General features: G+C 43.4%; 5 protein-coding genes across 6 annotated transcripts; 2 read left to right on the top strand and 3 right to left on the bottom strand.

Moving 5' to 3' along the window:
• The first annotated feature begins 704 nt into the window (after positions 1-704).
• Positions 705-3,495, top strand: srxn1 (sulfiredoxin 1 homolog). Its single transcript, XM_080764769.1, has 2 exons — positions 705-1,060; positions 3,260-3,495. The coding sequence occupies exons 1-2, from the start codon at positions 815-817 to the stop codon at positions 3,470-3,472; spliced, it is 459 nt and encodes a 152-aa protein (XP_080620895.1). The 5' UTR covers positions 705-814; the 3' UTR covers positions 3,473-3,495.
• Positions 3,496-17,100: 13,605 nt separating this feature from the next.
• LOC308315168 (transcription factor 15-like) lies at positions 17,101-19,034 on the top strand (the record flags this gene model as incomplete). The annotated part of the gene is made up of 2 exons (XM_080763008.1): positions 17,101-17,781; positions 18,892-19,034. 2 exons carry the CDS (start codon positions 17,101-17,103, stop codon positions 18,952-18,954), a joined length of 744 nt encoding a protein of 247 aa, XP_080619134.1. The 3' UTR covers positions 18,955-19,034.
• A 32,288-nt stretch (positions 19,035-51,322) lies between these two features.
• LOC308315167 (uncharacterized protein) lies at positions 51,323-113,582 on the bottom strand. Its single transcript, XM_080763007.1, has 24 exons — positions 113,238-113,582; positions 110,944-111,095; positions 110,058-110,171; positions 101,675-101,791; positions 100,369-100,485; positions 99,059-99,175; positions 93,346-93,462; positions 92,186-92,302; positions 91,026-91,142; positions 87,741-87,857; positions 83,226-83,335; positions 81,092-82,937; positions 80,104-80,280; positions 79,167-79,331; positions 78,221-78,385; positions 71,396-71,641; positions 69,602-69,766; positions 68,683-68,847; positions 67,478-67,642; positions 66,688-66,852; positions 65,483-65,647; positions 60,333-60,461; positions 59,304-59,356; positions 51,323-55,298 (listed from the first exon to the last, which is right to left on the bottom strand). Exons 2-24 carry the CDS (start codon positions 111,075-111,077, stop codon positions 54,730-54,732), a joined length of 5,352 nt encoding a protein of 1,783 aa, XP_080619133.1. The 5' UTR covers positions 111,078-111,095; positions 113,238-113,582; the 3' UTR covers positions 51,323-54,729.
• A 5,368-nt stretch (positions 113,583-118,950) lies between these two features.
• On the bottom strand, positions 118,951-134,193 carry slc52a3-1 (solute carrier family 52 member 3-1). Of its 2 annotated transcripts, none has more exons than XM_080764759.1 (8): positions 134,084-134,193; positions 132,758-132,871; positions 128,504-128,741; positions 126,377-126,686; positions 125,267-125,474; positions 123,973-124,246; positions 121,809-121,932; positions 118,951-119,504 (listed from the first exon to the last, which is right to left on the bottom strand). In XM_080764759.1, the coding sequence occupies exons 3-8, from the start codon at positions 128,731-128,733 to the stop codon at positions 119,292-119,294; spliced, it is 1,359 nt and encodes a 452-aa protein (XP_080620885.1). In that variant the 5' UTR covers positions 128,734-128,741; positions 132,758-132,871; positions 134,084-134,193; the 3' UTR covers positions 118,951-119,291. The 2 variants fall into 2 exon arrangements, with proteins under 2 accessions (XP_080620885.1, XP_080620886.1); XM_080764760.1 differs by having other exon boundaries at positions 123,973-124,243.
• A 5,315-nt stretch (positions 134,194-139,508) lies between these two features.
• On the bottom strand, positions 139,509-140,491 carry LOC308316265 (uncharacterized protein). The gene is made up of 2 exons (XM_080764770.1): positions 140,464-140,491; positions 139,509-140,040 (listed from the first exon to the last, which is right to left on the bottom strand). The coding sequence occupies exon 2, from the start codon at positions 140,021-140,023 to the stop codon at positions 139,571-139,573; it is 453 nt and encodes a 150-aa protein (XP_080620896.1). The 5' UTR covers positions 140,024-140,040; positions 140,464-140,491; the 3' UTR covers positions 139,509-139,570.
• Between the last annotated feature and the right edge of the window lie 3,688 nt (positions 140,492-144,179).

Below are 144,179 nucleotides of genomic sequence, written 5' to 3'. Positions count from 1 at the left end.
AAACAAAAGAGCTGGCATGCCCTCCTCCCTGCTAACAACATACAGCTGTCTAAATTGATCATCCCACTGAGCTAATTTAAAGTGGAACGTGTGCATGATCTCTTTTCAGAGCACTTAACTGACTGAATCTCACACTATGTTAACCATTCTTGTTATATTAAATATAATTTTTAAATAAACAAATGACTTGAATAATTAAAGTGTTAACAATAAAGTGTTTTTAAACAATAAATGCCTAAATTAAGTATTTTAAATTGACTTGGTTAAAGTCAACATTTTAATCAAATTAGATACATTTTAAACCTTTAAGTTTGAATAAATTATTCAAGTTAATAACTACAAGTCTACCGCATACATTTAACAAAACACGGTTGATCGACATTTTTAAAAAGGTCAATACAAAACTGCTACGAGGATAAAACCAGAAAGGCACTAAGGCTTCTTTTACATCAGGTAAAAAGTAAGAGGAAAACGTACAGTGCAGTACAGTCGGTAGTCACCCCCCCCCCCCCCCCATACACGATTTATTGTCTTATTTTTCTTTCTTTTTTTTGTAAATGAAAATAGAAGATTTCAATGTGAGCTTGTAGATTTTCTATTTGCATGTGGCCTGATCGTTTATGTTGTGCTTGTTTTAATAGACCTGGCAACACGGTTAGTAGGTTACATATGATGACTGTTTACTTCCGCGTTGGTCGCCCACACGCCCAAGTGATTGAACTGCAGCCACACATTTATAATATGCACTTGTCGTGGCTACTACAGTAATACAGTAGTTTAAGAAGAGATTGACAAACAAGAAAAAAAGTTTTAAATGTTTGTTTTTTTACGTCACGGTATATCAACCCTTAAACCCCTTCCGCGTTGCCCCCTCCACACGTGCACCTGCATGCGAACTACTGGTAAACACACACAAATCATGATGGAGGAGAACAGGTCCACGTCCATCCACAGTGGCAGCGTGCTGGAGGTCCACAACGTCCCCATCCAGGTCCTCATCAGACCCATTCCTCCCGTTCTGGACGAAAGCAAAGTTCACAGTCTGATGGAAACCCTACAGGTACGTATAAGAATGAATATAAGTAAGATAGCTCAGCCTCTCGACTTTTAGTAAAATAAAGAATACACTTTTGCTACCGAAACAAGGACGGTTTAACTTTGTTGAAAGCCTATACTTTCCTTGGTGGAAAGACGAGAGCTAAAATGCACTTTTTATCCAGTAAAGAAAAGGTTTACCGGATGATCTTTTTATCCAGATGTTGTCAATATGAAAAATCCATTGACCAGATCTGTAAAGGCGCAGTGGAGTAACAAAACATTTCCCCTGGGTTGCTGGAAAGGCCTATTTAAACTGTAACGGATCCGTACACATTGTAGGCCTATACGTAGAAATAGCACTAAGGAATAGTGGGCACCTCCTCAATGGCTCAATGTAAAAAATAAAAAATTGTTGACCTTCTTGTTTATACCAAAAATATTGCATGTACAGTGTTTGTACTAGCAATTGTAGAAATATTACAGTTAATTTAGTATTTCCCTCCCTCTCTGAAATCTGAAAGTATGTTGTATACAGATTTATTTGATTGTATAGTAATCAATCTCTATACTCTGTAAAATCAAGAAAGAATAACATGAGACAGAGACATTGATCACTGCTTAATTAAGTTAATTTATGACCTTCTAGCAGTTAATTTCGTTTTATTAAACACATTTCTTCCATGTAGCCCATGTTTTGTAATGGCATCATCGTGCTATTATGCCCATGGATATACAGAGTGAACTTAATTATAAATTAATATGATAATACCTTTTATATAATCACCTATATTAATTTTGTTTGTTATTTACAGCTAGGTAGAGAAGTGGGCGAGATGGACAATGGACAATATATTTTTTTTTAATCAATTACACACCCCATGAAACCTTGAATTCTTTGACGGGACGGTTCATCACTCATCAGTCAGTAGAAGAGACTCAGGAATATTGGCTCAGGAATGTGACAAAACAAAACAATATCCATGAATTCAAGCCTTCATAGGATGTGTTTTTAATTGATAGAAAATATGTATTTGTTATGGGGGGTGAAGGTGAACTACTCCTTTGTAAGGCTCATTCATAGTCTGGATTTTCGGTGGTGAGGTGACCACCGCTCCGGTGGTGAGCTGACCACCGGAGCTGAATTAACGTCGAGCGGTGGTGAGTAAAAAACAGAGAGAAGGGCTGGAGCGGTGGCGGTGGTTTGCTCTTCACGGCGGCTCGTGACGTCATGTTGTAGTTCGGTGGTCACCTCACCAGTCACCACCGAAAATCCAGACTATGAATAACGCTTAAGTGATAATTCCCACAGTGCAATAATCTGTTGAGTTAAAGCACTGACTGTATATGTATTCCACCTAAAAGGCAGACTTAAAGGTCACTGGGGGTATTTATTTAAAATGAAAGAATACACGTTTGCTACTCACCAAAAATAAAGACAATGATAATGTGTTGAAAGCCTTACTCTCCTTCGTGGAAAGACTCTCAGCTCCCCCACCTTCTATGTAAAATACACTTTGTGGCCATAAACAGGCATGTCTAAAGTAAATACAGATTAATGGTCACTGCGTGGGGGTATTTCCACCTGCCAAAACAGTATAGACATAGACAATGTGAAGATTAGCTTGTTCCAAAAACCTCCCACTAGGTGGCAGTGAGTGTCTGTCTCTACTGCTCCACAGCCAGTGATGCCAGGCAGCATGTTATCCTTTTTCTTTATTGTGGTTTCTTTCTTTATTTATTTTGAGTGGTTTTCTGACTCAAACCCTTTCATGTCAAGGATCCCTAAAATGATATATATTTGGCCACGGACCGTGGCCACCTGAAAAATATTTTAGGGTCCCTGGCACAAAGTATTTTTCAGATGGGGGTCCGGCCCCCAACCAAATATATATATATAGACCCCCTCGGGTCCCCTCGGGTCTTAACCCCATTCTGAACGGGAACCCATTTTGGTGTTGGCATCGTGTCGTGCTTTAGCTATTGAAAAATGGCAGATCTACAAGCTCGTAGCGCGCCACCGAGTGGCGCGCTACGAGCTTGTAGGTCTGCTATTTTTTGAAAAATCGAAGAACGACTTGACATTTTTAGAATCTGATCTCGGGTCAGAATTGGGTTCATCAGACCAGTGTGTGTCCAGTGGAAACCTCGTATGAATCTGATCTCAGGTCAGAATGGAGTTAATTAACGACACTACTGTATGTTGTTTGATGTGTTCCCGCAGGGGGCGGCGACGGACACCGACACGGTTCCTCCCATCGATGTGCTGTGGATCAAAGGTCGAGACGGAGGAGATTACTACTACTCGTTCGGAGGCTGTCACCGATTCGCCGCGTATCAGAGACTCAACAGGGCCACGATACCTGCCAAGATCATCAGGTCAAACCTCTCTGACCTCAAGGTCTACCTGGGAGCCTCCACTCCTGATCTGCTGTAACGATGAAGCAGAGATTAGGGATTTAACCCGCATTCTGACCGGGAACCCATTTTGGTATTAGCATCATGTTATGCTTTAGCTATTGAAAAATAGCAGATCTACAAGCTCATAGCGCGCCACCGAGTGGCGCGCTACGAGCTTGTAGGTCTGCTATTTTTGAGAAATCGAAGAACGACTGACATTTTTATAATCTGATCTCAGGTCAGAATGGGTTAATCAGACCAGTGTGTGTCCAGTGAAAACCTCGTATGAATCTGAACTCAGGTCAGAATGGGTTAAACTACACTTTGGAGACTCAAGCCGCACTGTAAAGCACTTTGAGCTGCATTTCATGTCATGAAAGGTGCTATACAAATAAAGTTTTATTATTACTATTTTTATATTATTACTATTGTTATCATTGTGACATCTGTGTCATTTTTGGATATGAACTACTTTTAACCGTTATTTTATACTTTGGCTATTAAAAAATAGCAGATATACAAGCTCATATTATCCACGAGCTTGTAGATCTGCTTGAAAAGCATGTGTCCAGATCTATGAATTGGATATATCATCGTCTTTTCCTTTCGGCTTTTCCCCTAAAACGGGTCGCCACAGCGAATCGTCTGCCTCCATCTCACCATGTCCTCCTAACATCATGCAGTCCTCTTTCACTACATCCATACATCTTCTCTTTGTGAAGAATCCTCTAGGGGTCTAGACTATAGGCCGGAGGCCTGGCAGTTCCAATCTCAACATCCTTCTACCCATATACTCACTATATCCCTCCTCTGTACGTGTCCGAACCATCTCAGTCTGGCCTCTCTGCAGGCTATATCTCCAAAACATCTGACATGCGCTGTGTCCCTCTGATGTACTCGTTCCATCCTTGTCACTCCCAGAGAGAACCTCAACATTTGAGTCTCTTGCTACCTCCTGCTCTGCTTCCTGTCTTTTCCTCAGTGTCTCTAAACCATACAACATAGTTAGGGATGTCCCGATATACACTATTCCTGTCCAACCTGCTTGCACTCGTTTCTTCACCTCTTATTATAAGCGCCCACAGGCTTGTTTTTCTAAAGTAGCTCTTATATTGGTACTGTATTTGCCGTTTGCAGGGTTTTGTTTCTAAGACTGTTGTAATGTTGTTTAAACCAATGGTTCTCAAACATTTTCATGACAAGGACCCACATATTAGTATGTATAATTTGTCTGTGGACCTCCATCTGCAATTATTTCGTGAGGGACCCCCATAAAATATTTAACTATTGTTTTGAAACTCTGCAAACTCTACAACACGTCACATTGCGATGTGTTGTGAGCTTGTAGATTGGCTATTTTGAAATACCAAATGTATTAGGTTCAAGTGGTAACTGATTTTGATGCTATATTAGCTCAGCCATGCTATACTAATGCAGCCTTTTTCCATTTCCATTTTTCCATTTTGTCTTGCAATCTCTGGCAACACTGAACACTGATAGCAGACCGGTTTGCAATTTCCATGCATATAGGATGATAGAACTGATCTCATGACAGCTGCATTTCATTTTGTACACACCTTAGACTTGACTTGGACTCAAGCTCAAAGATTGGGTAGTATCGCTATGCTGAACATACAGTATATACAGTAGATACAATTATGCAACAGTTTTATGTATTTCATCAGCAGCTGGCATATTATTTCATGCTTCTTTTTTTTTTTTATAATTTTTATCCCACGATTTTGTAACCCAGTTTTCTTTTTCACCCAGTGCCAATTATCTAATGTAATCCTGGGCGCTACACTTCCTCTGCCAACCTGGGGGGGCAGCGGACTGACCTCATGCCTCCTTCTATGCATGAGGAGTCCAAGCTGCTTCTTTTCACCTGACAGAGGGGAATTTCCCTGGCCGGACGTAGCGCGTGGAAGGGACACGTTATTCCGACCAGTTCCTTTCCCCTCCATCAGGCGCCCCGGCTGGCCAGGGGGAGGTAGTTTTAGAGACCAGGATTACGGCATGTTTTTGTGAGGGTATCTACCCTAGGGGACACGGGGAGAACATGCAAACTCCACACAGAAAGGCCCTATCGCCAACCCCCACCTCGGGTATGGGCACTGATGACGCGGAGGAGGGAACACGCCGCCAGTGCCCACAGTGTCCCCAGTGGGAATCGAACCCAGGACCTTCTAGCTGTGAGGCGACAGCACTACCAACTGTGCCACCGTGCCCCACATATTATTTCATGCTTCAACCAAAGAGCAGTGATGATGACTGCAGTGTGAAGTAGCCTACTCACCAGTAGGGGGGGATGTAAAGGCCTTTTGTAACCGTGCACAATTATGCATTGTCTTCATCTTGCATTATATTTCATGGTGTTCTAATTATCAAATGAGCATTATATTTGTATATTTGTGTCAGAGAGACGTGCTAAGGCAGTGATGTTGGTGAAACATCTGTTTTTCTGTGGCGATAAGTTAACAAATCCATCTCTGTTAATAGCATAATGTTCTTAAATTCATGTTGTGTACATTTGAAATAGTCTTTTATAAAAAAACATAATGATCATTTATGTATATCATTGTTATAATATACACTGTTTGATCCTTTAAAATAATGTATTAATAATGTAAAATGAAATAATAAATGAATCTAAGAAGCGATTTAGCTGTCCATTTTGCTAACATTATATCCTCCGAGACCGCAGGTGTTATGACTGAGAAACATGGATGAAATGCAGCTAGATCAAACTTCTATAGCCTGACGTCAAAATAAAATAAAAAGTCTTCTGAAAGAATGTATATTCAAAGATTTGCGGCACATTTTCACGATATTTCAAAAATAGCAGACCTACAAGCTCGTAAGCGCGCCACGAGGTGGCCCGCTATGAGCTTGTAGATCTGCTATTTTTTTCAATAGCTAAAGTATAACATAATGCTTAGTTAAAACACCAAAACGGGTTCCTGTTCAGAATGGGTTATAGGCTACCTTGGGGTCCCACAGGGCTCTATCCTAGGTCAGGAGTCTGCTAGCATTTCTGTCAAACACCATGTCTTTTGAAAATAACCAATCTACAAGCTGCACAGCTTGCTTATCTGCTAAGTAAATATCCATTTATTTTTTGTTTCCAACATTTTATTTGTAATTATTGCTAAAGATTTTTTTTTAGATAAATAAATTAGGGGGTGGAAAAAACGCTAAAGAAGTATAGGCTAGTGAAAATAGCAGATCTACAAGCTCGCGGGAAATTTCTCTTTTGGTGTCTCGAGCTAAATGTTTGGGAACATGTATAGTTCTCAAAGTAGGGGTCCTACACTGAGGGCTGAGGGTGTGGTTCCAGGGGGTCCCCACTGGTTCCAGGGGCGTCCCACACTCCCCCCGCTAAAGTATATTGATTTGCTTTTGACAATATAACGTCTCAGAAATGCTTGTTCTGATTCCGTGCAACACGTTTAGAATGTTTCAGTCTACCTCCTAACAGACACTGAAAGCAGTCCTGGATGTGGCGCTCTGTGACAGTTAATATCGTCAACCTAAATGTTGTAATGGTCAACAGCCCTATATAGCTTTGTTCTGGTTCTAAGATATGGTGTTGTAGCCAATTTGATGAATTATACTGTGGTTAATTTGTTGTATGAATATGCACTGAGATTATGATACTGACTGACTGACAACCTGGGCATAGGCGGGTTCAGCCAATCACAGGCACAGCCTATATTGTATGTGTCACATGGGTGCACAGCAGCATAGGAATTTTGGGGAAAGCCACACAGTTTGTCAACCGTGCGTGTTTTGTTTGTTTTTCAGTTGTTATGAGTTCATTTTGGTTTATCTTGCAGCACCAGTTCATTGTTCAGTTACAATTAAGCACCCGGCTTCTGTTTTCTGCAATCAAAAGAAAAACCCCTTTCAATGCACTTAAATAACGAGATCTGATTCACTGTCAACACCACCACGCGTTGGACAGAGCTTCATTCACACCATATCCCTCACTGGCATCCTTTTGTTGAAAAGCTGCCTTTGCAATAGGATTAGAACTATATAGGAGTAGAAGTTGAGAGCTGCTATATATATATTGGCCTCCCAGTGGAGGCTATATAGAGGAAGTGATTGTGGGGTTCTGGGGTCCCCCTAGGAAGCCTAAACGGGTCTCTCGCATGCGACAAGACTTCCTGTTTCCCCCGCCACCTGCAGGCTGATGCCCCGAAGCGACCACCACCACATCCTCAAAGGGACTCGATCTTGACACGCACAAACCTGAATGAGGGAAGGAGGGGAAAAAAAGAGATTGCACCTGTTACACTGTGTGGAGTTGAACGAATGCTTCATCTAGATCTAGAACATGGGTTCCCAAAGTGGGGTACCCCTAGGGGTACTTGAGGGAGTTCCAGGGGGGGGGGGACCCAGCTATAGCTCAAATTATTAGAGATAGTTAAGGAACCAAAATGGACCCTTATGGGTCTGTAACTCAGAGAGTGTATACCAAAGATAGATAATGCCATTAAATTGGGGGTCCGTAGCATAATGCGTGTGAAACTGGGGGTCACTGGCTTACGTTTTCAAATGGGGGGGGGGGGATCCGTGGCCTAATAAATGTTGATTTAGGGGTGCTTGACACGAAAAGGTTTGGGAAACAACTGATCTGGAAGGCTTAAAAACATCCAAGGAGATTCAGCTATACAACAGAGGAAGGAGTGTTTCAGGTCATAGTGTGTAAACACAAGTGCCACTTAATCCTTTCTATTAGGGATGATGTGCCCGTGAGACATTTTGGCCGATATCGATATATCCGATATAGTTCATTGCTGTTATTGCCGATGGCGATATAATCTCATTCTGTATTCAAAAAAATGTATAAAGATGTTGTCCATTCTGAAAAAATGCATGAAACAGCCAACAGGGTATAGCTGCACTGCAGGCTTATAGGCAAGGTAGATATACCTTATATTTAATATTGTGAGCTTGTAGATCTGTTCAAGCTGTTACTTTGGGCTTGTTTATCTGTAAAGACAATCAGGTCCGATTAATTAATTGGTTCCGATTAATTCGGTCCTTAGCCTGGGGAAGGTCGCAAGACCGAAACGTTGCGCTCTGCTCTTTAACCCATTCTGACCTGAGATCAGATTCATACGAGGTTTCCACTGGACTACACACTGGTCTGATTAAAAAACGAATGCTCTTGAACCTGACAAGTCATGGCGGTGTGCGGGTGTCCCTCCCTCCCTTCTCCTACTTTTCTACTTTCAAATTCTGCTATATATCTGCAGATCTACAAGACCTGGCCACTTGTTTCTCGTGCAAAATAAACAATAGCAACGCTCCATGTATACAGTGCATGGCAGTGGTATCAACTCATTTATCTTGATCACCACGCCGGGATATTATCGTTACGTGCTCATGCACATGCACATGATATACAGTGCATACATTACACTTGACATTCCACAAAATGAACAATGAGCAAGGAAAGACCTTGCTTTCATCTTTTGTACCCCAGACGAATGGAATGAACCCCAAATGGAATAGACTCTCTGAAACTGGACAGTATATATATAGAGAGAGACATTTAACCCCATAGAACACTAACATTTGTCAAACCATCACTAATCCCGAAAAATATGTCTTATTATCAAAATATATTTAAGTACAGTAATAAATGGCTACTTGAGGTACCCATTTTTGGGCGGGAACCACTTTTGGTGTTTTAAACATAATGTTATAATTTAGCAATTGACAAATAGCAGACCTACCAGTAAGACGCGCAAACGCGGGAAGCGAACGCAGCTGAGACCCTGCAGATCATGTCTGTCTGTCTGTCTGTCTGTCTGTGTGTCCCGCTGTTACTGTATATGTGGACCTGGCCCCTTTTGTGCCCATATATGGAGCTGAGTGATTGCTGATGCAACACACTCCATATTTGGATAGCGGGACAGACACACAGACAGACAGACACACACACACACACACAGACAGACAGACATGATCTGCTAGGTCTCATAGTAAGTGCTCACTGAGTTCGCAATCACTGCGTTCGCAATAAGCTCATAGCGCGCCACCGAGTGGCGCTCTACGAGCTTGCAGGTCTGCTCGAAAAATCGAGAAAACTGGAGGATTTAGAAGAATTACAAAAATAAATTAGGTCGGCCTAAATGTGTTAACCCATTCTAGACGGGAACCCCTTTTGATGTTTTAACTAAGCATTATGTTATATTTTAGCTATTGAAAACTAGCAGATCTACAAGCTCATAGCGCGTCACCGGGCGGGGTGGTGCGCTATGAGCTTGTAGGTCTGTTATTCTTTGAAAAATCGTAAAAATGCGGCACGAATCTTTGAATATTTCAGAGCGAACGTTTTTTTTATTTTTAAGTTGACGTCAGGCCTAAATGGGTGACCGTTGGGGCGTTCCACATTTTAATGGATGTATTTAATTTGTGGGAAAGGTAAACAAATATAGCCTATATATTATATAATAAATCCCCCCCAAAATCCGTTAGTTAGTATAGGCTATAGCATCACAATCATTGTAACCACTTTAGCACTTTAGCGCTATTCATAAATAGGAGATGTAAAAAAATATATAAAAATATCAGTGCCCATACCCGAAGGCGGGGTTGGCGAAAGGGCCTTTCTGTGTGGAGTTTGCATGTTCTCCCCTTGTCCCCTAGGGTAGGTACCCTCATAAAAAACATGCAGTAATCCTGGTCACTAAACTGCCTCCCCCTGGCCAACCGGGGTGCCTGATGGAGGGGAAAGGAACTGGTTGGAATAACGTGTTCCTTCCACGCTCTACGTCCAACCAGGGAAACTCCCCCCTGTCAGGTGTAAAGGAGCAACTTGGACACTCAGGCATGAAGGAAGCATGAGTTCAAGTCTGTTGCTCTCCACTTGTCCCCCATATATGGGGACTAGGTTGGTGGAGGGTGTGTAGAGCCCAGGATCACATTAGATGATTGACACAGGGGTGAAAAATGGGTTACAAAATCGTGGGATAAAAAAATATATTTAGAAAAGACATGTGAATCCCTTGACTCCTTCAAAATCGCTCTCAAAGGGCACCTACGGACGGCTGCAATTCGAAACTGGCCCCGTGAAATTGACCAGGGGGGCAGTCAGACAGATATTTCGTGAAGCCACTAAGGAAATCGGGACTTCCTGAAAGTTCATATAATGGCCTGTTGTGGCGCTGTCATTGGGCCCAAAAAACCCCATAACTCCACAGAGGCCCGCATGTATTTGGGCCCAACTTCACCTATAGACTGTATTACCTTAATAAACATGGTCATGAATACTTTCTGCTTCCAGTCACTAGTTTAAAGTCTCATTTCTCATGTCATAATATTCTTTTTGGAAAATTATGGTCCCATTTATTAAATAAATTACCATAAAGTCGCGTATGTTCTGAGGGGCGTGGCTACCGTTACAGTCTATGAACGGGAGCCACCCCCGTTCAGTCAAAAATAAAAACCAAGAAGAGTAAGGGGGGAAGTCCCGCCTCGTTGTCTGGGCCAGCCAATGGCCAGCTGGGCCCAAACGGATCTAGAAATATGGCGACTTACAGTGCAAGGAATTACAGGCTTCATTTTACGTCCATGTTAGACCCGGGGAACACTCACTGTATATGTTTATTTTCCCTGTTCTGTTCTGTAACTATATAGAAGTGTCTATTTGTACGTCTCTCTAAATGTTTTGATGAATTGAACATAATGGTGGACCCTCTTGTAAACAAGTGTAATGCTTAATTGGGTCGTCCACTCACAGTTAACAGTCTTTGTATTGAGTTTGTGCTTGAAATGTATACTGTAATTCTGCAAACTGTTAATACATATTTCAATCAATCAAAACGATGGGATTTGTGTGGGATTGTAGATCTGCTTTTATTTTTGTGTGTATTGAATTATTACATATTTTATTGAGAACGCAGTGAGCACTTACTATGAGACCTAGCAGATCATGTCTGTCTGTCTGTCTGTCTGTGTGTCTGTCTGTCTGTCCCGCTTTTGCGCCCATATATGGAGCTGAGTGATTTGTGTCACCATGACTCAGCCATAACCATATAAGGAGTCCCCAAAGCAGCTATACGTCCAAAACTCAAATATGTACGAGCTGCGTTCGCTTCCCGCGTTTGCGCGTCTTACTGGTATATATATATATATATATATATATATATATATATATATATATATATATATATATATATATACACGCAAATGTTTGCTTCTGGGGGGGTCCTTGTCAGCACAAAGTATTTTCAGATGCCAAATACAGCCAAATACATGTCATTTTGGGGGGTCGTGGACATGAAAAGGTTTTGGGAGCCAGTGGTGTGGTGTGGGTGTGGGTGGTGGGGGGGGGCTCTCTGGAATGCCATCACGCTACTGGAGGCTTCGGGCGTGTAATTTGTGCCAGATTTGCAACACACTTGCACAGAGATGCATTGTGAACTCCACTGATCCATGCTGTGTGTGTGTGTGTATGTGTATATATATATACTGTTTGACATGAACCTATTATGTATACAGTTTGTGGTCAATAGAAGGCTCTCTCATGTCCATTAATATTTGAATGTTTTTTGTCTTTTCTCCTTCTTTTGGGTCTGGAGCAAATAAAATGGTTTGTAAACCTTGGCCTGTATACTACTGTGGGGGTACTTCTTGACTTGAACAATGTTGAGAATCATTGGCCTCTATATGACACTGCTTCATTTTCTTGTCAAGGACCCCTAAATTAATGTGTATATATATATAGGCCCCATGCTCCTTATAGCCATGGATCCCCATCTGAAAATATCCGGGGGCAAGGTATAGCCTATTCAATTTGTTCCAAATTATTAATAGATTCTATTTTTTTTTAAATTTGTATTTATTTTTGAATAACTGATAATACAAGGGTTTTAAAGTGGTTAAACACATTTCTCTGGGGCGGCCACTCACTTTGAGAACCATGTGTATTAGACTGCGGACCGGACCGTCAATCGACCTGTAAGGGTCCATTTGGTTCCATTTGTACCAATGTCCTATCAATCATTTAGGACCCTATAGTATAGAACCACCGGTCAATGAGAAGCCTTTTGGCATTATTACAGACAGAGCTTGGCAGGCGGGCGGGCATGTAGCCAGGCAGGCAGGCAGGCAGGCAGGCAGGCAGGCAGGCAGGCCAGGCAGGCAGGCAGGCAGGCAGGCAGGCAGGCCAGGCAGGCAGGCAGGCAGAGCAGGCAGGTGGTGAAGGCGGTATAGTGCGAGTCTGTCTGATGATGATCTCCATGTGGGGGGAAGAAACGGATCAACTGGCTTCCGGAAACATGCAGTCTGAAACGCTTTGCTAAGAATCCCATGAAATATGAGTGTTGTTTTTTAGAGCACGGCTTACCAGCCTCCCCCCCCTCCCCCCCTTCCCCCCAAACCCCCGCTGACTCACACCCAAGTCATCACGCATCAACGCATGCATGCAAACACGCACGCACACGCACGCACACACACACACACACACACACACACACACAGAGGTTTGTATTGTGAGGACATCGACATTTTAGAAATGCCATTAAAACTAAAATTGCTGAAAAATAGCACATAATGCAAGCAACAAGTATAAATCAGGCATAACTCCCCAAACTGTTTTTTTCCTTCTTTTTAGTAGGCTCTAATACAATCATTTATCAACCTGATATTGTTGGGATAAGAATGAGGTGAATAATGTATATATAGGTCTTATTTAAAGGGGCACTATATGTAACTTTCCTCTTCTAACCCCGGATTTGAACCTGCGGTTTTCCTGCACAAGTAAGTGGCCGGCCTACAAATCTTTACCATTGAGCTTAACCCATTCTGACCTGAGATCAGATTCTAACATCTATGTCTTCTACATCCTGACAGCTTTCTGAAAAAGCCATGTTTCTATGTCAGTCGTTGTTCGATTGTTCAAAAATAGCAGACCTAGAAGCTCGTATAGCGTGCCACCGAGTGGCGCGCTATGAGCTTGTAGATCTGCTATTTTTCAATAGCTAAAGCATGACATAATGCTAACCCCCAAAATGGGTTTTAATGGACCCTGCCTGCTTGCTCAGGGGATGAATTGAGTGACCGTCAGGTCAAAATTCGTGTCACATCCTGTGTCTATATAGGTGAGACATGATGACCTCTGACACAATCTAGATGTCTCAATGGAAGAGTAGGGAGATAGAATACAACCACCCCAAATTGTAATTTGTAACTCTCTACCATATACAGACTGAGTAAGTTCATATTTGATTAAGATACTCTACCATACAAATTGTAAAGGCTTACGTTATATTGCATTAATATACAGATTGTATATACGTCATATTAAAATACATTTAAGGCATTCATTTATGAAAAATAAATACAGATAAATAAATAGAAAATAACACAAAAAGCTAACATCTGGAGATGTGAGGTTTCTGCTCGACGACAGTAATATCTCAAAACAAATGATCGATTTCTAGAAAACAAAATCGATAGAATAATAATAATCGCTAAGAGAATAATGGACAGTATATCGACCAAGACTTGTTTGTGCTCTCTCTCTCTCTCTCTCTCTCTCTCTCTCTCTCTCTCTCTCTCTCTCTCTCTCTCTCGGCTCTCCAGACTCCTTAAATCAGACATTTGCCTTCTCCTGCTTTGTTTATTCAAACTCTGGACATCTGCTCTGCAGTGTTTTCACTCTTTTACTCCAGTGGTACTCAAAGTGGGGTCCAGGGACCCCCCAAGGGTCCGCGGAGCGGTTCCAGGGGGGGGTCCCCAGCTAAACGTGGTACTTTGTTAAGAGTATAAGATACCTTTTTTCTGACTTTCTTTCTATCTGTTAAGCCTGTTTGTATTGTATAATTGTGTTTTCTTTGCTTGATGTTGTGCAAAGCATGTTGAATTGCCTTGATGTAATGTGCTACGAATAAAACGGCCTTGCTTTGCCTTGGCTATTTAGGCCTGACGTCAACATTTAAAAAAAAAATCTTCTAAATCCTCCAGTTTTCTGAAATAAATATTTTCACGATTTTTCAAAAATAGCAGACCTAGAAGCTCGTATAGCGTGCCACCGAGTGACGCGCTATGAGCTTGTAGGTCTGCTATTTTTCAATAGCTAAATTATAACATGATGTTTAAAACACCAAAAGGGGTGGCTGAGAACCACTGATTTACTCTGTCCATATGAGTCCTCACATACTCACTCTCTCTCTCTCTCTCTCTCTCTCTGCCCACATGTTGCTCAGCATGAGGCCAGGTCAGTTACCAAAACACAGTTAATATTGTATAATATTGGCTAATATATTGTTGCTTGCTGTCGGGCAGAAACCTCTTATCTCCATATTCTATACCGTTTTTGTTTTTTGTAAATGACCACCCCTACTTGATCATACTGCACCGTGACACAGCAGTGCACTGCACAAAAGCATCAAAAGTAGAGCAGATCTTCAAGCTTGAAAAGGTTAAAAGCATGCGATAGTCGTCACAGTCGTCCTCAGATGAGCCCTCCATCGTCGGGGTCGCTTCCAGTCAGTCACCACCATGCATCTGGCCAGTGCTTTGCGCTCTTGCGTCGTTCTTGAGTAGTACCCACCATATAGACTGTAAAAAAAATATGGACAAAGCGTTCCCCGGGTCTAACATGAACGTAAAATGAAGCCTGTCTGTCAGTCCTTGAATTGTAAGTCGCCATCTTTCTAGATCCGTTTGGGCCCAGCTGGCCCATTGGCTGGCCCAGACAACGAGGTGGGACTTGATCCCCCCTTCTTCTTAGTTGGTTTTCATTTTGACTCGAGTGGGTGGGGGGATCCCGTTCATAGACTGTAACGGTAGCCACGCCCCTCAGAACATGCGCGACTTTATGGTATTTTTTTTTTTTAAATGGGACCATAATTTTCCAAAAAGAATATTAGAAATGAGACTTTAAACTGACTGGAAGCAAAAAGTATTCATGACCATGTTTATTAAGGTAATAGGTGAAGTTGGGCCCAAATACATGGACTTCTATGGGGCTATGGGGTTTTTTTGGGCCCAATGACAGCGCCACAACAGGCCATTATATGAACTTTCAGGAAATGCGGATTTCCTTGTGGCTTCACAAAATATCTGCCCCCCTGGTACCCACGTATGTTAGTGTGGGACAGGTGATTAATGCCTGTGTGTTGGTTCCCACAGCACCAATTTGGTGGCTGGCAGTTCTTGATGTCTTTGGCAGTGTCCTCATGTTCCTATAGTCTCATTCTCCTGGCTGCTATTTTCTGGCTCACCCTTGGTATTCCCCTCATATATAGGATCTTGTTGGTATAACGTATACACTCTGGCTGATGTTAAGTAGGCTATACTGCACATAACATTCTGGTGCAGCACCTGTCGAGAGACTTCTGCCGGGTTAATGGAGAGCTGGCTTCAGGGTCCAGCGTTCGCTGCAATATATAATAGAAGAACAGACAAAATCTAACGCTTTAGATTTTTAGAGTGTTTGTTTCCGTGGAACAGGGGGGTCTCTGCTGCATCTCACCAGCTCTTTATTAAACAGAAAATATAATTGCATGCATGTGATATATGTGGGTGGCCAATCTTCAGCCAATCAACTCATTTAATCATCTTAAATTGTATTATATGTTCCTGTTCCAGAGAGTTCTCTCATCCGATTGGATATATCAAATCCACCTGAAAATGCATTTTCTGTTCAGTAAAGAGATGGAGGGACGCATGGGAGTCTGTTACTGAACAAACACTGCATTAGTACTATATCGTATACTAATCGCATATAAAGCAATTTAACACACATGTACGCACGCACGCGCACACGCACGTACGCACGCACGCACGCACGCACGCACGCACGCACACACACACACACACACACACACACACACACACACACACACACACACACACACACACACACACACCTTTACAGTCTATGACACACACACACACACACACACACACACACACACAAATCACTATACCCTATACTGTAAAAAGTTAAACCAGGGCTATAGGCAACCTTATAACCTTATAGGGCCGCTTTAGATGGCCTTATAGAATCGGCCATGTGTGTTTTGTAATAATCAAAATCTATAAAGTAACTAGAGTAACTATAATACGTTTTCAAAGTATAGGCTATAGCCTACAGTATTTCCCTCTGAGAGTGGAGCAGACTTACAAAATTATTAGATATTGGAAATACTCAGGAAACGAATGCATGCAATGCCTCAAGGTTGCCTATAATTACTTAAGAAAATATAGAAGTACTAAGTAGCCTACTTAAGTGAATGTATAGCCTACTTTCCACCGGGACCACCACTGGTGGCAACTCAACTCCTCCCATCAGCAGTGTGCAGAGTTCAGAGCAGGTAGCCTATCAGATCACACACGCAGAGGATATACACAATTAAACACAGCCACAGGCCGAGGAGAGGAGACAGACACAAATGCAGCACACACACACACACACACACACACACACACACACACACACATACATGGCTTGAGACAAGTAGGCTAGCCGAGAAGAAACACCCGGATAATTATTGCTCCAACAACATAACTTTATTTTTGCGTTATTGTTTTTGCACAGAGAGAGATAGGGTGGTGTGGTGTGTGTGTGACTGTGTGTGTGTGTGTGTGTGTGTGTGTGTGTGTGTGTGTGTGTGTGTGTGTGTGGTCACTAGTCACAGCATGACGTATTTCTCCATGGCCATGGTGCGGAGGCCCGTGTCTCACTTCTCCTCCTCCGGTGGCTACCCAGACCTCAGCCTGATGTCCGAGGAGGAGGACGAGGAGAACCGCAGCGAGAGCGACGCCGGCTCCGAGCGGAGCTACGGACTCATGTGCTCCTCCGCTGAGAAGAACTACACCACCATAAAACGACGGAGGAGGAATCCCAGACAGAATAATAACAACAACAACAACCGCTCGGAGGGAGAAGGAACCACCACCACCAACAACAACAACGGCGGCGGCGGCCACGTGGTCGTCGTGGTGAAGCAGCGGAACGCGGCCAACGCCAGGGAGAGGGACCGCACCCAGAGCGTCAACGCGGCGTTCACCGCGCTGAGGACGCTGATCCCCACCGAGCCGCTGGACAGGAAGCTGTCCAAGATCGAGACCCTCCGGCTGGCCTCCAGCTACATCTCCCACCTGGCCAACGTGGTGCTGCTGGCGGACCGTGGTGGTGGTGGGGACGGGGACGCGGTGGAGCCGGAGCGGGTCGACGCACAGCAGCCCTGTCTGGACGCGTTTTACGCGCAAGCTGCAGGAGGAGGAGACGGAGGAGGAGACGGAGGAGTGAAGAAGAAGAAGGCGGCGAAGCAGCCGCGGAGCATCTGTACGTTCTGTCTGAGCAGCCAGCGGAGAGGGGTAAATTATTTCTTATTATAACCTTTTATTGGTAATGTTCTTCTCAACTTAATGTTAGTTTTCTTTTTTTTAATGTCAACGCCCCCTGCATATTAAACGCCTGCACAATTTGACTTTGTTGGACACATTACATTTCCGATATTGGAGTTACAGGTTCTGTAAGGGTCCATGTAGGAACCCATGAGAAACCACTGATTAAAAAAAGAAGAGAAAAATAGAAGAAAAATAACCCCCGAATTATGGCCTATAATATGCCAGCATCGCAAGTTACATTTAAACTATAGCCTATAGAAATGACACTTCTTTATGTAATGTTATCGATTCTTCAACAGACAATTTGTGTTTAACATTATTATTTAATTTCCCCCTTAATTCTAAACTTTCTGTAAACACATATAGGCCTAAATGTTAGCCCATGCAGCCCCATGGCCACTGAAACATGACTGTCATGTAAACCATGCCTAGATCAAAATGTAGACCTATCACGTTTACATTTCAAACTATACCAAACACTGATTGATAATAATTCTAAATTGTGCCACATATATAGCGATCATGTTGACAGATTAACCTCTCTGGCGTGTGCGACATGAAAATGTTCGCCTACACCATGACATGCCTTTGTATAGGGAAAAAAACAATTGCACCTTAATAGGCCAAACTAAGTCAAACTTAGTTCAAAATGATATTAAACATGCTGATATTGCCCCAAAAATAATAATTCATACAGGCCTATATAGGTCTATATCTATAGCCTATTTACAAAAAAATGAAATATCCAATTGTTGTGAATCCACCACTTTATAGTGGATTCCTTCTTAGCATCATAGGCTACTTAGCATAATTGTCATAAAAGTAATTTTTTGGGGCATCATTTACATTTCTGCCTGACACTGCTGCTTTATTGTGCCTCATGTTATCAGCATGCTTGCAGGAAGTTATTTTTTAATATTATTTTGTATTATTATTTTTGAATTGAATGTAAACAAAATTCTGATGGACATATACATATAGCAGATCTGCAAGACAAGTGATTTTCTTTAATTATTTTTTCCCTGAAAACCTTAAAAAAATATCGCTTTTTATTTATTTATTTTCCCCTTTTTCCAGATGAAAGATGGTAAGGATTGTTTCAAAATGCGAGGGCTGGCTTCCCTACATCTGAGAAGGTGATGAACTAGAAACACAACCGAATCAACGGACACTGCTGGACTCACACACGTCCGCACGCACACATGTGTACACTCACACACACGCACGCACACACACACACACACACACACACACACACACACACACACACACACACACACACACACACACACACACACACACACACACACACACACACACACACACACACTTCATTTCATGCTGGATTAAATAATGGGAACTCTTTATAAACTATTTATACTTGATGAAGAAATGAAGCCTTTTAAAAGATGCAGAGCATTTTTTTAGGGTTTATATTATGCGTATTGTAGCCTGACTGGAAAAAGTTTAAAATAAAAAATATATGTTGTTTTTTTAAATCAAAATGAAGAGTGATTTTCCTTGCTGATTCATCCTGGTAGTTCAGGCTGGTTTAAAAAGCACATACGTTTTTAACCCATTCTGACCTGAAATCAGATTCATATGAGGTTTCCACTGGACACACACTGGTCTGATTAACCCATTCTGACCTGAGATCAGATTCTAAAAATGTCAGTCGTTCTTCGATTTTTCAAAAATAGCAGACCTACAAGCTCGTAGCGCGCGGCGCTACGAGCTATTTTTCAATAGCTAAAGCATAACATGATGCTAACACTAAAATGGGTTCCCGTTCAGAATGGGTTAAGATATGAAAACATCTGAAAAATTGTATTTGCATTTTTAATAACTAAGCAGACATTGTTTACACTGTGAACAGTATAGCATAATGTTTGATTTTCTGTTGTTTTATGCAAAATGTCATGCATTTACTTCTTGAAAACAACTTAATAGAAGTAAAATAAACAATGTGATTATTTATATTCTCGTTTGGAATCGGGTGTTATAGGTGTCTCTATTCTGGAGAAGTCTATAGAAAGTACAAACGGTCCGTACTCACAAGAATGATGTCAATTATATCTAATAATAATAATTGTATTAACCTCATCAGCGTTTGAGTCTGAAGCTATTGACAGTATACTATATTGGCAGACTATAGAGCAGTGTTTCTCAACATTTTCAGGAATATATATTTGAATATATACAGTATATTTGAACTGGGGACCTTGCACTTGGAATTGTATAGGAGTTGATCAATATTGTGAAAATAGCAGATCTACAAGCTCACAACGCCTCGGTTCCCCCCCCCCCCCCCCCCCAGAAACATCTGGGGACCCACAGGTTGAGAACAGGTTAGAGTGCACGCTCAGCCCTAATATATTTGGATCTCATCTGGGGAAGCAAGGATGTGCTATAAAAGCCTAAATCAGCCTGGGTAGGGGTCTTCAACGTTTTCCAGCAGGCCAAGGATCCCGTAGCTGAGAGAGAGAGAGATGAAGCAGGGACCCGCCCCCCCCCACTACATACAATATGTTGTGTTGCGGATTAAACTTTCATTCTAGATTCCTCTGACTAGTAGACTCTCATCAGTGTTAATATAGGTTAATTTATTTATGAACTTGACCTTTTTGGCTACTACTTGCCTACTTGGTCAGCTTTCTTTTGAAAGGAACAGCTTTGTCCGTGTTCACCTATATGTATGTGACGTTCACCTATACGTTCACCGCTATGAGCATCATATAATGAGTACCAGTAGGGGCGCTGTTGCCTGCTAATGAGAGAGAGAGAGGAGGGGGGGGGGGGGGGGGGGGGGGGGGGAAGAGGAGTTGCACCACTCGGTTCACACGGGTGTGATTTTTCCTTTACACCAAATGTGAAATTAATGTACATAAATCAATAATAATTAAATGCAGTATCTCTTGAGGACCCCCCCCCCCCCCCCCTGTTGAAGACCCCCTGGCCTATTACAAACTGTAAATTGATTGTGTAGCCCCGCAACAACCCCCAAAGCAAGCCTGCAGAACTCCACACGTTTTCTACTCGGCTGTTTAGAGAACCTTTCACCAAAGTTTATTTGAAAAAATTCTATAATAAGATGTCAACATAATTGTATAGTCACGGAAGTATACGTGCGCGTGTGCGTGTGTGTGTGTGTGTGTGTGTGTGCGTGTGTGTGTGTGTGGGGGGGGGGGGGGGGGCGGAGAGTTCACGGAGGGTTTGTGGTGTCAGTGACGGGTGTATTTTTTTTGGTTAAAATCTCACGCTTGCTTGTTTTTTTTCAAGTCTGGCATGGATTAGTCACGGCTAATATAGTAGCCGCTCACTCTGCTCTGCTGGGAGCGTAGGACAGCTGCTGCTCTGTCAGAGAGGATAAATCACTGTGGGGGGTGGGAGAGAGGTTGGAGGCTTCGCTCAATGATGGACAACGTTTAGACTATCGCCGTCGGGGCCAGAAACCTCTTATCTCCATATTATGCTGTCTTTTTTTTTTCTTCCTTCCATTTCCATTTTTCATAAATGAAGGCCCTATATACTTATTGATCATATATATACTCCTATTCTTACAGCGTCACACAAAGGCATCACAAGTATATAGCAGATCGACTCTATGCGTTTTGAGCTCGTTCGATCTTCTACTTTTTTTTATTTAAAATTTGACCACAGAAAGAAGAAAAAAAAAAGGTTTTGGACATATGAGGTTTCCCTTTCCGACAGAGACGATGTACTCGTGGAATTATATACGCGAGATGTGATGGCTTGAAGAAAGAGAGAGAGAAAGAAAGAAAGAAAGAAAACGATTAAAACAAATGTGTCAAGTGGTTATAATCTTGGAAATAGATGGATGGGATTTGGATTTGACGGTGTTGTATTTTGGTACCCCTATAGCAACGAGAAAAACGTAAGTGCCTCTATGGAGATTGTGTGTGCGCGTGTGCGCGCGTGCATGTGTGTGTGTGTACCTTACTTTGTGTATATACACGCCGCTTTTCACAATTTATTCCATGTGCAATAAGAGGTATACGTATACGTTTCTGCCCCCCCGAACAGAGCAACGATTAGCTGTAGCTATACTCAGCCCTCTCCATGCATGCTCCCCATCCGGACCCTCCAAATGACTCCCCAAGGCCCCCCCCCCCCATCCCCCCCACCACACACACCCCCCTTCCCCCCCCGGCCAGGAAGATATCACTGAGGCACAGGAAGAGAAAACACGCTTCCTTGCTTGCTGCTGACCCACGGGGGGGGGGGGGGGGGGGGGGGTGTCTCCGGGTCGGCGGCGGTGGTCCTGACATCGTCCGGAACTCCGGCGCAGATGAACGGCTCTCCGGTGGTGGTCATCCGATGGAAGCGTTTAACTATATATACCTATGTTTTCACTGAGGTAAAAAAAAAAAAAAAAAATAAGTATCAATACCCACGATGTAGAAAGATACTACTGTTGTGTCGTATAGCTGTCGAGCAGAAACCCCGTATCTCCATGATCTATAACTTCTGTATAGCGATGTATACCGAATATTCGGCCGCAGGAGATATTCGGCAGAAAATGTCTAAAAATGCAATGTCTAGTATAGTGTATGCAATTAATGCATGCAAAAGAGCTGAATAAATGTTTTATGGACCCGTAATAACAGTGATTATTATTTAAGTTAAGTTGTGCCATAACCATTTATTTTGCCATAAATCAGGTAGCTTCGGTTTTCGGGTCAACTGCTTCCTATATTCGGTTTCGGCCAAGAATTTCCCTTTCGGTGCATCCCTAAACTTTTGTGGGGTTTTTTTTTTTCGTAAATAAACGCCCTAGTTGACCACTCAAAAGCATCAACAGTAGAAGATCTACACGCTCGAAATGCAGTGCAAATTGACACGCTTTGATATGAAAATGATATGACAATTGGCCACCGACCCCCCATCTGAAAATATGTTGTTCCAGGAACCTCCCAGAAGCAAAGATTTGAGTTAAAAAACGTTCACTCTGGAAAAATATATACGTTCAAAGATTTGAGCCACATTTTCAAGACTTTTTCAAAAATAGCAGCCCTACAAGCTCGAATCTGCTATTTTTCAATAGCGCTGCTAAAGTATAACATAATGCTTACAACACCAAAAGGGGTTCCCGCCCCAAAATGGGCTTCGAAATATACTTAATGTACTAAAAGTAATACTACATCCAGCTCACTGGAGATCTGTTCGATAAATTCCCATCAATCTAAACAGCAGGTTATAGGCTTTGAGTATAATTATTTTAGAAACAAGGTTGATTTTCTTTTGTGTGTGTGTGAATAAAATAATCAACCCGTACAAATAAGACATTAGCCAAAATAATTATATATCCCACATCCCTTCCCGAACGAATACTGGACAACTCACCCCGGTGCTTGCCCGTTTTTCCTCCCGGAATTTTCCCCATTGAGGGGGATAACTTTGTAATATGCTATTGGCTGTTTGTATACTTTTTGGAAAAATATAAAAAGATACTGCTGTGGAAAGGCTATATTATTTGACTTATATTGAACCTATAAACTATTTAGGATTATTTAGTATATGTAAGGTTTTTCCCCCTCAAATGGTACCTCGTCAGATAATCCCCACATATCCTACAACAACTTCTGTGAACAGACTTCACTGTAGTCGCTTTTCATAAATTATATTTGTACTTGGGCTGTTCTGCTGTCATGAAAGTTTATAGTTAGAGAAATTCAAAGTCCAGCCGTCTGCTGTCTAGCCTCTCCCACCCCTCACTGGGGAGAATTCTGGGAGGAAAACAGAACGCTGGTTCCCAAAGTGGGGTCCGGGGACCCCCAGGGGGTCCTTGAGGGAGTTCCAGGTTAATGATAGTTTGGAACCAAATGGACCCAAATATGGGTCCATTTTACAATATAAATCGGGTTGTCCCAGAGAGAGAAATAACATTAAATGGGGGTCCGTAGACTAATGCATGTCAAACTGGAGGTCCTGGAGATTAAAACGGGTTCAGAATCACTGCTAGAGCTGTAAAAACTTCTCTCATGGGGGTTCCTGCAGGCATATCTTTTCCAAATGGGGGTCCGTGGGCTCATTGGTGTCAATTTGGGGGTCCTTGACGTGAAAATGTTTGGGAACCATGCACTGCCCTAAAACATACGGGTCAACCTCATGGCTCTGCCCCCCCCCCCCCCCCCATCAGACAGATGTTCCAGAAGATGTTTTTTTTTCACCATCACGCCAGGATAACTTCTATACTCCTCGCGGTTGGTGTCTCTCGTCCCATGAGCCCTGAGTTCCGCTTGGGATTTTTTCAACCAGCATCCTCTGCTGTCGCGACTCAAACACTATATTACACCACATCTCAAAAGCTCATTGACTGAGGGAGGGGGAGGGGGGAGAGGGCATGTCTCGCTGTCTTTAATGTCGTTGCTGCTGTCAGGCAGAAACCTTGTATCTCCACATTTCAACCTTTTTATAGGATCAGTTCGCCGGACTGAGTGTCAAACAATAAAGACATCGCCTGTACTGACTATAGCAGATCTATAACAACTTTAGTTCACAGTGACGTTTCATTAATATGTATTTTTAATCTTGAAACTAAAATGAAAAGTTGTTCAGTGTGTCTATAGGTTTAATAAATATTGAACCAATGGCACGTATAAACAAGAGCTTAAAGGACCCTCCCCCCCCCCAAATAGTGTTATTTCCTATCAATCTCCTGTCAATTACTCACCCCATGAAGCATCGAAATTAATTAAAAAAGAGGACTTAACAAGTCCATATTTATTCTAATATATTTTTTATCCCACGATTTTGTAACCCATTTTTCACCCCTGTGTCAATCATCTAATGTGATCCTGGGCTCTACACACCCTCCGCCAACCTGGGGAGAGCAACGGACTTGAACTCATGCTTCCTTCATGCCTGAGTGTCCAAGTTGCTCCTTTACACCTGACAGGGGGGAGTTTCCCTGGTTGGACGTAGCATGTGGAAGGAACACGTTATTCCAACCAGTTCCTTTCCCCTCCATCAGGTGCCCCGGCTGGCCAGGGGGAGGCAGTTTAGAGACCAGGATTACTGCATGTTTTTTGTGAGGGTACCTACCCTATATAGGGGACACGGGGAGAACATGCAAACTCCACACAGAAAGGCCCTTTCGCCAACCCCGCCTTCGGGTATGGGCACTGATGACGCGGAGGAGGAAACACGCCGGCAGCACCCACAGCGCCCCGAGCGGGAATCGAACCCAGGACCTTCTAGCTGTGAGGCGACAGCACTACCAACTGTGCCACCGTGCCCTCAAGACCATATTTACAACGTATTTTTTTGTGACCTCCCACTGCTGCGGTGTCATCACATTTTGGATTATTGGATCATTCTGGGGTCGAAGACGAAGTATGATAAAAGCTACATTGGTTCCGTTTTGAAAAAAAAAACAGTATACAGTTCCACAACGACAGTCACAATATCGTCTCTGTCGGGTGGAAAACTCAAACTGTTACTTTTCAGAATTCAAATAAAAAAGAAATACACTAGGGCCTATATACAGCACACTTGCAGATCTGCTATTTTTTTGTATGCTTTTGTGTGACGCTGTAGTATGATCCAGTAGGCCGTTCGTTCGTTCATTCACGAAAAGATATGAATAGTTAGAATATGGAGATAAGAGTTTTCTGCCCCGACAGCGGTCATATATATCACATTAACCCATTCGGGGCGGGAACCCCTTTTGGTGTTAGCGTTACGTTATGCTTTAGCTATTTAAAAATAGCAGATCTACAAGCTCATAGCGCGCCACCGAGTGGCGCGCTACGAGCTTGTAGGTCTGCTATTTTTGAAAAATCGAACAGCGACTGACATAGAAGACATTTTTAGAATCTGATCTCAGGTCAGAATGAAAACTGTTAGGATGTAGAAGACATTTTTAGAATCTGATCTCAGGTCAGAATGAAAACTGTTAGGATGTAGAAGACATTTTTTGAATCTGATCTCAGGTCAGAATGAAAACTGTCAGGATGTAGAAGAAGACATTTTTAGAATCTGATCTCAGGTCAGAATGGGTTAACAGCAGCACTGGGACACAACCGGACTGTCTGGAGGTTCGCCTCCCCATCCTCCATGACATCTTTTCCAGAGACAGACGGAGGACGCTAGCGGGTCTGGTCCTCAGCCTATAGCTGTGTGTGTGCAGTGCTGGAAGAAGTATACTCTTCTGACCTGAGATCAGATTCTAAAAATGTCTTCTATACATCCTGACAGTTTTCCATTCTGACCTGAGATCAGATTCTAAAAATGTCTTCTGTATGTCAGTCGCTCTTCAATTTTTCAAAAATCGCAGACCTATACAAGCTCGTAGCGCGCCACTCGGTGGCGCGCTATGAGCTTGTAGATCTGCTATTTTTCAATAGCTAAAGCACGACGTGATGCTAACACCAAAATGGGTTCCCGTCCCAAAATGGGTTAAGTAAAGGTAGCAATACAACAATACAATGTGGAAATACTCTGTTAAAAGTAAAAAGTCCAGGTGTCACAGTGTGAGCTTGTACATAGGTCGGCTATTTTCAAATGGCCAAAAGGACAGAATTAGTGCATGGTTGGTTAATCTATGTTTTGTATACTTCTCAACAAGTATAGGTCCTACAGTATAGTACTTGAGTAAATGTACAAGTACTTTCTACCACTTTGTGTGTGTGTGTGTGTGTGTGTGTGTGTGTGTGTGTGTGTGCGTGCGTGCGTGCGTGCGTGCGTGCGTGCGTGCGTGGAGGCCAGTGCAGACAGCAGAACATGATGGAGGGCTGGTGAACAGACATTGGTTCAGAGAACAGAGGAAGTCCCAGAGAAGGAACTATATGGATCAACGCACAAACCAACCGTCCCAAAGCAAAGCCGTGACGGTTTGGTTTCAAATCCTCAGAAATGATGAAAAACGGCGTGCTATAGTATGCCGTACGATGTGGGCTATAGCCCATGGTCCAAAATGATGAAAAACGTTTTTTTTTCTTTCAAAAAAAAAAAAAAAAAACAAATGATGAAGAACGAGGATTCAATCTGACATTATTAAATTATCATTACCGAAACAGACGTTCTCTACCGCAACATACTTAAAAGTATAGCAGTGTATGAGAATGGGTGTTGCGGAGGATGAGAAACATTATGCATTCTCTATGGCAATAGCACAAACTTTGGCATGCTACTAGTCCTACATACTTACACCTAGCAACCCCATTCTAGCCTACTTAGGTTCATCTTACGGTGGACATGTTTGCCTGAAATGGAATCTTTGAAATGTTTCATAGTTTTAGAAATATAGTGCTTTCAAATTTACAATGGGGTTCAATGGCAGACATTGGCACGTCAAAAATCACTTTCACCTATTTGAACATGTAGAGGTGTATTAACTGAAGGCTATTGTATAGCAGTGGCTCACAGCCTCAGCCTGATGACCTCAAAAGTCTCATATCTCCCCTGAGCCATAGGCAGTTGCTTTGGCTTTGTGGTTAAGATGTTGGCCTTCAGTGCAGGGGACATGTGTTCGATTCCTGGGTGTTACACTCTGATGAACGTGATTCTATGTTCAACGCTTGATTCTTTCAACTTTACTATCTGAAGGCTAACATACAAAAGATCGCTTCAACAGTACAAAGAGGCAGATGTTACTGAGTGATGGTGTAGTAGGGGTTATTCAGCACAGAGTTCATGTTCAAATCCCACTCTTCCTAAAGTTTAATGCTAGTTATTGCGCTTACTTCAAAACTCTAATTGTCATAGTGGTTAAGATGTTGGCTTTCCACGTGGGAGACCAGGGTTCGATTCCCGGCTGTTACACTATCATACAAAAGAAGACCTCAACAGCGCTAAGAAACATCTGATTAATATGATGCTGTGTTATTTAAACTTTACTAACTGAAGGCTAACGAACAAAAGATCACTTCAAAATTACCAGGAGACTTTGCCTGAGAGTGTCTAACTGATGGTGCAGTGGTCTAATCATCAGGCTTTCAGTAGAGACATTCCATGTTCAAGGCCTGTTCTTCCTACAGCTCAAGGCTGCAGTAATTTTAATTTTTCAAGGCTTGAATAAAAAATAAAAACTCAAAACTCAAAAGCACCAGGAGACATCTGCTGTATGCCCAAAGGTGCCTTGGCTCAATGGTGTGGAGCACTTGACCGGTTGCCTTTGCTACAGACAGTTGGCAGGTTCAAGTCCCATGTCGTGACATCAAGGTGTTGGAGGACCATCGGGAGACGGTGCTCTCTCCCCCTGTTTCCTGAGATGTAACGGTTGGGGCTTATGTCTGAAAGAACCCTGTCCAGCTAACCTTTTACCATGAAAATGTCCAATTTAACATACTCTTACCACCTCTCAGTGTGCCCTTTTCCAACTGGCCTGGAAGCCAGACATAAAAGAGCCTATTATGTCAGATGATGGGCCAAAACCATGATGTGTCGTTTTTTCATCATTTTCCATTTGTTTTTTAAATCGTTGCGAAAACCAAGAACTATAGTTCATGGTTTTTGCGACGATTAAAAAAAAAGATGAAAATGATTAAACAAATATAGCCTTGAAAAGTTCAAATTACTGCAGCATTGGTTGAGTATTAGTTTTGAACCAGTAACCTATGGATTATGAACCTCAGATTTATCTTTTGAGCCACACAGGCATGTAAGGTACAATCGGGAACTTATATTTAACCAGCTGTTTAGAATTTAGATGGACGGAAAATGTTCTTCAGGAGACTAGAACCCTGAATGTTCTGTTTATAAACCCCAGGTTTATCCCCTGTGCCACACTGGCATGTAAGGTATGATCGGGAATTTATATTTAACCATCCGTTTAGAATTTAGATGGACAGTTTAAATGTTCTTCAGGAGACTAGAACCCTGAATGTTCTGTTTATAAACGTTTAGACGTCTATTTTTAGACGTTTATTTTATTTTATCCCATTTTTAGACGCTCAGTGGGATGGTCAAAAATGATGAAAAACGAGGATTTTTTAAAAATAAAAAAAACGATGGGCTATATCATGGGTGTCAAACTCAAGGCCCGCGGGCCAAATGTGGCCCGCCATGTCATTTAATGTGGCCCGCCTGCCTCAAGCAAAAAGAAAAAAGAAATAGCCAAAATATAGGCTTATAAGTAAGGCTGCATGATATATCGAACATGTACCTTCATCAGAGTGGAGAATATAAGTATAAATCAAGTTGAGCAAAGCCACTCTTCTCTGCCCCTCTCTCTAACAGACACAGTTAACGATTGCTTGTTAAGTGCCTGCCAGACAGACAATCAGATGAAATGAAGGCAGGTGTAGAGTAGAGTGTAGACTAGTGAACTGAACATGTTCTCTTTATATCAAGTACTTCATACCAGCCCCTTATGAAACTACTTCTCCCCAAATCCAAATGGATTTCATTTTCCATCCTGAATGGCAGTAACTAGCATACAATGAGAACTGAGAAGATCTCCACAAAGGTTTACTCATCAAAACTGATTATAAAACTGTAACCATCAAAGCATGCACTCAACATATAATGGTTATGTGACCATGGCATGTGCATAATATAAAATCTTATACGTTTTATCTGATATTGATTAATATGGGGGGTGGGTTCAATTAATCGATTATTAATCGGCAGAGCTGTCGACTATTCAATTTGGCTGATGTTCACTTTGTGGCATCCCTACAAGTTACAACAAGTGAGTAAGTGACTATCTCTCTTCCATACTGGTGTGTGGCGTCTCTTGCGTGATATGATGAAGTAGAACGGTGCCGTGCACATTATAGGGACAAAGTCGTGTGTGTGTGTGTGTGTGTGTGTGTGTGTGTGTGTGTGTGTGTGTGTGTGTGTGTGTGAATGTGTGAAGAAGACCCATCTTCTCTTTCTGTCATAGTGACATTGTCCTGCATCAGATCATGTCCAAATCAGGTTCTCCAATCTCCAGTAGCCTCTTCAGTTTTTTGAAGATTTTTTGAGTGGTGCAACCACTCCCTTACGGAGGTGTGTGTGGCTGGCTGGGTCTGAGCACTATGTGTGTGGCTTGCTGGCTGGCTGGGTCTGAGCACTATGTGTGTGGCTTGCTGGCTGGCTGGGTCTGAGCACTATGTGTGTGGCTGGCTGGCTCTGAGCACTATGTATGTGGCTTGCTGGCTGGCTGGGTCTGAGCACTGTGTGTGGCTGGCTGGCTGGCTGGCTGGGTCTGAGCACTATGTGTGTGGCTTGCTGGCTGGCTGGGTCTGAGCACTATGTGTGTGGCTTGCTGGCTGGCTGGCTGGGTCTGAGCATAGATAGATAGATAGATAGATATTATAGCAGTGACTGACTGAAGGGCCTCCCATACCGTCTGCGAACGCCGCGCGTCAAAACAGCCGCCTCCATCATTTTCAATGAACCTATCGCACACCGGCGGCGTCCGACGTGCGCTGACGCGCCGCGTCGGACGGAGCCGGTGTGTGTTGGGCTTGAGACATCGAGCGTGCGTCCGCAACTGGTTGTGGCCCCCATCAAGTGACCTTTTGACCAATGCGGCCCTCGCCCCAAATGAGTTTGACACCCCTGGGCTATATAATCCATCGTTTCTTTTCTTTTTTTCTTTTTTTTTTCAAATCCTCAAAAATGATGAAAAACGGCGTGCTATAGTATGCCGTACGGTATGGGCTATAGCCCATGGTCAAAAAATATGAAAAACCAGGATAAAAAAGAAATTTAAAAATTCAAAAAACGATAACCCATCGTTTTTTTAATTTTTTTCAAATCCTCAAAAATGATGAAAAATGGCGTGCTATAGTATGCCGTACGATATGGGCGATAGCACATGGTCCAAAATGATGAAAAACGAGGATAAATGGAAACCCCATATACTGTACTGTACCTCCAAAACTCAGGTTTCAAATTTAAATAGTATAATGACGCAAAAAGCAGCAGATCTGCATGCTCGAAACGCATTGCTCGAGCTTACAGATCTGCCACTTTTTTTTTCACTAATATTTTTATTGGTTTTTCACATTTTATGACAAAAACAAAACAGAAAAAGACGGACAGCTCAGCTCAGACACATTGCGGAACAGAGGGCACAGATATACACGTACACAAAACACACACACACACACACACACACACACACACTCACACACACACACACATGCATGTGTATGCACACATGCAAACCATGCACACATGCAAATCAGAAGGCCTGCCTGTCTTTGCTCACTGGCACTTAGCTATTTTCACTTCATGTTTGACTTAATCATACGACAAAGTCCAGTATAAATGGGTCTTAGCGAGTGCAGCCTTTGCTTCCTGGAAACCAAACAATTGAACAATGTGATATATGGGCCCAACACGTGCCCACATGCAAGTTCTGGGCTTCTCTTAGGCAGAAATGACTGTGGCCATGCAGCCAAGCTGTGTGTTAACAACATGTGGTTAAAAACAATACAACAAAGTCGATATCAAGTATAGTATAAGTAGGTGGGACTGGTACTTTACTACTTACTCAATTACCGGTGCATCAAAACAAAACATTACTGACTAAAAAGAGAGACCTAGCTGAACTCTTCTCTCTGTCTGTGTGTGTGTGTGTGTGTGTGTGTGTGTGTGTGTGTGTGTGTGTGTGTGTGTGTGTGTGTGTGCGCGCGCGAGCGTGTGTGCATGTCTGTCTGTCTTTCAACCAGCTTGTTCATTGTGATTGAGGATATCCTCCTACTGTGTGTGTGTGTGTGTGTGTGTGTGTGTGTGTGCGTGTGCGTGTGCGTGTGTGTGTGTGCTCTGCTAACCCAATGACAGAGCCCAATATTTCCTCAATGTCTCCCATAGGCCCTGTGTGGGAGACTTTCCCATGAAAAGCACGCATGCAGGCACACAGTCACACACACACACACACACACACACACACACACACACACACACACACACACACACACACACACACATACACACAGACACACACACACACACACACACACACACACACACACACACACACACACACACACACGAGAAGCGACCACGCCCTAAAGGGTCCGTAAAGGGCGAGGTCGCGTGCACGCATCCGCCTCATTGACAGCAGACTGCTGGGCGAGCGCTGGCGCTTTGGCATGGGGGGGGGTCAGACACCTTTTTTTGAGGAGCATGTCTTGAGTGTACAGGGTTTGAAGGCCAGCTCAACATATGGAATGTCAGAACAGCTCCTTACAGTATATGGAGATCTAAGGGTGGTAGCGGGGGACATTCTCTTGAGTGTACAGGGTTTGACGAGGTCCCAGGTAGGGCCGGGCCTTCATTTTCAGGCCTATAGAGCGTCGCAGTCCCCTTTCATGACGACGCCGGGCCCAGGAATTGAATCACAATTCATTTTTCCCATAGACATTTCAAAAAGTATTTCTTTTTAAGACCTTTTAAGCGTCGTACGAAGCCAACGGGAGGCGGCCTTTTTTCCAACAGCATTCTAGCCGACGGGGCAACGATCCGATCCGCAGCGGGGGGACATTCCCTGCGATGCGAAAAAGCGATGGTACGACATGCGCTGCTCCCGTGCTTGCGGTTAGGGTTAGGTTAGGATTGAGGTTTCGGATCAATATGCTGTCGGAAAAAAGACCTGCACCCGAAGCCAACTCGAGTCGTGACAAATCATGACAACACACACAATATTTTGGACAAAACAAATAATTACATAGAAGAAAACCAACAAAGAAAGGGTTGTAACCTGCCGTTTTTTTCTACTTTCTAATTCCTTGTTTGGCCCGATAAATTGCGTTTGTTGTCATGATTTGTCACGACAAGAGTTGGCTTTGTCCGCAGCGTAAACGTCTTTAAATAAATATACTTTCTGAAATGTCTATGAGGAAAATGAACGGAGAATCATTTCCTGGGCCCTAGTAGGGGGCGGGACTGCGACGCTCTATTGAGAACTCTCGTTTTCGCCGGCTGCCGGGTGCGGCTGCACTAATAACTTCGGGGCAGTCTCGGACGAATGTATAACTTAGTGAAGGTTTAAAGTCTCTGAATCACACAACCCGGAAAAGCTTTGGCAGAAACAGATCAACAATCGTTGTCCATATAGGCTATTTTCTGCCATAGCTTTCCCCACGCAAATAATAATTTCATCCCCCTGTAAATGTGAAGTGACGAATGAAACTGATTTAGAGCTTATCAAACATACAGTATATGAATTAATTATACTACTGTAATATATGGCACCCGCCACCTACAGTATACCCTCCTTCAAAACCGCCATAAAATACCACCTGTCTGCAACTGGTGGAAAGTAAGTACATTTAAGTACTTTAGTCAAGTATTTCCAATTTCCAATACTTTTACGTCTACTCCATCTACTACATCTCAGATCCAAATATAGTACTTTTACTCCACTATGTTGAAAACCTTAGTAGTTACTTTGTAGAGTTTAATGATTATTCCAGATAAATAACGGTAGTGGGTCGCACACTTAGAGTATATAGAGTATATATTAGAGTATATATCACTCATTCTTGAGATGAGGGACAAAAGTGGAAAAAACATGTCCCACACATAAGAGCCTTATTTTATGTAAAAAATAAATTAATTCATAAAAATAAAAGCACTTGCAAAGTTAAGTGTAATACAGTTGTGTATTATTATGCCCTTAATTTCATTATAATTGTTTTCATATTCCATCTGAATTAGTTAAAAGCAGGCCCTGTACCCAAAAAGGCCTGTATTTAGCCTGTCCCCAGCAAGTGGCCACAATTTCAAACTGCCAAAAAAGTGTCTAATACTGTCACAATCACATAAATATACATACTAAATTAAAGTAGATTGTCAACAACATAGCAAATAATATACACAGTTAATTTTAATTTATATTTTCTATTAAATATCTCATATCAAATGTTCGTCCCACGTCTCCGTCAACTCCGTCAGGTTTTTTTAAAAGTCTTAAATTAATCAGAAAATATTGTCGACAGATTTAGCCTGAAGACTCCTTTTCCAAGTCCCATTTATATTTGTTGCAACAGTGGAGTACCTGGTCTGACAAGCATTCAATTGTTTGATATTTTAAACAAACAATGTTGATAACAATGTGGTCACAGCTTTTACATGTCAACTCCGTCAGGACATTATTATGATCTTTGTTAAGAATTCAAAAATAATGTTTATTATTTTAGTTTAGGGGTTAGGTTTAGCTAACAAAATTAAGCAAAAACAAAATGGCTACATTGTACTAAAGAGGGTTAAGATGAAAACAAATGCCATTTTGTCAACTCCGTCAGACGTCAACTCCGTCAGATTTTGTGTCTGACGGAGTTGACGTGTATCTGACGGAGTTGACAAAAGTGTTCCTAAAACAATAAAATTATTGTTTTTGAATAATGGGCAGTATTCTAATTTGGCACACAGTTAGAGCATGCCTTAAGGAACATTTTTGGCTATGGGGCCATCACAGATTTGTCTCGTGGTGACCATGGCAGCCATATTACAAAAGAGCCGCCACCTGATGTTATTTTACAATAACTCAAGTTCTACACCACCTAGGATCTTGATTCTGGTGACTAAGACCTCATTTTCAAGGATGAGGGATACAGTGGTACAATTTAGACTTTCCCTGTGACCATGGCAGCCATTTTTCAAAATGGCCGCCACCTGCTGTTATTTTACAATAACTCAAGTTCTACACCACCTAGGATCTTGATTCTGGTGACTAATCATACATTTTCAAGGATGTGGGGTACATTGGTAATATTTAGATTTGTCCTGTGACCATAGCAGCCATTTTTTTTTTCAAAATGGCCGCCACCTGCTGTTATTTTACAATAACTCAAGTTTTAGACCACCTAGGATCTTGATTTTGGCGACTAATCATACATTTTAAAAGATGAGAAATACAGTGGTAGTATTTAGATTTGTCCTGTGACCATGGCAGCCATTGTTTTTCAAAATGACCACCAACCTGCTGTTATTTTACCAATAACTCAAGTTTTAGACCACCAAGGATCTTGATTCTGGCGACTAATCATTACATTTTCAAGGATGAACTTTCTCTGGGAGAGGTAAGGGCTTATTTCAGGTGCAGGTTGAGTTTCTACTGACAGGACATTAAAAGGAGGTGGGCTTTCTGGCCTTTGACTTGCCCCTTTCAGGTACAGATGCACAGTTTGACTTCACTGGCCACTGCAGGGAACTGTGGGGGAGAAACTTTGGTCTCTTGACACCCCGATTAGGTTCAGGGTTTTTTTTGGTGGAGACTTGCCTTTCATGACATCTTTGCTGCAGCAGTTGATCTCCTTACTGCCAGTGGTGGCACACTCTGGGTCTCTGGGGCATTGTATCTTGGTGGCCTCCTGCCAGTGTTTCTCCATCCTTCTCCTGAGCTCTGTGTTCTGGGGCTCTGTTATAGTCAACTTACATTGTCTTGGCTGGAGATTGCTTTCCTGCAGGGTCCAGCCCAGTCTTTGTGCAGATGGCTGCTGGCCCACCTGGAGGCCCCAACCTCACTTCTTCGGTTGGTGTGATTAGGTGGGGTGGTCTTCCCCAATCAGGATGAGGGGTTTGACCCTTTCAAACGGCAGTCTGGCCAAGTGTCTGTATTTAGTTGTGAGTTTAGATACAGGATACGATTGCTCACCCAGCCCCAGGTGACATGAGGTGAAGGCTCCTTTGATTTGGTAACATTGCTTTGGTTGACATGCTGGGGACACAGAGAAAGACACTGATGCCTTCAGTGTCTGCACATCCTGCCTGATGGTCCTGAAGCCAAATCTTCTGTCTTCAGTCTTTCCCTCACTGTTCACTGCTCACCTCACCGAATTTAGCCCAAGGAGTTTGACCCCTAGTTTGGCCATAGACCCCCTAGTTTGGCCATAGCCACTTGCCCAAATGTGCCGACATGTGCTGACCTCATCACATCTGTGATGATGGCTATGGCCGTTTTTAGCCAACGTAGTGTTTTTTGTGCAAAACTAATGCTTGGAATGGATCCAGAATCATGAAAAGCCCCTAGTTTGACATGCCACATGCTACTTAAAGCATAATGAAATGTAGAACATTTAGCCTTATACTAGTCACCAGAATCAAGATCCTAGGTGGTGTAGAACTTGAGTTATTGGGAAATAACAGAAAGTTGGCGGCCATTTTGAAAAATGTCTACCATGGTCAGTGGTCACAGGACAAATCTAAATAGTACCAATGTATCCCACATCCTTGAAAATGTATGATTAGTCACCAGAATCAAGATCCTAGGTGGTGTAGAACTTGAGTTATTGGGAAATAACAGAAAGTTGGCGGCCATTTTGAAAAATGGCTGCCATGTTCACAGGGCAAATCTAAATAGTACCACTGTATTCCTCATCCTTGAAAATGTGGGATTAGTCACCAGAATCAAGATCCTAGGTGGTCTAGAACCTAAATCAGTTAAACTTGTCAACTCCGTCAGATGTTCGTCAACTCCGTCAGACGTTCGTCCCGTGATGTTTTTGTTAATTTCCAAAGAAATAGAAAATTTGCTGTCAAATCTTTTGTGCTTATGTATTGAAACACCAACTGAAATGATACGTAATGATGATTTTTTTTTTTTTTTACATGGTTTTCATGTTATAATATTGAAAATAAAGGTTGAAATGACGGTTTTGAGAAATTGGATATTTCATAATAGTGTGATATTGGAACAAAATAATATAAAAAGATTTGTATTACTTAACTTGATTACTGAAAGCCATTATAAGATAACTGAGGACTTTATATTATTGTTGAAATGATAAAATTCAATTAAAAGGGATTTTAGTGTGTCTGACGGAGTTGACATGAATCAGGTATTAAGTGCATAAATGTCCCATTTTAGAAAGAAATGTTATGCGAAAAACCTGTTCCTTCTCAAGATTGGTAGTTGAGACCTGTGTCTACAAATACATCTATTTGATTTGAATGTATCTTAAAAAAAAAAAAAATCCAGTTTGAAAAAGGTTTTGTCCCTTATCTCAAGAATGGGTGATATACTCTAAGGTCGCACACACCAATATTTATTTCATTTTTGTACAGGGACAGATTACTATTCCATTATTCCAAAACTAAACCACTTCAGCCCTATACATTTGAAAATAGCCGATCTACAAGCTCACAATGCATCGCCATGTGCCGCATCGTGAGGTTGTAAATCTGCTATTTTCAAAAGATTTGTATACATTTGAAAACTTGTCAAACGGGACATTCTGCATAATGAGTACATTTATTTTTGTACTTTTAGTACATTTTGATACCAATACTTTTGTACTTTTGTACTCACATTTTGAATTCCAGGCCTTTACTTACAATATTGATACTTTTACTTAAGTGAAAAATGCGAGTACTTTTTCCACCACCGATAAAGCTCTCATTGTTTTATCATCCAGCTGGCTGGAAAGCCAAACACCTATTAATAATCTACAGTAGGATCCGCTATGAATAACCTACAATAACCTACAGTATGTCTGGACCTCCTGTCAACAAAGAGACCTGGTCCCTCACAAGAAAATAACAGGATGAGACAAAACAGTTGAACCTTTTTGATGTCAGCCATGCTGACGAACTCAGTGTTGATTTTGTCGACTGAAACTATGATTGATAGATAGGCACACAAGTCTTATTAGCCAACCCTGTTGTGATCCTTGGTTAATATGTATTTGTCGTGTTTTAAAGTGGCAGTGCTGAAATTTTTACAAATCCATGTCAGATCCTGTCTATAGGTGAGACATGACCTTTCACACCATCTAAATGTCTCAATAGAGCGTCACAGTCTGCAGGGTTCTTGAAGACTAATGCACTGAGTTGACGGTGCCCGGATTTGAACCCTGAGCCATTTGGACACAATCAGTTGTGTCATCGTTAACAGTAAAATCATTCAGTGTTTTTGATGACAATTATGTGTGTCCTTGTTTTGGGCATGTCACTGTCCATTACTACATTGTGTTCGCTGTTCATGTTTTCACGTACAAACTCCTCTTCAACTGGGATTTCAGCTAATGGTCCATGGATTTTGTGTAGAACGTTTCACACACGCTTTTTTGTTGTGTTGTGATAATCCTCCCTATAAAGTGTGCTGACCATATAAGGAGTTCCTCCCTGTCCCCAGTTAAGCCCTCAAAAAACCTTCGGTTTCGTTTTTGGTTATAGGTGGCCCAGCCTTCATCCAATCAGGATAGAGAGGGGCCTTCCGCCAATCATGATCGAGCGGGGGCGGGCCTTGGTGTGTGTGCTGTTGGCCTGTCGCGTGTCCCCTCCCACTGTAGCGCGTGCATGTGCACATCGTTGTTACCGGGGCGGACCGGGGGGGGTTTTCCAAATCACCCGAATCACTGAATGCTCCTTTAAAGTACAATGAGAATCACTGAATGCTCCTTTAAAGTACAATGAGAATCACTGAATGCTCCTTTAAAGTACAATGAGAATCACTGAATGCTCCTTTAAAGTACAATGAGAATCACTGAATGCTCCTTTAAAGTACAATGAGAATCACTGAATGCTCCTTTAAAGTACAATGAGAATCACTGAATGCTCCTTTAAAGTACAATGAGAATCACTGAATGCTCCTTTAAAGTACAATGAGAATCACTGAATGCTCCTTTAAAGTACAATGAGAATCACTGAATGCTCCTTTAAAGTACAATGAGAATCACTGCGACACGCTGAGAAAAGACCTCAGAGCGGAAGTAGGCGTTGTGGCCTGGAATACTAACCTCTATAGACGGTTTTGACAGGAAGTTCTCTGGTTATGTGAACAGTGAAACAGTGAAAGGGAAAGCATGCAGTAAAAGCAACAGAGATTGTGAAGAAGATGTTTCTGCTCTTAATGCTCCTTGAGGTGAGTATAGAACTATATAGACTTCATAGAGGCACTGGCTGGAAAGCATTTAAATAACGTTGTATTTGTTCATTTTGACCCGGAACATGAAGCAAGTGGATGAAGTAATCATAATATAATCGTATTTATCGTATTTTTTCTTATGATCGTCTGTCGGGTGGAAACCTCATATGTCCAAAACTGTTACGCTTCAGGACTCAAATTCAAAAATAGCAAACAAGCCTTATGAGGTTTTTGCCCGACAGCAACAATGTAACTGGCCCCCGTAAAATCTGAACCCCCCCACCACCACCACCACCCACCCCTTTTTCCCCTCACTGTATGTTTCTTTTCCATTTTTACCTTCGTCTTTTTGTTGTTGGCTATATAGAAGTGTCTATTTGCACGTCTCTAAATGTTTTGATGATTTGAACAAGGTGGACCCTCTTGTAAACAAGTGTAATGCTTTCTCTATTGGGTCGTCCACTCACAGTTAACAGTCTTTGTATTGAGCTGTGCTTGGAATGTACCGTAATTGTGCAAACTGTTAATAAATATTAAATAATAATCAATCAATCAATCAATCAATCAATCAATCAATCAATCAATCAATCAATCAATGTACTGATTAAAGCTCAAGTCCTTTTGATGTGTTTGTTTTCAGTTGCTGGTGTGTTCAGTCACAGCAAGTGTTTCACCGATCCAAGCGGAGTGCAAACAGGATGTCGCTCTGCAGTGTGAAGGAAACCCATACACCAGCTACCGCTCTGTCACCTGGTATAAGGTTAGAAATGTGTTCGTTTAGAAAAGAAATACGGTATTCTCCCACTGTTTTATTATCTTTTTCATTAAAGGACCATATACTGTATATCCGTGCTTTATGCATGTTCAGCACATTGACAATGCAATGTTTGATATATAGATAAGAAGCCAATTAAGTTTGTTCCCTAAATGAACCACCCAGCCAACATATAGTATAGGCTACATATAGACCTGTCACATATTGTCTAATCACATTCACCATTGTTTGAGATAATCGCCATTATTTTAGCATTCACGAAGTGACACATATCCTGGAAAACCCCCAAATCATGAACCATAGTTTTCATCATATTGTAAATGTTGCACAGCTTGTTGTGACTCTGTGGTGACTCAGAATCTCCCCCCCCCCCCCCCCCCCCCCCCCCACTGGGCATAGAGCTGTGTTGCCCTGGGCCACCCTCAAAATGATATTTATTTGGCTGTGGACCCCATCTCAAAGGTATTTGGTGCCAGGGACCCCCATGCAGAAGCAGATATTTGAGTAGAAAATTTGACCTCTGGACCACGAGGCCCTGTAGCTCTCCCTCGCTGATGTTACCAAATGCCAACCACAGAATCAATTAGCAACCATTCTTCCTTATAAATACTTTCATAAATAAGCCCTTGCATAAAAGCCTAAACATTCTTCAACGATGCGTTACAATTAAACAATAGCTTTGGGTGCAAACTCAATGACAATTTAAATCAACACGATACTCTGACACGTGTAGGAAAGACCCCTCTCATGCACAGCACTTGGCCCCTTCCTAATCAAGGGAATTTCAATATAAACGTTTAAAACATTAGTCATTGCATGTTAGTTAGATAGATAATAAGTTTAATTTATTGTCCACAATGTGGAAATATGTCAACAACACTTAGTTACACACAATTATCTTCATGGCAAATTTAATGCAGGACAACAGCGACAAGTACATTAAAAACAAATCTAACGAGACATGGTATCATTTAGTGAAGAGAGGAGAGTCCGCACACAGGTTTGCTCCAAGGTGTTTGCTTTTTATTCAATACACCTACAGTACATAAGACACAACGTTTCGGCCGTGAACGGCCTTCATCAGGTGATAATCGGCAGTATACGTATGTGACAACTCCCTTTTAAACCCAGTCGTCACATCACGTGACTGATGACGACTGCATGGGCAGGTGATTCACTAACGCCAATAAGTGACATGACAATAAATATAACAATATATATGAACATATACACCACAGCATGCAAGTTTACAATAAGGCAACACAGTTTCAAAAGAACAGTTTCAATAAAAGTTGCTGGTTTTTTTGCTTGTTACAGACTGTTTTAGTATTAAATATTTTTTATATATTAGATTTAGCATTTTTTTGTTTGTTTTTAAGATTTAAGATTTAAAAAGCTTTTGGTACCAAAAGTATTTTACAGTTTGGGCAATCTGCTCCAAAATAGTGTTAATCAGTCAGAACAATATCAAAGGGAACAGGTAAGAGACACATGAAGGCTAACATTCAAGATCAATCAATGGTTCTCTGGACATTGGCCAGTAAAGCCATCAAGATTAATTTCATTTAAAGTGGACGAACCCAGATAAAAGACAAATGCCGAGAAGTATACTTCACAAGACCATCATAAGTATAAATATCAAAAAGAATGGAATAGAATAAAGAGTCAACATGCAGTTCAGTTCACACAGGGGAATCTGATTGTTAAGTCCTTGCTCACTATTTACAGGAAGGCAGATAACTCATAGTCCTCATTTAGTCCATGGGGTTGTAGTGTGCGGAGGGTGTAGGTCCAATATGCCTCCCTTCTTAGGAGGAGGTTGTGGATATCTCCACCTCTCCGTGGTAGCTGCACCCTCTCTATGCCCACATATGGTATCATTTAGTGCCTAATGGCATCAGGAATGAAGGATTCTTTAATGATGTTATGGTTAGCTGTTTCTGTGACCGGTGGCCAAAAGAGTTGCATTAAACTTTTACACCATTTATGCATTACTACTCCATGAGCAACACAAAAGCCATATACGGTATGTTGTTTTGCAATAATTATTGTGAACCCACAGAAAGTTGTTCTCTGCTTATAAAGACTAAGCCAAGTTTATTTTCTTTTGGAGATAAAGAACTAAATTAGCACACACAACATATTTCCATCATCCGACAGTCGTGAAAAATGTAATACATTATTTTGTCAAAGGTAAATAAGGACAATTATATACAAGAAACAAAAGGAAAAAAAAAAAGACATCCTCCTGACACCTGTCACATTTCCCTATTATCCTTGCTCACTCTAAAGGAGTTGAGCTTGCGTATAGTAGGTGGAGGCGTTGGTTACAAGTCTTTCTGGTCAGTAGTTTCACTGAATAAAATACAGAAAGCAGTTTGATGTGTGTTTGTATATAGGGCACGGGTTGCCCCCGTGACCCCGACCAAGGCTATATGAATGCATTTGTTCTGTTCTTATTCTCCACGGCAGTGCGATAAGGAGGACTTGTCAAAATGTCCCAGTGGAATAAAGAAAGCGGGCGATGACCTCCAGACGTTTCCGAACTCTTCGCGGGTGATGGACATCAGAGACGACGGTGTACTGGTCCTGCCTGCTGTGACCCGGGAGGACTCGGGCTTCTATAAGTGCAAAGTTGTACAGATAGGACGACAGAACCACGAGAGCTACACCAACCTGACTGTTCTAGGTAATACCTAGACACAGTATGGCATTTTACTACCATTTTTGATTGATTGATTGATTGAATACTTTATAAGACAAAAATACACTGGGTCTAATAAAAAGGATATAGCCCAAAAGGTCCCACTGCGGGGGTGGCAGCGTTTCCCAAACAGGGAGACTCGGGACGCCCCATGTTTGGGTCGTGGACCCATTTTTATGGGTCCCTTTTTTTCCCCCGTTCACTCTAGGCCAGGGGTGACCAACCTGGGGTTCGCAAGCTACCGGTAGCTCGCGGGAACGTTTCACGTCGATCGCGAAGTGACGGGCAGCCAGCCATCACTGCCAATACACAGCAGAATGTCGTACGCAAAAAAGAGCAGATCTACAAGCTAACAACGTGTAGAGGCTCGATGCATTTTAGCTTGAAGATCTGTTCCCCTTGCTTCCACCGCACCGCCCTCGGCCCTCCCCCTTTTAGCACTATGTGCTCATGTGCTGCTGTATCCTGTGTGTCTGTTGTTCCCTCGCAGTCAGCACACAGCGTCAGAGTGAACGCAGTATGATAGCGTCCCCGACACGTTGAATACTAAACTTATTTGTAAAGTTCGAACGCCAACTTTTAACCAAACGTGGGAGAAACACTGTGCACTGACGGATTATTATCGATCAAAACAATCCTTAGCGTCGCTTACAAAAACATGTAGGCTATAGGCCTAGAGTCTAGGCCTATAGCCTACTATTTAAAAACATGGAAATAAATCCCAACTTTTCACGAAATAAAAATAATTACAGCATTTTTCAAAAGTATTTCACAAATACAAAATATAATCAAATAATTTCCATAAATACATTAAATTGACCCCAAACCACTTTGAAAGAAAAAGTGAGGAAAAAAAAAATCATAATAATAATATTTAATTGCATTTTCATAGCACTTTTCCAAGTGCTCAAAGGGCTTTACAATGGTTCATTCATTGGGAGGCGAAGCGTCCTCACTTCGCACATTCACACACCAATGGTGGCAAGCTCACACCGACCAACTCATTGGAGGTAATGTAGGGTTCAGTGTCTTACTGTCTTGACAAGGACACTACATGTGGACAGGAGGAGGCGGGATTCGAACCTCCGACCTGCTCTACCTCCTGAGCCACAGCCGCCCTTCTGCTATGTCTGCAGAATGTTCACCTAATTGCGAACGCAGTGATTGCGAACGCAGTGAGCACTTACTATGAGACCTAGCAGATCATGTCTGTCTGTCTGTCTGTGTGTCCGTGTGTCACGCTTTTGTGCCCATATATGGAGCTGCTTTGGGGACTCCTTATATGGTTATGGCTGAGTCATGGTGACATGAGTGTGATGGCGTGGTCCAACTTGTACCCATATATGGAGCTGCTTTGGGGACTCCTTATATGGTTATGGCTGAGTTAAAAACTTAACTTAAAAATAACTTAACTTAAATATGTACGAGCTGCGTTCGCTTCCCGCGTTTGCGCGTCTTACTGGTAGTAATGCTAATGTGGTTGACTTTCATTCTAACCCAACTCTATCTTCCAGCTAGTCAACAATCTTGTCCCTGCAGGTCAGTGAACAAACATATGCTGACAAAATATCTATCAAAAGAACAGCAACAAAAAACAATGTTTCTTGGAACTCGGCTCAGCTGATCATCTGATAGCCAATCTACAAGCTCACAATGCGCCACATCGTGACGCATTGTGAGCTTGTAGATCGGCTATTTTCAAATGGTCTAAATAGCCTACAGTATATAGCTGAAGGGTTAATGTGTGAATCCAAAATCTATACAAAATAGTAACATTTTCAAATAAATGTAGTTGAGTAAAAGTACGCCTACAATATTTGCCTCTGAGATGTAGTGAAGTACTAGTAAAAGTATTTGATATTGGAAATACTCAAGTACAAATACCTCCAAGTACTTAAGGAAATACACTCAGTTACTTTACACCATTTAATTTGGAAATTCCTTCAAATGTGCACTTAGTAGTTTTTTCTGCCTTGTGTGAATGCGTTGCAGTGTGTGTGACCCCGGCCCCCGTGACAACAGTGGTCACGGAGGTGACAGGCGTCATGGCCAACGTCACCACAGTGCACCCCGCAGCCTCCAGACAAGACGAGCCACTGATGAAGGGCGATGAAGACGAGGGGGTTCCTGTCATGTGGTGGGTTCCCCTTGCTTCCACCGCACCGCCCTCGGCCCTCTCCCTTTTAGCACTATGTGCTCATGTGCTGCTGTATCCTGTGTGTCTGTTGTTCCCTCGCAGTCAGCACACAGCGTCAGAGTGAACGCAGTATGATAGCGTCCCCGACACGTTGAATACTAAACTTATTTGTAAAGTTCGAACGCCAACTTTTAACCAAACGTGGGAGAAACACTGTGCACTGACGGATTATTATCGATCAAAACAATCCTTAGCGTCGCTTACAAAAACATGTAGGCTATAGGCCTAGAGTCTAGGCCTATAGCCTACTATTTAAAAACATGGAAATAAATCCCAACTTTTCACGAATTAAAAATAATTACAGCATTTTTCAAAAGTATTTCACAAATACAAAATATAATCAAATAATTTCCATAAATACATTAAATTGACCCCAAACCACTTTGAAAGAAAAAGTGAGGAAAAAAAAAATCATAATAATAATATTTAATTGCATTTTCATAGCACTTTTCCAAGTGCTCAAAGGGCTTTACAATGGTTCATTCATTGGGAGGCGAAGCGTCCTCACTTCGCACATTCACACACCAATGGTGGCAAGCTCACACCGACCAACTCATTGGAGGTAATGTAGGGTTCAGTGTCTTACTGTCTTGACAAGGACACTACATGTGGACAGGAGGAGGCGGGATTCGAACCTCCGACCTGCTCTACCTCCTGAGCCACAGCCGCCCTTCTGCTATGTCTGCAGAATGTTCACCTAATTGCGAACGCAGTGATTGCGAACGCAGTGAGCACTTACTATGAGACCTAGCAGATCATGTCTGTCTGTCTGTCTGTGTGTCCGTGTGTCACGCTTTTGTGCCCATATATGGAGCTGCTTTGGGGACTCCTTATATGGTTATGGCTGAGTCATGGTGACATGAGTGTGATGGCGTGGTCCAACTTGTACCCATATATGGAGCTGCTTTGGGGACTCCTTATATGGTTATGGCTGAGTTAAAAACTTAACTTAAAAATAACTTAACTTAAATATGTACGAGCTGCGTTCGCTTCCCGCGTTTGCGCGTCTTACTGGTAGTAATGCTAATGTGGTTGACTTTCATTCTAACCCAACTCTATCTTCCAGCTAGTCAACAATCTTGTCCCTGCAGGTCAGTGAACAAACATATGCTGACAAAATATCTATCAAAAGAACAGCAACAAAAAACAATGTTTCTTGGAACTCGGCTCAGCTGATCATCTGATAGCCAATCTACAAGCTCACAATGCGCCACATCGTGACGCATTGTGAGCTTGTAGATCGGCTATTTTCAAATGGTCTAAATAGCCTACAGTATATAGCTGAAGGGTTAATGTGTGAATCCAAAATCTATACAAAATAGTAACATTTTCAAATAAATGTAGTTGAGTAAAAGTACGCCTACAATATTTGCCTCTGAGATGTAGTGAAGTACTAGTAAAAGTATTTGATATTGGAAATACTCAAGTACAAATACCTCCAAGTACTTAAGGAAATACACTCAGTTACTTTACACCATTTAATTTGGAAATTCCTTCAAATGTGCACTTAGTAGTTTTTTCTGCCTTGTGTGAATGCGTTGCAGTGTGTGTGACCCCGGCCCCCGTGACAACAGTGGTCACGGAGGTGACAGGCGTCATGGCCAACGTCACCACAGTGCACCCCGCAGCCTCCAGACAAGACGAGCCACTGATGAAGGGCGATGAAGACGAGGGGGTTCCTGTCATGTGGTGGGTCGTGGGTTGCGTAGCTCTACCGCTCACCAAGGCCATCTCATCCGTCGCCGCCCTGGCGGTAACACATTTATCTTTGTCTCCACCAGGCCGAAGGCCTGGGGAGAACGTATGTTTTGCACTCCGTTCCGTGTGTGTGTGTGTGTGTGTGTGTGTGTGTGTGTCACTGTGTCCTTCTGTATACAGCTAATCCCCGGCACCGTTAACCCGGTCGATGCCAAATTTTGCGCACACACTCTGCGGATGCCAACGATGAACCTCTGCACCACATTTTCCAGAACGGCCTGTTATAGCGCCACCAGGAGGCCGACTTTTGGAGAAAGATTTTTTTTTATATTACTCCTCCGGGATTCTGTCCAAAAATCCTGCAAATCGTTACATCGTCTATTGGTCATGTGTTCAAGACTGATCTGTCCGATATTTTATATTCATCCTAATTGGCTAACATTGGCTTTCAAAGTTTGCAGGATTTGCCCGTTTTGAACAAAAAGCCTCAAATCATGAACACAGTGTGCAATTTACGTGAAATCTTTCACAGACTTTTCTACTAGGCTGAGGAATATATCCCACCCTTTCCACATTGGCCTGTTATAGCGCCACCAACAGGTGGATTTGCAAAATACTTTTTTGGAACCAAATGCCTCAAATCATCCAATTGCCATCCAAGGCAATTTTCACATTGGCCTATTATAGCGCCACCAGGAGGCCACAACCAGAACTGCCCCGAGGGGCACTTTTTCTAGTTTCATCTGTTTGCATCAGGTGTCTTCAGCCTTTTCAGGCCAAGGACCCCTATAGCTCAAAGGAAGAAAACAGCGCCCTCTGCTGTTTGTTGCCTCTGGTGGAGCCGCCCAATAGAACATGGATAACAGGATGTTGACCCACTTGGTCCGCCCTCAGCCTTCCTCTTCCGGTGGGGCGCTTACAGTTTGTTTTCATTCCACTAATCCCCAATGGTCTGAATGACAGATTCAGTTGCGCAGCTGGGAATCTGTCCTTGAGAGATTGCATTTATAGTGACTCATTTTCACAGATAAATATCGTGAAAATGAGCGAACAGGCTCTATTAGCTCAATGGTAACTAAAACTAGTCAGCTCCTAAAGTTAAAACAAAAGCTAGGCTATTTATATGCTATATATACCTGAAAACTGAAACCTATAAACACTAGCCGACTACCTCTGGTGTGTGTGTGGGCATGTGTGTGTGTGTGTGTGTGTGTGTGTGTGTGTGTCATGTTTTGAAGTGTAATTTCCTCCAAGTAGCCTACTGCCCCGGTACATGTCATTGGTTCGACCTCCCGTTAGATCGACCATTACTAACCCTATCTCTAACTCTAACCTAAACATAACCGTAAGCACGGGAGCAACGCATCCCTCACCAACCTTAATCCGGTCGAACTAACGGGAGGTCGAACAATTAGGGCCCCAAGGTAGGGGTGGTGGTGGGGGGGGTGGTGGGGGGGGTTCTTTTTCCCAAGTAAACAACTTATTTTGTTATTATTTTTCATCCCTCCAGATTGTTGGAGCCATTTCTGAACGGTCCTGGAGAAGAAGAGACAGACTGTCATGTTAAAGAGCTGAAGAGACATGGAGACTAGCTGTTACTGAACACTCTAAGGCCTGACGCAAGCTTCCAAATGCATTTCCAATGGAAGTCACATGGTTTGACACAACATTCCTGTTGTACGGCTTTCGGCTGTGTTTCGACTGCCCACCTCCCCCTCATACACAGGGCGACTGTGGCTCAGGAGGTATAGAGCAGGTCGTCCAATGATCCATGGGTCGGCGGTTTGAATCCCGGCTCCTCCTGTCTACATGTCGAAGTGTCCTTGGGCAAGACACTGAACCCCAAATTGCTCCCGATGTGCTGGTTGGTACCTTGCATGGCTTCCGCCGCAATCAGTGTATGAATGTGTGTGTGAATGGGTGAATGTAATGCACAATCTATGTAAAGCGCCTTGGATAAAGGCGCTATATAAATGCACCATTTACCATTTATACAACAAAAATGTTGTGTCAAACCATGTGACTTCCATTGGAAATGCATTGGGAGCTTGCATCAGTCAATAAGTCTCATGCATCAGCTATACATCAATATGTTGTGAAGGTGTGAGGCCTGGCTCTAACGGTCGAAAGCCGTACAACAAAAATGTTGTGTCAAACCATGTGACTTCCATTGGAAATGCACTGGGGCAAGATGTAAACAAAGTAACAAACCCTTTCATGCATCTAGCATGCATCAATGTTGTATGCTAGATCGAAAGGTGTGAGTGAAGCCTAAACTTGCACAAAAAAGAAATAGCACTTACCCTACCTTTAATGTTTTATTTGATACATAATAAAAAAAAAATAATAATAATTCCCTAGAGGGGCTTCTTGTGAAAACAATTAGGTTAAAAACCGTAAGGTATAGTGATATAAAACAATGGATGAGTTTCATGTGTTGTTTTACTGGATGCCTGAGTGGGTCAAAATCTAATCATACAGAAGTATACTTGCACCATCTAGTGGTGTAATACATGTACAACAGATAGATGACACTGTGTGTGTGTGTGTGTGTGTGTGTGTGTGTGTGTGTGTGTGTGTGTGTGTGTAACTCTTCTATTAGATGGCTCTGCTTCAACCACACCATCTGCAGTACAGGTACAGGTCTATTAGCTGTCAAAAGGATGTATAGATGTCTCTGCATGTATTATCACAGCCAGGTCACAGCTATCACACAGCGGGTGAGGGCTGCTGTGTGAAACGAAACCATGAGTCACAAAGGGAAAAAAGGGATATTTCACTTTCAAATAAACATTAAACAAGTAAAAACTAAATGAAATAAGTAACCAAAACACACATTGGATTAGCAATTTAGAATGTCCTTCCATTAGAGGGTATATGCGCATGCTAGAAATGGACCCATTTGGTTCCATTTATACACTTTCTTATCTAGGCCTACTGTAGTTACTTCGTCTTGATGGACGGAAACAGCGTGGGCATTTTTTTTAGTAGAGAGCCCCTCTGGTGGAGGCTTAGCCCTACGCCCCCCCTCTAAACAAGCCAAATTGGCTGACTTCTATGTAAACCAAGATTCATTAGCCCCCACCTCTAAATAGCCAGCCCCTCCATAGCACCCCCAGTCACAATGTTCTGGAGCCGTCGCTGGGTAGCGGAGGGTGTGGTGTTGTAGAGGAGGTCTCCCCGGACATGTGCGTATGTCACACAGTACTAGTCGATACATATAGCAGGGACTTTTGTCCAGCGTCCACTTTAGTCTGGACATGTGAAGTTCTTTTTTACCTCTGACCTCGTGCCAAATATTTTTTTACACCTCTGCTTGTATTCTGTGTGCACAGTCTGTGTTTTGATGGTGAATAATTAGATGGCAGTGATTACTGTTATCGGTGTGATTGGCAATTCATGAATTGTGTGTATTTAAATGTTCTAAACACAGAGTTAAAAATGTCATCCGCTCAAAACAGTTCCACATAGATTCAGATGAAGCTCAGTGAAGCTGTTGAAATAACTTTGAGGACTTTAAGGACCAATAGATTTCTATTGATTATTTGTAATGGTTTAATTCCTGAAGGTCATAGTTCAGTTACAGTTTTGTGTAAGGGTCCATTTGGTTCCATGTGTATTGTGTATCAGAGTTACAGTTATATTATATATATTATATTATATTAAGGGTTTTTTTTAAGACAAGAAAATAATTAGCCTACATGTATTCCAAGTTCCACATTCCAAAAACATAATGTAAGAAGTTTAAGAAGCTTAGGCTAAAATGAACACAAGTGAACGTTTGATAAGAAAGAAGGAGATGGAAATAGCAGATCTACAAGCCACTCAGTAGGCGTTCCCGCATAACTTCTGGGTATGATGATGATGTCATACGCATACCCTCTATTCTGTGGGGAACCTTCAGCCAAAAATAGCAGATCTACAAGCTGTAGGATGACTATGTTTGGCTACATTTGGTGTAGACAGAAAAGAAACGGTCCAAGTTCAGAGACAACTAGTACAGATCACAACTCAGGTCCAGTTTAGTAAGTCTAAATAACAAGCTGTTATATATATAGTGTGTATATGAATTAATTTTAACAACCTGTATTCTATCTAATATATATGTATATGAATGTATTTTAACAACCTGTATTCTACTATATGTTTATTTGTAGATGAATGTATTTTAACAACCTGTATTCTATCTACTATATATTTATATGTATATGAATGAATTTTAACAACCTGTATTCTACTATATGTTTATATATGTATATGAATGTATTTTAACAACCTGTATTCTATGTTTATATATGAACTGATTTTGAAGGATGTGTCATTGATTGATTCCATCAATTGGTTCAATAACGGACATGTCTTTTAGTTTACGAATAAGGAACAAAGTGTGTCTCCTATCAGTTCAATAACGGACATGTCTTTTAGTTTATGAATAAGGAACAAAGTGTGTCTCCTATCAGTTCAATAATGGACATGTCTTTTAGTTTACAAATATGGAACAAAGTGTGTCTCCTATCAGTTCAATAACGGACATGTCTTTTACTTTAAGAAATAAGGAACAAAGTGTGTCTCCTATCAGTTCAATAACGGACATGTCTTTTAGTTTACAAATAACAAAGTGTGTATTATTGTTGTTTCCAAACAAGGGACGGTTCCTTATTCCTTATTCATTTGGCGACCCAATATATGGCTATTTACGTATACAATAAATGACCAAATTGACCCAAAAGTACAAATGAAACAAAGGATTTCATTGCTTACAGGAATGAAATAATTCCATTAGTTTATGCCAGGTGAGTCCAGTGCAACGCGCCTCAGAAATCAACGGGAAGTGTTGGAGAAATATAATCAATATCCGGTCAGTGCGTTCAGTGTCTGTTTCTCGCTTCAAATGTATTCAGAAACATTCTTGAGAGAAATGTTTAGCTGTAAATGACATTGTTTGTTTATACATTGAAATAATAACGTGTGTTCCGATTGGATCCAACGTAGTTCTTATATTGTGGACATGTTTTCACACTATGAATATTAATACACAGGAACAACGACAGACTGTCAACAAATAGCGGTGCACGATTATGAAATCATGCCCGATATCCGATTATTTGCAGGGTCATATCTGCCGAGACCGAATGTGACCGATTCCGATATCATACAGAGGACCACAATGGAAACAAGCCTAGGCCCTATAGGTGCTTGGCCCAAAGCCTGTTAATAAAGTATCAAAGCAATCAATAAATAGCCTATACTCTTTTCCAAGTGTCTGTTTTCACAACTGAATGAGATGAGTACACAAATTAAATGTAGAAAAATTTAAAGTTTATTTTTACTTAAGATTTTACATCATATTTGATGTGGCTTTTGTTCTAGACTAGTGGTACTAGACACTTTTGATTTATATTGAACTCATTGATGGTTTTTTACATTTTTCATTTAAACCTGATTAAATAATCTGTATTATTTTGATTGGTTCCGATACCAATATGGCATTTTTATGGCCGATGTGGCCGATTCTGATTCATGCTACCGATTAATCGTGCATCCCTATCAACAATCAATTTATTAAACAATTATGACTTCTACACATTATCATACAATAACATGTGAAGAATGAGAATGATATCAAATGAATATTCAATGAAACACAATAATGGAACGAGTGAGGAAATTATGATCTAATAATGAATCAATGAATACACTGATTGATTTGAGTTCATTAACAACACATTGAATCCAGAGTGATTGACATGAAGTCTAGTCAACAACATGTTCACAGCAGTAGGAGAGCAGACGTTAAGTCTAGTCAACCATTTCTCATGATTCTGAAATCATTGCAAGAATTTGTTTTACACGTTAGTTTGTTACTAGACACATTTACAAACACATTGGAATCATTGCAAGCATTTGTTTTAGAAAACTTTCTTGTGAACACCAGACTTTGACTTATGGTGCGTTACCGGCTTAAATCGACATCATAAAAAGTAGAGGTCGCACACACCAAGAAACAAATTCAAGCTGGTTTATTTCTCTATTTCATCGGGACAAACGTTTGGGCTAACAGCCTTTCTTCAGTGTGAGGAGTTGTGGGAGTCAAGTCTCTTTTGAAGGAGTGGTGACGTTGTGCAGCTGCACACCATCACTAATCATCACCTCACAGTCACACCCAAGGTGTGATTACAGACTGGATAGATACAAGATATCAGTATCTATTAACAATGTCAATACATTTGCCCAAAATATAGAAATATCAAATATACAAATATACAAATATTATACAAAGATCGGGCATTACTGCCGTTCATAAATCAGTTAGAGGAAAACGAGCAAGAAGCCCAGCTTCCAGTGTTTGTTTGGGACCTTCTTGGACTCCCATTCCTTTGTCCAAGCTGATTGGACGGTGAAGTCAGCTGGTGGAGGGTTGGTCTAGATGGAAGTGGAGCAGTGGGGGGTGTAGATGTCGGCATGGTAGATGACTGAAGACAGGGACTGTGTTCCTCCACCTCACAGCTGCCTTTGATACCGTCTGGCACAAACAGCTCACAGTGAAACTCACAAAGACCTCACAGTGAAACTCACAAATCCGCTGGCCAACCGGAGGTTCAGAGTTCACCTCGGACAGAACACAGGCACACAGGGTCCCGCAGTGTCCAACCCTATTCAACCTCTACACAAAACGACCTACCGTACACCAAATCCTGCAAATTAATCTGTGCAGACGACATATGTTTGGCATTCCAAACCACCAGAACTTGACCCACTGGAACAGGTGCTCACTGAAGACCTTTACAACCTGGACCAGTTCTGCAAAAAGCCCAGCTTCCAGTGTATTCCATCTCCACAATGCTAAAGCTGCCAGAGAACTGAACATCCATCTGAGTGGACTCAAGATAAAGCTGCCAGAGAACTGAACATCCATCTGAGTGGACTCAAGATAAAGCTGCCTCTAATCCAACCGACCTCGGTGTGACCCTCGACAGAATCCTGTCCTTCAAGGAACACCTAAAAGGGAACGGCAGCGAACGTGAAGTCCAGAAACAACCTGCTCTGCTGCAGCCTCCACACTGAGCTCTGCTGCAGCCTCCACACTGATCTCTGCTGCAGCCTCCACACTGAGCTCTGCTGCAGGCTCCACACTGAGCTCTGCTGCAGCCTCCACACTGAGCTCTGCTGCAGCCTCCACACTGAGCTCTGCTGCAGCCTCCACACTGAGCTCTGCTGCAGCCTCCACACTGAGCTCTGCTGCAGCCTCCACACTGAGCACCAGCAGTTACTCAAAGGATGCTTCAAAAGGTCAAAAACTCTCCCTGTCTACCAGGTCAGACTATCCCCCATCTACCAGGTCAAAGGTCAAAGACTCTCACCATCTACCAGGTCAAAGGTCAAAGACTCTCCCCATCTACCAGGTCAAAGGTCAAAGACTCTCCCGTCTACCAACACATGCAGACATCCAGTCTAATGTAAGATCTAAAGCTCCCTGTGGTGCTGACTCATTTATACCATAGAGTTTGACATTAATATGGATCTGACCACGGACCCCCATGTGAACATATTTGTACCAGGGACCCCCATAGTGAACATATTTGTACCAGGGACCCCCATGTGAACATATTTGTACCAGGGACCCCCATGTGAACATATTTGTACCAGGGACCCCCATTTGAACATATTTGTACCAGGGACCCCCATTTGAACATATTTGTACCAGGGACCCCAACACAAGATTTGTGTTACAATTTTCAAATAGCCTATATATATTTACAAAAATACTTTCTTATTTTAAATATGCATCGCGAAACATTGTGAGATATGCTGTTTTCAAATAGCCAGTGTGTACATATAGGGTTAACATTTTTGAACTGATTTTGAGACCGTTTCTTTTGTTGAATTTTTAGATTTTATTTTAGTCAGTCTTTTGAATGAAGCTTCATTTGGTTTTAGTCATATTTTAGTCATCTGAAATGTTTTAGTGTTAGTCTAGTTTTAGTCGACTAAATATAAGATGTTAGTCGACTAAATATATACAGGTAATTTAGTCGACTAAAATGTATTTCGGTGGGCCTTGGTGGCGTCGTAATGGGTGATTTTACACTCGGTGCATGCTGAAAATAGCCGATCTACAAGCTTGCAGTGCGACGCGTTGTGAGCTTGTAGATCTGCTATTTTCAGCATGTAACCAAGCATGAAATTACTTGTCTTTTAGTTCTACTGGATCTCTTCTCCACCCTAAGATTTTAGTCTAGTTTTCATTTGATGTATTGTCTTATAGTTTTAGTCATCATGTTAGTCTTCCTTAGTGAAAAAAGGTGGTCGGCGAACATTTTCCGTCATAGTTTTAGTCGACAAAATAAACACTAACTGGTTCTCAAAGTGTGGTCCAGGGTCCCCCGGGGGTCCTTGAGGGGGTTCCAGGGGGTCCTAGAAGCTAAATGATCAAATATTAGCCATATCTTACTTTACTACAGTATTTGAAAATATCAGATCTACAAGCTCACAATGCATTGGGTCAAAGGTCAAATACATGGGGGGGTGTTGACATGACAACGTCCAGGAGCTGTAATGTGTGATGTCACTGTGATGCTTATATACATCACCACGATGATGTCACCGTGATGTCATGAGTTACTCATGCCCAAATATGGAGTCCATGATGTCAGACTCGGCTATAGTGTCAAAGTACCCCGTGGTGACGGTGGTAACCATGACAACCTGCACTCACTCAAACATGTTGAGTAACCATGGCGACCTGATGACGTCACCCTCACATAGAGCCTCTATCTCTGCTCACACAGACGCACTGAGGAGGAGGAGGAGGAGGGGGAGGAGGAGGAGGACCATAACATGAACCCAGCATAGAGACGTTGAGTGGGCGTGGTCTGGAAGGTGTACAGGTGTCTCAGTGAGTCAGAGCACACTGTGTAGAAGGACAGAGTCCCAGCGGGACGGTCCACATACACTGATACTCTGTTGGAGCCTCTAGAGGCAGAGACAGGGAGGACAGTCCGCTGTCTGTTGTGTCTGACAGAGTACCTGTAACCATCATCACCATCACAGTACAGACTCCAGGACTTGTCATTCCATCCAAGCCTACAGTCATGACCTTCTCCTTTCCTGCTGATTGTTCCGTCAGCGACTCCTATATGAACGCATCCACTGCACTCTACCTCCCAGGAACAGCGTCCAGTCACACTCTGTGTACTCAGGACCTGATCCCAGACATCAAACCTGTCGGGGTGATCAGGAGGATCCTGAACCCCTGGCCTCTGTGTGACCTTCCTGTTGCCCTCAGACAGAGAGAGGTCTCTGTGTGCTGTGTTTGTGTCCAGTGTGAGACGCTGGAAATCTGATGAGAAAAAACAACACAGGAGACATTAAATACATCATTCACTGACTGACACACACGCACAAATGCACATGCACGGTCGGGCCCTTGCGCACACACACACACACACACACACACACACACACACACACACACACACACACACACACACACACACACACACACACACACACACACACACACACACACAAACATGCATGGTCGCACACACACACACACACACACACACACATGCACGGTCACACACACACATGCGCACAGTCACACACACACACACACACACACACACACACACACACATGCGCGGTCACACACACACACACGCACAGTCACACACACGCATGCGCGCAGTCACACACACACACACGCATGCGCAGTCACACACATGCGCGGTCACACACACACATGCGTGGTCACACACACTCACAGTCACACACACACAGTCACACACACACACACACACACCCACGCACGCATGGTCACACACAAATGGTAAATGGTGCATTTATATAGTGCCTTTATCCAAGGCGCTTTACAGAGATTGTGCATTACATTCACCCATTCACACACGCATTCATACACCGATGGCAGCAGAAACCATGCAAGGCACCAACCAGCACATCGGGAACAATTATGGGTACAGAACCCCTAATTGTTCTTGCTCAAGGACACTTCGACCATCTGGGGACCCCCACAATCATCTGGGGGACCCCCACAATCATCTGGGGGACCCCCACAATCATCTGGGGACCCCCAAAAAATAATCTGGGGGACCCTCATAACCATCTGGGGGACCCCCACAACCATCTGGGGACCCCCACAACCATCTGGGGACCCCCACAACCATCTGGGGACCCCCAAAAAAATAATCTGGGGACCTCCACAACCATCTGGGGACCCCCCACACAACCATCTGGGGACCCCCCACAACCATCTGGGGACCCCCCACAACCATCTGGGGACCCCAACCAACCATCTAGGAACCCCCAGGGGATTCATGGTGGGAGGAGTTGCCTAGTTCAGGTATGCAGTGATAGGTCAGGCTAGAGGGGGTTAAAACAATGGGTGAAAGTGGTTGGTGAAGAGGAGAGCCTGAAGAAAAAGGAAGTGACACACTGACAGTGGGCAGAGAGAGACTAGCCTAGACAGAGACAGACAGAGACTCTGTACGTGTCTGTCTCTATGTTTATGTGTCTGTCTCTCTGTGTACGTGTCTGTCTCTCTGTGTACGTGTCTGTCTCTAGGTGTACGTGTCTGTCTCTCTGTGTACGTGTCTGTCTCTAGGTGTACGTGTCTGTCTCTATGTGTACGTGTCTGTCTCTATGTTTATGTGTCTGTCTCTATGTGTACGTGTCTGTCTCTATGTGTACGTGTCTGTCTCTATGTGTACGTGTCTGTCTCTCTGTGTACGTGTCTGTCTCTCTGTGTACGTGTCTGTCTCTATGTGTACGTGTCTGTCTCTATGTGTACGTGTCTGTCTCTCTGTGTACGTGTCTGTCTCTAGGTGTACGTGTCTGTCTCTATGTGTACGTGTCTGTCTCTCTGTGTACGTGTCTGTCTCTATGTGTACGTGTCTGTCTCTCTGTGTACGTGTCTGTCTCTCTGTGTACGTGTCTGTCTCTCTGTGTACGTGTCTGTCTCTATGTGTACGTGTCTGTCTCTAGGTGTACGTGTCTGTCTCTATGTGTACGTGTCTGTCTCTCTGTGTACGTGTCTGTCTCTATGTGTACGTGTCTGTCTTCTATGTGTACGTGTCTGTCTCTATGTTTATGTGTCTGTCTTTATGTGTACGTGTCTGTCTCTATGTGTACGTGTCTGTCTTCTATGTGTACGTGTCTGTCTCTCTGTGTACGTGTCTGTCTCTCTGTGTACGTGTCTGTCTCTATGTGTACGTGTCTGTCTCTATGTGTACGTGTCTGTCTCTCTGTGTACGTGTCTGTCTCTATGTGTACGTGTCTGTCTTCTATGTGTACGTGTCTGTCTCTATGTTTATGTGTCTGTCTCTATGTGTACGTGTCTGTCTCTATGTGTACGTGTCTGTCTCTATGTGTACGTGTCTGTCTCTCTGTGTACGTGTCTGTCTCTCTGTGTACGTGTCTGTCTCTATGTGTACGTGTCTGTCTCTATGTGTACGTGTCTGTCTCTCTGTGTACGTGTCTGTCTCTAGGTGTACGTGTCTGTCTCTATGTGTACGTGTCTGTCTCTCTGTGTACGTGTCTGTCTCTATGTGTACGTGTCTGTCTCTCTGTGTACGTGTCTGTCTCTCTGTGTACGTGTCTGTCTCTATGTGTACGTGTCTGTCTCTAGGTGTACGTGTCTGTCTCTATGTGTACGTGTCTGTCTCTCTGTGTACGTGTCTGTCTCTATGTGTACGTGTCTGTCTTCTATGTGTACGTGTCTGTCTCTATGTTTATGTGTCTGTCTTTATGTGTACGTGTCTGTCTCTATGTGTACGTGTCTGTCTTCTATGTGTACGTGTCTGTCTCTCTGTGTACGTGTCTGTCTCTATGTGTACGTGTCTGTCTCTCTGTGTACGTGTCTGTCTCTCTGTGTACGTGTCTGTCTCTATGTGTACGTGTCTGTCTCTATGTGTACGTGTCTGTCTCTCTGTGTACGTGTCTGTCTCTAGGTGTACGTGTCTGTCTCTATGTGTACGTGTCTGTCTCTCTGTGTACGTGTCTGTCTCTATGTGTACGTGTCTGTCTCTCTGTGTACGTGTCTGTCTCTCTGTGTACGTGTCTGTCTCTATGTGTACGTGTCTGTCTCTAGGTGTACGTGTCTGTCTCTATGTGTACGTGTCTGTCTCTCTGTGTACGTGTCTGTCTCTATGTGTACGTGTCTGTCTTCTATGTGTACGTGTCTGTCTCTATGTTTATGTGTCTGTCTTTATGTGTACGTGTCTGTCTCTATGTGTACGTGTCTGTCTTCTATGTGTACGTGTCTGTCTCTCTGTGTACGTGTCTGTCTCTCTGTGTACGTGTCTGTCTCTATGTGTACGTGTCTGTCTCTATGTGTACGTGTCTGTCTCTCTGTGTACGTGTCTGTCTCTATGTGTACGTGTCTGTCTTCTATGTGTACGTGTCTGTCTCTATGTTTATGTGTCTGTCTTTATGTGTACGTGTCTGTCTCTATGTGTACGTGTCTGTCTCTATGTGTACGTGTCTGTCTCTATGTGTACGTGTCTGTCTCTATGTGTACGTGTCTGTCTCTATGTGTACGTGTCTGTCTCTAGGTGTACGTGTCTGTCTCTATGTGTACGTGTCTGTCTCTATGTGTACGTGTCTGTCTTCTATGTGTACGTGTCTGTCTCTATGTGAACGTGTCTGTCTTCTATGTGTACGTGTCTGTCTCTCTGTCCGAGCACGGAAAGCTGCAACGCGGTAACTCTGTCATTTCTCAACCATTTCGGACGCGCAAAGGCTTGCCAGAACCGTCCCGGCCCCCCTGGGTACGTTCCTGGGGGTCTGGAAGTTCCGGGGACCCCCACACGGTAACTCTGTCATTTTCCAAAAAGAATCAAAGTACAGCATATACAGTAGCACAGCCCACTACAATACAGTACAGAGCAGTAACTATACCAATAAATGTATAGTTGCACCGCTCAGTTCACACAAGTGTGACTTATATTTCCAGTTGTCTCGTATGGTGTCAAATGGAGCGTGGAACAATGCAAATGATCAACACGGAGATCACTTGTGACTTTCTAACAAAAACGAGACACACCTGTGATCCGCACACATCACGGCTCTGCACCACCTTTCATGCATCGCACGTCAGAATTTAACTCATGCCAAATATAGACGAAATACATGTTATTTATGACCAGGTTAGTGAATGAGGCGCATTGTTTCTGTCAAACCACATGACCTCATCTTGATGGTGTTAAGGACCAGGCCAAGAGCACAGAGTAGAGAGCACAAGAGTTTTCAGGACAACATCAACCAAGTATACAACAGTGTATAAAATGTTAACGTGTGATGTTGACACAGACAGACAGATACTCACGTTTTGAAATGAGTTGAGGGTTAGTAAGCCAATCTTCTCCTCCATGTTTCACTCTGTAGGAAGTAGAACAACAATGCATCAATGTCTGACTGTCTAACACAACATCTCCACTAGCTGACACTACAGTGTTTCACTCTGTAGGAAGTAGAACAACAATGCATCAATGTCTGACTGTAACACAACGTCTCCACTAGCTGACACTGCAGTGTTTCACTCTGTAGGAAGTAGAACAACAATGCATCAATGTCTGACTGTCTAACACAACGTCTCCACTAGTTGACACTACAGTGTTTCACTCTGTAGGAAGTAGAACAACAATGCATCAATGTCTGACTATCTAACACAACGTCTCCACTAGTTGACACTACAGTGTTTCACTCTGTAGGAAGTAGAACAACAATGCATCAATGTCTGACTGTCTAACACAACGTCTCCGCTAGCTGACACTACAGTGTTTCACTCTGTAGGAAGTAGAACAACAATGCATCAATGTCTAACTGTCTAACACAACGTCTCCACTAGCTGACACTACAGTGTTTCACTCTGTAGGAAGTAGAACAACAATGCATCAATGTCTGACTGTCTAACACAACGTCTCCACTAGCTGACACTACAGTGTTTCACTCTGTAGGAAGTAGAACAACAATGCATCAATGTCTGACTGTCTAACACAACGTATCCACTAGCTGACACTACAGTGTTTCTCCTATCATTATCTTGGCCCTGAAGCTCACCCAGACATACTCACTGCTGCCCAGTTTGGATCTCATCACCTCCTCAGACTCCACCTTAACCCCTATAGCACTCCATTCTCCTTTTATACCTTCTTGATGCAATTTTACTATGCACATATCTTGGATATGTCTTGTTCTTAATTTAGATTATTTTTGTTGTTTAGAGTACACATTTTTAGAGTTTCTTTGAGGCACTGCATTGTTCTCTCTGCATGCATGACGTTGTGTCAGAGTGAATACACTGTAAAGGGAAACACTGCACTGTCCAACATGGACACAGCCCAAGTCTACTCACTTGCAGTTCTCCAGGACTGAATCATTCACCACGTTGAGGCTCAGGTCCAACTCTCTTAGGGAGGGATTAGAGCTTACAGCTGAGGCCAGAGCTTCACAGCATCTCTCTGACAAGAAGCACTGAGCCAGTCTGAAACACCAGATGGAAACATGAATGAATGAATGAATGAATGAATGAATGAATGAATGAATGACACATTTATAATATGCATTATTCCTGGATTTAAAACCTGCTTAAAGGACTCTCTTGTCCCACTTGGGGTGCCTGGATGTTTTAGTTCCATTAAAACAAACCCTGAACCCCCAACATAATCATATTTGAACTGGGACCCCCCAAAAGACTTATATATTGAACTGGGACCCCCAAAAGACTTATATATTGAACTGGGACCCCCCAAAAGACTTATATATTGAACTGGGACCCCCCCAAAATACTTATATATTGAACTGGGACCCCCCAAAAGACTTATATATTGAACTGGGACCCCCAAAAGACTTATATATTGAACTGGGACCCCCAAAATACTTATATATTGAACTGGGACCCCCCAAAATACTTATATATTGAACTGGGACCCCCCAAAATACTCAGATGGCAGGATCTTAGTTTCTGAACCAATCAGAGCGTTGCATCCCTCCAGTCTATGGGGACGTAGGTCCGTCTCATGCACGACCACGTGCACGCACATGCACAGTGGTTTGTTTACAAGTGACAGAGAGACCTGCAGCAAAGCTAGGGGGTTATCTCTAACCTGTACACATGACCATATACATTATGTTAGCGTGATGATTAAGTTTAAAACGAGTCTGGATGTCATCTTGAATGAGATTAAAACGGAAGATTTCTGTAATCAGTAGCAGCTGTGTTTGGACGGACGCGCAGGAATGGGACTCAAACGGGTGAGCTTCATTTGTATTGGCTTTCATTGATGTGTATCTCTACACGTCATCAGTCATCACGCAGCACGTTTTAGTTTTCAGGAAGTAATTACATTTTTATTTTTATGGACTTTTTATATAAACACACACAAATGAGAATTTCGGCATGCATCCATTGTTAGGTATGCCAATATGATGACCACGGATATGCTCTAAAAGTGTTTCACTACACCTTTAATGTGAAAATATTACCAAACTACAAGCTCACAACACCTCACAGTGAGCTTGCAGGTCGGCTATTTTCACGATGTTTGGCTCTTTCCTCCGTAATATTAGTATTATTATAATATAATTTAGAAGGTCGATAACTGTGGCGTAGCTACAACGGGTCGCAAGTCAAAAATAGCCGATCTACAACTCCTCTACGCGTTGTGAGAAACTCTGCTATATGATGAAGTAGCCGATATTCGCCTTAAAGGGATATTACACTTTTAACCCATTCTGACCTGAGATCAGATTCTAAAAATGTCTTCTACATCCTGACAGTTTTCATTCTGACCTGAGATCAGATTCTAAAAATGTCTTCTATGTCAGTCGCTCTTCGATTTTTCAAAAATAGCAGATCTACAAGCTCATAGCGCGCCACCGAGTGGCGCGCTATGAGCTTGTAGATCTGCTATTTTTCAATAGCTAAAGCATAACGTAATGCTAACACCAAAATGGGTTCCCGCCTAAAACGGGTTAAACATGTTTGGGGTACTTTAACATCTACTCAGGGACATAGGCTTGGGTTAACATGATAACAAGCTTATTAATACATTCTCACCACAGCATCCATATTATATTCACATAATACAGTACATAATAAAACAGAGGTGATCAAAATATGGTAAATGTATCTTACTTTAGAACTTCCAGTCTACAGTGTGGGCTCTTCAGTGAAGCACAGAGCAGCTCCACTAGTCCTGAGTCCTGCAGGTCGTTTTCACTGAGGTCCAATTCTCTCAAATGGGAAGGATTAGAGCTGAGAGCTGAAGACACAGCTTCAACGTCTGTCTTTCTGAGTTCACAGCCAGCAAGTCTGTGAATGCAGATTAAATAAGATATTATAAAAACAGATGATACCTAAACAATTATTTGAACTGAGGACCCAATACCCTGACAAACAAGAATTGTAGGCAAAAAAAATGATAAAGTCGCATATGTTCTGAGGGGCGTGGCTACCGTTACAGTCTATGATCGGGATTCCCCTCCCACTCGAGTCAAAATAAAAACCAACGGAGAAGAAGGGGGGAAGTCCCGCCTCGTTGTCTGGGCCAGCCAATGGCGAGCTGGGCCAAAACGGATCTAGAAAGATGGCGACTTACAATACAAGGACTGACAGGCTTCATTTTACGTTCATGTTAGACCGGGAGAATGCTTTGTCCATATTTTTTTACAGTCTATGGTCCCGACCCAACCCTTTGGTGTGGTTTGGGCTTTAAAAATGTACAGATACTCTGTATACTGTACACTTATACTGTGGTTTGTCTACTGTTCAGTGAGAAAACAATGCTGCACATTAAGCTAATCCTCTGGGGACCCCCTTGGGGGTCCAGACCCTCAGTTTGGGAACCACAGACCTAGACTAATAGAATGATAATTTATTAGTGCAGTAGATGCAGACTATTGATTATGTATTAATCGTACCACGGTAAAGCTCGATAACTGTGGCGTAGCTACAAGGGGTTGAACGTCGAAAATAGCCGATCTGCAAGCTCACAAGTGTTGTGTCCTCGCCGCGCTGTGATTCAATTCAGTTACATTTTATTAAAGTGTCGACTCACAACAAGTTGTCTCAAGACACTTTACATGTAGAGCAGAGAACCAACATAGATCCCACCCTGAGCATTAAGACATTGGAGACAGTGAGCTTGTAGATCAGCTATTTTCGGTGCGCAACCACGTTGTAGGCTACTGTATGTCGAAGTAGCCTACAATACATTTGCCTTAAAGGGATATTACACGTTCAATATCAAGCTTATTAATACATTCTCACCACAGCATTCATATTATATTCACATAATACAGTGCATAATAAACAGAAGTGATTAAAATTCATGTGGTAAATGTATCTTACTTTAGAACTTCCAGTCTACAGTGTGGGCTCTTCAGTGAAGCACAGAGCAGCTCCACTAGTCCTGAGTCCTGCAGGTCGTTTTTACTGAGGTCCAATTCTCTCAAATGGGATGGATTAGAGCTGAGAGCTGAAGACACATCTTCAACATCTGTCTTTCTGAGTTTACAGCCAGCAAGTCTGTAAATGCAGATTAAATAAGATATTATAAAAACAGATGATACCTAAACAATTATTTGAACTGAGGACCCAATACCCTGACAAGCAAGAATTGTAGGCATTTCATTTAGTTTGACTCGGCTGCACAGATACATGTTGTGTTTGCGTCTTCCGTAATTTTCGCCAATTTACCAAATTGGTTTTAAAAATGTTTTAAAAGTCATTAAATTGTACCTTTAGAAATGTGCAGATACTAGTCTGTATACACTTAAACTGTATGTTGGTGTGTTTACTGTTGAGTGAGAAACCACACTAGTTGCACATTAAGCTAATCATCTGGGGACCCGCTTGGGGGTCCAGACCCTCAGTTTGGGAACCACAGGCCTAGACTAATATAATGATATTTGATTGGTACAGTAGGTAGATGCAGGATATTGATTATGTGTTGATCTGTTGCGTACCTCGGTAAAGCTTGATAACTGTAGCGTAGCTACAACGGGTCGCACGTATAAAATACACAATCTACAAGCTCACAAGCGTTGCGTCCTCGACGCGTTGTGAGTTTGTGCATCAGCTGTTTATGGTGTGTAATCCAGTTGTATGACGAAGTAGCTCAGAAGCTTATACATTTGCCTTAAAGAATTAATAGACTTATTACTTAAACATATTTGGGTAATTTTAACATCTACTCAGGCCCATAAGCTTGGGTTACCTGCATGATATCAAGATTATTAATATTCTCACCACAGCGATCATATTATATTCACATAACACAGTACATAATAAAACAGAAGTGATCAAAATAAATGTGGTAAATGTATCTTACTTTAGAACTTCCAGTCTACAGTGTGGGCTCTTCAGTGAAGCACAGAGTTCTGAGTCCTGCAGGTCGTTTTCACTGAGGTTCAATTCTCTCAAATGGGAAGGATTAGAGCTGAGAGCTGAAGACACAACTTCAACGTCTGTCTTTCTGAGTTTACAGCCAGCAAGTCTGTGAATGCAGATTAGATAAGAGAAATCAAAACAAATTATACCTAAATAATCATATCTGAACTTGGGAGACCCCTACCTGACAAGTACTTGGAATTATAGGCATTACTTTCAGTTTCACTGATACATATTATGAAAATAGCCAAACTACAAGCTCACAATGCCTCACAGTGAGCTTGTAGATCAGCTATTTTCACAATGTTTGCGACTTTCTTCTGTAATATTTGACAATTTGGTTTTAAAAATGTTTTTAAAGTAATGTAATTGTACCTTAAATCCTAAACCACACCAAAGGGTCGGGTCGGGACAAAATCTTTTCTTTCTTTTTGATTAACCACACCAATGCAACTCAATGAGTTTCATTGGTGTGGTTTATCTTAAAGAAAACACTTTGTCCCGACCCAACCCTTTGGTGTGGTTTGGGCTTTAGAAATGTACAGATACTCTGTATACTGTACACTTATACTGTTGGTTTGTCTACTGTTCAGTGAGAAAACAATGCTGCACATTAAGCTAATCCTCTGGGGACCCCCTTGGGGGTCCAGACCCTCAGTTTGGGAACCACAGGCCTAGACTAATATAATGATATTTGATTGGTACAGTAGGTAGATGCAGGATATTGATTATGTGTTGATCTGTTGCGTACCTCGGTAAAGCTTGATAACTGTAGCGTAGCTACAACGGGTCGCACGTATAAAATAGACAATCATACGAGCTCACAAGCGTTGCGTCCTCGACGCGTTGTGAGTTTGTGCATCAGCTGTTTATGGTGTGTAATCCAGTTGTATGACGAAGTAGCTCAGAAGCTTATACATTAGCCTTAAAGGATTAATACACTTTCAAACATATTTGGGTAATTTTAACATCTACTCAGGCCCATAAGCTTGGGTTACCTGCATGATATCAAGATTATTAATATTCTCACCACAGCAATCATATTATATTCACATAATACAGTACATAATAAAACAGAAGTGATCAAAATAAATGTGGTAAATGTATCTTACTTTAGAACTTCCAGTCTACAGTGTGGGCTCTTCAGTGAAGCACAGAGTCCTGAGTCCTGCAGGTCGTTTTCACTGAGGTCCAATTCTCTCAAATGGAAAAGATTAGAGCCGAGAGCTGAAGACACAACTTCAACGTCTGTCTTTCTGAGTTTACAGCCAGCAAGTCTGTGAATGCAGATTAAATAAGAGATTATAAAAACAAATTATACCAAAATAATCATATCTGAACTTGGGAGACCCCTACCTGACAAGTACTTGGAATTAAAGGCATTACTTTCAGTTTCACTGATACGAAAATAGCCAAACTACAAGCTCACAATGCCTCACAGTGAGCTTGTAGATCAGCTATTTTCACAATGTTTGCGACTTTTTTCTGTAATATTTGACAATTTGGTTTTAAAAATGTTTTAAAAGTAATTGAATTGAATTGTACCTTACATCCCAAAACCAGACCAAAGGGCCGGGTCAGGACAAAACCTTTTCTTTCTTTTGGTTTTTACATCAACCACACCAATGCAGTTTCATTGGTGTGGTTTATCTTAAAAAAAAACACTTTGTCCCGACCCAACCCTTTGGTGTGGTTTGGGCTTTAGGAATGTACAGATACTCTGTATACTGTACACTTATACTGTGGTTTGTCTACTGTTCAGTGAGAAAATAATGCTGCACATTAAGCTAATCCTCTGGGGACCCCCTTGGGGGTCCAGACCCTCAGTTTGGGAACCACAGACCTAGACTAATAGAATGATAATTGATTAGTACAGTAGGTAGAGGCAGACTATTGATTACGTATTCACGGTAAAGCTCGATAACTGTGGCGTAGGTACAGGGGGTTGAACGTCGAAAATAGCCGATCTGCAAGCTCACAAGTGTTGTGCCCTCGCCGCGCTGTGATTCAATTCAGTTCAATTTTATTAAAGTGTCGACTCACAATAAGTTGTCTCAAGACGCTTTACATGTAGAGCAGAGAACCAACATAGATCCCACCCTGAGCATTAAGACATTTGGAGACAGTGAGCTTGTAGATCAGCTATTTTCAGTGCGCAACCATGTTGTATGTCGAAGTAGCCTACAATACATTTACCTTAAAGGGATATTACACGTTCAATATCAAGCTTATTAATACATTCTCACCACAGCATTCATATTATATTCATATAATAAAACAGAAGTGATCAAATATAAATGTGGTAAATGTATCTTACTTTAGAACTTCCAGTCTACAGTGTGGGCTCTTCAGTGAAGCACAGAGTCCTGAGTCTTGCAGGTCGTTTTCACTGAGGTCCAATTCTCTCAAATGGGAAGGATTAGAGCTGAGAGCTGAAGACACAACTTCAACGTCTGTCTTTCTGAGTTTACAGCCAGCAAGTCTGTGAATGCAGATTAAATAAGATATTATAAAACAGATGATACCTAAACAATTATTTGAACTGAGGACCCAATAACCTGACAAGCAAGAATTGTAGGCATTTAATTTAGTTTGACTCGGCTGCACAGATACATGTTGTGTTTGCGTCTTCCGTAATATTCGCCAATTTACCAAATTGGTTTTAAAAATATTTTAAAAGTAATTAAATTGTACCTTTAGAAATGTGCAGATACTAGTCTGTATACACTTAAACTGTTGAGTGAGAAACCACACTAGTTAAGCTAATAATCTGGGGACCCCCTTGGGGGTCCAGACCCTCAGTTTGGGAACCACAGGCCTAGACTAATATAATGATATTTAATTGTTACAGTAGGTAGATGCAGGATATTGATTATGTGTTGATCTGTTGCGTACCTCGGTAAAGCTTGATAACTGGCGTAGCTACAACGGGTCACACGTATAAAATAGACAATCTACAAGCTCACCAGAGTTGCCTTAAAGGGATATTACACGATCACTATCAAGCTTATTAATACATTCTCACCACAGCATTCATATTGTATTCACATAATACAGTACATAATAAAACAGAAGTGATCAAAATAAATGTGGTAAATGTATCTTACTTTAGAACTTCCAGTCTACAGTGTGGGCTCTTCAGTGAAGCACAGAGTCCTGAGTCCTGCAGGTCGTTTTCACTGAGGTCCAATTCTCTCAAATGGAAAAGATTAGAGCCGAGAGCTGAAGACACAACTTCAACGTCTGTCTTTCTGAGTTTACAGCCAGCAAGTCTGTGAATGCAGATTAAATAAGAGATTATAAAAACAAATTATACCTAAATAATCATATCTGAACTTGGGAGACCCCTACCTGACAAGTACTTGGAATTAAAGGCATTACTTTCAGTTTCACTGATACGAAAATAGCCAAACTACAAGCTCACAATGCCTCACAGTGAGCTTGTAGATCAGCTATTTTCACAATGTTTGCGACTTTTTTCTGTAATATTTGACAATTTGGTTTTAAAAATGTTTTAAAAGTAATTGAATTGAATTGTACCTTACATCCCAAAACCAGACCAAAGGGTCGGGTCAGGACAAAACCTTTTCTTTCTTTTGGTTTTTACATCAACCACACCAATGCAGTTTCATTGGTGTGGTTTATCTTAAAAAAAAACACTTTGTCCCGACCCAACCCTTTGGTGTGGTTTGGGCTTTAGGAATGTACAGATACTCTGTATACTGTACACTTATACTGTGGTTTGTCTACTGTTCAGTGAGAAAACAATGCTGCACATTAAGCTAATCCTCTGGGGACCCCCTTGGGGGTCCAGACCCTCAGTTTGGGAACCACAGACCTAGACTAATAGAATGATAATTGATTAGTACAGTAGGTAGAGGCAGACTATTGATTACGTATTCACGGTAAAGCTCGATAACTGTGGCGTAGGTACAGGGGGTTGAACGTCGAAAATAGCCGATCTGCAAGCTCACAAGTGTTGTGCCCTCGCCGCGCTGTGATTCAATTCAGTTCAATTTTATTAAAGTGTCGACTCACAATAAGTTGTCTCAAGACGCTTTACATGTAGAGCAGAGAACCAACATAGATCCCACCCTGAGCATTAAGACATTTGGAGACAGTGAGCTTGTAGATCAGCTATTTTCAGTGCGCAACCATGTTGTATGTCGAAGTAGCCTACAATACATTTACCTTAAAGGGATATTACACGTTCAATATCAAGCTTATTAATACATTCTCACCACAGCATTCATATTATATTCATATAATAAAACAGAAGTGATCAAATATAAATGTGGTAAATGTATCTTACTTTAGAACTTCCAGTCTACAGTGTGGGCTCTTCAGTGAAGCACAGAGTCCTGAGTCTTGCAGGTCGTTTTCACTGAGGTCCAATTCTCTCAAATGGGAAGGATTAGAGCTGAGAGCTGAAGACACAACTTCAACGTCTGTCTTTCTGAGTTTACAGCCAGCAAGTCTGTGAATGCAGATTAAATAAGATATTATAAAACAGATGATACCTAAACAATTATTTGAACTGAGGACCCAATAACCTGACAAGCAAGAATTGTAGGCATTTAATTTAGTTTGACTCGGCTGCACAGATACATGTTGTGTTTGCGTCTTCCGTAATATTCGCCAATTTACCAAATTGGTTTTAAAAATATTTTAAAAGTAATTAAATTGTACCTTTAGAAATGTGCAGATACTAGTCTGTATACACTTAAACTGTATGTTGGTGTGTTTACTGTTGAGTGAGAAACCACACTAGTTGCACATTAAGCTAATCATCTGGGGACCCGGTTGGGGGTCCAGACCCTCAGTTTGGGAACCACAGGCCTAGACTAATATAATGATATTTGATTGGTACAGTAGGTAGATGCAGGATATTGATTATGTGTTGATCTGTTGCGTACCTCGGTAAAGCGGGTCGCACATATAAAATAGACAATCTACAAGCTCACAAGCGTTGCGTCATCGACGCGTTCAACTTGTGAGCTCAGCTGTTTATGGTGTGTAATCCAGTTGTATGACGAAGTAGCTCAGAAGTTTATATATTTGCCTCAAAGGATTACACTTTCAAACATATTTTGAAAGTGGCCCATAAGCTTGGGTTACCTGCATGATATCAAGCTTATAAATATTCTCACCACAGCAATCATATTATATTCACATAATACAGTGCATAATAAACAGAAGTGATTAAAATGAATGTGGTAAATGTATCTTACTTTAGAACTTCCAGTCTACAGTGTGGGCTCTTCAGTGAAGCACAGAGTCCTGAGTCCTGCAGGTCGTTTTCACTGAGGTCCAATTCTCTCAAATGGGAAGGATCAGAGCTGAGAGCTGAAGACACAACTTCAACGTCTGTCTTTCTGAGTTTACAGCCAACAAGTCTGTGAATGCAGATTAAATAAGAGATTAGAAAAACAAATTATACCTAGTTCACTGTCATTGAAATTAACTAAAACATCTCCTATCTAGTTATCCAGAGATATAGACACCACTTGACAACACAGAATGACTGTACGGTCTGTACAGAGGAAGATTTTGATATCAAAGACTTCAACCAGCAGTTGAAGGAGTGAAATGAAGACTGAACAACAACATTGGATATTTACTGACTAAACGGTGTAAAAGCTTTACAAACAAGCTGCTGGAGACCAGCATTCAGTCTCTATTTCTATTCCCTGTCTCCTCAAGCTGGGCCACAGATGTAGGCTTTACTGTTAGTTTGAATTTACCCCAATATTATAATATTGCATAACCTACAATATTATAACATTTCATAACCTACACAATGTTATAAGTCCAGTGTTGTTTTGGCAGCATTGATTTTAGTTTTAGTCATAGTCTCTTGAATAGCTTTCATTTAGTTTTAGTCACATTTTAGTCACCTGGAATGTTTTAGTTTTTAGTCTAGTTTTAGTCGACTAAATGTCATAAGTTTTAGTCGACTAAATCTACAGTTGATTTATTTGACTAAAATGTATTGTGGCGGGCCTTGATGCCGTCACAATGACAGATTTTTGCTGAAAATAGCCAATCGCAGCATTGTGAGCTTGTATAAGAATTATGAAAGAATTATCCAATGTGGTACTTTTTTCTTTTTTTTGTTAACCCAAGAAAAGGAAATGAGCAGCTCCAAACGTTGCATCAAACATATGCACAGATATAAGAAGTGTCTTATATTATTAATATTGATCCTTTTCACAAGCAACAACTGTTGCTCCTTTAACGGAGTAATTAAAATAACCATGGCAGTTAAAATATCATTATTGAATCTGGAGCTTAGACAAACTATGTTGCTTATAACTTAAGTTGTCCATGGATATTCAGCCATTATACAGCATTGATAATTTCATTCGCCAGCTACTACACTTAGGACAACATTATCTTTAAATTATTGCCAGGATGTGTGTTGTGCACCTTCATGCTAGACAGATGATGACACACACATGGTCCCTGGAGGATGGACCCTACAGATCATATCACACACATGGTCCCTGGAGGATGGACCCTACAGATCATATCACACACATGGTCCCTGGAGGATGGACCCTACAGATCATATCACACACATGGTCCCTGGAGGATGGAGGATGGAGGATTAAGTGACTCCATGGCCTTTCCCTCTAGGTCAACTTTGTACCACTTTCAAAAGCTTTGGCTGCTTTTTATATTACATCGCATCGAGGGACTCCCTTTGATAATTAACCAGACCTACAAGCTGTCAATGTGTTGCGATGCAAAGCATTGTATGCTTATAGATCTGTGAGTGACACCTTTCAACTTGTTCTACTGAGTGCTTTCACCACAGTGAAGCGGATTTAACGTTGGGTATTTTGGCTGTCTTTTATGGTGTTAAAAGGGGCGTGGAACAATGCATAACAATGCAGACAATACAGACAATACCACTAATCACTATTTGAAATGCAGACACCTTTTATGCCAACCTTCATTTATAATTATAGTGTTAACTGTAATGGCATTTATGGCATGTTTCTATTCACTTGACTACTAACCGAGCCTTTCTGCAGTTCCTCACAGCTGGGATCAGTCTCCTTCGCCCCTCCTCTGATGTGTTGTATTTGTCCAGGTCCAACTCTTCCAGAACCTCCTCTGACATCTGCAGCATGACGGCCAGAGCTGAACACTGGGTCTCAGAAGGTTTCTCTGTTCTGTTCTCTGACTTCAGGAACTGTTGGATCTTCTGATGTAGTGAGTGGTCGTTCATCTCCATCAGACAGTTTGGGAACCACAGACCTAGACTAATAGAGTGATAATAGATTAGTACAGTAGGTAGATGCAGACTATTGATTATGTATTAATGCGTACCACGGTAAAGCTCGATAACTGTGGCGTAGCTACAAGGGGGTTGAACATCGAAAATAGCCGATCTGCAAGCTCACAAGTGTTGTGTCCTCGACGCGCTGTGATTCAATTCAGTTCAATTTTATTAAAGTGTCGACTCACAACAAGTTGTCTCAAGACATTTTACATGTAGAGCAGAGAACCAACATAGATCCCACCCTGAGCATTAAGACATTTGGAGACAGTGAGCTTGTAGATCAGCTATTTTCGGTGCGCAACCATGTTGTATGTCGAAGTAGCCTACAATACATTTGCCTTAAAGGGATATTACACGATCAATATCAAGCTTATTAATACATTCTCACCACAGCATTCATATTATATTCACATAATACAGTACATAATAAAACGATAGTTACGTATGTAACTACGGTTCTATGAGTCCCGAATGACCGCCAGAGGCGGTGCTTTAAGCACTGAATACGTCCCTTCGCGCATGCGCAGTCGAGTATTTTATACCAACAATGTCAATTTTGACCCCGTGATGACCCCCGGAGTAGTCTATATCTTCCGGCAGTCACCTGGGGCTCAGTCCCTACAGAATCTTCTCGCGAGAACATGAGGATTCTGAGTGACAAGAGTGCCTCTGGCGGTCATTCGGACTCATAGAACCGTAGTTACATACATAACTATCGTTCTATTTCGTCCCTGCTAACCGCCAGAGGCGGTGCTTTAAGCACTGAATGACTTATACCAGCCAAGTCACGAGGAATCCTGATTACAAACCTCAAAGGGTAGAACCGGAGGATTCGGGGAAGAGGACCACGTCCAATGGGTGGGGAGTGGCCACATTCACCCTGTAGAATCTTGAGAAAGTGCCTGCCGAAGCCCATTTGGCGGCGGCACAAATGTCCTCCAAGGGCACCCCTCTCATGGCAGCCCATGATGTGGAAATGCTCCTTGTAGAGTGGTACACCTGATGGTACGGGGAGGTTACTTACCTCATAGGCGTGGCTGATTGTGTCTACAATCCAGTGGGACAGGCGCTGCTTGGAGAGAGCGCCGCCTTTGTTCACACCACTATGGCAAAGGAATAGCTGCTCTGCCCGCCTGATGCGTGCAGTAGCTTCAATGTAGGCTCTCAGAGCCCGGACTGGGCACAACAGCTCCAGTTTGTCTGTCCCCTCTCCAGGTGGGGGGTTAAATCGAGCCAGCCTGATAGGCTGGTTGAGGTGAGCCTGCGACAGCACCTTCGGGAGGAATGCTATGTTTGGCCACAGCGTGACCCCCGAGCCGTCTGCGTTCCACCTCAGACATGAGTCACTGACTGACAGAGCGTGCAGTTCACTGACGCGCTTTGCCGATGTAATGGCCAGGAGAAGGGATGTCTTGTATGACGCCCACTTCACCTCGGCCTGTGCCAAGGGTTCGAAGGGAGGCCCGCATAGGGCGTCCAGTACCCGGTTAAGGTCCCATGACGGAGCTCTCGGAGCTCTCGGGGGATGCAACCTCCGAGCCCCTCTCAGGAAGAGGGACACCAGGTTGTGGCTCCCTACTGTGCGGTCGTTAATTGTCACATGGCGGCAGGATATTGCTGCCACGTAAACCTTCAAGGTAGAGGGGGACCGGCCCTTACCTAGTAGGGATTGCAGGAACTCCAGGATTTTGGGTACAGGGCAGTGTACTGGGTCTTCGCCCAGATCCCTACACCAGCTGGAAAACAGCTTCCACCTGTTGTCGTACTGTAGCCTGGTGGACGGCGCTCTGGCGTTCAGTATGGTGTGTCTCACCGGGCTGCTCAGCAGTGGCTCCGGCCCCTGAGCGGCCAGACGCACAGCTGGAGGCGTTGTGGGCATGGGTGCCAGATCCGGCCTCCCAGCTGCGACAGTAGGTCCCTCCTGTCGGGGAGGCGCCAAGGCGTTCCGTGACAGAGGCTGTGGAGCAGGGGGAACCATGTCCTCCCTGGCCAGAAAGGGGCCACCAGCAGGATGGTGTGACCCTCCTGAACGACCCTCTGGAGACCTGAGCGTACCAGAGGAAGTGGTGGAAATGCATAGAGCAGCTCCTGTGGCCAGGGGTGCGCCAGTGCGTCCAGGCCTAGAGGACTGACGGTTTCCGCTAGGGAAAACCAGCGAGGGCAGTGGGTTGACTCCCCTGAAGCGAAGAGGTCCACCTGTGCTCTCCCGAAGCGGGCCCAGATGGTGTGCACCACATCCGGATGGAGGCGCCATTCCCCTGACGGGGGCTTCTGGCGGGAGAGGAAGTCTGCGAGGTGGTTCCGCTCCCCTGGTATGTGCACCGCCCGTAGGCTGGTGAGACGGGGGGCCGCCAAGTCAGCAGGTCTGTGGACACCTCTAGTAGTCGTGCAGACTTGGTTCCGCCCTGGTGATTGATGTGGAATACGGTTGAGGTGTTGTCTGACCGTATGAGTATGTGCCTGCCTCTCAAGTATGGCAGGAAGCGTTGTAGGGCCAGGTGCACCGCACGTAGCTCCAGCACATTTATGTGGTCTCGGCGATCTTCCGCCGACCACTGGTTGCGAGCTGTCCTGCTCTGCCACACCGCACCCCAGCCCAGGAGGCAAGCGTCGGTGGTGACGATCTCCCTGCGAGAGGGAATGGACCCCATAGGGACCCCCCTCGACAGGTACACCCTGTCTCTCCATGGGGCTAGGGCGAGTAGACACTGTTGTGACACGGTTATCTTCTTGTGTCTGTGTCGCTCGGCATCCAACTGAAAACTGTTCAGCCACCTCTGCAGGGGGCGCAGTCGCAGCAAACCCAGGGGGACAACGGCCGCCACGGACGTCAGTTTGCCCAAGAGGCGGAGGAATGTGATGAGCGACAGCCGACTGCCTCTCCGGAACATGGGAAGAAACTTTATAATGTCGTCCACCCGGCGTGAGGACGGACAGGCTTTCATCGTTATGGTGTGTAACGCCAGACCAATAAATGTTGTGGTTTGGGATGGGATCAGGCAACTTTTTCCACATTTACCTTTAACCCCAGCCGGGCTGCATGGGACAGGAGACGTGCTGTGTCCTCGGCTACCAGCGCCTGGGATGGCGCACAGATCAGCCAGTCGTCGAGGTATGGAAGGATCTTGACGCCCTGCGATTGGAGAGGCGCCAGCGCCGCTGCCACACACCTCGTGAATACTCTCGGAGAGAGGGAGAGCCCGAACGGCAGAACTCTGAACTGCCAGTGGCGGCCTCGATAGGCAAACCGCAGGAACTGGCGGTGTTGCCGAGCAATGGGGACATGAAAATATGCGTCCTTTAGGTCCACTGATGTGAACCATTCCCTGTGGGCGATGGATTGCAGGACGTCCCTTGAGGTCAACATGTGGAACGGAATGACCTTCATGTATTTGTTTAGCACCCTCAGGTCTAAGACGGGGCGAAAACCGCCTGTCTTCTTTGGCACTAGGAAGTATGTTGAGTAGAACCCCCTGGGGTGCTCCCGGGGGTCTATTGCTTCGATGGCGCCCTTGGCCAGGAGGGTGGACAGCTCCTGGTCTAGGGCAAGGGCCTTTGCCGGGTCGGCTATAGTGGTCATTCTGACCCGGCCGGCTGTGGGGGGCCAGCGTCGGAACTGAAGCTTGTACCCGTGGGTTAAGGTGGCAAACACCCACGTGTCCGAAGCTTGAGCAGCCCAGTACCTGAGCTGCTGAGGTGTAAAGTATCCGACGGCCGGCCGCGTGGTCTCAGCGTCTGCCCCCCCGGCCCCTAGGGGCCCTGGGGGGGGGTCCGCCAGGGCCCGGGGCACGAAACTGCCTAGTAGAGGGCCGGCCAGGGTTATGGCCCTGCCTCTGTTCAGTCCACTGGGAAGTGCGCTGGCCCCAAGTGGGGGCCTGTGGCAGGCGAGCTCGGGTGGCGGCCGAGGGGCCTCTGATCCTGTTGGGAGGCCCCTCTGGGGGAGGCATGCGCTGTCGCCTCAGGCTTGACAGCTGCTCCTTGTCCTCCCTGGCCCGGATTGTGCGGTCCAGTGCTTCCCACGCAGCTGGGCCGAATATCGCTCCCGGCACCACTGGGAGGCCGCGCAGGGTTGCCCTGGTCTTCTCAGTCAGGTTGGCCTGAGAGAGCCAGACTTGGCGCCGCGCCTGAACGAGAGTGGACATCATCCGTCCCAGCTCTCTTGACATGAGGCCAAATGCCTCCAGTGATGCGTCGCAGAGGGTGTTGGCGTCTGCGGGCTCTGCGCTCGCGTTGTTCGCCTGCAGAGATGCAGAGAGGGCGAGCATGAGGTGTGACAGGGAGTTGGAGATCCTCCCGGCACGGGTTCCTGCATCATAAGCCCTTATGAGGAGGTCATCGGTGGTCCTGCACTGGGGTCGGGGGCACCTGGTGTCCTGCCGTAGCGCCTCGTCGGGGGCGACTACTAAGGAAGCGATGCAGGGCTCCACAGCCGGCATGCGCTGCAGGCCGACTCCTTCCGGGTTGTCCATGGCCGCGAGGGCACGCCCATCGGCAGAGAGACGAGAACAAGCCTTCGAGTCTCTCCAGCAAGTGTGAAGCTCCTTCAGAAAGTCCTCCGAGTGAGGAACGGTAAAGCTAGAGGGGGCTGGCTTGTTCTTGAAAAAACGGCTTGACGGGGCTGACTCCGCCTGCTGCGGTCCAGCCAGGCTCTGATGATCAAGAGCCATGTACAGGGCGGCCCTCATGGAGCCGCCAGCCGTCTCAGTCAGACCGGTCTGGGCTGATGAGTACGAGCCCTGCTCAGAGGCCTCGGAAGCCGCCTCTGCCCCATCCGCCTCACTTTCATCATAGTCATGGAAGTGGGTGGCTGAGGCCGCCAGGGACAGTGTGTCAGGGTCCTGACCCTCAGGGATCAGGTGTGGCATCGGCGGAGTGGGTGGTTCTACGTCCTCCGGCTGGATGTCGGGCTGACGGGCCATGAACATGGCCCTCATTAGGGCCAGGTCGGCAGACATCTGGTCGACCTTAGATGATAGCCTATGGTCAGGCCCCGCCCTTCTCTTGGAAGCAGGGGTCGAGGTAGCAGGTGTGGTGGATCGATGCTTGGAAGCCCTGGTCTGGCGTTGAGTTAGCATGCCCAATGGGGGGAGCTCACCTTCCACCTTCTCCACCTGTGCCAACCTGGCTATCCTCACCTCCCGGGGCATGATGGTGCAGTTCATGCATGGGTTGTCGCCGAGTGCCTCCCTCAGATGTTGGGGGCCAAGACACCCAGGGCAGAGGTCATGCCCATCCTCTGGCCGCAGAGGAGCCTGGCAGGAGGTGGACAGGTGGTGGCGGGGTTCGTCCATCGGTAACCCGCAGATGTAGCCCAGAGCGCGGACGCTAGTGGTTGCTAGGGGTGGAGCCGTATGCTGGAGGGAGGGAGCGCGGACGCTGCCTGTGCCAGCAGAGGCTACTGTTGGCTGTGCTAAAGGCCGCTTAGCTGGAGGAAGGGGGCGCGCACGCCACCTATGCCGGCTAAGGGGTGCTTTAACAGCGATAGAACAGTGTATATAATATATAATTATATATAATATATAATAATAATACAATATATATAATATATAATTATATACAGTATATAATAATAATATAATATATATAATTATATATAGTATATAATAATAATACAACATATAGTTACATATATCTAATTTAACAAACAACAACCTATAAAGAGGCAGTGACTCTATGCCGAAATTAAAGTACACTCTTGAAAACAGTGACGACCAAATCAGTCAAGCTAATTCACATACTGAAGTACCCTCCAGATACGCCAAACTTAAACTATAAGCTTAATAGTATAGCATTAAATAAGTACACTACAGTACACAGAATGAGTGTTACTCGAGTTGCACCGTGCTGTGGCGTGCCGCGTCGCAGACACGGGCTAAACAGAAAATAAACAAACAATAAGCAATGTCGGCTGACGTGCTGGGAGCGGGCAGCGCTATGCTTGCCGTCACTAGCACTGCAGCATAGCATACAATTCAATTAAATTCATGCATGGGAATCAAACAGTGTAAGCTGGCAAAGAGACCCGAACTTATCCGTTCAGCTTTGACCAGTGCTGAACGGGACGCTATCAGGTCACCGATCGTAGCACGCAACCGTGTGTGTGGCAGGGAAGCAGCGTGCACGCAGCCTATGCGCACAGGGGTTGTTTGCTTACCTTTGTTAGTTCGTTCCCACGGGGAAAAGAAGATGTAAAGTCGATGATAAGAGTCGCAGTTCCTGGAGGGCGAACGCGCGCGTCGCTACTCCGACCAATAATGGTCACGGGACTACCAGCGACTCAATAGTTCTGTAACAATGCAGTTCAATTCTGCTGTAGAACTCTGTACTGTGTACAACTTGCGCAGCGAGAAGAAATTAGGGACTGAGCCCCAGGTGACTGCCGGAAGATATAGACTACTCCGGGGGTCATCACGGGGTCAAAATTTACATTGTTGGTATAAAATACTCGACTGCGCATGCGCGAAGGGACGTATTCAGTGCTTAAAGCACCGCCTCTGGCGGTTAGCAGGGACGAAATAGAACAGAAGTGATCAAAATAAATGTGGTAAATGTATCTTACTTTAGAACTTCCAGTCTACAGTGTGGGCTCTTCAGTGAAGCACAGAGTCCTGAGTCCTGCAGGTCGATTTCACTGAGGTCCAATTCTCTCAAATGGGAAGGATTAGAGCCGAGAGCTGAAGACACATCTTCAACGTCTGTCTTTCTGAGTTTACAGCCAGCAAGTCTGTGAATGATGATTAAATAAGAGATTATCTTAATAATCTTTAATAATAACAATTATTTGAACTGAGGACCCAATACCCTGACAAGGAAGAATTGTAGGCATTTCCTTTAGTTTGACTCGGCTGCACAGATACATGTTGTGTTTGAGTCTTCCGTAATATTCCCCAATTTACCAAATTGGTTTTAAAAATGTTTTAAAAGTCATTAAATTGTACCTTTAGAAATATGCAGATACTAGTCTGTATACACTTAAACTGTATGTTGGTGTGTTTACTGTTGAGTGAGAAACCACACTAGTTGCACATTAAGCTAATCATCTGGGGACCCGCTTGGGGGTCCAGACCCTCAGTTTGGGAACCACAGGCCTAGACTAATATAATGATATTTGATTGGTACAGTAGGTAGATGCAGGATATTGATTATGTGTTGATCTGTTGCGTACCTCGGTAAAGCTTGATAACTGGCGTAGCTACAACGGGTCGCACATATAAAATAGACAATCTACAAGCTCACAAGCGTTGCGTCATCGACGCGTTCAACTTGTGAGCTCAGCTGTTTATGATGTGTAATCCAGTTGTATGACGAAGTAGCTCAGACGTTTATACATTTGCCTCAAAGGATTACACTTTCAAACATATTTTGAAAGTGGCCCATAAGCTTGGGTTACCTGCATGATATCAAGCTTATAAATATTCTCACCACAGTAATCATATATATATTCACATAATACAGTGCATAATAAAACAGAAGTGATCAAAATAAATGTGGTAAATGTATCTTACTTTAGAACTTCCAGTCTACAGTGTGGGCTCTTCAGTGAAGCACAGAGTCCTGAGTCCTGCAGGTCGTTTTCACTGAGGTCCAATTCTCTCAAATGGGAAGGATTAGAGCTGAGAGCTGAAGACACATCTTCAACGTCTGTCTTTCTGAGTTTACAGCCAGCAAGTCTGTGAATGCAGATTAAAAAAGATATTATAAAAACAAAAGATACCTAAACAATTATTTGAACTGAGGACCCAATAACCTGACAAGCAAGAATTGTAGGCATTTCATTTAGTTTGACTCGGCTGCACAGATACATGTTGTGTTTGCGTCTTCCGTAATATTCGCCAATTTACCAAATTAGTTTTAAAAATATTTTAAAAGTCATTACATTGAAATGTGCAGATACTATTCTGTATACACTTAAACTGTATGTTGGTGTGTTTACTGTTGAGTGAGAAACCACACTAGTTGCACATTAAGCTAATCATCTGGGGACCCCCTTGGGGGTCCAGGCCCTCAGTTTGGGAACCACAGGCCTAGACTATTATAATGATATTTGATTGGTACAGTAGGTAGATGCAGGATATTGATTATGTGTTGATCTGTTGCGTACCTCGGTAAAGCTTGATAACTGTGGCGTAGCTACAACGGGTCGCACGTATAAAATAGACAATCATACGAGCTCACAAGCGTTGCGTCCTCGACGCGTTCAACTTGTGAGCTCAGCTGTTTATGGTGTGTAATCCAGTTGTATGATGAAGTAGCTCAGAAGTTTATACATTTGCCTTAAAGGATAACACTTTCAAACATATTTTGAAAGTGGCCCATAAGCTTGGGTTACCTGCATGATATCAAGCTTATAAATATTCTCACCACAGCAATCATATTATATTCACATAATACAGTGCATAATAAACAGAAGTGATTAAAATGAATGTGGTAAATGTATCTTACTTTAGAACTTCCAGTCTACAGTGTGGGCTCTTCAGTGAAGCACAGAGCAGCTCCACTAGTCCTGAGTCCTGCAGGTCGTTTTCACTGAGGTCCAATTCTCTCAAATGGGAAGGATTAGAGCTGAGAGCTGAAGACACAACTTCAACGTCTGTCTTTCTGAGTTTACAGCCAACAAGTCTGTGAATGCAGATTAAATAAGAGATTATAAAAACAAATGATACCTAGTTCACTGTCATTGAAATTAACTAAAACATCTCCTATCTAGTTATCCAGAGATATAGACACCACTTGACAACACAGAATGACTGTACGGTCTGTACAGAGGAAGATTTTGAAATCAAAGACTTCAACCAGCAGTTGAAGGAGTGAAATGAAGACTGAACAACAACATTGCATATTTACTGCCTAAACGGTGTAAAAGCTTTACAAACAAGCTGCTGGAGACCAGCATTCAGTCTCTATTTCTATTCCCTGTCTCCTCAAGCTGGGCCACAGATGTAGGCTTTACTGTTAGTTTGAATGTACCCCAATATTATATTATTGCATAACCTACAATATTATAACATTTCATAACCTACACAATGTTATAAGTCCAGTGTTGTTTTGGCAGCATTGATTTTAGTCTTAGTCATAGTCTCTTGAATAGCTTTCATTTAGTTTTAGTCACATTTTAGTCACCTGGAATGTTTTAGTTTTCTAAATGTCATAAGATTTTAGTCGACTAATTCTACAGTTGATTTACTCGACTAAAATGTATTGTGGCGGGCCTTGATGCCGTCATAATGACTGATATTTGCTGAAAATAGTCGATCTACAAGCTCACAACAGGTCGCAGCATTGTGAGCTTGTATAAGAATTAGGAAAGAATTATCCAATGTGGTACTTTTGTCTTTTCTTTTTTGTTAACCCAAGAAAAGTAAATGAGCAGCTCCAAACGTTGCATCAAACATATGGACTCTAGGATGTTTCTATTCACTCGACTACTAACCTAGCCTTTCTGCAGTTCCTCACAGCTGGGATCAGTCTCCTTCGCCCCTCCTCTGATGTGTTGTATTTGTCCAGGTCCAACTCTTCCAGAACCTCCTCTGACATCTGCAGCATGACGGCCAGAGCTGAACACTGGGTCTCAGAAAGTTTCTCTGTTCTGTTCTCTGACTTCAGGAACTGTTGGATCTCCTGATGTAATGATTGGTCGTTCATCTCCATCAGACAGTGGAAGATGTTGATACATCTGTCAGGAGAGACATCATCACGAGTTAACATCTCCTTCAGGTTCTGGATGGCTTTCTGGATCTCTTCTGGACTGTTCTCTCTCTGACCCAGCAGGCCTCCTAACAGACTTTTCTTTGTCTGACCCAGCAGGCCTCCTAACAGACTTTGGTTGGACTCCAGTGAGAGGCCATGAAGGAACCGAACAAGTAGGTCCAGGTGGCCATTTTTACTCTTCAGGGATTTTTCCATAGCAGCTTTCAGGAAGTCGGAGAGGGAGCTCTTACCTCTGTATTTTTCATCTTCCAGGAATGTCTTCAGTACCTTCATGTTCTTCTGTGTGAAACAGTGGTACAGGTAGACTGCAGCCATAAACTCCTGGATGCTCAGATGAACAAAGCTGTAGACCTTTTTCTGAAACAGCACACTCTCTGTTTTGAAGATCTGTGTGCACACTCCTGAGTACAGCGAGGCGTCTTTCACATCAAGACCACACTCTTCCAGGTCTTCTTGGTAGAACATGATGCTACTTTTCTTCAGATGTCGAAATGCCAGCATGCCCAGGTTCAGAAGAACTTTCCTGTCAGTCTTAGTGAGCTGCTGTTGAGTCCTTTTTTTCTTTTCTTTTTTTTTCACATTATGAGTCTCATCATACTTCTGCTTCTTCCTGTTTGTCAGAGCCAACAGGAAGTGGCAGCACATCTCAGTCAGGGTCTTGGGCAGCTGTCCAATGGTGGTGTGTGTCCTCAACATGTCCAGCAGAACGGTAGCAATGATCCAACAGAAGAGTGGGATGTAACACATGATGTGGAGGCTCCTCGATGTCTTCAAGTGTGAGAGAACTCTGTCGGCCAGCTTCTCTTCACTGAATCTCTTCCTGAAGTACTTCTCCTTCTGGGGGTCTGTGAACCCTCGCACTTCTGTCACCATGTCAACACATGCAGGAGGGATCCGATTGGCTGCTGCAGGTCTGGTGGTTATCCAGAGGAGGGCCGAGGGGAGCAGATTCCTCTTGATGAGGTTCGTCAACAGAGCATCCACCGATGATGTCACTGTGACATCAGAGATGATTTCATTTGTGTCAAAGTGCAACGGAGACCTGCTTTCATCGAGGCCATCGAAGATGAAGCAAACTTTCCAGGCAGCGAGCTGCTCTGCTGTGACCTTCTTTAATGTTGGGTGGAAATCATGGATCAGGTTGAGAAGGCTGTACTGCTTATCTCTGACCAAGTTCAGCTCCCGGAATGAAAAGGGAACCACGAGATCTATATCTTGGTTCTCCAAACCTCTTGCCCAGTCCAGAAGAAACTTGCGCACAGAGAATGTTTTTCCAATGCCAGCGATGCCTTCGGTCAGAACGCTCGTGCTGGGTGTCTTTCTGCCAGGGAGGAGGATCTTAAAGATTTCACAGCAGTTGATTGCATCGTCATGGAAGGTCTTCATGTTGGAAGCTGTTTCAAGCTGTATCACCTCATGTTGGCGATTAACCCCTTCACTCTCTCCCACTGAGATGTAGAGCTCTGAGTAGGTGCCGGTGACGGAGGTTCCAGACTCTTCCGTCATGTCGTCTTTCACTTCATCAAGACTGTTCACACTGTCCTTATAATCGTTCAAAATACTGACATCTGAAATGAGAAGAACATTTATGTTTTAAACATTGAGGTTAATTTATAACTTTACATGTATACAGCACACATTAATATTAAATACCTCCAGAAACTATGCAATTTGTTCAGAAAAACAGGCAAAAGTAACAACACAAGATCAGTTGTTTTTGTCCAGCTGTTGAGTTGATAGTTGTTCAGCTTCATTATATGCACTTGGATATAATTGATACAGACAATAATTATTTTAACATTTAGTCTATGATTTCAATTTATAAGCATGCATTTTCAATGAGTGCACATTCTTACTTTGTCCACCTGTGTTTTGACTGGGTGTCTTCAGTCCAGTTGTGGTTTGACTGGGTGTCTTCAGTCCAGGTGTTGTTTGACTGGGTGTGGTGAGTCCAGGTGTGGTATGACTGCAGTGCCAGAGACACACACACACACACACACACACACACACACACACACACACACACGTGTCAACATATGCACGTGAAACCTGGTATATTCTTCGTCGTACAACATGGTGTTGAATGCTGAAAATAGCAGATTTACAAGCTCACAACGTGTCACGTCCACCACACGTTGTGAGCAGCTAGTTTCAGCACATGGAAATATGCAGGCTGAGCCGTTTAGAAACTTTCCCCTTCACAATAAAAGCACATCAGCTTTCACATTCATTCCATATAAAGGAAGAGTGGGCACGTGGGCACCTCAGTGTTACATATCCTTATTGGCCATTAGGTTGAACATGCCCATGCAGAAGGGTGGGCACCTCCGTGTTAAATATCCTTATTGGCCATTAGGTTGAACATGCCCATTTCTGTTTCATATAGCCAAATGATAATAAAGAAAATGCACTATAGGTTAATTCATTATAATAATGTCCTATAGAATGTGTGTGAGTGAGAAATATTCCATGTTATGTGCTTAATTTAAGGCATTTATGCTTTAGCCAAGAAAACCTTTGCTAGCCATGGTGATAAGGTCATACAAAGAAAAAGTTGGTGCTACCTAATTTGTGGTGGCGCTACCAACTGAAAAGGTAGGTGGCACCAGTGCTACCTGTGAAAAGTTAGTCTGGAGCCCTGACTGTAACAGTTATCTCCTTAAAGGCCCAATGTCACGCCCCTCGGGGGATAAGAACGGCTATCCAACAATGCTATCATGATGACGACGTCATAGTGCCGATTAACTTTCCCCATCGACTTCTATGCGGGCTCGCCGGGCTTGGTGGCAGTAGTAGCATAGCAACTTATGCTACTATTTTGGTGTCACATTTAGCTTCATACTGGGTGAAAGTCTCATTCAAAAAAATTAGCTCGGAAATCTTAGTTACAATGACATTGAGTTGACATGTTTTTTGTTTTAGGGTAACTGTTGCATAATCGCAATTTCGCACTCGAGTCCCATGCCCCGGCCATCTAGCTCTCTGTCTCCCCCGCTGACATGCCCTCAACCACGGCTAAGTTCAGCCTGCTGCGGAGCCCTGCTCACAGGTTGAGTAGCGGCACTGCACCGGGCTAAAATGCATATCAGTCTTCAAATATCCTATGTACCACAACATTGTTCAAGTACGTGTGTTTATGCTTATTCATTGTAATAATCAATATCGCTATGATGGTTTATCGCCGCGCATGTAGTCTAGCCCGTCTCAGATGCCCCCTCTCACCGCCGGGGCACTGAGCCTAGTCTTCTGGTCATGCAGGCTGCAGTGCAGGCTGTTCATAGCACACACACAGCATGCAGTGAACTGGGCTGTTGCCGCAGCTCGCTTGGTCTTCAACCAGCCAAAATTCTCACATGTCTCCCCCCTGCTCCGCTCCCTCCACTGGCTCCCGGTCGCTGCCCGCACAGAATACAAAACTCTGATGCTGGCATTCAAAGCAACCAAAGGTATGGCTCCCCCATATCTTGCAAGTATGATTGAACCCTACAAACCCTCCCGCACACTCAGATCAGCCAACGCAGGGAAGCTGGAAGTACCCTCACTAAAAACGCCGGGACACCGCTCCACACGTCCCAAACTCTTCTCCCTTCTGGCTCCAAAACTGTGGAATGCACTTCCCATTGCAGTCAGAACTGCAGCATCACTCCCAATCTTCCGCCGTAGTCTGAAAACCCACCTTTTCAGACTCCATCATGGCCCATAGCACTTACCCTACCCCCTTAGATATCATTTCTGTAGACTTAGATAGCATTTGATACAGACTTATAGCATGTTATGTAGAATTGCATTGTATATAGTCATAGCACGCCATAGTACATATGTATAGCATATTAGTATATATGTATAGTTTATATGTATAGTTTCATTATAGATATTCCACTGTTACTTTCTTAGCTTACGCATGTTTCATGATAAATGCTTTTATGTGATGTATTCCCATGCTTTTGTTCTTGCTTAATGTAAATCGCTCTGGATTAAGAGCGTCTGCTAAATGCCTAAATTGTAAATTGTGTGTGTGTGAGAGAGAGAGAGAGAGAGAGAGAGAGAGAGAGAGAGAGAGAGAGAGAGAGAGAAAGAGAGCCCCCCTCCCCACTCGGCTCGGACAACCAGGTGATAGCGATATTGATTATTACAATGAATACAAACAAACACACTATAGTTCACTTGAACAATGTTGTGGTAACTGACTACGGTATTACAGTGGGTGTACAGTCAGCCTGCGGCTGAGAGGGGAAGAAAGAAAGGGAAGAGAACAGTAGTCGCGCTGCGGGGCTCAGGGCTCTACTCAGAGCGGGCAGACAGGGTTGTTGGTGGCCGGGGGAACGTGGGACTCGAGTCCGAAATTTGCACTTGTGCTGCAGTTCCCCTAAAAAACCCACGCCAACCTCAATTGCATTCTTTCGGGCGGGAGTTTCGGGCGAAAAAATATATTTTTTCAATTACATTTATAACCAATATGACGCTAAATGTACCGTCAAAAACGCTAGCCTGACCTAGTAGCCACTTGTTGCTAGCGCCGTAGCCCATCGCGAACGCTTTCAAACTGTTTTCAGTCAGACCACGTGATGTACTGTACCACCCATATTAATTTTGGGGCATGTCATTGGACCGTTAACACATTCCGACCAGGATTACTGCATGTTTTGCCTACCCTAGGACACGGGGAGAACATGTGAGGGTACCTACCCTAGGGGACACGGGGAGAACATGTGAGGGTACCTAGCCTAGGGGACACGGGGAGAACATGTGAGGATACTGTGGGGTCTCGCTAGCGACACCCCGCGATGGTAAGTGCGTTGCCAGGGCAACCAGACACGCTGTCAGACAGACGACGCCTCGGGCAGCTAGGCCCGCCCTCGGCCTCGTAGTAGGGAATGTCTACGTGCCAAACCTCCTCCTCCGCGAGATTGAGACGATGGAACGACCACACCCAAATCAGCCATTGGCCACACCCGCAGTATAAAAGGAAGATTCAGTTCTGAGTCTGACAGCGGCTGGTTCACACACACGCTCACGGAGGCACGCACAGCAAATACCGTCGGGGGCTAAGAAGACACACACACTTCCACCACCACCCATTCATGTGTGTGTATATTCCTGCATGTGTTGACTGTCACTCTCCTCTCACCACAGGCTCTTAGGAACGCTCCAGGAAACGACAGAGCGACAGAGACTATCGGACTGTACGATTAAAACAATAAAGGAACAGGAGTTCCATTTCCACACATCTCGCTGCGGGAGGAAGGCAGCCCCGCCACAGCGACGGTGACGCTGAAACCTCTATAATAAAGGTCGTAAAGAAACCTGTTATTATCAATATTATATTGAGCACTGTCTGGCATACAGTCGCTCATTTGATTTGCCGAGAACGGCCTGAAGATTTATGCTCTATCGGAGCTGAACCCCCGCTATCGGGAGAGAAGACCCGCTACAGTTAAAGATAAAGACTGATGACGTCACCCGAAGCAAGGGAACCCCGCCCCGTCTTATCGTGTTAAACAGAGCCCTCCAGTGAGGAGCGTGCTATCAGAGACTGTATATACTGAATTTAAATCTAATGCTCTGTTCTCATCCTCCTCCTCCAGGCTGAGGAAAACGCCTGTGGAACAGACATTTGTGTGGAATATAATTTGCCCAGAAACCTACTGGGGGTTTCTCCTTCTGCCTGTAATATAATTTCCTTGTTGATGAAATAAAATGCTGTTGAAACTGCTGCAATTCCCTGTCCCGCCTGGTCCTTGGTCACAGAGATTCCACAGTACCTACCCTAGGGACACGGGGAGAACATGTGAGGGTACCTACCCTAGGGACACGGGGAGAACATGTGAGGGTACCTACCCTAGGGGTCACTGGGAGAACATGTGAGGGTACCTACCCTAGGGTACACGGGGAGAACATGTGAGGGTACCAACCCTAGGGGACACGGGGAGAACATGTGAGGGTACCTACCCTAGGGGAAACAGGAGAACATACAAACTCGCCCACAGCGGGAATCGAAGCCAGGATCTTCTAGCTGTGAGGCGACAACACTACAGACTGTGCCACCTCTTGTTTTATTTTTGATAAAGATTTTAAAACTCTCTTCTTCCAAATTCCAATCATCGCCACGGTCAAATCCTACCTCCCCTAAAAACAGCTGGAGATGGTTATCCATGCTTTGATTTCATCAAGAATAGATTATTGCAACTCTTTGTATATTGGCATCGACCAGGCATCACTCAGGCGTTTACAGCTAGTGCAGAACACAGCTGCCCGCCATCTCACCGTCAGTATAAAATATGTTATAGTGTATATTGTATAGTGTTATAGTGTATATTGTATAGTGTTACAGTGTTATAGTGTTGTATATATTTATAGGAGGGTTGACATACTGTGAATCAGGAGGTCCAGGTTCGTTACTGAAGTCAGGAGGATTTCCTGGTTTAGACCAGTCACTCTTCACAGACAGAAGGCTGGGAGTTGGAGACTCTGCTCTGTGGTGGACACTTCTGGAATCATACAGACAGAAAAAACAATACATAAACAATAGAGACAGTGAATAATACTACTAGAAATAATACTAAGTAAATAACAGACAGTAATTAGCATAACACTAGCTTGTATTCCATGTAGTACAAACGGTGCAATGGAATGATTTGCCCAAGGAGATAAAGACAACACACTTAAAACACTTAGGCCCTCATTTATCAATCGAGTGTAAAATCTGCCACAGATTCGAGTGCAGGTTTCGTAGTACACCCACGTCGCCACGGCATTTATAAAGTGATCGCAAACAGCTGATCCTTCCTTAATTTCGTCCTGACGTTAATAAATGTGACGGCTGAAATCTATCTGGCACGCCCTATGAAATCAAGCCTCGCCCTCGTTTTTGCGACATGAACAATCACAATACGACGGCTGGTAAGTTTGGTAACCAGGGTTACAGGAAAAAATACGTTTCTCCCGTGCCTTGCTGCCCACACCCCCCTCTCGACACACACACACACACACACACACACGAGACACACAAGAACGAACACCTGCATGAATTAAATAAAGTTGTAGGCCTAGCTGTCTATTTCCCTCTCACCTCGCTTGCCTTGCTGTCATGTCCACGCATGCACGCATATACAATTATACATGACACATCGACATCGCATCGCCATGAATGGAATTAGGCTGGCCTATATTAATTTTACCCATTCGTGCGCAGTGCACGGCGAAGACTGCGCACTGCTGTGATATTAAAGTCCTGTAGGTGACTGCCGACATGATAGCCTAGCTCTCTCATGCACACAGACGCACGCACGCACACGCAACTTGCAACTTGTTGTATCTTAAATAAATAAACCTGCATGAATTAAATAAAGCTGTAGGTCTGTTTCTCCTCTCGCTTCGCTTCCCCCTTGCTGCCCGCCTCACCCCCCCCCCCCGCACGCACGCTGACGCACATATCGCAATTTGCAAGCAACTGTCACTGTGTGTTGTTAGTTGTACAGTTATATTAAATTATTAAAGTATTTTTAATTTAATATACAACAAGATCTATTAGTGAACGAAAACCTGAACCTGTGAACCATGAATTAAATAACAAATAGGCGCGCGCACGCACGCACGCACGCACGCACGCACGCACGCACACACACACACACACACACACACACACACACACACACACACACACACACACACACACACACACACACACACACACACACACACACACACACACACACACACACACACACACACACACACACACACACACACACACACACACACACACACACACACACACACACACACACACACACACACACACACACACACACACACACACACACACACACACACACACGCACACACGCTGCTGTTTTGCATAGGTGCTGCTCCTCGATCCTGATCCTGTCCTGTCTGCCTGTCTGTCTGTCCGTGACACCGTGATCAACTGACCATGCACGTTCGACAGTCTATTTAGATTGCCTCACAGTCGCTAGTCGCTGCAGTGGATAGGCTGTCAACTCAACTCAACTGTCAATATATGAATGTGCAGCTAAAACCGTAGCCCATGTGGCTGGCACTGGAGGAGTGGTGGTGGTGGGCTGGCTGGGTAGCCTACATCTCCGATGCGGTTCCCACTTGCGCTGGCGGTACATTTGGCATTCGAGCGACGCTTCGGGTTTATTAAACGAGGAGGAGATTGCACATGTAACTCCAGAAAGACATCGGCCTACTGTAGATTAGGCTACAGTATATAGGCTACCCATGCATGTTGGGACTCTCCGCAGCTGCAGGCAGCACTGCACTATAGGCTATACTTTCCAACGTCATGGAAATATTCCAGCACAGACAGCCCAAATCCTCGCATGTACTGTATACGCTCATGCAAAACACTGTTTAAATGGCTTAAATCAAGTGCGATTTTAATTGTAAAGTTGGAAAGCTCCTATAAATTTAATATGACACAAAGACACATCTTGTAGGTCCATTCCTTTTTCTTTTTCTTTTTTTACATGTAGCCCATATACATACAGTTTTATATTAACATTTTAGGAGTGAATACATATGTTTCGATGCCTTTGGCAGCCTCTCAGCTGGTCAAACAATGCTGCTCCGCCGTTCTGCGACAGAAAAACATGCGTACGCCAGCTGAGGAGCAAACGTGGAAATTGAACGTTGTCACGTTCAATTTCAAGCTTTGGCGGAAATGGTAAATGTCAAAAATGTCGGTAATTTCGGCGTGCACCCATATTTTGGCGTACGCACGGTTGATAAATGAGGGCCTTAAAACTTAGGTCAGGATTGAGATGGCGTTTTTAGAATCCTGAATGGGTCTGTTGAATTGAGCAATTTTAACAGTTATCTCTTTCACACATTCCGACTAGGATTACTGCATGTTTTTGTGAGGCTACCTACCCTAGGGGTCACGGGGAGAACATGTGAGGGTACCTACCCTAGGGGACACGGGGAGAACATGTGAGGGTACCTACCCTAGGGGACACGGGGAGAACATGTGAGGGTACCTACCCTAGGGGTCACAGGGAGAACATGTGAGGGTACCTACCCTAGGGGTCACAGGGAGAACATGTGAGGGTACCTACCCTAGGGGACACGGGAGAACATGTGAGGGTACTATACCCTAGGGGAAACGGGGAGAACATACAAACTCCACACAGAAAGGCCCTTTCGCCAACCCCGCCTCGGGTATGGGCATTGATGACGCAGAGGAGAGAACACGCCCCCAGCGCCCACAGCGGGAATCGAACCCAGGATCTTCTAGCTGTGAGGCGACAACACTACCGACTGTGCCACTGTCCCCTCTCTTGGTTTTATTTTTGATAAAGATTTTAAACTTAATAAACAATCAGCTCCGTCGTTAAAACTCTCTTCTTCCAAATTCCAATCATCGCCACGGTCAAATCCTACCTCCCCTAAAAACAGCTGGAGATGGTTATCCATGCTTTGATTTCATCAAGAATAGATTATTGCAACTCTTTGTATATTGGCATCGACCAGGCATCACTCAGGCGTTTACAGCTAGTGCAGAACACAGCTGCCCGCCATCTCACCGTCAGTATAAAATATGTTATAGTGTATATTGTATAGTGTTATAGTGTATATTGTATAGTGTTACAGTGTAAATAGTGTTGTATATATTTATCGGAGGGTTGACATACTGTGAATCAGGAGGTCCAGGTTCGTTACTGAAGTCAGGAGGATTTCCTGGTTTAGACCAGTCACTCTTCACAGACAGAAGGCTGGGAGTTGGAGACTCTGCTCTGTGGTGGACATTTCTGGAATCATACAGACAGAAAAAACAATACATAAACAATAGAGACAGTGAATAATACTACTAGAAATAATACTAAGTAAATAACAGACAGTAATTAGCATAACAGTAGCTTGTATTCCATGTAGTACAAACGGTGCAATGGAATGATTTGCCCAAGGAGATAAAGACAACACACTTAAAACACTTAAAACTTAGGTCAGGATTGAGATGGCGTTTTTAGAATCCTGAATGGGTCTGTTGAATTGCGCAATTGTAACAGTTATCTCTTTCACACATTCCGACCAGGATTACTGCATGTTTTTGTGAGGCTACCTACCCTAGGGGTCACGGGGAGAACATGTGAGGGTACGTACCCTAGGGGACACGGGGAGAACATGTGAGGGTACCTACCCTAGGGGACACGGGGAGAACATGTGAGGGTACCTATACCCTAGGGGACACGGGGAGAACATGTGAGGGTACCTACCCTAGGGGACACGGGGAGAACATGTGAGGGTACTATACCCTAGGGGAAAGGGGGAGAACATACAAACTCCACACAGAAAGGCCCTTTCGCTAACCCCGCCTCGGGTATGGGCATTGATGACGCAGAGGAGAGAGCACGCCCCCAGCGCCCACAGTGGGAATCGAACCCAGGATCTTCTAGCTGTGAGGTGACAACACTACCGACTGTGCCACTGTCCCCCCTCTTGGTTTTATTTTTGATAAAGATTTTAAACTTAAAAAACAAATCAGCTCCGTCGTTAAAACGCTCTTCTTCCAAATTCCAATCATCGCCACGGTCAAATCCTACCTCCCCTAAAAACAGCTGGAGATGGTTATCCATGCTTTGATTTCATCAAGAATAGATTATTGCAACTCTTTGTATATTGGCATCGACCAGGCATCACTCAGGCGTTTACAGCTAGTGCAGAACACAGCTGCCCGCCATCTCACCGTCAGTATAAAATATGTTATAGTGTATATTGTATAGTGTTATAGTGTATATTGTATAGTGTTACAGTGTAAATAGTGTTGTATATATTTATCGGAGGGTTGACATACTGTGAATCAGGAGGTCCAGGTTCGTTACTGAAGTCAGGAGGATTTCCTGGTTTAGACCAGTCACTCTTCACAGACAGAAGGCTGGGAGTTGGAGACTCTGCTCTGTGGTGGACATTTCTGGAATCATACAGACAGAAAAAACAATACATAAACAATAGAGACAGTGAATAATACTACTAGAAATAATACTAAGTAAATAACAGACAGTAATTAGCATAACAGTAGCTTGTATTCCATGTAGTACAAACGGTGCAATGGAATGATTTGCCCAAGGAGATAAAGACAACACACTTAAAACACTTAAAACTTAGGTCAGGATTGAGATGGCGTTTTTAGAATCCTGAATGGGTCTGTTGAATTGCGCAATTGTAACAGTTATCTCTTTCACACATTCCGACCAGGATTACTGCATGTTTTTGTGAGGCTACCTACCCTAGGGGTCACGGGGAGAACATGTGAGGGTACCTACCCTAGGGGACACGGGGAGAACATGTGAGGGTACCTACCCTAGGGGACACGGGGAGAACATGTGAGGGTACCTATACCCTAGGGGACACGGGGAGAACATGTGAGGGTACCTACCCTAGGGGACACGGGGAGAACATGTGAGGGTACTATACCCTAGGGGAAAGGGGGAGAACATACAAACTCCACACAGAAAGGCCCTTTCGCTAACCCCGCCTCGGGTATGGGCATTGATGACGCAGAGGAGAGAGCACGCCCCCAGCGCCCACAGCGGGAATCGAACCCAGGATCTTCTAGCTGTGAGGCGACAACACTACCGACTGTGCCACTGTCCCCCCTCTTGGTTTTATTTTTGATAAAGATTTTAAACTTAAAAAACAAATCAGCTCCGTCGTTAAAACGCTCTTCTTCCAAATTCCAATCATCGCCACGGTCAAATCCTACCTCCCCTAAAAACAGCTGGAGATGGTTATCCATGCTTTGATTTCATCAAGAATAGATTATTGCAACTCTTTGTATATTGGCATCGACCAGGCATCACTCAGGCGTTTACAGCTAGTGCAGAACACAGCTGCCCGCCATCTCACCGTCAGTATAAAATATGTTATAGTGTATATTGTATAGTGTTATAGTGTATATTGTATAGTGTTACAGTGTAAATAGTGTTGTATATATTTATCGGAGGGTTGACATACTGTGAATCAGGAGGTCCAGGTTCGTTACTGAAGTCAGGAGGATTTCCTGGTTTAGACCAGTCACTCTTCACAGACAGAAGGCTGGGAGTTGGAGACTCTGCTCTGTGGTGGACATTTCTGGAATCATACAGACAGAAAAAACAATCTATATATACAAGTGAGAAGTCGTACCCATACTCATTCTTCATGCTCTATCTCCGACCGAACCACACTTTCACCACACATCTCTATATGCAAAATAAATTCGGCACGCTCCCCGCACTGATATAGCCTATTTTTTTGCCGTTCAAGTGTCTCATTTACTCTGCAAATATTACTTTTATGAAACACGCTGTTATTGCTCAACGTCAACAGCCTACGTCACAATCGTCATGTTGGCGTCTACCAAAATCGTCATGTTGGCGTCTACTACGCCAACTACGTTCACTTAATGGGGCCAGTCTTTCACAGTGACACACATGTTACATGAACCACGCGCCCGGGATGGTTTCTACCCCTCAATGTCGTATTTGCTGCGCCCTACGCTGTTGCCACAACACAAGGAATTTAACCACGCTACTTGCATACACTGCAACTCGCTTACAATTCGCAAACCTGGCAACACTGCCCTCTCTTACCAGCCCCGCCCCCACACTAGCTTGACAATGTCATCTCGCGCAGCACAGAATCTGATCTCGCGCAGGACATTGATGAGAGACAGAAGGAACAGGAGAGATTATACGATCGCTATTTCGCTTATTCCATCTAAATCTCTTTATTTACAAAAAAAATGACTCGACGATTCCCTTAGTTACATCAACATTGTTCTTTGTCAATAATCGGATTGGGCCAAAATATCACCCTTACACCGATCACTTTGCCTATTTTCGCCACACAGCCAATTTACTTCCGCGAGCGGCCGGGCCATTCCGCCCATGCGAATGCATGGAGAAAAAAAAGAGACGAAAATCCTCGGAGCAGTGCCACACACACACACACACTCAGTCACACACACACACACACACACACACACAGAGAGGAGTTGACAAGTGAGAGAACGCGACGGCTGTTGCGTTTCACCATGGCCAGTGCTGTTGTAGACAGCGACGACGATGATACACGGAAATAAGTGTGGAAAAGAAAACGAGGGCCGTATCCCAAAGGCAACACGCAGCATCTTAGCAGACATCACAAAGAAATCGATCTGTCCAACGACGATGGTACAAAGACAACAACACAGCCAACTATATTCTTATAGAGAAAAGCTCTCAGCTAATTCGCCCCGTGCAAAACAATTAACGCACGGAGTTGCGGTCTGCATAGCTGCAGACATGCGACCACTATCAGTGGTGGCAAACGCTGGCTTTCAATATTTAATGAGAGTTGCAGAACAGCAGAACCACGTTACAAAATGCCATGCAGGTCACACATGTTTTCACTCCTAAAATGTATAAAACTAATAATACATGTGATCGTCAAATATATGGCCGTTAGTACTGTTAATTCAACATCCGGTGAGGGGAGGATACGGATTGTGTATGGAAATCAGCGCATACAGTGGGTGGGCTTTAGACCGGATGTAAGCCACATCCACTAAATGTACACTAAATAGAAATAGTATAAAATACTGCATAAAATGGTGTAGCCTACTGCAGCTATTTATAACCAGGTAGTGTATAAGTGAAATTACACACTTAAATTAGTATTTAATACTTGAACTAACAACAGATGGGTCTATATACTATTTGTCTTTTCTTCTTTTTTCTTTCATTTACTTACTTAGAGCTTAACAAGAATGTTACAAGTCATCTCATCTTAAAGAAACATTTAAAAAATGTTAGGGCATAAAACCCAAAGTTGTTAAACCTTTTCTTATTCTCATTCTGATTTGTTATTTATAGAAAATAAATGTGACTTATTGGGAAACAAGTGTTTTTCTTTACAAACCAAGATATTGGCCTAAATTATAATGAATATAGCCCTCAATGCTGAAAAAGAAGGTTTTAAAAAAATAGATTGAAAAAATTTAATCAAACATCGAAGCAAATCGTGAGCTTCAAATCGAACATTGAATTGAATCGTGGACTAGGCGAATCGTGATAGCGAATCGAACATCGAATCGAATCGTGAGCTGCAAATCCAAAATTGAATTGAATCGTGGACTAGGCGAATCGTGACAGCCCTAATGTATACATACGCCTGCACGCACACACACGCACATGCACGCCTGTAAGGCCCCCCCCCCACACACACACACACACCAACATGCGATTCATTAAATAACTATTTCTCCGCACGCGCGCACACAACATTATTCACGTGAAGCCTACAGGGAATTACAGACGGAATGTATACTATATACACACACACACACACACAGTCCCGGCTCACATGCTTAGAATTTATAGATGCGCAATTTTGGGATTATTTTTGTACATTGAAAAAATATTGGGGGTCCTTTGCTCTTGCCATGACAATGTTTGAGAACCACTGCTCTAAAACAATATTAGACAAAGTTTGAGACACAAACACATTGCTCTCTCTCTCTCTCTCTTCTCCTTTTGTATAAATTAAATAGGCCTATTCATGATTCTGCTTATAGAGAAGTAGCCTATGTTAGTTTGTTTTATGGACTTGAGAGCTACTTTCAAAACGACCAGCTCAACATACCCACCAAATAAAACTATCATCCCATTGCTGCAAATAGTGACAAAATGTAATTGAGGGGCCTTTCATATAGGCTACATATAAGACAAACGCACATGGAATGGGAAATAGAGGGGGGACAATGCAAATCGTAGGCTTTTATTTTTGTTGGTATTTGACTTTGCTACTGATGATTGTAAGCAACAACAAGTATTGCATTGTGTGTTTGAGCTGACAGGCCCTTTTTGATGTCAATCACTCAAGTCATTTCAGTTCATCTAAAGCGGAAGATGCAAAAATCGTTTTTTTTATTAAAATTATATATATTTTTACTGCCATGTCATGTGGTCTACCTGCAAAGCCTTTGTAGATCGTGATCTACCATTTGGGCACCACTTAACGTCAGATCAGGGGTTTTTCTCGGCCAGCGCCAACAATGCTCCCCGAAAGCATAATCGCAGCAAATACCGGGCAGTGTGTATGAGCCTTAACATGTTGACTACACTACACTACACATAATAACTAATAACCCGTTTTCAGCTTAAAGCAATTATATTTCATTGAAGCAACTCCTTAGCATTGTTTTCATACCATGGATGTGATAAGAAAATATCAAACATAAGGGAAATATTAAATAGTATCGGGTGTACCAGTTTGGCCTTTTCTTTTTTTTCAATGGGGCAATACATTGATTAAACAAACGTTTGTTTGATTGAGTTGTACAATCTACTATACAAGTGAGAAGTGGTACCCATACTCATTCTTTGTGCTCTATCTCCGACCGAACCACACTTTTACCACACATCTCTATATGCAAAATAAATTCGGCACGCTCCCCGAACTGACATAGGCTATTTTTTTGCCGTTCAAGTGTCTTATTTACTCTGCAAATAATACTTTTATGAAACATTCCTACACGGAACACAATCACTGCTGCCCCAACACGGTCAGAAACAAGCCCAACCAGCCCACAAACAAGCCCTTTAAACCACGCTACTTACATACACTACAACTCGCTTACAACTCGCAAACCTGGCAACACTGCCTGCCTCTTACGTCACCAGCTCTGTTACACTCACTGCTTGCAGCAGCAGCACTCGCTGGGAGCTGGGTCTGCAGGCGACCGTGTGTGTGCGTGCGTGCGTGCGTGTGTGTGTGTGTGTGTGTGTGTGTGTGTGTGTGTGTGTGTGTGTGTGTGTGTGTGTGTGTGTGTGTGTGAATGAATAAGGCGCTTATATCGCTTTTGCTCAGTGGATGGGACATTTACATTAAAAGCTATCGGATGGACGCGTGGATAACGGCATGGTTGTGTGCACTCGGAGGGAAAGGTTCCATATAGCTTCCATGCTAGCTGCTTCAGACACAGGGGAGGGGAGGGAGATTGCCCGCCTCACGGGACTCCTGTGCGAAATAGCGCTTATGCAACAATTACCCAAAAAACAACACCTCAACTCAATGTCATTGTGAATAAGAATTTCGAGCGAAAATATAATTTTTGGAAGGACACTTTCACCCAGTATGAAGCGAAATGTGGAAGCCGTGTGTGTCACGTGACCTATATAATCCTGTAACGCCGTGCATTATGTGCTTGCGTGCGCATTTCCCAAATCTCAGTCATTTATCCACACATCGCTCTGTGTGTGTGTGTGTGTGTGTGTGTGTGTGTGTGTGTGTGTGTGTGTGTGTATCACTACATTAGTTGCCTGTTCAAAACTAAACTACACTTTATGAAATCATTGTTGCAGCCTACACACATATATTCTGGCCCATTCAGAACACATTTCCCAAATCTCTGATTTATCCACACATCGCTCTCTGTGTGTGTGTGTGTGTGTGTGTGTGTGTGTGTGTGTGTGTGTCGCGTCGCCCTCCAGCTGCAATTGCGAGTGTGCGCTGTGTGCAGGGCACACTACTGAGTTTAAAAACACAGCTGAAACATGAAGTGGACTCTGTCAACTCCTGAAAATTCCTTCTTCCCATATTGCGCTGCAACGACACTGGGATGAGCCCGGCGAAGCCGGGCGAAATTCTAGTACATAAACAATAGAGACAGTGAATAATACTACTAGAAATAATACTAAGTAAATAACAGACAGTAATTAGCATAACAGTAGCTTGTATTCCATGTAGTACAAACGGTGCAATGGAATGATTTGCCCAAGGAGATAAAGACAACACATTTAAAACACTTAAAACTTAGGTCAGGATTGAGATGGCGTTTTTAGAATCCTGAATGGGTCTGTTGAATTGCGCAATTGTAACAGTTATCTCTTTCACACATTCCGACCAGGATTACTGCATGTTTTTGTGAGGCTACCTACCCTAGGGGTCACGGGGAGAACATGTGAGGGTACCTACCCTAGGGGACACGGGGAGAACATGTGAGGGTACCTACCCTAGGGGACACGGGGAGAACATGTGAGGGTACCTATACCCTAGGGGACACGGGGAGAACATGTGAGGGTACTATACCCTAGGGGACACGGGGAGAACATGTGAGGGTACCTACCCTAGGGGACACGGGGAGAACATGTGAGGGTACTATACCCTAGGGGAAAGGGGGAGAACATACAAACTCCACACAGAAGGGCCCTTTCACTAACCCCGCCTCGGGTATGGGCATTGATGACGCAGAGGAGAGAACACGCCCCCAGCGCCCACAGCGGGAATCGAACCCAGGATCTTCTAGCTGTGAGGCGACAACACTACCGACTGTGCCACTGTCCCCCCTCTTGGTTTTATTTTTGATAAAGATTTTAAACTTAAAAAACAAATCAGCTCCGTCGTTAAAACGCTCTTCTTCCAAATTCCAATCATCGCCACGGTCAAATCCTACCTCCCCTAAAAACAGCTGGAGATGGTTATCCATGCTTTGATTTCATCATGAATAGATTATTGCAACTCTGTATATTGGCATCGACCAGGCATCACTCAGGCGTTTACAGCTAGTGCAGAACACAGCTTCCCGCCATCTCACCGTCAGTAAAAAATATGTTATAGTGTATATTGTATAGTGTTATAGTGTATATTGTATAGTGTTACAGTGTTATAGTGTTGTATATATTTATAGGAGGGTTGACAATCATACTGTGAATCAGGAGGTCCAGGTTCGTTACTGAAGTCAGGAGGATTTCCTGGTTTAGACCAGTCACTCTTCACAGACAGAAGGCTGGGAGTTGGAGACTCTGCTCTGTGGTGGAGACTTCTGGAATCATACAGACAGAAAAAACAATACATAAACAATAGAGACAGTGAATAATACTACTAGAAATAATACTAAGTAAATAACAGACAGTAATTAGCATAAAAGTAGCTTGTATTCCATGTAGTACAAACGGTGCAATGGAATGATTTGCCCAAGGAGATAAAGACAACACACTTAAAACACTTAAAACTTAGGTCAGGATTGAGATGGCGTTTTTAGAATCCTGAATGGGTCTGTTGAATTGAGCAATTTTAACAGTTATCTCTTTCACACATTCCGACCAGGATTACTGCATGTTTTTGTGAGGCTACCTACCCTAGGGGTCACGAGGAGAACATGTGAGGGTACCTACCCTAGGGGTCACGGGGAGAACATGCGAGGGTACCTACCCTAGGGGACACGGGGAGAACATGCGAGGGTACCTACCCTAGGGGACACGGGGAGAACATGTGAGGGTACCTACCCTAGAGGACACGGGGAGAACATGTGAGGGTACCTATACCCTAGGGGTCACGGGGAGAACATGTGAGGGTACCTACCCTAGGGGTCACAGGGAGAACATGTGAGGGTACCTACCCTAGGGGTCACGGGGAGAACATGTGAGGGTACCTACCCTAGGGGACACGGGTGAACATGTGAGGGTACTATACCCTAGGGGAAAGGGGGAGAACATACAAACTCCACACAGAAAGGCCCTTTCGCCAACCCCGCCTCGGGTATGGGCATTGATGACGCAGAGGAGAGAACACGCCCCCAGCGCCCACAGCGGGAATCGAACCCAGGATCTTCTAGCTGTGAGGCGACAACACTACCGACTGTGCCACTGTCCCCCCTCTTGGTTTTATTTTTGATAAAGATTTTAAACTTAAAAAACAAATCAGCTCCGTCGTTAAAACGCTCTTCTTCCAAATTCCAATCATCGCCACGGTCAAATCCTACCTCCCCTAAAAACAGCTGGAGATGGTTATCCATGCTTTGATTTCATCATGAATAGATTATTGCAACTCTTTGTATATTGGCATCGACCAGGCATCACTCAGGCGTTTACAGCTAGTGCAGAACACAGCTTCCCGCCATCTCACCGTCAGTAAAAAATATGTTATAGTGTATATTGTATAGTGTTATAGTGTATATTGTATAGTGTTACAGTGTTATAGTGTTGTATATATTTATAGGAGGGTTGACAATCATACTGTGAATCAGGAGGTCCAGGTTCGTTACTGAAGTCAGGAGGATTTCCTGGTTTAGACCAGTCACTCTTCACAGACAGAAGGCTGGGAGTTGGAGACTCTGCTCTGTGGTGGACACTTCTGGAATCATACAGACAGAAAAAACAATACATAAACAATAGAGACAGTGAATAATACTACTAGAAATAATACTAAGTAAATAACAGACAGTAATTAGCATAAAAGTAGCTTGTATTCCATGTAGTACAAACGGTGCAATGGAATGATTTGCCCAAGGAGATAAAGACAACACACTTAAAACACTTAAAACTTAGGTCAGGATTGAGATGGCGTTTTTAGAATCCTGAATGGGTCTGTTGAATTGAGCAATTTTAACAGTTATCTCTTTCACACATTCCGACCAGGATTACTGCATGTTTTTGTGAGGCTACCTACCCTAGGGGTCACGGGGAGAACATGTGAGGGTACCTACCCTAGGGGTCACGGGGAGAACATGCGAGGGTACCTACCCTAGGGGACACGGGGAGAACATGCGAGGGTACCTACCCTAGGGGACACGGGGAGAACATGTGAGGGTACCTACCCTAGAGGACACGGGGAGAACATGTGAGGGTACCTATACCCTAGGGGTCACGGGGAGAACATGTGAGGGTACCTACCCTAGGGGTCACAGGGAGAACATGTGAGGGTACCTACCCTAGGGGTCACGGGGAGAACATGTGAGGGTACCTACCCTAGGGGACACGGGTGAACATGTGAGGGTACTATACCCTAGGGGAAACGGGGAGAACATACAAACTCCACACAGAAAGGCCCTTTCGCCAACCCTGCCTCGGGTATGGGCATTGATGACACAGAGGAGAGAACACGCCCCCAGCGCCCACAGCGGGAATCGAACCCAGGATCTTCTAGCTGTGAGGCGACAACACTACAGACTGTGCCACTGTCCCCTCTCTTGGTTTTATTTTTGATAAAGATTTTAAACTTAATAAACAATCAGCTCCGTCGTTAAAACTCTCTTCTTCCAAATTCCAATCATCGCCACGGTCAAATCCTACCTCCCCTAAAAACAGCTGGAGATGGTTATCCATGCTTTGATTTCATCAAGAATAGATTATTGCAACTCTTTGTATATTGGCATCGACCAGGCATCACTCAGGCGTTTACAGCTAGTGCAGAACACAGCTGCCCGCCATCTCACCGTCAGTATAAAATATGTTATAGTGTATATTGTATAGTGTTATAGTGTATATTGTATAGTGTTACAGTGTAAATAGTGTTGTATATATTTATCGGAGGGTTGACATACTGTGAATCAGGAGGTCCAGGTTCGTTACTGAAGTCAGGAGGATTTCCTGGTTTAGACCAGTCACTCTTCACAGACAGAAGGCTGGGAGTTGGAGACTCTGCTCTGTGGTGGACATTTCTGGAATCATACAGACAGAAAAAACAATACATAAACAATAGAGACAGTGAATAATACTACTAGAAATAATACTAAGTAAATAACAGACAGTAATTAGCATAACAGTAGCTTGTATTCCATGTAGTACAAACGGTGCAATGGAATGATTTGCCCAAGGAGATAAAGACAACACACTTAAAACACTTAAAACTTAGGTCAGGATTGAGATGGCGTTTTTAGAATCCTGAATGGGTCTGTTGAATTGAGCAATTGTAACAGTTATCTCTTTCAAACATTCCGACCAGGATTACTGCATGTTTTTGTGAGGCTACCTACCCTAGGGGTCACTTGGAGAACATGTGAGGGTACCTAACCTAGGGGTCACGGGGAGAACATGTGAGGGTACCTACCTACCCTAGGGGACACGGGGAGAACATGTGAGGGTACCTACCCTAGGGGACACGGGGAGAACATGTGAGGGTACCTATACCCTAGGGGACACGGGGAGAACATGTGAAGGTACTATACCCTAGGGGACACGGGGAGAACATGTGAGGGTACCTACCCTAGGGGACACGGGGAGAACATGTGAGTGTACTATACCCTAGGGGAAAGGGGGAGAACATACAAACTCCACACAGAAAGGCCCTTTCGCTAACCCCGCCTCGGGTATGGGCATTGATGACGCAGAGGAGAGAACACGCCCCCAGCGCCCACAGCGGGAATCGAACCCAGCATCTTCTAGCTGTGAGGCGACAACACTACCGACTGTGCCACTGTCCCCTCTCTTGGTTTTATTTTCGATAAAGATTTTAAACTTAAAAAACAAATCAGCTCCGTCGTTAAAACTCTCTTCTTCCAAATTCCAATCATCGCCACGGTCAAATCCTACCTCCCCTAAAAACAGCTGGAGATGGTTATCCATGCTTTGATTTCATCAAGAATAGATTATTGCAACTCTTTGTATATTGGCATCGACCAGGCATCACTCAGGCGTTTACAGCTAGTGCAGAACACAGCTGCCCGTGAAGAGATGGATGGGAGAGGGAGGGACTGAGAGTCAGGAGACCAAATTATTAATCCTGGCCCCAGGACAATGCATGAGTTAAAAATCACACCCATGTGAACTGAGGTGCTCTTGTCATTATATATCATCATACGTCATATTTGGTGGACATTTGATCTAATCTCTTTCATTCTCAATAGCAAATATTGAGACCTGTGGGGACAAGCTGTAGCAAAAAAGGGAAGGGAAAATGTTTATGGTGGACTGAATAAATTGGCATACAAAGTTAATTTTAAGTGCAATGTGTTAAAAAAGAAAAACGAGGCTTTCTCCATGGTCTGAATAAATAAGTTTCATATTTTATTGTTAAACCTTAACCCGGCATGTGATGAACTCTGCAGTGCTCAGTGCTCAGAAATGCAATGTCTTAATGCCACGTGACTAATGCACTGAAATGGAGATGTTTGCAAGTGTAAATTGGTCTACTGAGTTATACTGTTTTATTAATACAATGTATTGCGTGATATATATTGTCTGTGCTCCTTACATTTTGGGTAGGTGCTCCAAATGTTTTGCTAGTGCTACTAACTTTTTAATTTGGGAGCACTGGTGCTACCAAGAAAAGTTAATTTCGAGCCCTGGGTTCACAGACATGCCGGTCTGACAGACAGACAGCAATCACTAGGGCTAATTAGCCCTCTAAAAAAATAGAAGTCCACATTATGGCATCAGTGCAATTCGGCCAGTCATAGTTTTAAGCCAGATCACCTTAATTCATTATAATATGGGCAAGAGCAACTGTGTAGGCTGTAGGCTACTACATTGATCTCATCATGAGATCAATCAAGTTTGGTGCCAAATGTCCCACGAATCATTTTAATATGACGACGTCATATGAAATGAACCTGCACTTACATCTGATATATATATATATAGGCCTATAGGTGTCCATGATCAGAACACATCCATTCTGCATTCAGACAGATGACAGTGAGATGATATCAATCTAAAAGATGGACTTCCCCGCATGAATCAATGCAGCTCTGATAAATAAATAAAATCGGATATCTATTTTACCTCTGCATGTTATATTTTTCATCCATGATTCAGTGTCAGTCTCTCTCCGCCTATTCATGGTTTTTGCTCTCTTACCTGATAAAACGTGAACCTGTGTGTCCTTGAACAAACTGAAGCTAAGAATAAGAATGACAAAAGAGTTTCCGTTGCTCTTCAATTAATAAAACGGTGGCATAGTCCCAGGTTTATTCACTCAATAGAGTAGGTTGTACAACATTGATACCTTTCACACTTTAAATAGTGCACCTCAAATAATTAATGGTTGTATGTCTTCTAAAGTAATAATGTAACGGCCAAATGAGTGTAATTGTCAAAATGAAGTTGTGACCATGGGGTGGCGCTGTTGGCTTTATAAGCGTCTGCTTCACTGGCATGGGTAGGGAGGCTTGACCCGGAAGGGCAATGGTTTTTGACCGCAGGTACGTTATGCTGTGGCGCAAAACATTTGTCTGTCTGAAATATTATTCATTGTTTGTGTCTAACTATGGTCTGTCTATGAAATCATGCAGATGCTGTACTATGGTGAAGACTGAACGGGTGAAACAATAAATCATAAAAAGCATGAAGACCTGCCTGTGTTATATCATTGGCGCACTGACACACAGCCAACAGTACAAATTAACATCAGCGTGTCAGCCAGGTCCAACCACGGGATCACCCCCCTCAGTAGCTCCGTATAAGACGGACGCTCCTTTAATAAATAACGATAAAGAATATTCTATTGCCAAAATACTGTGTGGCTGATTCGGCCTTGGTCACAATTACACCAGCTTCCCTGAATAACACGGGACCTAATCGTAGCTTGAGAGGACGGATAAATACGATATCATTACGCATCTCCTTTACACCTGTGCGTACATTTTCGTTGTGAATGATGACCAGGGTGTACTATATTGTATAGTGTTATAGGTCCTCATTCACAACGGAAATGTACGCACAGGTGTAAATGAGATGCGTAATATCCTACCTCTCAAGCTACGATTAGGTCCCGTGTTATTCAGGGAAACTGGTGTAATCACATTGGGCCTGATTCACAACGGCGTTTACGGTGATAACATGACGTGAAGCTAGCGGAAAGGCATTTACGTGGATTTCCCACATTAATTTGGAATTCATGGAAATGGCCGTGAACTTGACGCTCACGTACGTTGGTCGGAAACTCCGTCAATTCCCACGGGACGTCTTCAGGTGGCGGAGACGGGAGACATTTGCGGAAGCATACACGTGAGATTTATTCAGAAGGCTTTAGTCTTCATGCTGAATCAATAAATTGTTCCCAAATCTCAGATAAAATATGTAGGCATGTGTCCCCATGACATATTGGTCGATCAGCACAAAAGAAATGATAGCCTATATAATAAAAGCTGAGTGCACTTGTATGCCTAAATGCATGCATTTCCCCATACAGAAACTGCCCCTGCAAGCCCGACACCTTTTTATTTATTCATTAGGATATTACTATAGCATGCGCGATTGCGCTTCTCACTTGACAGCTTTCTACTTGCAGTGCAACGCATTGTGAGCTTGTAGATCGGCTCTCGCGCATGTTAAAAAACAAACTCACAATTATAATAAGAACACATAGGCTTATCTGCATTCTGCACTACGAATCCAACATTGTTTAGTGTAGTAATGCCTGCAGTAGGCGGCAGGCCTATTGAAATTGTTTTGTTACGGAGCTCCTTGAGTCAGTTGACTGTCGGTCGGTGTGTGTGTGTGTGTGTGTGTGTGTGTGTGTGTGTGTGTGCAGTGTGTGTGTGTGTGTGTGTGTGTGTGTGTGTGTGTGTGTGTGTGTGTGTGTGTGGTGGGGGGGGGGGGGGGGGGGGGGCAGACAGCAGCGTGCTGCCGATCCGATTCACATTGGAAAATGAATGGGCTATATAGCCCTGTATAAAAAATAGAAGACCACATTAGCCTGGGAGGCGGCCTTTTTTCCGACAGCATTCTAGCCGACGGGGCAACGGTCCGCTCCGCAGCTCCACATGCGCTGCTCCCGTGCTTGCAAATATGAAGGACAGACTTTATAATCATGTATTGATATTGATCACATGCATGGATGCCACACACAGAATAGTTTAACTCACTGGCTAAACTCACTGGATTATAATTTCTTAAATTCTTCAGACAAGAGGATCCCAATTATTCACTTATGAATGTATAGGCTTGTACTGTTCTTTATCGCGCAAGCCATGCCCCCCTCCCCCTCTCTCTCTCTCTCTCTCTCTCTCTCTCTCAAAAGACGACTTTTGCATTGACATATATCCGATATTTAAAATATCGGATAGCCTATGTTTTACCTCTGACTGCAAAGGTATGAGTGCAGCACCCGCCTTGGTCCCGAACTTAATTAAATAAATTATAATTATATTGTTTCAGCAGCGGAGCACGCACCGTTGTGGACATATTAATAGAGTGCGGGCTATATTCATGCATTGACCGCGGCTGTGAAGCCGCATAGTCTGCGGCTGCAAAGCCTTTATTCTTTTTTTGACAGACCAAACTGCTGTCTGCTGAGTCATGCTTGAAGCCTTTTATGGTGCGATATGGGGCGTGGATCAATGCAAATGAGGTTGTCGGGTGCTTTTCCGATCACTTTGCACCCACTGCATTCAGTATGACATACACCTGCGATACGCCAGCGCACCTGTGGTACACACCGCTCTCTGAATAACACGTCATCTCAACGTAGCTTGATCGGACGGATAAATACGATATCTGTTTCCGCCACAGTGTAACGGTGGCGGATTTCTTTTTAATGAATCAGGCCCTTTGTGTGGATCGCCGGATGTACCCGTTCCGCATTTTTACCAAGCGATTCGCCTGGTGTCGCCCTGTTTGATGGAACATCCACGCCCATTCCACACCATATAAGGCAACAGGAAATATCAAAATACGTCATCATAGCCTGCACAGATCAAGTTATACAACAGTGAACCGCGATGAGCTTGTAGAGCAGTTACTTTTGACAGGCAGGTCTCTGCACAGACAGATCTTCAAGCAAACAGCGCAAGTTATATGTAGGCCTATATAATTATAAACAAAACTTGCCAACTTGGCACGCATTGCTTCAATCATTGTTAAATAAGTTAATAAATTACGTTAATAAATAAGTTAACTGATGTTACAGTTACTGTTACTTTCACTGTTTCACATAATGAGAAAGAAGTTAATTTGTACAGTTCACCACACGACCAAATACTATATTAAAACTCGCCAATGATAAAAGCCCTTACTGATGAATTGCCATGCACTGCAGGGTTATAAAATCTGATCATTTTCCTTTGGCCTATTTGATTTATTGATTACTGGGGTGATTGATTCCCTGCCCTGCACTGTCTGATTTGGAAACACAGGACATATTTAATCCACCGGACCATGCGGTTTTGGCTCTTTTTTTCTTTTGGGATTAATCAGTTTTTGCACTATATTTCATCCGATCCAACATCAAGCCTGATCAAGATAAGAGTTGCCACTGGGGCGTCCGCATGTGACCAATATACATTATTATAAAAACGGCCTACTGCAGGCATTACTATACACGAAACAACGTGAGATTTGTACAATGCAGATATAAGTGCATGTTCTTATTATAGCCTAATTGTGAGTTTGTTTCTTAACATGCAGCCGATCCACAAGCTCACAACGCGTTGCACTGCGAGCAGGCTAGAAGGCTGCTGAGATCGTGAGCCGCATATACTGTATATCCTAATAAATAAATAAAAAGGCTCAGGCTTGCAGTTTCTGTATGGGACTCTAGGCTAACTTCATTGACCAATGCCTCTAGAATGCATGCATATACAGTAGGCATACTGCATATGCATGACAGATATATAAGTGATACTTGGCTTTTATGTACACTATCGTTTTTTATGTGCTGACCAATGTTGGGGACACATGCCTACATATTTTATCTGAGATTTGGGAACTTTTTGTATGCCCTTTACACCACCCTGGAGCTGACACGGATATCAGCAGAGTTTCCGTCCAACCAACGTCACCGTCAAGTTCACGGAGATGGCCATGAATTCCCACGAAATGTGGGAATCCACGTAAATGCCTGTCCACTCAAGCTCTGCTCACGATATTAGCATAAACGCCGTTGTGAATGAGGACCATATAGTGTGTATATTGTATAATGTTATACGTCGTCATTCACAAAGGCGTTTACGCTCATAACGTTACGTAACGTGAGCTTAACGTGAGCGGACGGGCATTCATTCGGAATTCATGGATATCTCCGTGAACTTGACGGTGACGTTGGTTGGTCGGAAACTCCGCAAAAACCTCTCACTATGGCGTAGAAGGCATACGCTTGCGTATATTTATTCAGAAGGCTTTAGTCATCATGCTTAATCAATAAATGGTTCCCAAATCTCAGATAAAATATGTAGGCATGTGTTGTATTATAGTGTTCTGATACTTGGTGCTGTGTTCGGAGCTGTGTTAGGGCACGTTGAAGGCCGCTGCTGGCAGGCAATGATTGTGATGTCTAGTCTGTGACGTCATTAGGACATGAAGTATCCAAACTATATATGCTGCTGTAAGGGTAATAAACCTTGTGAACGTTTTGATGTGACCAAGTCTCGTGTCATGTTAATCTTCTCCCGGGCCGGCCTGTCTGTCTGTCCGCCGCCGAACCATGGAAATGCCAACCGGGTCGTCACACACCAGAACCAGACGAGGGTCCAATGCGTAGAATACAGTTGATCATAACAGCATGTGTCCCCAACTTTGTTCAGCACAAAGAAATGATAGCCTATATATAAAAGCCGAGTGCACTTGTATGCACTTGTATGCCTAAATGCATGCATTCTAGAGGCAAGTTAGCCTAAAGTCCCATACAGAAACTGCCCCTGCAAGCCCGACACCTTTTTATTTATTTATTAGGATATTTCTAGCATGCGCGATTGCGCTGCTCACTTGACAGCTTTCTACTCGCAGTGCAACGCGTTGTGAGCTTGTAGATCGGCTCTCGCTGACTCACGCTGCATGTTAAAAAACAAACTCACAATTATAATAAGAACATACACTTATCTGCATTCTGCACTGTACGGATCCAACGTTGTTTAGTGTAGTAGTGCCTGCAGTAGGCCTATTTAAATTGTTTTGTTATGGAGCTCTTTTGAGTCAGTCTGACAGTGTGTGTGTGTGTGTGTGTGTGGGGGGGGGGGGCGGGGGGGGATTATGCCACATTATTCATAGTCATAGTTTTAAGCCAGCTCACGTTAATTATAATATGGGCAACTGTAGCTGTGTAGGCTACTACAACAAGTTTGGTGACAAATGTCCCGCAAATCATTTTAATGACGACATCATGCAATGAACCTGCACTGACGAAGAGGATCTGACAAAGAGGATATAGGCTACCCGCCGTACTGTATATGGTTGAACATTTAAATAGCTATATGCCTACGTGTCCATGATCAGAACAAATCCATTCTCCACATGGCATTCAGACAGATGACAGTGCGATGATATTAATCTATTCCCCACATGAATCAACGCAGCTCTGATAAAAATCGGATATCTATTTTACTTCTGCAGGCGAGTGTGCAATTGCTCTTTTTTTTATAACCCTGCAGTGCATTCATCAGTAAGGGCTTTTATCATTGCCGAGTTGTAATATAGCATTTGGTCGTGTGCTGAACAGTACAAATTAACTTCTTTCTCATTATGTGAAAGTATCAGTTAACTATTAACGTTCTGACATTTAACAAGGGGTGAAGCAATGCGTGCCAAGTTGGCAAGTTTCGTTTATAATTATATACAACTCACGCTGTTTGCTTGAAGATCTGTCCGTGCAGAGACCCTCCTGTCAAAATTAACTGCTCTACAAGCTCATCGCGGCTGTTGTATATAATTTAAAGTTTGGGAATCCTCTGTGCAGGCTATGATGACGTATTTCGAGATTTCCTGTTGCCTTATATGGTGTAGAATGGGCGTGGATGTTCCAACTAACCAAGCGACACCAGGCGAATCGCTTGGGAAAAATGCCGAAAGGATACACTCAGCGATCCGCACAAATGAAGTGATTAAACCACGCAGGTTCCCTGAATATCACGGGAGCAAATCGCAGCTTGATCGGACGGATAAATACGATATCATTACGCATCTGTTTACGCATCAGTTACGCTGTGGCGTATTTCTCCTTTGTGAATGAGGAGAGGACCATAGTGTGTATATTGTACAGGAGGATTCACATACTGTGTGTGTGGAGGTCCAGGTTCATTACTGAAGTCATGAGGAAGTCCTGTAGACATGTCACTCTTCATAGACATGTAGCTGGGTGTTGGAGACTCTGCTCTGCGGTACAGACTTCTGGAATCATAACATTGTTTGTGTGAATGACATTGTCAATTATTTTATTTTATTTGTGTTATTGTTACATTTCATTTTATTTATACAAGGGTAACATTTTTTGTTTCCTCTCACAACATTGCAGCGAAAAGAAAACTAAAATTGCAAAAAACATTATATAAATTGTTATGTTGTGGTTTTACTAGGCATGTAAAATACTGTAGTTACAGGGCCTGGCCAAGAGGGGGCACAAGTACACCAGATTAGGACTAGGCAGTCAGTAGGAGGCAGAGCCATATAGATTAATCTTAAATCCCTTTATTTTAGTTTTATACTAATAGTACAACATAAACATTACAGAGACTTTAGTTGTCACTGTACAATACTTACTAAATATACAATACAATAACGGGTGATAGTTTAAACATGGCTTTTTGCATACTGTACATATTACTGTTCACATACTATACATGCACACAAGCAGCCAGCCTGTCTACTGAACACCACACTGATTTGTACCACTTCATTCACAAACTGCACACACAGTAATTTACAATCTGTAGATTAACTTTGAACAGGATTGATACAACATTATTAGATGTTACGTCTTGTTTTTGTCATTCATGTAACTTATTAGCATGAGATCACATAGTTGTATTATAGTGTTGTGTATATAATGCTGCTGCATTGTCTGAAGGAAGCCAAGTTTTACTCTTATATACCTGTAGTGTACACAAGATGGAAGAATAAAGTACAGCATTGAACCTTGAATTGTATAGGAGGATTCACATACGTTGTATCTGGAGGTCCAGGTTCATTACTGAAGTCAGGAGGTTCATGACTCTTCATAGACACAGATGGAGGCCCTGCTCTGTGGATGTGATGTTTGTCAGCTCCTTCCTCCTCTCTCTCCTCACACCGACTCATCTTTGGTCTTCAGGAAACCTGTCAAGATTACAGTCACAATACACCATGAGGAAACAGTCAATGCTGGTCTAGTCCAGGCGCATGCCACATAATGCCACATAATAGGCTCTTATTGTCACGTCAGCTCGTCGCTTGTTCGAGTCCCGTTCATGACGACCTTTGCTGCATGTCTCTCCCCTTCTCTCTCTCCCTCTTTCCTGTCTGTCTTCACTGTAACTATCAGCAAAGGCACAAAAGCCAAAAAATAATCTTTAAAAAAAAGAGAGGAAATGTTTGCTGTTTGCAAAATCTCGGCCACTCCCTGACTCACACTGGCTCAAGCCAGCATGGTGGTGTTACGGTGGAATTGGTGACCTGTGAAAATATGTGACAATCGTGTAGACTCTACACGATTGTCACATATTTCCACAGGAAATACACTGTAGACAATCACATAATGTCAGTGTCTGAATGTAAATCGTTGCGGTTTGTTTATTAGGTTTGTAATCTAGCGGTATTCTGGCAACGTATTTAAAGACTTCCATTATGTGAAGTCCACAAGATGGTCACATATTTCAGCAGGTCACATATTTCACCATAACACCATAACGCCACGCTGGAGTGATGGAGTGGCTGAGATTTAGGGTATTGGAATTTGGTTCTAGGGTAAGATTTCAGCGTAAGCCAATCAGAGACAGACACAAACGTATGTTTTCTCATGCCAGTAAATCTCATTTGAATTGATTTGACATGAGTTGAGTCTTGCCTTCTGGGGAAAGTACTCACTCACGCACGCACACGCAGGCGCTGTCTGTCACTGAGGCATGCATCACCATAGTTGTGAGGTGATGCACAAAAGCTGTCATGTGACAACATTTCACATGGAAACCGGTTGTAACATAACACCACCGCTGTGTGTGGCTGTGTGTGTGTGTGTGTGTGTGTGTGTGTACACAGATACAGGGCACTAGGACAGCAAAGCACCTTGATGTGCTTTGACCTTTGTCCAAAAACTTGTAAAAAAATGTAAAAACAATATGGTCATAAAGGTGATATCACTTTGTATATAATCCTCCCTACTATAGAGTGCACACACACACACACACACAGCCACACACAGCGGTGGTGTTATGTTACAACCGGTTTCCATGTGAAATGTTGTCACATGACCTCTTTTGTGCATCCCCAGTTAACCCCTGGGGTAAAAAAAACTTTAGATCCAGCCTTCATCCAATCCTTGGTGCAAGTGCTGTTGGCCTGTTGCACGTCCCCCCACTGTAGAGCGTGCACATGTGCACATCATATTACCTGGGTGGACCAGGTGTTTTTTATAAATCACCAAAATCACTGAAGGCTCCTTTAAGCAATGTGAGAAATGAGAGAGAGAGGGGGGGAGGGAGAGAGAGAGAGAGGGGGGGGGAAGGGAGAGAGAGGGGAGGGGGGGAGGGAGAGAGAGAGGGGGAGGGAGAGAGAGGGGGGGAGGAAGGGAGAGAGAGAGAGGGGGGGGAGAGAGGGGGAGAGAGAGGGGGGGAGGAAGGGAGAGAGAGAGAGGGGGGGGAGAGAGGGGGGGAGGAAGGGAGAGAGAGAGAGGGGGGGGGGGGGAGGAAGGGAGAGAGAGAGAGAGAGAGAGAGAGAGAGGGGGGGGGAGGGGGAGAGCCCCCCAGAGATGTTTATCATTATGATTGGGTGTGTCTGGAACCCTATGGCTATGTGAAAAAGTTTTCAAACATTATATTCCAGACAAATTATTTATTTTACACAAATCCAGTATTTTCTTTCTCTTTTCATTTTCTTTTCCTCTTTTCAATTCAGTAGCAAATTACTGAAATGACTTTTTTGTCATTACTTATTTTAGAAAGTTCCTGTATTGTATTATTTATTACACTCCCTGTGCTGTTTGCATCACGATTCAAGTTGTGATCTAATAAAATGTAGTCCTACTAGAAATTACCAGGAAATTACATCTGGCCACAAACGATCACGGTATCTACTGAATGTAGTGCATGTTCGGACTAACGGGACTTCGGATCTATGGGTAGTTCCCCACATATGGTATCCCCTCTTCACATTCAGTAGATCCTTTAAGGGGTTTGTGGAAAAAATACATATTTAGCTACCTGTTGGAATGCCCCCTAAAACAGACTAGACATTAGTTCCAGTAAAGTGATTAAAAACACCTACCCGATATCAATCTTTAGGCTTGAATCCAATGTGGCAAAATGGAGTGGAGTGCATGTTGTGCAGTTCTCTCTGTGTTGTTGTTGTGTCAAAATGGTCGACTGTTTTAACACACAAAGAAGGGAGTGTCTATAGAGACCAAAGTCACCAAACTGGTTCTGTGCACGAAGTAAAGAACGATAAGCATGAGTGATGATGATGTGGTTTAGGGCAGTGTTTCCCAACCTGTGCTCAGTGTTGCCAACTTAGCGGACAAATCGTGGTACAAGCGCCAGAGATAAGACCTTAATTTTTCTTAATTTTCTTTCTCAGCCTCAAATCCGCTAAATTGTCAAAACTAAAAGTGGTCGGCGCGTCAGGCTCAGTGGCTTCCTAAATTCCTCGGCTCGGTTCCTCCTTTCTTGCTCTGCCTCTGTGACAGAGCAAGAAAGGAGGAAGCACTTGCAGCTCACTTTAGTCTGCTAGTAAAAATAAAATACACACTCAGATGCATAAAGTATTAACCTTCTAATTCCTGTGTGGATCGGAACAAAATAGCGTTCTAAACGTTAGTTGAATTGAGGTTTATGTTTTTTTTATATTATTGATTGATTTATTGATATTTGATATTGATATGAAATTGATATTTATTAACAGTTTGCAGAATTGCAGTACATTTCAAGCACAAACTCAATACAAAGACTGTGTGAGTGGACGACCCAATTAAGCATTACACTTGTTTACAACAGGGTCCACCATGTTCAATTCATCAAAACATTTAGAGACGTACAAATAGATACTTCTATATAGTTAAAGAACAGAACAGAAATTCATCATAAAGGAAGCAAAAAGGTAAAAGAAACATATATAGAGGGGGAAAAGGTGGGGGGGGGGATTCAGATTTTACGGGAGCCAGTTTTGAATTGCAGCCGTCCGTAGGTGCCCTTTGAGAGCGGTTTTGAAGGAGTCAAGGGATTCACATGTCTAAATGACTGTTGGTACTTGGTATAGGGCGTTCCACATTTTGGTGGCATAGGAGCGAAAATAGTTTAGTCCCTTGTTTGTGCCGAATCTGGGTTGTAGGGTTTGTTGCACTCCCTCTGATGTTGTGGGTGTGGACTTCGTTTACATTAAGGAAGTATTTAGACAGGTACATGGGTATCTTGGTGTATCGAATCTTGTGGACCAGACCCATTGCAAGATGCTGTACTCATGTTGTCGACCCTAAGCCATCCCAGCCTGTCAAAGTGGGCAGGGGTGAGGTGGGTTCGGGGGGTGAGGCCAAGTAGGAGTCTGACCAGTTTGTTTTGGGAGGTCTGGAGCCTTGTTTTAAGGGCCTTTGAGGTGCTGTGGTACCAATAGTCAAAGAAACCTTGTACGAGGGCTCCTGTTAAGGTCTTCAACTGGGTGATTTTGTTGACCAGTGGGGAGATCCTGTAAAGGAATCTTGTTCTTTGATAAACTTTTTTGATTACGTTGGTGGCCATTTTATCACCGGAAAGATTGGCCTCCAGGATGGAACCTAGGTAGGTAATTTCATCTTTTCGTGTGATAATATTGTCACCCACTCTAACCAAGAAGCCATCAGCCTTGCTGAGATTACTATTTGATCCGAAGAGAATGGATTCAGTTCTTCCCAGGTGTAAGGATAGTTTGTTACAATGCTACAATGCGTTTAAACGAGCAGCGAATTTCCGAGTTCAGACCACAGCACAGAGTGACTCTGCTGCCTCAGTGTCGAAAAACCCCTATACATAACCACGCCCCACTGCCCCAGCAACGGATCCACGAATCAGTTATTTTACCCACACGACGTCGTCGTATACACTCACTCTACTCTACAAGTTACAACATTAGCACGGCAGTCGCACAGTCTTCAACAGAAGCAAACCTAAGAAGCATGTCTAAACATTACACTCAAAAGTACAGGAGGGAGTGGGAAACTATTCTTGAATTCAAGGGATGGTTAAAGCCATACGTGGGCAATGACAGACGTGCATATTGCATGTATTGCAAATCTGACTTTTATGCTAAACTTAGCGATATTAAAAAGCATGTGGCTTCCCAGAAGCGCATACAAAAGGCAAAGCCTTACAATAGAGCTACACAAAGCACTTTGCCTACCACCAACAAGAAAATAGATGTAGTGTATTGGCGCCCAGACATATAGGCATTATACAGTAGGCATATATATATAGATAAATAGAGTTGGGGACACAATCTGGGGTAGATATGTGAAGAGACCCAGTAATCTGACTGCCTCCAACTAAAACAGCTGGAGGAACTCAAAGTGGGCATGCAGAGGGATCATTTCACAAACCAAGCCACCCTTCCCCCTCAGAGGTAGAACAGAAGTTAGTAGCCTACTATGTTAAGGTGGTTTCATCATGTCATAAAGACACATAATAATACACCTGTGTTTACAACCACTACACACTGATACAGGTGAGGTCATGTATTCCACATTGAGATATATGGCGTTGTGGGTTAGATGTAGTCTTATAGTCCATGTTAAAGTGTGAGTCTATTCTTATGAGCATTGAGTGATACTGAGGGACCTGAGCCAGGAGGCCTGTACATAGAGGGTCTATTATGGCCAGGGTCAAACAGGTCAGGAAGCCAGCAGATGGCTAGGACAAAGGCCTGCAGGTTAATGAGTAACGTCTGATCATCGGTTGAGACACACACACATTTCTAAGACACACACACATTTCTAAGAACACAAACACACTCTGACACACACACTGACAACCATACAAATCTATACACATGCACGGGATCGGATGTGTGAGACTCAGTATATAGGAGCCTCGTGGTAGGACGAACGGGGCTTCTCAGAGAATATTGGGTCCTGTTTGGTCATGATTGTGGCAAGCTCATTGGTGTTCTTCAAATAAACTCAACATGAGAAAGAAAAGGACACTGCCTGGACCCTCTCTTTTTTATACAACCTGCCTGGTATATCCTCCACCATTATGAACATTAATATACCACATAGATGAGGCAAAAAAGGCAGAGGCAATTATTGCCATGGCTATGGCAGAGCACTGCTCCATGCTGGCATGTGACCACATTGGGGAAGCATGCAGAGTGGCATTTGCGGATTCCACTGCTGCAAACAATTTCCGAATGCATAGGACCAAGTGCACAGAAATGATAAATGGCGTTCTGGCTCCATATTTTCTCAGGCGCTTGGTTGCGGATGTGGGTGACCAACGCTTCAGCCTCCTACTTGATGAGTCTACTGACATCAGCGTGTTGTAGAGTAATTTGTAAGACACACATACACACAGATAAACTGAGACGTCCCAGGGTGACACACAGACCAGCTAATGACGCCTGGACATCACTAAATACCATGTGCACATACACACGCATACACACGCATGCACACACACACACACACACACACACACACACACACACACACACACACACACACACACACACACACACACACACGCATGCACATGGACACATAAGGCCTGAGGGGTGCTATTGAATAACACGGAGGACCTGGACAGCTGGGTGTGATTATGGTTTGAGAGCCAGGGCGGTGGTCAGATGTGGAACATTCTGATTGGCGGAGGGCTATGTGAACATATGAATATAATGCCAGACAAAGAAAGATCTGGGCCGGGTTTTCCCCCATACCTCCATCTCCTTCTCTCCCTTCCTCTACCATGTAACTGGGGCATTCTCCCCGACGGCATAAGGCCGTCGGACCTATGCTGTTTGCTGTGCTGTGTACTCTGAAATAAACATCAAGGAACATCATCTCGTCGTCTGTCTGCCGTGCACATTTACTCTCCTGTATGGTATTTTAATATACTACAGTGTCAAAGTAACTTGGTGTGGTCATACGTTGCATTTTCCTCATAGACTTTTCAGAAAGTATTTATTTAAAGACCTTTTAAGCGTCGTACGAAGCCAACTCTTGTCGTGACAAATCATGACAACACACACAATATTTTGGACCAAACAAATAATTACAAAGAAGAAAAACAACAAAAAAAGTGTTAAAACCTGCCGTTTTTTTTTCCTACTTTCAAATTCTTTGTTTGGTCCAAAATATTGTGTGTGTTGTCATGATTTGTCACGACAAGAGTTGGCTTCGTACGACGCCTAAAAGGTCTTTAAATAAATACTTTCTGAAAAGTCTATGAGGAAAATGCATTGAGTTTCATTTCCTGGGCCACTCGTTGTTCTGAAAGGGGGAGGGACTGCGACGCTCTATAGCCAGAGCTGTTTTGGCCTTCATACAGAAATGTGGACTGAAAAAAGAGAAACTCCTATAGGCTTAGGAACAGACAATGCCTCTGTAATGACAGGGGTCAACAATGGGGTCCACAAGGTGCTGAAGGAGGAGTGTGGGTTGAAGGAGCTTGTCCTCATCCGTTGTGTGTGTCACTCCCTGCAGCTGGCTGTAAGTCATGCCAGCAAGGACACGGTTCCACGCAGCATTGAATACCTTGTGCGGGAGACCTACACAACTGGTTTTCAGTGTCTCCCAAACGAAGAGAGGCTTACAAGGCCATATATGAAACCATCAACCTTGGTAATAAACCACTCATGATCACCATCATCAGGTGTGTGCCACACGCTGGCTTTCAGTTGAACCGGCTGTCTCGCGTATTTTGGACCAGTGGGAGGAGCTTAAGTTGCATTTTAGCATCACCAAAGCAACTGAGCATTGCTACATGGCTGAGGTGTTGTACAATATGTACAATGACCCTCAGAACGTCCTATACCTGGCCTTTCTGAAGTCAGTGTGGGGTGAGGTACAGCAGGCCATTAAGGCTTTTGAGGGGGATAGACCCAGTCAAGCTGCCTGATTGCTTGATTAGCTTGATCAAGTCAGTCAGCAGCAGGGTGCTAAATCCCCTGGCAAAGGTTGATGTCCTCAATGAGCCGATAGATGGGTTCATCAGCCCCAAACCCTATCTTGGGTACCTTTTTGAAACAAAGGCAGATGAGGCCCGCAGTAGATGTGTAGCATTCATCATCGCCCTGACCAAAGAGCTGAGGCAGAGATTGCCTGACAACATAAAAACACTTCAGGGCATGTCTGTCTTTACTCTTCAGTGTTGCTGGGGCTCTACAGCCCATGAAGAGCTTTGGAGAAATCCTAAACATTACCAAGCTCCTTGGGTACTCTCCCAGTCATATTGACAAGATCATGCAGCAATACAATCCACCTTTGTAAGTGGAATGAACTGCAGGACACCGTGGGCTTTTGGGTTGAAGTGTGGCAGTTCAGGGATACATATACATATATGTTGCATCCTGTAACATGGCATATGGTGGTATACTGTCTGTATGTTGTATCGTGCATTTCTATGAGACGTGATCAGCCTGTGCAGCATCAAAGTGCGGTGATGGAAGCTGTGGTGGATGTATATAGGACTGCAACTATATCCATGACTTTCTAAGCCATTACTCTACATTACTTTGCGATTCATCAAATAATCAAGGATATTTTATGTTTTTTTATTTCTCAACAAACTGATTAACATCATAGCCCATGTTATATCCGATAATTTGGAAATTATGTAATCGGCCCCCGATTTCTGATCACATATCACATAAAATAAAAGCATAAAATAACATAAAAATAATAGTAAAAACATAAAACAACATTAAAATAATAGCAAAAACAAAGGCCTAAAACATTGAGGGCATGAATAAACAAAGAGAAAATAAAAAGGTTAAAGCTATCTACAGAGGCTGCCTGTCTAAGCCGTTGGCCCATAGAAGCAGAAGGCTATACTTCACTGTGTTTTATATAATCCATTGTAGGTGCTATAGGCACTTGGAGCAGGGCAGCAGTAGAAGACCTGAGGCGGTTTGGGCCGGTTTGGGACATATCTAGGCAGGCAGTCATAGAGGTAGGAAGGTGCCAGACCATTGAGAGCTATATAAACAAGTAAAATATACGTTTAAAATCAATCCTAAAAACTACTGGAAGCCAATGTAGTGAAGACAAACCGGAGTAATAATGTTCTCTGATCTTAATTTTAGTTGAAGCTCTGCGGCTGCCACATTTTGTGAACAAGTTGAACCAATAGAACTATACTGTCATAGAGGACATGCAGTGTTGCAGAGGTCTCCGGACTTGAACAGGTGAAACACATTGACCAGTGGGAACATAGTGACCGAGCCGACCAGCGAGCCGATCTGGGCCGCGGCGCCGCACCACACGAGGGCGCTGTGGCTCCTGTCTCTCAAGATGACTCCCACCATCACCTTCACGAAGGACAGACTTCCGGTGAAGGAAACCCACGACACCACCTGGAGGTGAACACACCAGAGTTACCGTGTGAGTCAGTCAGTCAGTCTACTCGCAAAGGGAGCCGCTCAAACATGTTGCGTGCGTTAATGTCCCCGACATCGATGAGGGAGGCGGAGGAACGCGGCCAACGTGTCGTGCGGCGCTCTCCCCTCCCGCTTTCTCTACATCTGACCTCACAGGTCTTTAACCCCTTTTGGTGTTTGGCATTATGTTATGATTTAGCTATTGAAAAATGGCAGATCTACAAGCTCATAGCGCGCCACCGAGTGGCGCGCTACAAGCTTGCAGGTCTGCTATTTTTGAAAAATCGAAGAACGACTGACATAAACAGATATATAGCTTTTTCAGAAAAGTGTCAGGATGTAGAAGACTTTTTGAATCTGATCTCAGGTCAAAATTGGTTAAATCCTCTGAGCAGACCTTGATTGAACTGTAGCCTATACTTCCCAGTGCTTTTTCTTTCTGCAAACTGTCGTATGAACTTGAAGTATTCAATGAATCAAATCAGTCACATGGTCCTCCAGCCAGACAGGAAGATGCAGGGGGGTAGATACATTGAAAATGTATTTTGATACAAAATACAAATACTGGGTCAAAAAATGTATCTAAATACAAAATACAAATACTGGTCTGAGAAATGTATTTGAGATACAAATACGTATTTTGTATTTTGAAAATACATGAAAATACATTTTCATGAACATGTGTATAATGATAAGTAAATTCATAATTGATTGCCAAATATTAAATTAATGACCTGTCAGAATGTCTAATACATTGAAGATTATTAAGAAGAACTTGAAGATATGAGCCTTGTGAGGTTAGTCTCCAACAACTGAAGGCCCGCCCTACTCTGCCTCTCATTTGTGGTTCAATTTGAGTGTGTAAGCTTTGATTGATTGATTGATTGAAATAATTATTAACAATTTGCAGAATTACAGTACATTTCAAGCAAAAAAACAATACAAAGACTGTTAACTGTGAGTGGACGACCCAATTAAGCATTACACTTGTTTACAACAGGGTCCACCATGTTCAATTCATCAAAACATTTAGAGACGTACAAATAGACACTTCTATATAGTTAAAGAACAGCACAGGAATTCATCATAAAGGAAGTGATAAAATGGCCACCAACGTAATCAAAAAAGTAAATCAAAGAACAAGATTCCTTTACAGGATCTCCTCACTGGTCAACAAAATCACCTTGAAGACCTTAACAGGAGCCCTCGTACAAGGTTTCTTTGACTATGCATGCACCTCTTGGTACCACAGCACCTCAAAGGCCCTTAAAACAAGGCTCCAGACCTCCCAAAACAAACTGGTCAGGCTCCTACTTGGCCTCACCCCCCGGACCCACCTCACCCCTGCGTACAGCATCTTGCAATGGGTCTAGTCCACAAGATTCGATACACCACCAAGATACCCATGTACCTGTCTAAATACTTCCTTAATGTAAACGAAGTCCACAGACTCCACACCCACAACACCAGAGGGAGTGCAACAAACGATGTACAACCCAGATCCGGCACAAACAAGGGACTAAATTATTTTCGCTCCTATGCCACTAAAATGTGGAACGCCCTACCAACAGTCATTAAGACATGTGAATCCCTTGACTCCTTCAAAACCGCTCTCAAAGGGCACCTACGGATGGCTGCAATTCAAAACTGGCCCCCATAAAATCTGAATCCCCCCCACTGCCCCCCCCCCTTTTTCCCCCTCACTGTATATGTTTATTTTCCCTTTTTGCTTCCTTTATGATGAATTCCTGTTCTGTTCTTTAACTAATAGAAGTGTCTATTTGTACGTCTCTAAATGTTTTGATGAATTGAACATGGTGGACCCTGTTGTAAACAAGTGTAATGATTAATTAGGTCGTCCACTCATAGTTAACAGTCTTTGTATTGAGTTTGTGCTTGAAATGTACTGTAATTCTGCAAACTGTGTTTGACATCAGTGACACTGACATCACACATTGTGTTGTGTTGTGTTGTGTGTATGGGTGGGTGCGTGTGTTTTGCCCCTACAGTTTAAACCTGAGGCAGTGTAAATGTTTAACATGATGTGTCCATTTGAGAATAACATTAAAACAAAAAAAGTATTTTTATGTATTTGAAATACAGAAAATACTCAATCTGAGAGTATTTTGATACAAAATACATCTCATTTCTTCCATCCCAGCGAAATACAAATTACAAAATACAAAAAAGTATTTCAAATACGTATTTCAAATACTTGTACGGTATTTCAAATACTGCCCATCTCTAGGTACATGGTTGTTCCATATCATCTCCACTTACAATGAGAGCCTCTCCTATGGTAGAGTTGTGAAGCAGGGGACAAGGACTCATGGCCGCCATGGCCATGTTGTAGCCTCCGAACCCAGAGCCCAACACACAGAGTACACCTAAGAAGACCAGAGACCTGCAAACAACACAACACGTTTACTCCTTATGCAGTGGTTTTTGATTGATTGAAATATCTATTAACAGTACATTACAGTAGGCTACAATTCAAGCACAACTCAATACAAAGACTGTTAACTGTGAGTGGACGACCCAATATAAGCATTACACTTGTGCAATTCATCAAAACATTTAGAGACGTACAAATATACACTTCTATAAAGCCAAAGAGCAGAACGGGAATTCATCAAAAAGGAGGTAAAAAGGGAAAAGAAACAGGGGGGGGGGGGGGGGGGAGTCAAGGGATTTGCATGTCTTAATGACTGTTGGTAGGGCGTTCCACATTTTGGTGGCATAGGAGCGAAAATAATTTAGTCCCTTGGGTTTGTGCCGAATCTGGGTTGTACATGGTTTGTTGCACTCCCTCTGGTGTTGTGGGTGTGGACTTCGTTTACATTAAGGAAGTATTTGGACAGGTATATGGGTATCTTGGTGGTGTATCGAATCTTGTGGACTATAGAGTCTAGAGTAGACCCATTGCAAGATGCTGTACTCTGTGTTCGACCCTAAGCCATTCCAGCCTGTCAAAGTGGGCAGGGGGGTGAGGCCAAGTAGGAGCCTGACCAGTTTGTTTTGGGAAGTCTGGAGCCTTGTTTTAAGGGCCTGTGGTACCAAGAGGTGCATGCATGCATAGTCGAAGAAACCTTGTACGAGGGCTCCTGTTACGGTCTTCAAGGTGTTTTTGTTGACCAGTGAGGAGATCCTGTAAAGGAATCTTGTTCTTTGGTTGACTTTTTTGATTACGTTGGTGGCCATTTTATCACCGGAAAGATTAGCCTCCAGGATGGAAATATTTTTGAGCTACCAACTATCAATATTTCAACAAGCAACTTAAAGGAAAAACAAACCCAAAGATGCTTATAATGAGCAGAGCAGACATGGCAACACTGGTCACCAGTACAGTATTACCTGTTTGGAAATTGGAAACAACACAGCCAAATACATCAGTGTTGATTTTGTCGACTAAAACTGTGACGAAAAATGATCGTTGACTACTTAATTGTTTAATTGAAAAAAACTAAGCTATGATGACTAAAACTAAGACTAAATATATTGACAATTTCATCAGCAAATATAAACTGTACTAAAATGTTAGGGAGGGACTAGTGGAGAAGAGATCCAGCAGAATGTTTGGTTGCGCATGGGTGTTGTACATTTTCAGCATACAACCAAGTGTCAAATCAGGAATTACGATGCCAGCAAGGCCCGCCAAATGATTGTTTTACTAAATCAACTGTACATTTAGTTACATAAACTAATACTTATGATATTTATTTTACTAAAACTAGACTACACTACACACTACACACTAAAACATTGCAGATGACTGAAATGTGACAAAAACTTAATTTTATTATGGGCTCCATTTTCGTCACTGCTAAACCCCTTTACCCCTAAACTTCTTTGCCTTTTTTACTACTATGAAAAACATTTTTGAATAGTTGAAATGGCCAGTCTACAAGCTCACAACGTGTCAATGTAGATTGCTATAGTTGAACTATTCAAAAATGTTTTTCAAAATAGTAAAAAAAAGAAGTTTAGGGATAAGGGGTTTAGCGGTGACGAAAATGGAGCCCTATAGGACTGAAACTAAATAAAACATTCAAAACCATGCAACACTGCAGGACAGTAGGCCTATTATTATAATTAATCATTAATAATATAATAATTATTGTGGGCGGCTGTGGCTCAGGAGGTAGAGCAGGTTGTCCAATGATCCGTGGGTCGGCGGTTCGAATCCCGGCTCCTCCTCCTGTCCACATGTCGAAGTGTCCTTGGGCAAGACACTGAACCCTACATTGCCTGCAATGAGTCGGTCGGTGTGAGCTGTGCCACCGTTGGTGTGGGAATGTGGGAAGTGAGGACGCTGGCGTCGACTGTTCACCGCTTCACCTCCCAATGTATGACTGAATGAACCGTTGTAAAGCGCTTTGAGCACTTGGAAAAGCGCTATGAAAATGCAATTCATTCTTCTTCTTATTATTATTATTATTATTACCTGTTTGGAAAGAACATGGCAACGACGCAGGCCAGCGGGTTGGCCACAGATGGCAGGGCGGCAGAGAGGTGGTAGGCCAGGTTGCCGTAGGGCATGCAGGAGTAGGTCTGCACCGACGGCAGCAGCCCGTTGCTGGCCGCGTTGACCCACACCACCAGGCAGTAGATGAAAGCCAGCTGGTAGACAGAGTGTTTGGACTTGGCCAGCAGAGGCCTGGACTGACCGCTGTCCTCACTCTGCTGCTGCTGCTTCACATCCTGGGCTGGACATCCTGCTGGACATGTGGATTAATAGAAGTATATAGCTATACACTCAGATATTTTACTTAACCCATTTTGGTGTTTATAGCATTCTGTTCTACTTTAGCTATTGAAAAATAGCAGATCTACAAGCTACGAGCTTGTAGGTGTGCTGTTTTTGAAAAGTCGTGAAAATGTGGCGCAAGTCTTTGAATATATATTTCAGAGCGAACATTTTTAACTAAAATATTGGCTTCTGGGGGGGGGGGGGGGGGGGTGCCTGGAAGTACACATTTTGAGATGGGGGTCCGTGGCCCAATAGAGATAATTCTGGGGGTCCTTGACATGAAAAAGGTTGAGCACCGCTGACATAGAAACATGGGTTTTTCAGAAAAAAAATGTTAGAAGCCTTTTTTTATCGACCTCAGTCCAAAATGGGTTAAAGGAGTAGTTCACACAAATAATGACTTGTTTACTATCAATTATACACCCCATGAAGCCTTGAATTCATGGGAGATTTGTTTTTATGGCATTCCTGAGCCAATAGTTTGATGACCGGCGGAGTCTCAGGTGTCCTAATGAGTCTCCTACTGACCTGATGACCGGCGGAGTCTCAGGTGTCCTAATGAGTCTCCTACTGACCTGATGACCGGCGGAGTCTCAGGTGTCCTAATGAGTCTCCTACTGACCTGATGACCGGCGGAGTCTCAGGTGTCCTAATGAGTCTCCTACTGACCTGATGACCGGCGGAGTCTCAGGTGTCCTAATGAGTCTCCTACTGACCTGATGACCGGCTCATCCAAGTATTGGCTCAGGGATGCGACGAAAACAAAAACAAATCTCCATGAATTCAAGGCTTCATGCAGGGTGTATAATTGATGTTTTTTTTTTTAAAGCAGTGGCTTTTTAATTTCGAGGAAAAGCTATAATTCTGAGAGTGTACAAATGGAACGAAATGAGAAATGGGACACTAAAGTGTCCGTTTCTCGAAAGACTACAGGGTTTAAGTGGTTAAATACAGTACTATAGGCTAAGTAGTAAATATACTCAGTTACTTTCCCCCTGCACTACACACGCTGCGTTGTCCAGGCCCGAAGGGACGGACGCCACGGCGCCTGCAGACACCAGGCTGGCGGTGGACAGGTCGTAGACGGTGCGAGGGAGTCTGTCCAGCGCGCAGAAAGCCGCCAGGCTCACGCACATCATGGCCGCCAAGAAGAAGAAGAAGATCTCCGTGGAGAAGTGCGGAGGGAGATACTGCGTCTGCAGAATGGGATTCAGTTGTGTTGTCATTTTGTCACCATGCAGGTTTTGACAGGTGTATTTTTGAGCGTTGCCAATTAAGCCCTCCAAATGAGTGTATATATAGTATGTATGTCCCGAGTATACCCTGTCTGAGTACGACCTATTGTCACCTGCAGTTGATGTCTGAGCATCACCCATTGATACGAGCTCACAATGCTCACACTTTTCAAAATATCTTTTTATACATTTGAAAACTTGTATAAAGATGGAGCACTCTGCATAATGAGTACTTTTACTTTTGGTACTTTAAGTACATTTTGAATTTCCGGACTTTCACTATTTCTACATTGCAGTATTTATACTTTTACTTAACCCATTCTGGGCGGGAACCCCTTTTGGTGTTTTAACTAACTAACTAACTGTGTTATACTTTAGCTAGTGAAAAATAGCAGATCTACAAGCTCAAAGAAGCGCGCCACCGAGTGGCGCGCTTATACGAGCTTGTAGGTCTGCTATTATTGAAAAATCTTGAAAATGTGGCACAAATCTTTGAATATAATATATTCTTTCAGAAGTCATGCAGGCCTATTAAGTAATAAATGTGAGTATACGTTTTCCACTGATGATGTTAGTCATAAGGCTGCAGCAGGCAGCAGGAATGTATTGAGGTGTTGGAGTTGGACATAAAGAAAAAATCACACCCGTGTGAACTGAACCTCTCTCTCTCTCTCTCTCTCATTAGCATCACTATGCCTCTCTCTGTTTCTGGCGCCCCCTACTGGTACTAATAAGTCATACACTCGTGCTCATTAACGTCACATAGGCGGATAGCCTACATAGTCACATAGTCATGGACATTGCTGGTTGTGTATAGGAGTGGTTGCACCACTCAAAAAGTAGCAGCCGTGTACACGATATACCTGCAACGAGCTGGCGTTCGCGGTGGCATTGGTGACGTTGGCGCACGTGGCGATGCCGACGCCCTGCGCCAGCGCCACCAGGCCGGGCAGCAGGCCGCTGAGCCCCTCGCCGATGAAGAAGGTGGTGACGTAGTGCGCGGGGAGCTGCGTCATGAACGGCAGGAAGGTGACGGACGAGGTGCAGTCCACCAGCGCCAGGAAGAAGGTGATGACAAAGAAGGCAGTGCTGCGTTTAGCTCCGCACACCACCGTGGTCCGGTCCCAGAAGAAGGCCAGCAGGAAGCAGGACACCACGCCGATGGACAGGATGCTGGGGAAAAAGTATCAATACAATTTACAGTTTAGGCATTTAGCAGACGCTCTTCATCCAGAGCCATTTACAGTAAACAAGAACAAAACATGGTAATACTGTTACATCAGCTGTGTGCGACCTCTTTCGGTCATCATGACCATTTAGGTGAGAGTATAGTAACGAAGTTTGCTCGGTAGACAGAGAGCTTTGCCTTCTGGCTCAGCTCTCTTTTCGTCACAACAGTGCGGTTCAGCGACTGCAATACCGCCCCTTGCCACTCCGATTCTCCGGCTGACCTCCTTCTCCGTCCTCCCCTCACTCGTGAAAAAGACCTTGAGATAACTCCTTCACCTGGGGTAATGTCTCATTCCCTACTTGGACTGCCAATCCATCGTTTTCCTGCTGAGAACCATGGCCTCAGATGCTGATTCTCACCCCACTGAGATAAACTGCATGCTTGTGGCACACAGATCTCTGTGAAGTTAAAGCTAGTTAAACCCTGGTCGATTGCATGATTGGCAAATGTTCATTTATATTTTAAACACCAAAATACAAGGATTGAAAACCCTATGTCCATGTTTCGTAAATGGATGCCCCACTTGATCACACTACACTGACTACAGCATCACACAAAAGTATCACAAGTAAGTAATATAGCAGAAGCCATGTCAGCATCCAATCACATATTGTTTTGATTTGAACCACACTCGTCTGTGAACCGGTCCAGTGAGAGCTGAAGGTCTTGGACAATTTACAATTTACAATTTAGGCATTTAGCAGACGCTCTTAATCCAGAGCGATTTACATTAAGCAAGAACAAAAAGGCATGGGAATACATCACATAAAAAGCATTTATCATGAAACATGCGTAAGATAAGAAAGTAACAGTGGAATATCTATATAATGAAACTATACATATATACTATACTATGCTATACATATGTACTATGACGTGCTATGACTACATACAATGCAATTCTAGTGCTGTCTACATAACATGCTATAAGTCTGTATCAAGTGCTATCTAAGTCTACAGAAATGCTATCTAAGGGGGTATAGGGTAAGTGCTATGGGCCATGATGGAGTCTGAAAAGGTGGGTTTTCAGACAACGGCGGAAGATTGGGAGTGAGGCTGCAGTTCTGACTGCAATGGGAAGTGCATTCCACAGTTTTGGAGCCAGAAGGGAGAAGAGTTTGGGACGTGTGGAGCGTTCTCCCGGCGTTTTTAGTGAGGGTATACTTCCAGCTTCCCTGGACAGATGTTGCCATCAGGACCACATCCTCTGCAAAAAGCAGTGAAGCAATCGAGATCCTGTCCATGCTAATCACAAACAGGATAGGGTGACAATGCGCAGCCCCATGGCGGAGGCCAACCCCCGGCGGAAAAGGAATCCGATTCAGTCCCGAGCACACGGACAACAGCTCTCGTTTTGGGTGTACAGAGATTGGATGGCCCTCAACAAGGTCCCCCTCGACCCATACTCCTGCAGCATCTCCCACAGAACCTCCGCCCGGGGGACCCATGAGTCATATGCCTTCTCCAAATCCACAAAACACACGTAGGTCTACCAGAAACCTGGCCATATCTGGTCAGTTGTTCCACGGCCAAATGACCAAATGACCGTATAACCATACTTAATATTCACCAAAGCCAGACTAGACCAGAACTCCCACCACGGCAGTCGATTGATCCCTTTGCAACCACTATATTAATTGCAAGTATTTCCTGCAGCTTTAGAAGTCCAAAAATCTGAACGATCCCTTTTTTGCGTGTTCAACCGCGTGACCTAAATGTCATGCCAATCCCGCTATATACTCATACACAGAGTATGTACCTGTAGATGACGGCGTTCTCTCTCAGCAGGCCCGGTCGCACTTTGTGCATGACGGTGACCAGCAGGGGGCCCAGGTTGGCCAGTTGGATGATGACCGTCAGGTAGGACGGCAGCTCCCAGCCCTCCGGGAGGACGTTGACGATGAGCGGCAGCTCCACCCACAGGCCGTTGACCGCCACCCAGGAGCCCAGGCCGAACGCACAGGCCAGGAGGTGGACCAGCAGAGCCATGCCGAGGTCTGGGGGGAAGACGCCAGTGTTGTTTATTTAACTTAAAGTATTTCGACATTGCAATACTCTTTAGTCTTCCGGAATTCACAAATGAGACTTGAGTAAAAGTGCAAAAGTATTAATTGGCATCAAAACTTTTTTTTTCCAAATGTAAAACAATCTTTTGAAGATAGCAGATCTACAAGCTTTTTTTCTTTTTTTTTTCTCCCACACTCACCACCTGAACCCTATAGCAACCCACGAGGCGTTGTGTGCTTGTGGATCTGGTGTTTTCGGCCAAGAGATTTGGTGTAGAGGGGAAAAAATAGCAGGGACGAGCAGACATGTAGCCCAAGGTCAAGTTTATACTATTGAGGGTTTATGTCTGAAAAATAATTAACATGAATCCACCCGGCGTAAAAAAAAAAACATTCATTGACACGACACTGATATGACAGTGCTGTCATACAATTCTATGAAGCTCTGTATAATCTATGGAAAAGTTTAATCTGCAGCACAATTTTATAGAATGTGTAGTGTGGGGTCCCCCTCTCTCTCTCTCTCTCTCTCTCTCTCTCTCTCTCAGCTAATAGGTGTCCATTGAAGACACCTGCTCTAGCACCCACTTTGAATGTCATCAACCGATAATCACCAGTGGGTTACTTTAACTTACTTATCATTGTCAAGACGATTTTATCGACCTACTGCATGTATACTGTGAGCCTACTGTGAGAGCCTAATATCGGTTGATTTTCATTCGTTCGGAAATGCGCCCTGAACGCACTGGTGTGCTCTCTTGATTTGTTTATTCAGTGCACTCTCGGTGCGTTGTCGTTCGAAAATCCAGTGCGCTGCGCACCGGGTGTGCCGAGTGCCCGCACTGAGCGAACCTACCCTGAAGCTGGGGGTCGTCCGGTCACGGTGTGATTCGTGTGAATGCGTCACAGCTGTGGTCGCTCGTAAATAAGGCACACTGAACGTACTCTGTCACGTCACCGCCCACCACACTCAACAAACTGACCACATTCCCGGTGCGCATTTCCGAACGCACCCCTAGTCTCTCTCTCTCTCTCTCTCTCCCCTCTCTCTCTCTCTCTCTCTCTCTCTCTCTCTCTCTCTCTCTCTCTCTCTCTCTCTCTCTCTCTCTCTCTCTCTCTCTCTCTCTCTCTCTCTCGACAGACTCACACAATTCCTCCTGGCAAAAGGAAGCGCTGAAAACGATCAGACAGTTGTCGCCGTCCCCCCTCCCGTCCCCACTTAATTTCGTCCGTGCAGTCGTGTAAATTCTTCCCACAAATCAAATTAGTTTAAGCATAGCAGTCGGAGATTGTGGAATAGTTGTCTGGCTTATATACGCAAGACTATATCGATACTCCCAACGGTGGCTGGATGACCTAGAGAAGAAAGTTTCTAAACGGGTTACAGTTCAAACACCCATCGGCCAAAAGCAACACATACGAACGGCAATCCTCCTTTTTGTTGATTTATTCTTAAAATGGGCTCTGACTACAGGGGTTTTATACTAAATTTACAAATGTAGGCATTTAGCAGACACTCGTAATACATAACGAATTACAGTAAGCAAGGAAAACACATCAAATGCATAGAGATAGTGATCTAGGATCATATGTAAATCAAGAACCTAACTTCAGTATAAACAGGCCTACCAAGAGAAAAAAACAATACTCTGTACACTGAGACTACTACAGTACACATTATAGGATGCCATGTCTACAATGATCTGGCATCTGTCTACGTACAGTATTTAAGTTAAGTTACATTTTAGCCGATTCATACTCCTAGGGCCGATTCATACTCCTATTTTAGAGCCGAATAAAAGTCGGTTCGGCGCTGTAGAGCCTACAATTTGACGTCATTTGAGGTTCGGGGGGGCGGGTAACGTCCTAAAGTCGGCTCTTCGGTGCTACTGAAAATTTCTGACGAGCCAAAATCATTTCGGCACTACAGCGCCGAAACAGCGGTAAAATAGGAGTATGAATCGGCCCCTATTTTAGAGCCGAATAAAAGTCGGTTCGGCGCTGTAGAGCCTACAATGTGACATCATTTGAGGTTCGTGGGGGGGGGGGTCGGGTACTGTACCGTCCTAAAGTCGTCTCTTCGGTGCTACTGAAAATTTCTGACGAGCCGAAATCATTTGGGCACTACACTACATGTTTAGGAGCAATATAAACGTGTGTGTGTTTGTGTTTGTGTGTGTGTCTATGTGTGTGTGTTTGTGTGTGTGTGTGTGTGTGTGTGTGTGTGTGTGTGTGTGTGTGTGTGTGCGTGTGTGTGTGTGTCTGAAGGAGTAATACCAGTAAGACGCGCAAACACGGGAAGCGAACGCAGCTGAGACCCTGCAGATCATTGCGAATGCACTGAGCACTTACTATGAGACCTAGCAGATCATGTCTGTCCGTGTGTCCGTGTGTCCGTGTGTCTGTCCCGCTATCCAAATAGTAAGTGCTCATTGCGTTCGCAATTAGAAAATGTGTTTTACATATGTCGGCCTCCTGGTGATGCTATAAAGAGCAGATGTGAAAAATTTCAGGCAAAAGGTTTTTCCTTGGCCTCTAGGGAGTTGGCATAGGCTACAAAGTTATCCACAGATCCGTGCAGTTAGAGGTAAAACAGGCCGTTCTCGGGTACCGTCCTAAAGTCGGCTCTTCGGTGCTACTGAAAACACAGCGCCGAAACAGCGGTAAAATAGGAGTATGAATCGGCCCTTACAGTTTGTATTTCTGTTTGCCTTTCAGGCTCCAATAGTCCATAACCACAAATTGCACAAGGCAGATATGTCCGGTGATAAAATGGCCACAAACCTAATCAAAAAAGTCAACCAAAGAACAAGATTCCTTTACAGGATCTCCTCACTGGTCAACAAAAACACCTTGAAGACCCTTACAGGTACAATGTTTCTTCGACTATGCATGCACCTCCTGGTACCACAGCACCTCTAAAGCCCTTAAAACTAGACTTCCCAAAACAAACTGGTCAGGCTACTACTTGGCCTCACCCCCCGAACCCACCTCACCCCTGCCCACTTTGACAGGCTGGAATGGCTTAGGGTTGACGACACAGCATCTTCAATGGGTCTGGTCCACAATATTCTATACACCACCAAGATACCCTGCATGTACCTGTCTAAATACTTCCTTAATGTCAACGAAGTCCACACCCACAACACCAGAGGTGTTGCACAAACCATGTGCAACCCAGATTCGGCACAAACAAGGGACTAAATTAATTTCGCTCCTATGCCACCAAAATGTAGAACGCCCTACCAACAGTCATTAAAGGTAGAGTCAGTGATTTCACTTAATTCAAATATCACTTATTTTTTTTGTTTTGTTGTGATAATCCTCCCTACTATAGAGTGTGCTGACCATATAAGGAGTTCCTCCCTGTCCCCAGTTAACCCCTGGGGGTCAAAAAACCTTAGGTTTCGTTTTTGTTCTCTATCCTGATTGGATGAAAGCTTGGGTCCCACAGCCAAAAACGAAACCTAAGGTTTTTTGACTGAAATCACTGACACCCCCTTTAAGACATGTGAACCCCTTGACTCCTTCAAAACCGCCCTCAAAGGGCACCTATACGGACGGCTGCAATTAGAAACTGGCCCCCGTAAAATCTGAATCCCCCACGCCAAATGTGGCGGGAACCCCTTTTGGTGTTTTAACTAAGCATTATGTTATACTTTAGCTATTGAAAAATAGCAGATCTCCTGGTACCACAGCACCTATAATAAGCCACAGAGTGGTGCGCTACGAGCTTGTAGGTCTGCTATTTTCTGAAAAATCGTGATAATGCGGCACAAATCTTAGAATATATATTCTTTCAGAAGACTTTATTTTTTATTTTGACGTCAGGTCTAAATGGGTTAATTGAATAAAAACAAACAAACTAAAATCATTAATTTACACAACACTGATGGTATAGTTGCTATAAAGTCTATATCTTTGAAATAAATGAAAAAGGTCTAATCTGCACAGCAATATTTGCAACATGCAATATTAAGACATTGAATAATAGATAGAACCCTTACTTTAAAATCCCTTTGCTCCCAGGCTGTGTTACAGGGAACACAAACTGAAGGGTTTGGATGTGATGGAATGTGTGAGATCAGAACGTTGTGTCCAGTCATCAGTGGTCAGGTTAACTGTTAATAAATCAATCAATCAATCAAACATTAACCACTTAAGCCAATTCAGAAAATAGCTGGGGGAAAAAAGGCACCAAGCTTGTATATGGGCTGTTTCCCACAAGAAAGAGTACAGGGCCAAGTATTGAGGGTTGAGTGATTCAATGTCTGAAAATACACATTAAAATGAATCCAGCATATTAATTGAAAATATTGTGTAAACAAACAAACAAACAAAAATGATGCATTCATTAACACTGATGGTAGTTGTTATAAAGTATATATCTTTGAAATAAATGAAAAAGGTTTAATCTGCAACATAACTTTATACCATATGTAGTGGGGGGTCCCTACTTCATATATCTCTCTCTCTCTCTCTCTCTCTCTCTCTCTCTCTCAGCTATGGGGTCCTTGGGGTGAAAAACTAAAACTTTTCCACCCTAAAACATGATCATCAGTTATTATTATTATTATTTAAGGAGGAAGAATCTCTTTAAAAAATTGTACAGTATTGTTAAAATATTGTGTGTACCGGTATGTCACTATATCACTGTTTTTTCAAGACATCATTGCACATAACAACCACACCAAAAAGGGGTCTAATGAAGTAAACATGAACACATGACTAACTGGGGAAAATACAAGAATCACAGCACTCCATCTTTAAAGAAAGAAACGTCCTGAATGGAAAACACTATGACGGGACTTGAAAGTGTTTGTGAGGTTATCCCAGAATGACCTCATCACAGCACAGCTGCTGTGCTGCTTAATGTGGATTAATTACAGATTAACATTCCCATTCCTATAGCTTGTAGCCTATACCTTTTACATATTTTGCTAGTGATGTCTTTTGTTGTAGCATAAGAGAGTGAGTTACCATGTCACACACTTTATGTACCTCATGATATTTCATATTTTAAACTTAACTTCATTTTGTGAATATTTCCATCCACTATTTTTATACCAGCATGCTGTGAACTTGTGTCGTGACAATGACGTGAAATTGAAATGACAAATGCCCATTTTATGCCATAAACACAATAGTCTGGTTAATTATTTACAATTTAGCTAATAGCTATAGACAAATCCACGGAGTGTATAGGAAATCAATGCTGACGTGTCAATCTGCGCTTAACATGCGACACCTCAGCAATGGCTGCGCCCAGGGCACCCTATCTGTATCTATAAAATCATATAGGCACCACATTGTTGTATGATGGTGTTACTTACGAAAACAGCAGATCTACAAGCTGGCAACGAGTTGCACTGATTGTTTTCTGTTTTGTTTTTACTGAACACATTCTGAAAAACGTTTCCTCTAATGACTTGCCCACTATAGGGAAACTGAAGTATGAGGGAACAGAAAGCAGACAGAAATAGAAAAAGAATGAGTCACATCGTTGTCATTATATTGTCAAGCACCCGTTAAAGCTGTGCAGCAACAGGCATGCGTTCAAGTTGGACAAGGCCGAGTCTCGTGAGGAGGAAGACAAAATGTAAACATATCTCATGTGATGAGCAGTTAGTTAGTTGGTATAAGCCCTTGTGAAACTGCAGTTTTATGGACAAAAAAAAATTGTCCTCATTCTTATACTTAATATTATCCTATCCTGAATGAGTTCACCTCATTTCCCAGAAGCATATACTGTACATACACATAATGTACAAGGAATAAAAGTTGCATAATGTACACAGCGTGAAAAGTCGGCAGTATTGAGCAATACACAGTGAAACTTCATTTGTAGTACTATATAGGATGAATACTCACACAGGTGGTGTTGTTGTTATGACGTGTATAGGGTTATCTGTCATCTTACATGGTTGTAGCAGAGTCATTCACAAACACACACTGGCGAAGCAACAATGCCTTGTGGGTAGTGCAGGTCAGAGTCCAGCCTACTAGTCAACACTACATAATGTGGCTGCACGAGACCTGTGTGTGTGTGTGTGTGTGTGTGTGTGTGTGTGTGTGTGTGTGTGTGTGTGTGTGTGTGTGTGTGTGTGTGCACGTCTGTCTCAGTCTGTCTGTCTGTCTGCCTGCCTATTATTTATTAATGATGTATTCTTCAACACGGCATCTTCTTGTGTATTAGCCACCATTGTGGAGGGTAAGATAAATGCACGTGCTGTACATGTAAACGTTGCGCACACACACGCACACTGAATGCCCAACAACGCAGCGTGTTGTTCATGAGTGGTTGGGTTCGTTTTAAAACGGCCCGGCCGGTGGTGGTGGACTCAGACAGTCAGTTCAACAGGCCCCTTTCTCTCTCCGGGACTGTGAAACCGTCATGAATCTCAGTCAGCATTCACAGCAAAGTTTACGAAGTCCACCGCGGAGCGTCTCACCGACTCCATGATGAATCTGCACGGCAACGGCAAGAAGCTGATGGCCGTGCGCATCGTCAAGCACGCCTTCGAGGTCATCCCCCTGCTGACAGGAGAGAACCCCCTCCATATACTGGTGATAAGTGGACAGGAGAGAACCCCCTCCATATACTGGTGATAAGTGGACAGGAGAGAACCCCCTCCCATATACTGGTGATAAGTGGACAGGAGAGAACCCCCTCCAGGTACTGGTGATAAGTGGACAGGAGAGAACCCCCTCCAGGTACTGGTGATAAGTGGACAGGAGAGAACCCCCTCCATATACTGGTGATAAGTGCTGGTCATAATGCCTTACAAAAGTCCCTGCTAAACTAAAGTGGACCCATGATGACACTTGACAATGATTATTGCTGTAATTTTTATCTTGGCCAAAAACTGGACACTGGGAGAAGGTTATAATAAGCATGTTCAAAATCAAAATATGTCGTAGGCCTATATCTGGCTATGCTTACCTAATTTTGTTTTCCAGAATTAATGTCCCGTTTAATATTTTATTTTTGCATTTTGAAGCCTATTCAAATATCAAATTGTCCTCTCAAATATCAAATTAAGACATTTAATAATAGATAGAACCCTTACTTTAAAATCCTTTTGCTTCCAGCTGGCTGGGAACAAACTGAAGGCTTTGGATGTGATGGAATGTGTGAGATCAGAACGTTGTGTCCAGTCACTCATAGTGGTCAGGAAGATGAGGATGAAAGGCAACACATGCAACCATCCATCCTTCTTCTATGCCACTTATCTGGAATCGGGTTGCAGGGGAAACAGAGATTTCCAGTGGTCCCTCTCATTGAGTAACATTATCCACTTCCCCCTCCTTTGGTGCATCCCCATGCGTTCCCGCAGGCCAGTGTGGAGATGTGATCCTTCCACCTGGTCTGTCGTCTGCCAGGGGGTCTGCTAAACCCATGGTGAGATGTGCGCAGAGGACCTCCCTGAGGAGACGCTCAGGAGGCATCGTACTAGATGCCCGAACCAATTGCTGGCTCCTTTCCGCATGTGTATATATCTCTATGGGAGATACACATGCAACCAATTACACTAATTAAACACAAATAGGAGACACAGTGCACCAAATTTGCCACTTAAAAAAATGCACGCACGCGCACACACACACACACACACACACACACACACACACACACACACACACACACACACACACACACACACACTTCAATGTCAGCACACTCATCATCACATAGAGTATAGTACCACCTGAATACCAGCTGTAGGAGCCAAAATATACATTTTGCATGTTATCTTTGTTTGTTTTTTCCCACGCTTGGTATTGATGTCCCAAATTGATTGATTAGCTCCTGCTCTGTGTCTCCTATTACCTTTAATTCATGTCAAGTGTGTGTGTGTGTGTGTGTGTGTGTGTGTGTGTCCCGGACAGCGCCGGCATTCAGTGAGAGAATGGGGGTCTATAGGACACATCAGCACGCGACCCCAAAATAATAATGCTGCCATTGACTCGCGACCTCAACCTAACACGTGCCCGTTTGCTGTGCATTTGTAGGCACATGTAATGTATCAATCCTCTAGGCCAGGGATATGGTTTTGTAACAATCATGTTTGTAATATTTTTGACATTGTATTTCACTCATTGTGTAGAATTGCATTCAGGTGTGTAAAATATCTGTACACACCGTCGTCAACCTATCGTCAGTGCCCTGCGTGTGGGGTCCTGACCCCAACTTTGGGAACCTCATCAATGATCTAGGGCAGGGCTTTTCAACTGATTGTGAACCAGGGACCACCACCCTGACTAAGAATCAAACTAGGGACCACTGTTGTGTTGGGAGGGTATATGGGCTAAGCTTAGTGCTTTCATAACACTTGCTAATGCTATGAAAGCATATATATGCAATATATACGTATACCACTGTTTCTTAACAGATGGCCCACGGACTATACTAGTGGTCCATGGCATAATAGGCCTGCAGGTGGTCCATGGGAAAATGTTTTAAAATATAAATGAAATGTCTTTGTTGGATGTATTAAAATATGTTTAAATAATACAGTATTTCAAAAGTCCATCCTACGAAAATATTTGAATCGATAGCTAATAAAAATATTGAAATGAAACATCAAATGTAAGGAAATATTTGAATTGATAGCTATTAAAAAGCACGATACTACGTGCAACAAATTGTATCAAGCCAAGGCATTATTTAACTGAAATATACGAGTGGTCCAGAGCCAAAAGATTGCTCCCGATGTGCTAGTTGGTGCCTTTCATGGTTTCCGCTGCCATCGGTGTATGAATGGGTGAATGTAATGCACAATCTATGTAAAGCGCCTTGTATAAAGGCGCTATATAAATGCACCATTTACCATTTACCATATATATTTTGAGAACCACTGAACCACTGAATTTCTTAACCTCAGACTTTCACTTCCCAGTAACTGATAACATTTATTAGGCCATATTGTGAGGTCCCTTTTCGTTCAGTTTCGTTCCCGCGTCATGGGCACTACACATTCAATGCATTTTTTCATAGATAATACCCTTCTGGACTTTGGGTTAAAAGTTCTACTCATAATATCCTGCAGTATTTTGTCACAAGCCTGAAATGTATATATAACCAAAAAAAACGAAAATCTTGTGCTGCTGATTTTGCTTGTAAAATGTGTTATATTGATTTTGGCAACACAAAATCTTTCTCAAATGTCATAAATACATATACCTAACATCTGAAACAAGTACTGGTGCCTTAGTTTACTAATTGTTGACCGTTTATACAGTAAGTTTGACCTTTATTAACAGCAAGACGTTTTTTGGTTTTGTTTGGAAGCACGTCACACATATAGTTCCCTGCCGAAGCTCAGCTTCAGTTGCATACTCTTAAATGGTTTGTTCATTGGGAAATAAGTAGTCGCTATAAATACAATACCAGCGCCAAACATCAAATAGTATAATACCAGCAGCAATAGAGAAGTACCGTCTGAATACCAACGCAGTGCACACACATCAAATATAGTAGTGGGGCGCCACCTATCAACAGCAGGGAGGAGTTGGGCGGGAGGAGTCAGAGCCATAGTTGTTTGGTCTGGACAGAGTTACAAGTCGATCTGTTCACTTCATGGGGCCAGGCTCTTCTACGTACATAGACTTCTATTGGTTTGTCCCAAGTTTACGGAATGCATTGGAGTCTATGGGCTTGCGCAAGTACATGAACAACCACGTGACCAGGCCAGGCTGTTTTCTGCCCCCTCAATGTCGTAACTCATGTCTTACTCTATGGCTCTGGGAGGAGTAAGACGAAGGCTCTACGTCATCTCGGCGGGGGCTCCTCATTGGCAGGTGAGCCAGTAGGATACAGTATTGACACACGTGTCTGGGAAGGAATTAATTGGCATAATGACTAAATTGGGGAGAAAAAGGGGTTATATATATTTTTACCGTCCAGTTTCACTCCAGCTCTCTCTGTCAGTCACATACCTCATGAATGATGCAATATTCAGGCCAAGGTGATAGCTTGGATATGATCACTATCTACCTTATCTATATGCTGGAATCATGACATCACACGCCGAATGTAATATTAACTGTACCTTTAATATTGATGTCCTTGTAGGCCTATATTGCTCTCCTTTATGGGAACATGAAGACATTCTTAAAGACTTGTGTGTGTGTGTGTGTGTGTGTGTGTGTGTGTGTGGGGGGGGGGGGGGGGTTAATGAGATAAGAGTCACTGTCACACAACTTGTTGGGAAAGTTTGAGAGCAAGAGTGTCTGTCCTGCTGTCTTTGTTTAGTTTGTCACTGTTTAACAGTTTTTTGTTTTTTCTTGTCTATCACATTTATATACCTTTTTTATTATGTATTGTATTTGGAACATTTACACTACCTGTCACAATATTATTTTTTTCATTTCATATCACTTAATTACTCATTATCTGTCAATGATATTCTGAAGTTATGTCATATACAAAATGCCTAATAAAAACAGTATAAAAAAAAAGAGTCACTGTCACTATACAAGTGTACAAAGTTTTTTCAAGAGAACAGAGTAAACTGAGCCATGAAGATGTATTGGACTGAAAGTTTGTGAATAAGTATAGCATATATGTATAGGCTATATATAATGAGTTTGAAGTACTGTACAATAGGTTATTCCTGGTGTCTGCCTGGACATTCTATGATATCTCTAGTTCTAGATAATAACTCAAAGCTCACACTGTTATTTTAGATCCGTTTATTAGCCAGAATACACAACTCTGTACAAAATTTGCTTTCTTAATCCAAATACATTCTGATGGTGTCACATGGTAATAACTGTGATGTCTCTTAATATTGGTAGCCCTGCTGTTCTTTTGAGACCTACTGGGGTGAGATGGTACTCAGAATGGTGATGCGTTTGGGGTCCCAGACACAATTCTCTTCCAAATCGCTTTCCACCATGCCACAACCGGGGGGCACCCATGCCGTGTCATAACCATAGGCATGCCAGGTCTGCTTCTTCGGATGGTCTTGTCCATCGATGGCGATCACCTTGCCCACGTTTACTTTCACCTTGAAGACAACACGCTGGGACTCATGGAGTTTAAGGGGGTATCGGCTGGCTTTGAGCAGGTCCCGGCTGAGGTACACCCCAGGGCCCAGCATCCCCTCCTTAGATGGGCAGAAGCCCTGGCTCTTGATGAGCACGGCACTTTGCTTGGAGGTTCCATGGTACATGACGTAGGTTCTACCGGATGTTGGCGGTGACAATTCAAGGCGTTCTACTCCAGGTGGGAGAGGGAAGTCATCTTCGGCCCATGTGAACGTACTCATGTTGGTAGAGATTTATTCTGTAGGAGTATGAAATGAGCTGAAGTGAAAATAAGAATCTCTTTATATTATGCACAATCAAACTAGAATCTGCTGTTTTAGTTGTGAAAATTAACATTAACTAACATTAACAACTACTGTATAGCATATTATGTTCCACAAAATTATAAAGTTAAAGTAATAGCAATCATCCTTCCATAAATGTATAGACTCAGGGGGTCCCAGACAAAAGCTTGGTGATACCCCAAACTACATAGTGTTGCTTTAAAGTCAAGTGATACTGATAAATACAACAAAATATAATATTATGTTGACTGATGCAAACAAATGTCACAAAAGAAAAGAAAATTTTAAATACTACTTATTCTTATTGTTTTTAAAAATACAGATTACTTAAGTACAAAAGAAAATCAGTTCCAACCAACACACAATTGTGAACTTACCTCGTGAAGTTGGACTGTGTCGGTGTACAGGCTGACAATAGAGGTTTCCCTGACTTGCCTATGGCTTTATAGTCAGCAGTGTCTCTGACAGGGTAAGGTAAGTTTCGTTTCACCACTTTTCTTGATTGATTGATTTCAATCATAAGAAGTCAGTGCGAGCAGAGTTGTGTTTTTCTCAGAAGCTGTATAATGTGTAGACTTTAGTCCCCAACAGACACCTGGAGTCGTGACTTGGCATTCACTTTAGTCATGTGAATCACTGAGGTTCACTAGAATCTGAATAATTCAACTAAAGTGTTGTGATTTTGAATCCCATGTTGCAATCCTAAAACACCTCTATTAAATGTGGTGACTGGTCATTCAGTTGAATATTATTCATTCATCTGTAAGCAAACAGTGAGCGCAGAGAACAAGATTTGAACACGACGAGTCACGCAACAAAAATGTATCACGTTTATTTTTAAGTTGATGAAACGAATACATTTAATATTCGCACATTATGTGGACAAACCCTGGGTCACACTATGCTCTTTGTTTTTTACTCGGTGCTATAGGGAATATTTATTTCTCTCTCAATCACATATGGTTGGGTTGATTTGCTTCAGGAGCAGCCTCATGTAGCATAAGGGCACCACAGTCACATTAGTATGGGAGCTAAGGGTGTCAACCCATAAGGTTGCCTCAATGTGTCAGCAAAGTCCAAAGAATGAAACTGGGACTGGTACCCCTGACATTTACTAGGCGAAATGGCATTTCCCCATGCTTTGAGAAAATTATAAAACACAAATTACCAATTGTGTCTTCCTCTATCACTCCCCTTGAACTTCTTGCCAAATGTAAACTAGTCAAGACTCATTTGTTAGCACTAGCTTGTCAAAAGCCTAATCTCTCAAGACAGTTTCAATTTAGCAGCTGAAATCCAACAAATTCAAGCAGGGAACAAAATCCCTCATTTGTACACAGACTAATTGAGACTCCTGCCTGGAGTAGGCCCTAGGGTTATTATTATCCTGACTCTGCTTTTCAGTTCAAAGTTCAATTTGATTTAATAACCAGTTTAACCACAATAAAGAAGCAAGGGGCACGGCTCCGTGGCCAACAGCCACACATTTCCTCCAAAGGCACAAATCTAAAATGTTCTAGATCATGGCTCTGAAGGCGAACGAGAACGCTGCGCCCAGCGCCAGTCCCAGGGACACGAAGAAGACCATGACGGACCCTGCCGTCTCTGCTTCATGCCGTGCAACCATCTTTGGTCCAAAGCACATGCACAGGGTGGCCAGGTATCCATTGGAGAATGCGAAGAGAATGATGAAGAGGATGTACCAGGCGTCGTGGCCAAACCACACGGGTAGGTAGTGGCGAGGCTGCACGTTACACAGCATGAACAGAGGTACGAAGACCACCCGCAGGCCCACCAGGATGGGCAGCCAGATACTGTTGATGGTGAGACAGAAGAAGGTGAATGGTGCCAGTCAGTCCGTCCGTCCGTCCGTCGCGCCTCGTGACACACTCCATATATGGCTGTCTCCATATATGAAGATCACAACACTGATCTCATCAAACCCTGGATAGCCATACATGGAGAAGACTGGATCGTGACCTAGATCTGCGTATATGGAGCCAGCCAGCCAGCAACTCTACATCTGACCTCAAACCCAGGGCCGTAGCAGACCATTTGGTTGCCCTACTCGTAGGATATCTGTGCTGCCCCTCCTCCCGACGAGAGCGCTGCTATTCCTCGTGCAGATCGGCTATTTTCACTGTTTGTGAGGCCGCTCGTTATTACGCGCCGGAGCCGCAGAGAAAATTGTTATTTTGAGGGTCAGCTTGGCACTTTTTGGCTCATTTTGTTGCCCCCCCCCTCGGCGTGTTGCCCTACTCACAGCGCGTACTGCGCGTATAGGTAGCGACGGCACTGCTCAAACCCTTAGATCTCCATATATGGAGCTGACCTACATCATTTGATCCTTCCCCACCCGTCCTCCCTCTTCGATGTCTCCCTTTTGACCGATACCTGCATGTCCATTCAAACTCCAGACTGGCCCGCTGCCCCAAAGTTATTAGTGCAGCCGCGCCCGGCAGCCGGCGAAAGCTAGTTCTCAGGGCGTCTTACTGGTGGTAATATTCAATAGGTCTGTGATTACACCATTTGCAGGTGCAAATGTATTGCCATGAAATCAACATGTAATGTACATTTTACCAAACCTGATTTGGCCCCGACGTCGAAATGGCTCTGATCTTTCTGACGTTTTTTTTTTTAAAACCTCATGTTTCTATATCTGTGGTGCTCAATATTTCATGTCAAGGACCCCAAACATTGATATGCATTTGGCCACCGACACCCATCTGAAAAAAAATTGTTCCAGGAACCTCTCAGAAGCAAAGATTCGAGTTAAAAACGTTCACTCTGAAAGAATATATACATTCAAACATTTGAGCCACATTTTCAAGATTCTTCAAAAATAGCAGACCTGCAGGCTTGAGCTCGTAGGTCTGCTATTTTTCAATTATAACAAACACCAAAAGGGGTTTCCGCCCCAAAATGGGTTAAAATAAGAATTGGTTTTAATGTCATCTTGCCGATTCCATTCAGTGACAGTCACTGATCCTTAGATACATATGAGTGCTAAATAGTCTCAAATAAAACTCACACTGGTTGGCTTCCGAGAGTCATAAAATATATTTCAAAAAACATTCTCATTTTTCCAATATGAAACCAGGAAGTATTTACAAAATCAGACACCATCACAATGTTCAACAGTTACACGATACAAAACTTTCAGACTGAATTGAATCTACAGTAGGCTATATATCGTTTTACAATTAACAGTTAACAGCAACATCACAACTTGAATCTTTGATATAGCCTTCAACAAGTTAAAACGGACCAAATCTGTGCATGACAATCCTCAGCCAAAGACCATATCGATTTCAATTTCCGAATATAGTTTTCCAAATTTCCAACATTTAACAAAACGCAGACAAAGAAATGCTGTCAGGCAGAAACCTTGTACCAATATATTTTCATGAATGCCCTCTTTTGTCGCACAGGTGCTGCACAAAAGTTGAGAAAATAAGCGATCTACAAGCTCTGTAACGCCATAATGTGAGGTGAGCTTGTAGCTTGGCTATTTTTGAATATTGCCAATGTGAAAGTGGTCATGTGTGACCGCTGGCTTTATAAATATTGAACAAATGAAGAGTATCAACAAGAGCTTGTGTCTAAATAATAACTACATTGGCTATCCATTCAGTGGTTCTCATTTTAACCACTTAAATGATGTAGCCTACAAGCTTTTTTTTGCGAATTGAAAAGGTTTCCATCCAACAGCGACGCTAAGAGTTGTACTGTAGGCACTTTTATCATAATTATGACAGCTTCACAACATTACAATTATTAAAAGATACACAACACATACTGCAGCCATGACACATACCGATATGTACTGGAGTATAGCTCCGCCTACTGGTACCTAGTGGAGTTACACCTCCACATACATGTAACACATTCAATCACTTTTTTTTTTTAAACAGTGAAAGTCAACAAAGGCTTCAGCTTAGGAGAACAGGAACATTAAACGAATAGTTTACCTCACATTGTCGCATCCCTGAGCCAATAATAATCCAATATGTGATGACCAGTAGAAGACCAAGGCATCTATAACACTATATAAAGAATGTATCACAGTGTAATCACTGATGATCCAGGTTCA

Source organism: Protomyctophum bolini, assembly GCF_963924005.1.
Source record: "Protomyctophum bolini genome assembly, chromosome: 5".
NCBI lineage: Eukaryota > Metazoa > Chordata > Actinopteri > Myctophiformes > Myctophidae > Protomyctophum > Protomyctophum bolini.
This window is presented reverse-complemented; position numbering and strand designations above follow the sequence as displayed.

Bases quoted from the DNA above. Each gene is read 5' to 3' on its own strand.
- srxn1 (XM_080764769.1), top strand. From the start codon at position 815: ATGTTTGTTTTTTTACGTCACGGTATATCAACCCTTAAACCCCTTCCG. The intron at 1,061-3,259 runs GTACGTATAAGA...GTGTTCCCGCAG, and splicing joins GTCTGATGGAAACCCTACAG to GGGGCGGCGACGGACACCGA.
- LOC308315167 (XM_080763007.1), bottom strand. From the start codon at position 111,077: ATGAGTCGGTGTGAGGAGAGAGAGGAGGAAGGAGCTGACAAACATCAC. The intron at 87,858-91,025 runs GTATGTCAACCC...GTATGATTCCAG, and splicing joins CCTGGACCTCCTGATTCACA to AAGTGTCCACCACAGAGCAG. The intron at 60,462-65,482 runs GTAAGATACATT...CTGGTGTTTCAG, and splicing joins TGTAGACTGGAAGTTCTAAA to ACTGGCTCAGTGCTTCTTGT.
- slc52a3-1 (XM_080764759.1), bottom strand. From the start codon at position 128,733: ATGGCTCTGCTGGTCCACCTCCTGGCCTGTGCGTTCGGCCTGGGCTCC. The intron at 124,247-125,266 runs GTAACTGAGTAT...CCACATGTCCAG, and splicing joins GTGTGTAGTGCAGGGGGAAA to CAGGATGTCCAGCCCAGGAT. The intron at 121,933-123,972 runs GTAATAATAATA...TGTTGTTTGCAG, and splicing joins GCCATGTTCTTTCCAAACAG to GTCTCTGGTCTTCTTAGGTG.
- LOC308316265 (XM_080764770.1), bottom strand. From the start codon at position 140,023: ATGAGTACGTTCACATGGGCCGAAGATGACTTCCCTCTCCCACCTGGA.